We start from the raw sequence: 120,865 nt of genomic DNA, 5'->3' as shown, positions 1-120,865 counted from the left end.
TCACCAATCTAACATATCTTTATGATCTGAATGTATGAATATTTTGCTTTGGAAACTAACACTGCACTGAAGAGAGCGAAAATGAAATTTCATGAACTAGATTGCTGATTTCTTAGTATGGTCCTGCTGGTACTCACTAATATTAAATGTACAATAATATTTTCAAGTCCTTTCTCCAGTTCTGATGATAGATATTAATTTGCACTTAATAACAATTTTACTTTACCTTTCAATTCGTCATTTGCTAAGATAACTAATGTTGCATGAACTTGCATTCTGTTACAAGGTAGAACAAATCGTATTAAACAATCTTTTATCATTACCTGCTAAATTTTAATATTTAATTAATTAGCTTTCTTTCTTTAATTTCACTTTATCTTCTCCCACGTTTAAATAGCTTGTCGGCTTTATAATACAACAGAATACAGAATTAAAATTTACTTTTAATAATATCGGGTTAGGCGTTATTCTAATGTTAATATGTCAGACAATGGAACTGAAGGTCCAAAGCTGGTGCTATGATATCGTTGAACAGTTGTGTATGCATTATGAGAGTAACAGTTAAAGCTGCTTCCTTCCTTTGCGGGCCCAGCATGGCCAAGCGTGTTAAGGAGTTCGACTCGTAATCCCGGGCGCACCAAACATGCTCGCCCTCTCAGCCGTGGGGGCGTTATAAAAAAACGATCAATCCCAATATTTGTTGGTAAAAGAGTAGCCCAAGAGTTGGCGGTGGGTGGTGGTGACTAGCTGCCTTCCCTCTAGTCTTACTCTACGAAATTAGGGACGGCTAGCGCAGATAGCCCTCCAGTAGCTTTGCGCAAAATTCAAAACAAACCTTCCTTTGCGACATTAAGAAAAAAAAATTGAGATAGCAACACCTGAAAAGGGTCTTTGATCTGACTGCTTAGTACACATGCTCATAAAGTGCTAGTAGTTACCTCAGCATTGAAAGGATTCTGCCTAATGCTTATTGGCTGCCTCATGAAAGGGGAGCAGAGGAGTGTGATATCAATGCTTGCCACCACGGCGCAAGTCGTTAGGGACCTGTTGCTAGGCTGTCATGATATCATAGTTCAACAAAATGTCACCAAAAAGCACAAACTAACTTATGAAGGGCTGAATTACAGTTAAATATACAAGTGGCTATAATGGAAGATTATGTAATAGTACCAGAAAGTAGAGAACACATTTCTTAACTGTTGTGAAAGATGGCTGTAACTCATACAATATGTCTCATTATGGTGATAATTATTAATTAATTAATTAAATTGTTCCTAAAAAAGATGCTTAACTTCAATTAATTAATCCTTAAAAGGATAGTGAACACTAATTCATTAGTTAATCAATAAATAATTCATCCTACCATGAAATAGACAACATGTTTCTATGTGGTCATGGTTCATACACTACATGTCTCAACAAGAGCATAATTAATAATTAATTCAACAGTTAATTAATTAAAGCACCTCTAAGAAGGATGCTTAACACTAATTAATTAAACATTTATAATTAAATCATCAAGGAAAAGAATGCTTAACAATAATTCTTTAGTTAATTAAATCTTCATAACAAAAGGGCACGTAATACTAATTCATTAGTTAACTAAATATCCTTAAAAACGATATCTTAACTAAAACTCATAATTTTAATTATCAATCGTGTTTTTCAATGACATTATATTTTGTTTAATGTATTATAATCACAATTATATACGTTTTTACCATGCACACAATACATATCTGTAGGTTTAAATCACCCTAAAATTGTGATATCATGCAATAATTTAAACTTTGACTTTATACAATGTTTTAAATTGTCAATAAAACGTTTATTACGCAATAACACTTTTAATAATTTGATTTTATATAACAAAATAATTTACACGTTTTATAAGGGCAGACAAATATATTTAATTGCTATTATTTTATCAACTATTCATTGGATTTTAACAAATATACTGTTGCAGTAATTAAACAAGTCATCAGCATCTACTTTTAACTATGTTTAAATTTATTATGTGTAATAAATGATTGATTTGCTGTATCTGTCCCTTTTCTAAATAGCCATTTATCACCTCTAAATGCACACAAACCTTGTGAAAGTATGGAATACATAACTCCTTTCAATGTTCTGTAGGACACTTCCCTTGCTGTTTTACTTTCAAAAATGTTTCATATTATAATGTAATTGTCCTACAGGCTAAATATAATAAATAAATGAGTTTCTGCTTGTTAATATTTAAAATACCACAACTTTCAGCCTGACTGCTATCATGAAACATAATACAAAAACTAAGTTTCTATTACAAGTTCATAAACCTAACAAATTGTATATGATATCGCAGTAGAATACACATATAGATAGTTATTGTGACAACATATGATCGTATGGAAAACTCTCTTTTACAACACCTTGGAGATATTGACGTCACCATCATACAGTTTATCAGGATTGACTCATTGAAGGACACTGACTGTCTTGGTTAAGAAGTCCAGAAAAATCAACAAGTTAGAACTGTCAAACTATGATACTGTTTAACTTTACTTCACATGCTTACAATCTGAATAGAGACTTTTGAGAATTAATTTTTTAAATTTTAAGAATTACTTTTAAGAAATAACTCACTATGAAGCTACTGACGCCATTACTGTCTACACTTCAAACAAGCTAAGATGATAGGATTGTCATAGTCTGAAGCACTTAATATTCAAGATCATTAGCTGTCTTGGCTAAAAATTAGGAAAACCATAGGATTAAAATGACTATTTTTTCACAATAATTGATTAGCTACCCCAAGTACTATAAATTATAAACCAAGTTAAGGTTTTTGGTGATATGTATTACACAATTCAGTGTTTGTCAAATATTATTATATGTATAAACAACAATTACTATAATCATTATATAAATTTAATAAGAAACTCTAAATAATATTGACTTTTACAGACTGCTAGATGTATTCAATCAGACCATAATTATAAGCTTTATCTATCTATACATAACATGTTTAATACTGAACTCTACATATAACATACTTTAATTAGTTTTACAGAAATTTAAAATTCAACACACACAGTTTTTTAGATAATGTTTAAATGGTTATTTTATTATTCAGCATAGATTATTATACACTGTACTGGCAAGTATCAGTGTTTCTGTCAACTTAGAAAAAAATGAAAGTTTTATTCTTCTTAAACATGTGACATTTACAATGTATTTATGGAAACTTTTATTAAATCAAAAGTTCATTATAACACACTGTCAGTATCTATATATTTACAATATATTTAATGTTTACAGGAAATTTTTATTAAAATAAAAGACAATGTTAATTCACTGTTGCTGTATATGTATTGATGCACATCAGTTAAATACAATTTTTGTATTTAATTAAACTGCATGTTTCTAAAATGCAATTATCAATGAACAGAACATTATCACTATTAATGTAAGTTCATTACACAGTCATGCAAACCACTAATTGTATATTATCAATATCTGACCAGTTAGTGCATAATTATTGCATTCTGTGTCCAACATACAGCAAATGGTCAGATTGTAACAGTCAGTTCAGAGCAATTTTTCAAAATGAAAGATTCTACTTAAATATGTGATATTTTATTATTTTAATTATCTCATGTTTAGAAACATTGTTGTTGTATATTAAATGAAGGTTTCAAATTATTGACAATGACCAGTTTTGATATTTCTATCAACAGCAATAAGTTTATTTTAAAACAATTTTTAAAACAAAAACAAAACAGGTTTTGTTTCCATAACTATTGACATGAGGATTTATGACACTAATAATCAATATTATAACAATTACACACAAACATGCAAATTGTCTAAAATACCTTGGGAAACACCAGTCACCATGTTAATCATGCAAAAAACATGCTTTCCTCTTTATGTCATTTGTCTAGTAATTCATTTTTACTCCAATGAAAAATAATAAATGAATGACTTACTGATTACTCATTTTCCATTAAAAGTTTGCAAAACTTCAAAACTAACTCATAGACCCCTACCATCTTGAATTCATGTAAAAAATGGTCGCTTGTACATTTATGCTGTAAGCAAATGATATCATTTTCTCAACTCGTCATTAATGGTTAAAATGAAGAAGTTATCACTAACTTAGGAGTTGCCACATATTATTATTTAAACTATTAGTTACTAATACTTAAAGTAGCAAAACTTACCATTTCATGTAGCTTATTCACTTTAAACCCTACCATACAAATAAGACTTGTAAATCTTTGCAACCATCTCTCTATGTAATTGAAAACCATGAAATAAGTACACTTTGACACTGTTCTATCATTAGACGATTATCATGTGGTCACAAGTACAACAGTTGAAGGTAAGATTGCCCTTGTGTCTAATAACTGCTGTATATACTTGTTTTATCACATTATTAGTTAAATAGAAAAACTTCCACAATACCAAAAATTAGTTGACAATGACAATCATAAAAAGCTATAGTTATACATCAAGTTATTTCTCTTTGACTACTTCAAAATAGTTATATTTCCTCACGTGGATTTTGAAATTGTTACCATAACATAAATTATCTTTTATTTACACTTTATCAAATGTATAAAAATCACCCCAGTTCTGTATTTTCTTATATTAAACTCACTTCTCATTACAAACTAATACACAATCTTCAGTATATGTAGGTAAACTCTCACATTTAAGTATCACATATATTGGAAGATTTGTTAACAAAATTTCAAAATACACTATGATGTTATTTAAAAAACGTCTTAGCTTATAAATAAATGTCAAGCATAATCTTTTATGGTTAAATTACATACCATAAATATTAGTTTCTAATAAACCTCTATTTGATAGAGAAAACTCATGTTTCATCATAAACTGATGATAAAGTGTTAATGTAAAAATCACATATTTAACAAGTATACTGTAACGTTTGTGAACAAAGCCTCAAGATATACTAATATCCTTTTAAGAAAAAGAAACTTCTTAGCTTATAAAATACCAACATACACCTCAATATAGTAATACAGCCTTATACACTTGTTCAAGTAGAATATTACTTACCATAAATATAACACAAGGGGGAAATGATCAATGTTTTTTTTTATTTTAGAGACTATACAAAACATTTGAAAGCTAAACAGTCTGCTCCCCTATAGTGCTGATCTTCACATACTACAGCTTAAAACTGATGTAAGTAAAGATTTGCAAAGTACCACACATACATATTTTTACAGTCTATCTATCATTACAGAATAAACTTTGCAACAAAAACAAAAATGTAGGCCCACTATACATTAACTTGACATAGTTTTGTATCAAAACAACTTGTATATCCTTACTCTTTACATATTATTACAAAAAGCCAAATGTATATTCACAATATTTAATGGTTCAATAGGAAGTTCTTTTCTACTTGTTGATATAAATGAGAAATGAAACTCAAAATAACACAAACCAGTTTCACAAGTTATACTTTGTCAGCATTATCTTGGATTTTCACACTGCTTCTCATCAACATGGCATGCTTTCACTGAGTGATAAACTGCAATTCTTTTTGAATACTTCAAAACGTTCGTTTTCCATGTGTAGCTTGCAATTTTTTATTAATCAGTTTAACTCAGCTCATAATTTTAATCACATTGGTATACAGTAATTCACTTGGTCATTCCATAACATCAATTCTCTTATTTCTAAGATATCTTTCCATGCTTCTATGGTTGCAGAGGAATTTGTTTAATCATTTTGTAGGCTAACTGTAATAATGTGGTTTAAGAAACTACAGCAGGTGCACAACACTTTTTATGAGAAAAGTAACTAAAATCATGAAGATTTTATGCATATACAATAACCAGTGTTAAAAATTATGATTTAAAATCATATGTGAACAGATATTGGTCTAGTATATTGTAAAAACATATAGTTTTACACATTTTTTTTTCTCTAACCTAGTAAAAGATATTACAAATTAACAGATGAATTAACGTTAAACATCCTTTTTAGGAATGCTTTAACGAACTAATTATCAAGTTAATGATTAATTATATTCATGTTGGGACATGTATTATATAAGTCATGACCACCTAGAAACACTTGTCTTCAAGGATTAACACTGTTAGTAGCATATGTTACTCCTAGATTAATGATCTTATTTTGCTGACCTCTTATAATCGAATATCTTTTCACCAGGATTAATAACTTGAAAGTGATTTGGAGTTAATAAAAAAAAGCACCTTACTCAACTGATAGAACAAGTCTAGTTTGTCACTTTACCATGTAATTTCCATTGGGTAGGCTTAAACTATACCCAGTTAGGTTCAAACTCTCAAACACTATATATATATATATATATACACACATTTGTATAATACCAATAAGTATATTTAAACTGATTCCATTTGTCTTGCATATGATCACTGATTTATTTCAAATAGACGAAGAAACAAAAATGTTTTCCTAAAAATATCTAAACTGTCAGGACTTTTAAGTCATAGCTGTACTTTCTGAAGTTATTTTTTTCTGTGTTTTTAAAAGTTATGTTTAGAATTTACATTCACATTTATTTATTAGAGAATATTGTCTGCATATGGATTATTATGCTAACATTTTGTTTCGATACCCACAGTAAGCACAGCAAAAATAGTATACTGTATAGTTTCTGGTTTACCAAACAAAAGAAAAACTATAGAAGATGAAGACTAAACTTATCAACGTCTTGACAATTATGGTTAAAGTTTTAACTTTACTATTAATTTTAATAAAATTAGAATGAACAAATCAAGGTGTAATGATCATTAAACTACTGTAGTTTTCTCAAACGCAGTATATGCACAAATTACGTGTATTAAGGATCGTATACTTGGCTAATGAACTATGCAGAGCACGTAATATTTTATATTCATATAATACACACACACACATGTAACTTAAATCATCTCATAAAAATATCATTTTATCACACAATGTTTGGTCTATGTAAAACATGTATAAAAGGAGCTAGAAACACCATCTAAACATCAAAAATGTTAATAGTCGTGTTCAGACATCACTATATATTTAGATTTTAATTTCCTAAATTTTCCTTACTTTTTGAACAAATATCCAATATCTACATTATTTAAATTTTACTACATATAAAATCATTAAAATTAAATTGTTCATATCGTTATCTTCTGTCTACATTTCAGCATTACAACTTATAATCTCGATACAAAATTCTCTACTTTACATACATGTATTGAAAACCTTTCACATTAAACACAGAGGAAACAAAAGAATAAAAAAAGGTTATTTAAAATCCAGTTTATTCACACCATAAACGTGTGGTAAGTTATGATATTACTTATATTGTAAAGTGTATTATGAAAGAGTAATTCGTTCTTTTACCCAACACAAATTGTTTTTACTTTTATACTGCATACTTGTTCATGCATAGTTTAAAATATCTTAATTAGACACTTCATTTACAAGGAAGAAAATAATTATTATAAAGAATATCTTTGGCAGCTTATTGCAAACTCATTTCTCCAAAGAACATGGTGCAAAACCACTGATGCTTAAACGTTTTGCTCAATTTTTTAATTAACTAAATATGTTAATTGCTTTCAAGTAAAAAGCTTCCTTTATTTCTTAAAAATAGTACTAAATCTAGTATGTGAAACATAAGCCAAATATTAAATTCTCAAAAAAATTTACTTTTAACTAAATTAAAAGATAATGAGGGATAAAACAACTTAAAATTCAAAAGCAACACATATTCAATAGTACAGCAATTAACTTATTTTAAATCTCTTTCATATAAATGGGAAAAACTGAATATTTATTATTGCATTATACTCTTTGAATCATCTGAAATGTAATCTTTACTTAAAAAATGATCAAATGAATCTCAAGGAGAAATACAAATGAGTCAGTTTTGTCTTATTTCATAATTATATTAAATTGATTTTGAACTTAGATATATACATAACAGTAAATTTAGTTTAAAATCATACTGAAACTGATAAATGAGCCAATAATGGAGATTTGAAAACTAGCGTGTACTTTTTGCCTTGTCCGAAATTTGTGAAAAAATATACTATAGTATATAATTTGAATATGATAATTTTAATAAACGTATACTTTTTCTGATAAGTTATCTAGAAAACTAAATTCTTATTACTCCTAAAATTATACTTTGAGAATTTGCTTCAATTTCTTTTGTAGTTTTTGTTAAAAAGAATGAGTACATATTAAAAAACTATATAAAAAATCAACGGCCTAGCTTTAAATCTTATGGATTTCATGTTGCTTACAACAAGTTCCTACAACTAGTTGTCTTGGTATTTATGTGTTTCCTCAATAAAACTTTCTGTTAATAAATTCTTATGGCTTGTGGAATACTTTTCCAATTGATCAAAATGTTCAATTGGTACAATTAAATTTAAAAATTTGTATAACAAATTATTTGAACTAGCAGTCCATACTCAAACCATATACTAAATTTTACTTGAGAAATAGCAGAACAATCTAGAAAACATAATCCCCTATTTTCTTAGCAAGACATTTTAAACTAACAAAATCATTTACAAAATACTTACATAAATATTGTAATAATTAGATTTTGATATCATTTGTAAAACTGTTAAAATAAAACCCATAATATAAAAAAGGTAGGAATAAAACATGATACAAAATCATGATATTGTAAATTAAAGGTATATATATATTTGTACTTTGACAAATATTTACCACATTACTGTAAATATGTAATGTATTACTTTTATAAAATAAACATTTGTAAGTAACTGAAAAAAATGTATGCCAGAAATACAAGTATATTCCTTTATATAATACATTAGCATTTTCAATTTAAAATTTCTAGTAATTTTAACACAATGAAAACATAAGAAAACTTGATTCAATCTTAATCAAAATAACAGTAATTACCTCATACAGTTTTGGAGCACTGCATGCATTTTTTTTACCCAATAATTAATTATACATCTGTAATGAATATACAAGTTAAATAAATGATTGACAACTTGTCCTGTTTATATAGCAGATCCACAATAGTTAAAATATTGCTTTAATTATGCAATTAAATACAAATTCTAAACTAGATTTTGATAAAAAATTATTTAGAGTAAATTAATTAAATGTATGAAAAAGATGCAGACTTTCATTCAAAATGTTTCTTTTAATTCTTATTCTGATCTTTAGGGTTTAGGCATCTTTAGAATTGTTCCATCCAATAGTTGTAACGATTATTTATGGTGGAAAATTTCTTGATGAAAACTTTAATTTTAAATATATAGATCTGCAGTACCTGTTAAACTGACAAAGCAAATCTGCAAGATTACAAGATTAGTTATGAAAACTGCTCTTAAAAAATAACTCATTAAACTCAACTAAATACCAATGAACTTAAGAAACACATAGGGTTAGTTATGCCAATATAGAAAAATCTTTCTGGTGCAGAACAGAGAGACAAGTAATTTCCTGAAGTTCATCCTAACTAAATTTTTCAGTTATATACCCATACAATTTGGGAAACCCCAATTTACACACTGATAAAACTGTTAATATCTTACTCTCATACATTTGTTGATTTTTTCATTTCTTAAAACGTTGAAATAAAGAATTTTGACAACATGTGTTTAAGTTTCTATAAACATTGTCAATCTTTTGGCAGATATAATTTCTCTCTTTATATTTGGTGAATAAAAATAATTTTACACATACTTAAACATGACAGTTCATAACTTTGCACACTGACAGATAAATATTTGAGAATGGAAAAATACAAAATTTTGTTAAAAAATCATCAGTACCAGTATAATTTTTTGTTAATGCCCCATCATTGGTAAAATTAATGGGGTTAGAACCATCTGTTTCATATAATCTGAATTACTTTAATAAACATCCACATAAACTTTGTGCTTACAAATTACAAGTGTACAGTGCATTTGTGTTTGTTTATATAGGTGAAGAATAAGAGTTCTAGAACTTAAGATTGTTTTGCAAAACAAGAAGCTGGAAAAACTTACCACTAGAAAGCTAGAAAATGTTTTATTAAATATTTAAAAAGTTGCTTTAGCTCATACTGAAATAAAACATTGCCAACACAACTCATAATGTGTCATTAATCTTATGGAGTTCTAATGTAGTATTTTCAGATAAAAAAAAACCAGTTTTCCCAACAAGTTTCAGAGAAATAGACCTGAAAATAGCTGCAGGTTCATTCAGGAGAGCACTTCTCTTCAGAAAAGCTAATAAGGCAATCTTAATGACTTTGAGGACCACACTTTGCCATCATTATAGCAGGTTAATTAAATAATTGAAAATTAAAAAAATATATACTTCACCACAGCAGGTAGGAAATATATAAAATGCCTGCATACCACACTAATCCTTCAGTACTGTTTTCATTTAATACAAGTTCATCACTATAAATACTACTTACATGATAATATTACACAGATACCTGAAATTGAACCAAAGTTTTATTTTACCTTTACTTCAAGTTTCTGATTAATCAAAATAAAAATACTATGTGAATCAAAGAAAAAGCTACTCCTGAAATAAAGCAACTTTATAATAGCAAGAGTTGATTCTTCAAAGCTACCATAGGCCATTTTGTAAAGTATTAAACAATCACCATGAAGCTTCCTCAGCAGTGACATATGGATACTTATTAGTTTATGTAGGACCATGTAGAACAGATGCTAATTTTTTAGGTAATTGATTCATATTATCATGTTCTGGCAATGAAATACAAGCATTTGGTCCAAATACAAGCAAGACTAACAAGAACAGATAGACTGTTTGTTACAGTAATTTATATTTGTTAATTATTAGAAGTAATATAGCTTACTGCAAATACACTTTGTTATTTGTAACATTATTCTTAATAACCATTTAACATTGCTAATTAATATTTCAATTAATCTTGCAAACCATACATTTTCCTTCTTTTAGTTTTTTTTCCAAATTTGATATTGAAAATGTTTTTCTCTTTAATTATATCTGTGGCTAAGTTTTAAATATTCAGTTACAAAAGGTCTTAGCCAGATAATGGCTTATTAACTATTGATTTCTGAAATTTATAACTTGAATTATGATTAATAAATTTGTAATTCTTAAAAATCTTGCCTTGTAGTAGAGTAATTGTTTGATATGACATAATGATAACATGATTATTCAATGCTACAATATCTTCAAAGATGATATCACTGAATCACATAAAAACAAGCTATTACCATCTATAGGTTTTGCAAATGTAAGCATTAAGGTTATTGTTCAGTGATGGTAAGGGCTAGTTGTGGTCAATTTTAAGACAACTCATTGCTTAAACAAATGCATAGCAATACATGTTTCACAAATATACCTTCTTTATGAAGATGTTCAATAATTTTTACACACCATTCATAGGTATTTATGTTTCATGCTTTACTTTTTTAGAAAAAATGTCCAAATTTATGTAAGAAATAACCTTTTAAACTATGAGCAAAATACAGCATAACAAAATGTTTTTAATATGTAATAATGCAAATATTAAACCTCATTTTACTGTTTATCTAAGTACATTCTAGATCTAAATATTTTCTTCTTTTAACCCTTAATTTTAATTTCATTCTACTGAAAAATTGTAGTAGACATTCAATCACTTAATTAAAGCCCATTGATCTTCCACAGGTGACATTTAATAAATCCTTCAATTTAAGTTTTTACACAGATTAATTAATGTTTATACATATGTACCAAATAATATTATATATTGTACAAAACATTCACAAAGCTTTTGTACTGCTAGAGAAGTTTATATTACTATATATAGCTGTTAGGGAAAATATTTTATTTAAATAATAACTGTTCTAAAATGTGTTTTCAGTTCTTCAGAAAATATACAATGAATACTTAAAATACAGTTACTATGAATTAAGGATATTAAACTAAAACATTAATAGAAATAATAATACTTTGAAAGATAATATTTTGAAACCACAAATAATTTTATTAAAGACAATTTTTCAGTTTCAAAACTAATTGCATTTAGTTATTTTAAAATAGATATTTGCATGTTAAATTCCAAAATATCAAAAAGACACAAATAGTTTAAAAAATTAATTTTGTTAAATGTTAAAAACAATGAATCTTTTAAATACTTTACAAATATTTAAACCATATCACTTTATCTGACTGTTTTAGGTTCCCTATATTATTTCACACAAAAAGTGTATAACAAAACTAATAAGAAATTTTGATAACCCGCAGATGATTATGATCATGAATTCAATGTGTCTTTTTAAAATATGTAGTGTCTAGTTGAACAAATGACAGTGTTAGTTTTAGCTAATAAGGTAATTGGCTTATTGAATGAGTTGCTACTGGCAGTAGTAGAACCAAGAATTCACAACAGTTTAAAACTGGAATTCTATAATTTCTTAAAAAATAAATGGTAGGTTTAAGTTATTATTATTATTTTTTTTAAGATGAGCATTTAAAGACAGCTTTAAAGGAACAAATAATCCCTACTTCTATATTATGTCATAGGTATGATACTATATTCTATATTGCTATTAATTTTTAACATGTGGTAGTGAATTTTGGTGAAACTAAATAATAATAATGTGTTTTGATGAGTGGTGACAAACACCTTAATAATGTGTTTTTTTACCTATCAGTGAAATTTAGTTGAAATTACTGTAAGGTCAACATTATCTGGTGAAAATGCATTGTGTGAATATTGTATTTTTGTAGCATTTGCATGAATAATATTTTGTGGTGATAGCTGTATAAACTATTGTATATTCCAAAAACAGAAAATGAACAGCTTTAATGAACTTAGAAATAAATATCCAAATGTAAATGATGAAGAAAAACAGCTATGTTGATAGCTAGCAGTGAATTAATCTTTTCTAGATTAATTAATCTTTCACAGATGACAAACTTTCAAAATGCATAGAATGAGGAAGCTGAATTTCCACATTGTTATCTGAAAAACCAGAGAAAGAAGAAAGAACATTTTATTGTAAATAATCTATCCTATTACTTTAGTAAAAAAACAAAATAAGTTTACAAATTAATTCTACTCATTCAAACATTAATGGTAAATATGGTGTGTATACATCTCTTATATTATACTTTTGAAATCTCTTGAGCAATTAAGAAATTGATAGCACATATACAAAAAAAAACTTTATCCTGTATCATGCACACTGAAACAAAGTTATAATTGGCACTGCACACATACTGAAAGAATATTATGATTGACATCTCACACATTGAAGCAACCTGTATTGGGTATCACACACTGAAATTCTTGTAAATGGTATCCCATACACTAAAATACTTGTAATTTATATCTCGAATATCGAAAAAACCTATTATCAGTATCACACACCGAAGCAATGTATAATTCATATTCCACACTCTAAAGCAGCCTATTATTGATATCCCACACATGGAAGCAACCTATATATATAAAATGGTATCACACATACTGAAATAAACTTATAATTGGATAGTAAGTTTAGGGAAATCACTTGGGACTTAAACTTTGATTATTTATAGCTACCTCTAATGAAAATTTACCATTGTTATATAAATTGACTGAACCTTAATAATAATTGTTTATATTAAAAGAAGTCTATTATTAATTACTTGAAAATAATACATCAACACACTGAAGTTACAATATTTTGAATTAAAAAACCAACATTATGCCAAAAATGTACCATGGGTGGTATAGCATGTGCAATCTGAAATAATTTCCAAAGTGAATGTATGAAGAACAAGCTAATTACCTTTCTGCATGAACATTTAAAAGAACCAGTTTTAACAACATTAAACAACTTTCCAACTACAGGCATTAGTAACTCTATTACCAATTAGTATATTCCATCAGAAGCAAGTTTTGAAGTAGAATAAAAAATACCTTAGGTAAGCTTGTTGAGGATGTGGTAAGACTTGTCTAACTATCTTATCCAGATGCTCCATGAATAATACTATTTTTGATTAAATCACAACCAATTCATACATGTCTTAGTGGATGAGAATAGGAACATTAAACTACAGAAAATAAGATGTATAACTTCCAAAAAGACAATGCTATAATTATTGGATGCAAGGTGTCTTTCAATGCTTTTATATTTATGAGACTCTCAGATGAGACAGTGTAGAAACAACTGATGGAGGTCAAGAAAAACTCGGGTAACTAATTATACAACTATTAACTCAGAATTAAAGAAGCAAACCACAGCAGATAAGGTGTTTCAATTGTAATATAAAATGTATAATTACTGGAACTACAAACAAAAGCCTTTAGGAAGTAGATAATAAGAAAAGAAAACTTCAATAATTATGAGAAACAGTGGTGTTACAACCAAAACTGTGATGGATCAGCTGTTGTTAATAAACAATACCCTGAGGATAACAGTATTCCCAATTAATATAAGGAGTGTATTAGTTAAAAAGACAGTCCATTAGTTATCAAGTACACTGATGGAAAAACTCAAGTTGTTGAGTGTTACTGCTTCTACAGCTACAGTTGTCATGGTGATGAAAGGCGGGAAACTGCATCCCAAAATGAACTGAAAGGATGAACTGACACAGACAGTACTAGTTTTTGATAAATATTTTAGTAGCCAAAGAGCCATGAGATGAATAATTATGGGCATTGCAGTTTGGGACAGCTGCAACGGCTCGAAACTAATGGTTCATCCACTATATTTGTAGGCCTTTACCATTGTGTCAAATAACTAAGTGGACCATAAGGTGCAAAAGGTTTAGGCAAAGTCACCATCTAAAGAACATGATTTGTGGGCAATTGACACAGAGGAAAAATGCACACTGGGAATAGATTTCATGCTGAAACACAGCTAGATGTGATGTAAGACTTCCTTCACACAGTTTTAGTGTCTATGATCCAGAAATCCCTGCATACCACTTGAAAATTAGGACACCAGAGGTTATTTGTTTGTATGTTTGATTTGTTTTTAAACACAAAGCTCATCATGGGTACTGAATTCCTAATTTTAGTATCATAAGCTCTCAGATTTACCACTGAGCCAGTAGTAAATAGGATGGAAGTAAAAACCAAAAGTGAGTTAGATATCCATACTCAGTCCTTCAAGTATTGAAAAAAGTACATCTCATACAAATTTAACACTGCCATTTAAGAGAATGGATAATGGAAACTTCATTGTAATACCAGTAATAAACTAAATGTTTGAAGCAATGCTTCTTAACAGTGCATTGCTCAGCACTATTTTTTGAAAGCTACAAAATATAATTACATTACAACTCATGGTATATAGAAACCAAGCTCATTGATGAAATAAGGAAAGCAGAAATTTATATTATATATGTTTTGATTAGTTTCTACAGTACTTTATGAATGGAGGATTTAAAAGTAGCAGAGAGGCTTAACAGCTGTTGCCACATGTGAATGGAGATACAAAGAAGCCATCTAGCCACATACCAAAACAAAATGCAGCAACATAGTCATATGGTAGAAAAGTTGTATTTTACCTTTCCCAGAAACATTGCAAAGATGATAGAAAAGAAATGAGAGATTATCATTTTGGTTCTGACACTTTCTAACTGTCAGTCAGGTACAGAGAGATGATATTTAATAAATTCTGATATGAAGGTTGAAAACCTTAAAGAGCAGAATATTTTCACAATGAAGTGCAAACGACAGCCAAAAAGTTAATACAATATGTTAATACTACTACGTGATGAGAATGTAGTATGGTGAACTTTTATCAATAAGTGTTTATCTTATAACATTGAGGGGAATCAAACCCATTATCTTAGCAATGTAAACCTGTAGACTAAAAATAAAGTTTCAAGATCTAGCTTTTTAAGTTCAGAATATTAAAGGAGGTAACAGGTTAGATATAGAACTTGACTCTTTGTTTTCTTTTTTATTTATGTTAATGATTTTAAAAGGGGCATAACTATTAAGTAATATAATAATGTATATATATACACAAAAGTATAATGCTTTGAACTTGAAATTGGATTGTTGGAAGTCTAAGGCTTGCTTGCAACATGTTATATTCTCAAGGAAAACACTCCAATTATTTTAGTCTGCCCAGATGTATAAAAGATACCTATGCAGAGTTTGTATCCATTATATATCATATCACTTTACCTGTTATAAACTGGCACCAGTTAAAAGGGGAATGTGTTAACATTTAGCATTAGTTTCTTTGTGCATGCCTTTTCAGAATTTAATGGATTTAACTCAATAGAGGCATAATTAGCAAATTAGTACCATTTACTGATGCTCGACTTTAAACTATTGGGTACAAGTATTTCTAGCTATCCTGATGATATTGAGGTGCTCAGAAAGACTTGGAGCTATTGATAATTATTAACCTGAACAAATGTTTGGCAAATGACAATTACAATATGCACAAGATAATATATTTGGGTTGTTATAATTTGAATCACATGTGATGAAAGAGAAGGATCTTGACAAAGTGGTGCCTCCCACTCAGAGGCATAGATCCTGGGGGGGATGGGGGACACAGTCATATCCCCCTACAGTTTGGTCTGTTGAATTGTTTTATTGCATCACAGGCCTACAATCTTGTGTGTTTGTTCTTGTGATTTTCGTGTTCTTACCAATCGAATTACATAATTAGGCCTAGATGTAGGCTTTTTAGTAGCCGAAATGTACATATTTAATATAGGCGTGCTTCTAAGTTTTTCAATCTAAGCGATAGTTCGTAAGTATCAGTCAGTAGGCCTAAGTATACATGCAAGTATTGTGGCAACAAGATTACTCTGTGACTGCATGTTTACAGCTTTCAGGTTCACGTAATCAGAGATTACTAATTTGCAAATTGAACAGTCCACATAAGTGGTTGTAAAAAGCATCCCCCCCATCGAGTGTAAAAAATCTACGCCTCTGCTCCCACTGGTACAGCTATAAATCTAAAATCAGGGGTTTGATTCCTCTCGGTGGACTCAACAGATAGTCCAGTGTGGCTTTGTTATAAGAAAACACACACACAAAGTGGTATAGCACTCGAGTCATTGAGAAAGTCCTCTGTTGCTAATAACAGTAAAATTAACAGAAGTTTAGAATATATATGTATATAAAAAAACATTGATTAAATGTCAAATAAGGTTGTTATCTTTTTATATATAATCAGAATATTGTACACAGGTGTAGTTTTCTTATCTGAAAACAATGATTTATTTGGGTGGGTCCTTAAAAGAAACTCCTCATATTCCAAGGATGGAAAGGTTTTCTTATTGGTATATGTTAACAGCTATTAACTGAAAAGAAACTCAGTTAATACAGTAGATGGAGTTATTTCATTCTTATTGAGTTATTTTGTACAAGTAAGTTGATTTTACACTGTACCTAATATTGTTAGAAAGTTTTGAAATTTCTTTGTTATGTACACCTACAACAACTTATGACAATGTACAAATGTTCAAGATTGCAGACATTATAGAAAGAAACTGATTTTTTGAGCATTACATAAACAGGACATTACATTATTTCCACCAGGTAATTTAAAAGAAAAAAAAAGCCAATGAAATGATAACATTACAACAATAATTAGACCTAGAAATTACAATGTACAATGATGTTTATAAAGGATTTTTTTATCACAGATACCAATTTGATTTTATCTTTCAACTGGAGATTTTAAATTTTGTGATTTACAACTATAAAATAAAAATTTATGCAGTTTCTCCTCCATAAATAGTTTTTACCATCTTTTTTTAAAAATAATTTCAGTGTTATTGATAATGAAATTAAAGTAAAATATTTTATGAATTAACTAACAAGTTTTATTCAAGGTAAAACCTTACCAGTCATGTAGACAAAGGCTTTGTCTTAGAGATATCTGAAGTTATAGATCACAGAAGACTATCTTGTTTTGACTGTAAAGAGCAAGATATAAGACACTATAACTTACCCATTTAAATAACAAAATAACCTGAAAAAAGAAATTAAACTTTTTAGTTCCACAATTTTAACATTAATTACTTAATCCTTAAGTACTCATTTAACTTTAACATGCACATAAGCTCCTTATACTAGTTCAAGCCATTTTAAAAAGAGAAGACAAATTTAATAAGAGTACTGAAGAAACATTTAATTATTCATTCCTTTCCAAATTAAAATCATTGATGGTAAAACATCTATTGACAGATTTCATGGATTGAGAACAATTATTATTTGGCTGGGGTCAGATGGTTTCACACAAGTACTTAAAGATTATATTTTCACAAACGCTGTAAACAATATTGTCTGAGCCAGTGATTCACAATCAATGAGCTGCAAGATGAAAAATTATGGGCCATTGCAAACCAGGATAGCTGTGACTATCCTAAACTAATGGGTTATCTACTGAATTTGTGGGCCTTTACTATTGTGTCAAATGAATAAGTGGGCCTTGAGGTGTAAAAAGTAAAAAATTCCTAAATTAAAGAACAGAAAAAATTACATCAGAGTTAACAAACATTGGTAACTCACCTTTTCATTTTATTTTAAATGACAGATATAACTGACAGAATCAAACAATAGGATTTGGACATGAAATTACACACAAATATTCTGTTTCATCAATTTACAGGAGTTTATTATACTTACAGTCCTGTGCCAAAATTGGCCATGCACTCATTAAATAACAGTAAAAGTCCTGTACTTATTGAACAAAAAAGTATATATTTACATGGACATCAACATTATGAATTTAATTAAACCATGTCTCTCAGTGTATATGAACAGCTCTTTATTTCTTTTACGTATGAACAGATAACAAAATCTTACCTTTTATTAATTAAACCATAATACTTTTTAAAATAATTATAACATTTGTTTTTTTTAAATCTTTATATACAAAACAAATTAAGTACCAGAAGTCTTTTTAACCTTTCTTTAAGTCTTTACCTGTATTATTTTCTAAAGAATCAAGTGAACTTTCCACTGTAGAGTTGTTTAAGGGCTGAAATGGTAAATGAAAATACCAGTTTTAAAAGTAAAATGTTTTGCAAACCAATGTTTTTGAAAATTAAAATATCAAACTTAAAAAATTCAGAGTTAAGCTTTTCTTACTATATTTCATTCATACAAGTAATAGAGTTTGAAAAAGAATTTGTAAATATTTATATTTGTAATACTGTTGCATTTTTATCTAGGGTTTTTACTTTTCTAACTTTTACATATAATTTTGATTAACCATTTTTCCAGTTATAATACCACCTAACAGACAAATGGTGTGATTGAGTAAAATTTTTAACTTTCTTCATGTAACATGGACACAAACATGAAACCTAATAATTTAAAAATGAGAGGAGAAAATTACACAGAAAAGTAATCTCTAAAAAAACAAGTGCAACCTAAGCAATGAACAACTCAAATATCTGACCTAAGAAGAAAGTTTCTTCAAATAGTTTCATAAACTACATTGATGTAAATAAATCTTGTAACAGAGTTATTTTCAGTTGATTTTGAATCATTTATACTTTTTCATATTAAGTAAATAATTTACAAAGTACACACTTATGGATCATAAGAATATCTTTTAACCTTATTACGATATCATACATTTTTAAAATTTAATCTGTATTTGTTTTAATTTTTTTTTTATTTTCTACACACACAGGTGGAGATAGCTAGCTGAAATAATGCTTTTATATATATATATATAAAAGCATTATTTCAGCTTGTATAATATGAAAATAATGTACTATATTAGCTGTTTACAAAACCAAATTATATTTGAAAAATACAACAAATTAACTGTTAAAGGTGTATTTCTAATTATTAAGATTTTATACAGTGTCCAAAAGTCTTTCTTTAATTTCAAATTTGTGACTTGTTATGGTACTGTCAAAGCATAAGAAGGTTGAATTAATTTTGCTGTTAATTCAAATTTGTTTCAAATTCCAAGGACATCATGTGGAGCACATTCTGTAAAATGTTTGAAGTGCCTGTTGTTCCAGACTTTTTGAACACTATAGTATTTTTCATTATAGTGTTGCTAGTCTTTAGGACATTTTAGAACATTCTGTCATTATAACAGATAATATAATATTTTCAAACCTTAGATTTAAAAGTACGAGTAAAATAGGGGTTTAATCATCACATGACCCCAAATTTCAATTTTCAAAATAATATAAGGCAAGAATGCAGATTTGTCCTGGAAGCCCTCTTGTTTTTTAAATATTTAGTGTTTGCACGTGTGGACAATTATGAAACTTTTTTAAATTAACCTTTCTACTTATATAACCACTTCATATCTAAGAATTTTTTTATCTTCTATGTCTTCTTTCTATTCCTAAATGTTAGCTAATAGTAGCTTTATGTTTATGTTTTAATTTTACTCAAATATAAATTTTAAATATAAAATCAAATTTATTTACAGCTAATGTCAAAAGCTCAAAAGGATATGGGATTCCTCTCATCTTTGACAAAATAATGTCTTCTCTATTATGGTGTTACTAAATTTAAATAAGAGAAAATCCTCCATTGCAGTGGCATTGAAATTCTTTTATGCAGGATTATAGAGTAAATTAATCTACGAGACCTTTGTTCCTCTTCGTGTTAGCTACATTCTGTGTGACAAAAAAACAAAGCAAGAGGCACACATACCCCTCTGTTCAATTTTATTAATCACCAGAATCTCTAACAGCCTACCCTCAAGCTGAAATTATTTTAGGCAAGATTAGAATAAATTAATTTACGTGACCTTGGGCATGGTCAAAAACATAAAACAAAAGGGGATGACCTCCTGAGCCAAAAAGTGCAATTAAATTTCAAGTCAGTCAAGAGATGACAAAACTATGAACTACAAGTCTGTACTTGGAAAAACTCAGAGCTATTAAATGAGTCACTCATCCATGTATGAAAATAAAAGTATCATAGGAAACATCATAAACTAGACGATAACCTTATATTCTCAAAAGACGTATCACTTCCTGCCTATTAAAAGTAGTTTCTGTTGTATTTAAATTAAGCTCTCCAAAACTTTTGTTGTGAACTTGATAGCCAAACTCATTTTGGGCAAGATTCTTATAAAACTAACCTTTGTACAAAGCTTATTTCCTTCTTTCAAAAAAGTTAAAGTTGTAAAATTTATCTGAAATATTTATGTAATATACTAGTAAATTAAATAAATATTCTATAGAGTAAGCATTTTTAATATATGTCCCATTTTGTCTTACCTGTCCTACTAGAAATGTTTGTGTGGCAACTGCTGTGTAATTTCTAAAGATATCACTCCTTAACAAAGACTGCAGCTTTTGAAGCTGTGAAAGGAGAGATCTGTAGAGAGATACAATATAAACAAGTTTTAAACAAAAGACAACTGATCAAGTTCAATCTGAGCTTCACATTCAATGAACTTAATAAAACTTAAAGCAAAAAGTCAGTTAAGCCTCCTACATTGTCATTTTTATATTAAAAAAAAACATGATTAAAATAAGGACGTTTTTATGAATAAAAGGCTATACACTGAACAAATCTAAGTCTAACACATTTAAAAATAATATTACATTCACAGTGTCTAACTATATCTTTAATACAAACAAAATAAGACAAAGGTTGATCTTACCTTACTTCTAAAAAGTCTTTTTTTTCCATTTATTTCTTAATTACATTTCCTGTTTTCTGTAGAAGTCAAAAGATAAGTTCACAAAATGTAATCAAGAAAAAAAGAATGCTTTTCAGGAGTAACATAAGACCAAACTTTTAGATTTTAAATTAGAACAGCACTTATTCTAGTTTTGAGGGAAATAAAAAAAATAGTAATTCCATATCTGAAAATACTTTGGAAATAGTTAAATTTGAATATACTTTTGTAAACTTACAAACTATGTTTGGAATTTCAATAATGATTCTGAATAAGGAATAGTTATATGATAAATGTATCAGTTTATGGAGTGTAACCCACTTTCGTTTTACATTTGATATACAAAATTGATTTCAAGCAAAATTAACTAGTTATGATTAACAAATTAATCACCTAATATATTCTTAACTAATCAAGCTCCTAATGACAGTAAAAGACGTGCACACACAGCTGGATGTACACACACACATACACATTCTAATAGACATAGAAAAAAAGAACATTCTTACAAAGAAAAATGACTTGGAAAAAATTACTAAACTTTGCTTAACATCTCTGATAATAGATTTTAGGAATAGGACAACAAATATTTACAGCTGTTTTTCATATCTGTCAAACTTCACAAAAATTAGATTCACAAGGTGAAACAGCAAATAAAGTACTGATACATAAAAACAATATCAAAATAATTACTGACAGAACATACACCATACTGGGAAGACTGGGTTCAACAGAAGTGGAGTGCTCAGCTCTTTATTAATGTGTTGCCTACACATTAAATCACACAATAAATTCAACCTTTACAGAAAAACTGTAGAGCTAATGTATAATCTCAGTGTATTTCTTATTACTTTTTGTAATGTTTCAGAAAATTATTAGCATAGTATATTTATACCACAAGTTTCATATACTCATTTAACTAAAACATTAAACAATCTTATCAATAAATAGTTTATTTGTATTTTTAGAGAGAAATTTCTATCTACAGGAGTAAGTGATTTTAATCAACCATTTCAGTATACAAACTATATCCTCAGGAATAGCTATACTTTTCATTCATCATGTAATGGTCTTCAAATTCTAAACTATTAATTTGTTTAAAAAAATCCATAATTTAGGGACATGATACTTACATTTTGCATTTTCAAATGATTTCACTGAGAAACTCAAATATCAGTAACTTTAAAAATTTGTTGAGATAACACAACAAGCAATTGCAAAAATTTTGTTGAGATAATAAGATGAATAATTGCAATTAAAGTCAGTCCTATATGTACTTGATTTAGTACTTTATTTTCTAAGATGTTCTATAATGTTTACAGATGATTATTTACAATTTTTGTTAACAATGATTACATTTGATATACTAGTACCTTTCCTGGAAATAATATTCTGTCTACCTTCCCCATTTCTAAACAAATCATCAGTAATGTGCCATATAATTAAGCTTTTCAGGGAACAGCCATTTCAAGTTTTCTCAATCCTCTTGGCAGCTTTCCATTAAGCAGCTAATGTTTTAGGTTTAAAAGTTACAAGTACATATTTAAGCATACCAAAGGAACAGTAACCATTGAAGCCACATTAGACTTGAAAAGCATGAGACTGAACAGTGTTATTTTGATTACAGATCTTATATCATCTTTCTCATAAAAGTAATTATTGATTTTGAAGTATGTGAACCTTTGTCAACTTCAAAGCCTTGTTTTGTAGGTTTTTACTCAAACTAATATATATGTTCAACTTTATTGCAATGTGGTTTTGAACTGAAGGGTTTTCTTTCATAATATAGCCTTCATTATACAGACTAAGGCTATAATTCAGATTGCCTTGGTGTTTGGGGTCTTTAAGACTACTAATATTCTAACCGCTATGTTGTGTGATTAGTTCTGCTTCCAAAGAGCACCAAAAACACTATTACTTGAAATTAGTTTCTCTTAACTCTATATCACTTAACAATCTCACAAAATATATGTATTTATTGTTAGAAAATGTAGTAAAACATTTTTTCCCAAATATCACATTCTGGAAACATGTTACAAGTCTAGTCAGCACTTTTATATTCAAGGCAGCTTTTTGTCAGTTAACTTACCTTAGTTCTAATGGCCTGGCATGGCCAGGTGGGTTAAGGCATTTGACTTGTAATCTGAGGTTTGCAGGTTCGAATCCCCATCACACCAAACATGCAATGCCCTTTCAGCCATGAGGGCATTATAATGTGACAGTCAATCCCATCATTTGTTGGTAAAAGAGTAGCCCAAGAGTTGGCAGTGGGTGGTGATGACTAGCTGCCTTCCCTTTAGTCTTATACTGCTAAATTAGGGACAGCTAGTGCAGATAGCCCTTGAATAGCTTTGCGTGAAATTCGAAATAAACCAAACTAAATCTTAGTTCTAGAACCATCTCAGTATTTGCAGAGAAATCCTAATTAATGACATGCACTTTATAACCTGTAAATAGTCTTCTCTGTGTTAGTGATACATCTACAGGGAGTTGTTTTCTTTATTTACTTACTTATTGCTGATCTTTAAAGATTCTAATCTTTTCTTATAGTCATCATTTTCATGTGTTAAGTTCTCCACACTGAAAATAAAATAAACACATTAGGATTATCTATGAAATTCTCTTTCTAATGAGGGTGTTTTAATACATATTAATAATTCAAAAAAGAATCATACTCTTACAAATACTTTGATTACATAATACATTTGAATGACAAAAATGCCAGTACACATTAGAGCCTACAAATAACTTAAAACTATTTATTTTCTCAGTTAATATCAAAACCAATATTCAATAGCAAAAGTGGAATTTGTCCACTTGCTGAAAAAATCCAGAACAATGCAAAAAGAAGGGATATTTAAAGAAACACCTCAGTTTGCCTGATATGACCCATAAAATTAAGGATTAATAATTACAACTTTAGTGAAACTAAGGTTTATAACTGAAACAAAACAATCTTGGAAATCATATGATTCTTTTCCTTTGACACAATAGAGTTATATTTTCTGTAATTATATGTATTGAATCAATCCTAAGAGACATGAAAAAACTATTGTAATTTCAAAAGTTTAAAATGTACCTTTTTTCTAAATTATCCACATATTCTTTTTTCTTTCTTCTACTTTCTTGAGCTGAAATCTGAGAATAAAAAGTACAATCAATTTTTTGGACTTTGTTACCTTTTATAAGTTAATTGGATGACTTTTACTGATACCTCATTTTAATTTTGGCACTATTCAAGTGCATTAGTAAGGTCACTAATTCCATAGTTTTAATGTGAATATTTTATAAACACGCCCTACAGTTGCATCCTACATTAATAGAGTATTTATAATTTTCATGTATTTAACCTATAAATCAGGAAGATTAGTTTTCATAACAAATATGATAAACACACTTTTTGTATATTTTTCACTACAGCAACTTGAGGTGAGTAAAATGATTGTCTTCAAAGAAACTTCAGTATGAAACAAAGACAATATTACAATTCTGAAATATATCACTTGAATTATCATTCCAAAGTACTGGAACAGCTTTTTCTCCACTCATAACTGTCCTATCAAAACTGAACTTGCATGAGAATGCCATAGTTCAAAGTTTTATATGGTTTTCATAATGGTCAGAAACTCTAGCAGACAGTTAGTCAAGGTGTTATGAAATAACGGTCTCACTGATCTCACTGAAGGGATGCAACATCAGTGCTATGAGCAGTCATGAAAATTCAGTCAGTCTACTCATGCTTTAATTCACTGTGGTTAAAAAAATGGAAGACTGACAGAAATGATGCCCAAATTCATACTCCACTGATGATAAGTGTGATTCAAAAATGTTTTTATACAAAAACTACACATATTTCAAATGAATACATCTCTTAGGTCTTAAATGATGTGCAATAATGTAGTCCCAAAAGTCCTGGATATACAAATATTTCCATGTTAATGACTGTTACACATAGAATACAGCTTACAAGCACTTTGTCATCACTGCTTTCATAATACCTTGAGACTCAAAAACTGGTAATGAAGAACAATGGACCCCACAACTCAGTGTTTGATTTGGTTTAATTCGTGGGGTTTTGATGGTGTATAATAATTATTTTGGAAATGAATGTTGTTACAACTGTGAAAATTAATCTATGGACTGTATCACGAAGTTTACCTATTTTAATTTGGCTCATTGGCATCAGTTACAAAAGTCATGAATGGCTAATCATATTGCAATATACTGAAAACTGATATATTCAAAGGCCCATAACTTCTGTGTGATAATGAAACATACAAAACAGTGTTTTAAATGAGAAGTATAGCATCCAGAATCTACCTCAAGATCTTAATATATTTGAAATAGTTTTTCATGAGAAGTGGAAACCTATTCTGCTAGAAACTGTGTGTAACAATAGTTTTTAGCAAGGGTTAGCAAGAAAAAGCAGTCTCTAACATACACCAAAGGTGGACTTACTTTCTACTTAAGGGGGATCTAGTTGTAGACACACAGCATCTTCTAGCTAAGTGTTCTATTCCAGCACATGACTAATAAACAACTCAGAAACTAAAACTTAGAAGAATTAAAAAACTTAGTTTGCCATACCATCTGAGATGTTGGCTTGCTTGTTTTTTGTTTGTTTTTGAATTTTGTGCAAAGCTACACAAGGGCTATCTGCACTAGCCATCCCTAATTTAGCAGTGTAAGACTAGAGGGAAGACATATAGTCATCACCACCCACTGCCAACTCTTGGGCTACTCTTTTACTAATGGGATTGACCGTCACATTATAATGCCTCCACGACTGAAAGGGCAAGCATATTTGGTGCAACAGGGATTTGAACCCACAATCCTCAGATTATGAGTCAAACACCTTAACTCACCTGGCCATGCCAGGCCTGTTGGCTTGCATATTTCAATCAGCTAAATTCATTAAAACTATGAAAACAAAGTGTATTTTTACTTTATTTTTAATTTTTCGACGAATTTTCTTCAGTGACTTTTCTTCTGCTTTGGTCAAAGGAAGGTGCTGAGGTATAGTGTATCCTTCTGATAGCAGAGTGCGTTTTTCTTCCTCGGTAAGTACTAATGTTTCTGTTCCTCCTTTCTGTGAGACAATAATAGTATATTTGAGCTCAGAGCAGTAATACCCTTTAAATACATTATAAAACATAATGCTTAGGGACAACAAGGGACCTATTGGTCCATCTAGGTTTTCCCATCCTCTAAACTATTGTATAAAACACCCTCAAACCCAGCTCTTGTCTTTCATACAGTTATCAAGCTTTTCCTTAAACACACTTAAACATATTGCCTATACAAAATCAGTCAGCCCATTCCAAAGGCCAATCAACCTGTCTTAGCTAAAGATGACTCCTACCCTGCTAAAATTTATACTTGTGTCCCATAGTCCTACTATTTTCATCATTACATATGAAAAAAGATGATGACTCAACATTGTCAATTCTCTTAACAACCTTAAACATTCCATCATATCCCTCTTCTTTTTAAAACAGAAAACAGTGTCAGAGATCTTAAAACTTATCCTTGAATGACAACCCCTCCATTCTAGATTTCTACTTTTTTAGTATAGCCCTCTCTGACAATTCAATGTCCTTTCTTTGATAAGGAACCAAAGACTAAACACAATATTCCAAAAGTAGATTAACTAGTGGCATATACAATGAAATTATAACCCCTTTAGACATGTATTGAGTATTTCTGTAGATAAAATCTAAAATCCTATTTGCCCTAACACTAGCATCAGTACACTCCTGGGATGACCCAAGACTAAGAGACTGATCAACCTCTACATCAAGATCCTATTTTTTCATGACACTTAATTTAAAGCTCTAATAACTTAAGTATTATATAGAAATATTCAACTCTTAAAACAAGATGACTCTATACCCCTTAAAGTCCAACTACAACACTTTCTCTGAAATTAATAAATTTTATTGTAAAAACAAATTAAACGAATAAAGTTATTATAAGTTTATATTTATCTATAATAAATTCAAAATCAAATATTTTCAACACAATATAAAAAGGTGTCAACACCAAAACAAAAATAAAGATTACAAGCTCAACTTCACATTTTGATTATCATTAATTTAAAATATTCTTCCTGTGATATTTTACAAATGTGAATTTGTTTAATGTTTACTGCAATTTTTTTTGTTTGTAATCAAGTACAAGTCAAAGCAATATACTGTCTATATCGTGCCCACCAAGAGTATTGAAACTCGTTTTTTGTATTATAATATAAACCTTTCAGATTTACCGTTGAGACACTGGTGTTGGACGGAAGGGATGTTATTGTAGCAGTTTTTCAAACTCTCTCTCTAATATGAGTCGACCACGTTTGTAACGAGGACTCAGCCTTTCAAAAGCCTTGAAACACATATTTAATACATCAAACCTATATCATCTTTGTTCTTACCGAATGAGCTTCGCTACATACATTCCTATCATTTCCATATAAAATGGGTTTCTGAACCACATGTACGACCACTTCTTGTTTATCGCCATAATTAACCCTTATTGAAAACATTTTCTAATATAACAACTTTAGATCTAACGATTACAGTGTTAACTGAAATATTTGTTTAGAGTTTGTATAACACCAACGTTATACAGCCCAAAATACAGCAACGCACTCATTTCATTCCCTTGCTTTACGAGGAAGGAGTAATTGTGTTTCAGAAATTTAAAGTACGTATTTCTAAAATTTAACATGAAGCTCAATTTATCAAAATATCATACATATAATACATATTTCTTTTTAAATAAAACATAATTCCTCAAATGTTTCTGATGGAAGTCTTATTCCAATTTTTTTTAATACCGTTAGATTAAAATGGACTGTACGTAATAAGGTGAAATATTTACAATTTAAAATGTTTTATAGATAGATCAAGGGACGAATAACACTTCATTACTAACAAAAACACTGTAATGTAACATGGCGAAACCAATGGGCTGATGATCATAATATAGATAAAAACAAACCAAGGTACAAAAGAGTGGAGGAACATTTCATGCCGAAAATGTGGCTCCTGATATCTTTTCCTTTTGTTTTAAAAAAATTAAATAATTCAGGTTCTGTGAATATTTGCTTATAGTTAATTATATTATTATTAACGAATATGTATTTTTGACCTTTCATTAAGTCTTAATGTCACTTTTATTGCATAAAGTAAGAATAAAGAGGTTGCTATACAAAATGCGGTATAAAAATGTTTATATATAAGGGCAAAACCTATAGATGCATAATGTAAAAGTGAATAAGTTAAACAACAGAGAATTGAATACAATAAAATAAATTTGTATATTAAAGATGCTGCTTATTCCAACCCCAACAGTTACTGTCATTTTGTGAGTTCTATTACGCAAATTGCAGTTTTTGTTTATTTGAAAATGTTAGATGTTTTACCACACCGTCTTTATTTAGTCCACTTTTATTAAAAATAAAGGAGTTTTATTTTCAAATTCTCTTTAAAATCTGAGCACATTGTGTTAGTCCATTTAAATTTACGAACTAGCAAGCTAAAATCAGGGGTCTATTCAACAAAACCTGTGTGTGTGTGTGTGTGTGTGTTTTTCGTATAGCAAAGCCACAAAGGGCTATCTGCTCAGCCCACCGAGGGAAATCAAACCCCTGATTTTAGCGTTGTAAATCCGGAGACATACCGCTGTACTAGCGGGTTGCTCAACAAAACAGATGTGGCTTTGTTCGAAAAACAAAAAGAAAGAAGAAGGGTAAAATAATGTAGTATTGATACATAGTTTTTTTTTTTTATAGAAAACATCAAATAAAATGAAATATTTGCTTCTGTTTAGTTTCACAATGATATATAAATGTCTTTTCTTTTTAAATTCTTTGGATACTTAGATATATACGGGATGCATTTTTGTTTTGAATTAACCCCTCTATAGTTGCACAGAAATGCTAAAAATGTTCGTAAATGAAAAGAGATAAAGTGGAGATAAAGATCTCTCATAAATTGACAGAAATATTGAACACTTGATTCTTTAACAGTAGCAGTGATTATAAAATATTTTTTGTGTATTTTCAAATTCTATCATTTTATAAAGGCATATAAAAGGCAATATTTGTGATAGTAGAATTAGTACTTGAATGTGGAACTAAAAGTCTACGAGTTCTCAGTAACAGACTGCTTGACCTGATGTTACATTATGAGAGGGATTGTAGAAAACCATGCAGTAAACATAAGTGTAATTATACTTCCATACATCCACCATAATGTATATATATATATATATATGTTTTAAAATGTCTAGTTCCAACTTTAATTTAAGAAACATTTAAATAATGATCTTCAAAGTTAAGAAAGATTAATAGTTAAAGTGTATCAAAACTATTGATTTAATGTATCGCCATCTATTGGAATAGTCTAAACATAACGTCGTAAGTTGATTTATTAAGCGTCAGAGTTTGTTTGTTGTTTGAATGTCGCGGAAAGCTACACGAGGGCTATCTGCGCTAGCCGTCCATAAATTTGCAGTTTAAGACAAGAGGGAAGGCAGCTAGTCATCACCAACCACTGCCAACTCTTGGGCTATTCTTTTACCAACAAATGATGGGATTGACTGTGACATTATAATGCCCCAACGGGTGAAAGGGCGAGCATGTTTGGTGCGACGGGGATTCAAACCCGCAACCCTCGGATTACGAGTTGAGTGCCTTAACCACCTGACCATGCTAGACTTGCACATTTGAAGATGAATGTTTTGATAAAAATAATTTACAATACAGCAAACTTTGTGTGTGTGTGTGTGTGTGATATTTAGGTTTTTATTTTCTTTATGCATGCAGATATGAAATCAATGTGCGATATTGCCAATAAAAAATGAATAAAAATAATGGTTTTATTTTCAAAAATACGTAAAAACATGTGAACGGTGTGTCACTGAGGTGAAATATAGTGTTATATCCATGGGTTATGAGATCCAATTTAAGATATTGTGGTAGCTATTAACCTTTCAAATATCAGTAGATTAAGATAAACACGGAAATTAAACAGTAAACTTTTAAACTTTAGAGGTAACTTAATGAAAATATTTCTCAATAAAATAAGATAAAAATTATTTTTTCATTTAATTAAAAGTTCCTTATTCACTATGATTTTGTACTTTCTAACGTTTTCTTTGAATTATCAAGTACTAGTTCAAAACGTAAGACTTATTCTAGAAATTTGAATCAGAATTCCAAAAAAAAAATAGGATTAAGTTCAATTGCTTTTAAGATTTTTGGACAAAATTTGCATAATAGTGATATGACGACATTTTTCTATTCTTTTATTCAAACTAAAGAAGACATAATCATAGTATTATTTTGCAATTTTGAAAGGATCGTTGTTTAAAAACAATACAATTTACAATAGAGTGACTTTTTAAAATGTTGAAGACATATCAACCATTGTATAAAATAATACCCATAACTAATACAAAATATCTGAAACATATATCTCGAAAAAAGACTTTTGACATATAGAAGCAGATTGGATTTCCTGTTTTTTTTTCTTTAAAAATAGCATTAAAGAGGGCGCTCACAATTTATTTTGGTGTAAATTTGAAAGACAGAGGCATGAAAAAAAAAAAAAAAGAGAGAGAACTTACCGGTTGTTTACTTATTAATTGTGAAGAGATTGACTCTTTGAAACTTGACTGCATGACCACAAACGGAGAAGAGTGACCACTGTTAGTTTGAGAAGAAAAACCTTGGGATTTAGTGACAACAAGAGATAGTGGTGAAGATGGATTACTCAAAGAGTGAAGTGGCGATAAGCTGCCATCAGAATCGCTGCTGTTATTTGATAGAGGGGTCAGAGGAAGATAACTTTCTAATAAGGGAAGAATCATTCATTGAAATAAGCTTAAACTGAAAAGCAATTTATGTATTGTCTCTGTGCGAGAAAGTGTAAAAGACGCTTGAAAACATACATTTATATATATTACTCTAACTTCATTCCAATGTTGAACTCAGAAATCAAAATAATATGTGATTTAAAAAATAATGGAGAAAAGAAAAACATTATGGTTTATGAGATTATATTCATAACAAACACTTGAAGTAAAACCTTCTGAAAAACAGCTATAAGTAGCGTTCGTGACCTTGTGAACATATAAAGAACAAGAGCCGTAAACATTGGAGGGTGTAAAGTAGATTTCTTTTTCCGTTAACCATCTGAACAAATAAAAACAAATCACGCGGTTTCCTGAAAAGAAGAAAGTTATTAACCTTCTTATCATGGAAAAAACAGATTTTTTTTTCTGAAGAAAATAGAACAAAGGGTTGAACGTTTTAAACAGATAAAACAAGTCATTGTTACTTGTGAAAATAATAAACAAATCATAATTATATATATCAGACCGCGTGTAATAAGCTTTTAAAGATCTGACTAAAATTTAACTCACCGATAAAGTTCTGATTCTTATCTGTGCCAGTTTTACCTATACGTTGACATTTAACACCTTCGGAGCTATTTTCGAAGCGTGTAGTAAATACAGTAAGTGGATATTCAAGCAAGTCTTGCTGTAAGGGTTTGGATTTTGAGCTTGTTTTATCAGAAGATATGTAGAAAGGAGCATAAGAGGACGGACTTGGAGGCGAGGATAAAGGTTCTTCTTTTACAATAGCAGTACCAGAAAATTCGGTTTCTTCCGTTGCAGGTGTCATATGTATTCCTGGAAAACACTCTAGTACCATATCTGAAGAGATGAAAAGCAAATATTTAGCTAATATAAAATGTGACGAAGTAACTTCAGTATAAAACTGTACAGATTTGATAGACAAACTGTTTCTCAAACTGTTGTATCTAAATGTACAGTAAAACTATCCTGACATTATGATAAAACTTGTGTTCACTATTATTTAAAATATAACCTACCAGTGGCACAGCGTTATATCTGCGTATTTACACATGGCCAGATGGTTTCACTACTAAATTAGAGACGGCTAGCGCAGATAGCCCTCGAGTAGCTTTGCGCGAAATTCAAACAAACAAATAAACACACGCAAATTTCTTGTTCATGGACTTGGAAAAAGGTATTTTTGGTGTTCTTTTTAACCAGGCGTTCAAATTACGACAGGTTATTTAAAAGGCTGGGTATTAAAGCTTGTACTAAGGTTTTGGCTAAAAAATTATAAAAAGGCACAACTGGAGTAAGGTTATTGAGTGTTTGTGGACTTTTGGAAAACCGTAGATTTTTAGATGTTCTTGGTGGATTTGTATGAAACAAACCGTAAAGTTAAAATTAATAAGTTTTTCTTTTAATAATATTTTGAGTATATTGCTCTTTTTTTGTTTGTTTGTTTTACGTTGAATTAAAGTAAACATTCGACAGAGAAAATTTAGATTATCATTCAATGCACTTACCATTAAGGGAATATACTGTTTGGTTAATAAAGAATCATGATAGAGTTTTCTTTATCGGATCTGTGGATGGCAATGTCTTTGTTGTTTTTAAGTGAAGTATTTTTTTTGTGATTATGTTAAAGTTTGTTGTGTAGGCTTCTCGTTTATAGTAGTTTCGAAGATTTTTATTACAGTAAATTACAAAGTACTTAAATGGACCTGCTTTAGGTTTGGTAAAGAAGTCATTCATTAAGTTGTTCTAGTTTCTTGGGATGTTGAACGTTTCCTGTGTTTTTTCGTTGTCTTGCCATAAATTAGACAGGGTTTCTCTGTGAGGTATTGGACTTAGGGTTAGTTGTTGTTGATTGGATTTGCGATTTGATTGTACTATTACTCTCATGCAAAGGTCTTCAAGGCTAGTTTTTGAATCTAACACCGGGATGGTGGGAGGTCTTACTGTATAGTTAAGAATTATATTTAGGGCTGAGGTTTGGTTTAAGATTCACTGAGTTGAAAGTACGTTAGGTTGATAATATTGTTCTTTATAGCATTAGATTTTGTCTTGTTTAAACGGATCGTGCTGACAGACGAAGTTTATTTAGCTTTCCATCTTAACTTTGTTTAATAGTCAGGCCTCTAAAGTTGTTGCTTTTCTGTATTAATGATGAAACTAAAAGTAATCTTCAGGGGCAGTTAAACATGTAAGGTTGTTATAGAGGTCAAGTTCATTTTTGCAAAGAAATTTAAGTTCTCTGTGGTTTTCGTTCATAGTTTGTTTTAAAAGTTTTACTTGAACTTTTTCTATGACATTTCAGATGTTTGTGTTAAACTAGAGTTTAGTTTTACTGTAAGAAAGGTTGACAACAGTAATACGTATAATTAGTAAGTAAATTCAAAACGAAACTATTAATAAACTAATATTGTTGGCAGTTCACATCTTAACTGTAGGACTTTATTTACCTCAGGTTCACTTCGAAAACAATACAAACGGATGATAATGCAACTAATATTATTGTGTCTTTCTAAACAAACAGAAACTTGAACAAGACAACATTTAATAAATGAGATATCTTAAAAATGAGTTTTTATATAATTCTGCTCTTGCTTGAGATAAGACAAACGAATACACATTGTTCAAATGAGGCAATAAAACGTTTAGGCAATACCTTCTGGAGAAGGTTTTACTCAAATCCGTAATATTCCAAGCACTTTCAACAGTCTCTCCCAATTCAAATTTAACTTAAATGAACTTCTTCATTCAATGTAAGATCTCAATAAATTTTATTTTAGCGTGAAATTATATTGCAGTTAAATTTGATATAAATTTGAATAGCCCTCAATTCATCGCGAAACCAGACGATATATAAAATTGATGTGGATTTAAATGTCTTACTCCATCGTTAAAATAAGCTTTCATTCAATGTGACTTCAAGTAATCCTTGATTCCCTTGATGTATTTGTAATTTAGATCGTTTTCAATTAATCTTGGATACAATTTAATCAACACAAAATCTTTGTTTGAACTTGAGGTTGCAAAAAGCTTGATTAAAGCTCTGTAAAATTATTAACCTGGGGTTACATAACGTCTGATTTAAAATTTGTAGATTTATAATAGCAGTTGGCAGATATTTTATATCTAGTATTACGTTGGCATTGTTCATAAAAATGAATTAGAATACAATGTTTTCTAAATAAACCTGAAATAATTTTAAATGGAAGACATCTGTATGTTCTCGGATGCTTAGATTCATTTTTTTTTCTTTTTCTTTACACTTATATTTTTCAATGCATGACTTTAAATACCTGTGATTGATAAAATTGATTAATACACGTTCAAGGCCTTTCCATCACTATGTAAGGCGTTATATGACAACTACTAGGTATTTGGGTATATCAACCTAATTTTCTAGTGCTCAATGGCAGTATCCGTGACAGTATTCTGTGTAGTCATATTGTCGCTAATTGTTGTTGTTTTCTTAGTGCAAAATTATACTGCACTTTGTCTATTGCGTAGAATTAAGTTCACATATTTTTGCATTGTAAGTCTGTAGAATTCCCGCTGACACAGAGAGAAAAAAAATTATCACTGTTAATGGCTACTTCTGTATCATTACTTTAACGTCCATGTAATCACGCCACATTAGTGGTGCAATGTTAAATGTCAACGGACAATAAACATAGCAATTTGCAAGTAAGAAATTTTTGCATCCATATATAAATATTTTTTTAATGTAATTCAGTGCCAAAGAGAAAGAGGCCTACTTGAGAAACTGGTGTTAAAAAAGTTCCCTCTATCGATATTTTGCAGAACCAGGTACCATCTCCAACATTTTATGTCAAAAGTCCTCTAGTTGATCAGTTGTAAGTCTACAGACTTATAACGCACAAAAATCTGGTTTCAATGGTCGTGAGGGGTACATCACAGATAGCTCACTGTGTAGCTTTGTGCTTAATAGCAAACAAACCAACCATTAAACTGCCTAACTGAAACTTTTAGAGAACACATAAAGAAAATTTTACTAAACTCGTTTCAAATTTGGAATCTAAAATCATTAGAACAAAATAGCTAAAAACGGATGGATTTATCAAAATGAAAAGGATAATTTTTAGTGCACAGTTATCGTAGTGTGCAAGATGTGCATCCCATAACATAATTTAAATGTTAGCAATTCCGTATATAAATTATTCTTACAGAAAAGTGGAGAATCGTTCCTACTAAATGGCGTATAATTAAAAAGGAAAGAACATATATGAAAAAACGTTTTTATTATCATGTTTGAAATATCAATATTTTCTGGAGGAGCTCCAACGTTTTGAAAGAAAGACTTTTCTTCATTCCAAAACACCCAGTCTCCATTATTTGTTTTGTTTCTTGTTAAGTGTGAAGCTACACACTTGACTATCTGTGCTGCTCACATCGGGTATCGACTCCAGAAGTTGAGCGTTATAAGCCCTTAGACCTATTGCTACTTAGACTTGTTAACTGTGGTTACTAAAATAACTTAATAATTTAAGTAATGACAATATAATAAGGAAGTTATGTAAGGTATGAAAATATATTTTTAGTTTAATAAATATATAAAAATTTCCATATGTTAAGTTAATTTCAAATATTTTTATCCTTTCCTGCTCCCCAGTAGCACACCGGCATGTCTACGGACTTACAACCCTAGAAACTAGATTTCGATACTCGTGGTGGGCAGAGCACACACAGCCCATTGTGTAGCTTTGTGCCTGACTACAAACAACAACAACCTTTTGTTCCAATTTTGCCAAAGATAGTTATATTTAGGTTCCTGGCAAGAGTAGCTAAGTAAGAAAGAAAACCTTTAGTTTTAGACTGAAGGTAGGTCAGCTACATCACAGAAAAATAAAATACAAACTCCATTCCTAAAGTTGAAATTATCAACAATCGTCTGTTGATATAAACCCACACACTAAAGCTTTATACACCATTTCAGAACTTCTATTGTTCGAAGTTGACCAAGAATTTAGTTTACTAAACCTGATATATTGTCTAGATCCAGAACGGAAACCTGCCTCATCCCCGGAAGCTGTAGTTAAACTGGTTTAACTGACGTTTTAAGCCTAATCAGTAGGCACTAGAGTGTTAAATTATAGACATAACCTGAATTTTACCACTGGTCAGACGTGGTCTAAAGAGTACCTGTTTCACTAGCACAGTTGGTACATTCTTTCTCTACAATGAGTACAAAGCTCTCATGCAAATTAAGATTTTTTTTTCTTCTGACCGCGTATTCATTTCAAACGAAATTTTCTTTCAAATACAAGTAACTGTAAGTTTTTTAACTAAATTATCAACAACCCTTAAAATGAAAATATATTTTGAAATAAATCAGTGACATTTATCGTGATCTGTATAACCTTCTAGTGGCGAATTTGTAAGATTTTTTGAAGCATATTTATTTCTTTAAAACAAAGAGAAAACGTAACTTTCCACATTTGCATCTGGAAATCAGCCATGAAGCATGATGAAGCTTTCAAGTACTTTTTCATACACGGAATCGACTTTATATCTCTTTCCCAATTTAGTCGTGTTTTTAACAATCAAGCCAATAGCACTATTTACATTCACTTCTTTCTGTAAATGCCAAGTGCTCAGCGCCAGTTTTTATCAGTGTATTTTATTCACCATGTCATTAATATCTAATATTTGCAAGTTACTTTTTGTTGTTCTTTCTTTTGATTTTTATTTAAAAAACAAACGGAGTAGACGGCGGCCCCAAACTGAATGTACTAATGATTAGATAGTTGTAAATATTAACGCCTCCAGGAACATATGGTTGTTTGATATGCAATATCATATGGTGCTCAACATTACGAGTAACGAAAATACATAACTAGAATTCCCACGAATTTTATAAAACAACTGATCCCTAATACGCATGAAAGGCATGTTTGTACATAGTGATAATCTCGTAATTGTTCGACATACCAGTATTCAAAAAGAAAATATAAGTTCTTGACTTGTAAAACTTATTTTTACAGGGATTTCTAGTCAAATAGTGAATGTCTAATTCTTTCATCATTTAGGAATTATCAATAACAAATAAACAGTTTTTTTATTATTGAACTTCATCGAGACTAAATTTGTTCCAGAGGCTATGATTTCCAAAAACTTGGTTCATTTGTGACTGTTATAGGCAGCTTATAAGTTCAGTGTTACAATTAATCAATTTATTAGTCTCGCTGCCAAAACAAAACGCCATCTTTTACATTTTCGTAATAATTATTTTGTAATTTTTTTGGAAAAAGTAAAAATTGAGACAAAACAAAAGCCTTCCAGTGGCTCAGTGGTATGTCTGCGGAATTACACCGCAAAAAACCGGGTTTCGATACCCGTGGTGGGCAGAGCACAGATAGCTCATTGTGTAGCTTTGTGCTTAATTCAAAACAACAACAAGGACAAAGCAAAATTCAAACCTATACTCTTGTGGTATAGGAAGTGTTCTAACCAGGAAGCACAAAACTCATATACTGTCATTCTGAAAATGGGAAGAGATGGTGGTTTTAATCTGAAATTGCTGATAACCAGTGAAACATTTTTAATGGAATGTTTGAAACCTAAACACCACTTTATGCGAAAGTAGACAAAAAGGTCAAGTCTATGAACCCTGAGACTAAAGCATATCCGTCCATAATTTTGAACTATTAACCAGTAGGAAGGCAGGCAATAAGCAGGATTGTCCACCACAAGGGTTTCACAGACTCTATGAACAACTGAACACGATTTGATTTATATAATAAACTCACAGTTGCAAAGCAGAGCATATTCATTAGCATCAAGTTACGAACTTTGGACACCTCGATCGACAGCCTGGCATGCTAACCTTTACGCTATAGCTGACCCTCTTCCTTCTATGTAATACGTCGTTATTATTGTTTTTGTGAATTAGACATTGAGATCAAATGGGATTCTAACTCCTATACTATCCTAATAAACTAACTGAGAGAATAAAGATTTCGGGGTTAAAGAACCGTTAACTTAGTTTCGATATGTACCTCAAAAGCAAGAAATCAGGTTGAACATGAACTCCTTTAAAAGTGTCACGTCTTCAGGATACTTACAGTATTCACCTTCGACGACGTGTTGCTGATGTGGAACCCAATAAAAACACTATATTTTTAATTAAAGAAGGCTAGTGAAAAGTAATGATTTTGCATGTAAATATTATTATTGTATTATAATAGAACAAAGGTAAGACGTAAACGTTGACATTTTTGTGCCTAAATGGATAAAATTAAAGAAATATTAAGTATTCTTTAGTATGATTGCAATGTTTTTGATGATATCCTTGAGTATGAAATGTGTTTGAGAGATTGGATGTGGTATGAATGTCAAATACAATTATGAGCTAATAATTCACTATAAAAACAATAAAAATCTTAAGGCATATCGCTGGAAACGTATCACTTGGAGTGTTAAATACAACTTATGTGCTTCTGATAAGATTATACGTCACCCGAAATTTATATGCAAAAACGGCTGACCGAAGAAGGTCGAAACGTTGTTCGCTCTTCTATGTAAAGTGTTTTCTCAGCCCAAACGAGCCGTTTTTGCATATAAATTTCTCAACAAGTGGGTTTCTCGTCATCACTGATTATACGTCACCCGCTTTCACGTTTAATATCCTATAAAATCACTTATGTCTAAGTTATTAATCAACTGTTTATTTTTTTTTACTAGTTAATTCGCTTAAATCCTGTGTTGTCGCTGATAATCTGTTACAGTTTTCAGGGGAGTTATGAAAATTACTGTTAATGATGGTAGAGGGGAGGAGGGATGCTTGGATTCGTTCCTGGATCTTCACGTGAGAATGATCGATGTGTTATCCAGTCGACTGGATTCTGTTAATGATGGTAGAGGGGAGGAGGGATGCTTGGATTCGCTTGGATCTTCACGTGAGAATGATCGATGTGTTATCCAGTCGACTGGATTATATGACATTATTCTCTTTCAATGCAAATATTTCGATATTATGAGTCTTGTATGTCTGTTATGCTTTTAAGTCCTATATTTTGTTTAGCGTTTAATTTCTATAATATCTTGAATTCCAGATTTGTACGGTGTTTTTAGTTGGTCTAACGTGTATTAATTGCGATTGTGATTGTTACAGTTTTTAAACATTACTCTGATTCTATACTAAATGTTTTCAGAGAGAAAGTCGACTTAAAGTAATATGACTGTATTGTGCTTATTCTCTTTTTTTATATCTAGTGTTAAGCGTATCGGTTTTCAAGAAGAATTTTAGTGACGTGTTTCTCTCCCTTCTTCTAAGTGTATTCTGTATCACAAATCGCATTTGTTTGTGACTCCTATCTTTTCATACACTGTTGGGATGGCTGTGTTATAGTTGAGGAGTTTGCCATTATCTGTAGATTTTTATAATCTACTGAATCATGTGTTTTTGTAACCATCATGTCTAAGAACTCTAAAATGTTTTTTTTTTTTTTTAATTTCGGGCAAAGCTACTCGAGGACTATCTGCGCTAGTCGTCTATAATTTCGCAGTGTAAGACAGGGAAGGCAGCTAGTCATCACCACCCACCGCCAATTCTTGGGCTACTCTTTTACCAACGAATAGTGGGATTATAATGTCCCCACGGCTGAAAGGGCGAGCATGTTTGGTGCGACCGGGACTCGAACCCGTGACCCTTGGATTACGAGTCGAACGCCTTAATACGCTTGGCCATGTCAGGCCTACTATAAAATGACACACCAAGCTGACAATCTCGACGATAACATAAGTCACAACTTTCTGTAACTTCTCCCCCCCAGTGGAACAGTGATAAGTTTACGGACGTACAAATCTAAAATCCAGGTTTCGATTTCCTATGGTGAATACAGTGGACAGCCCAATGAAACTTTACTCTAAAATAAAGAAACAAAACAACACAATTAAATTTCAATAGGAAGATAAATATCATCATGAACAACTCACTTATGGAGTCACGCTGGTCACCAGTACTCCATAACCTCTGTGGAACATTTCAAACAAAACGCTATGAGAAGAGCAGTTATAAGACACAGAATGTGGCTCAGATGCGTTGTCGATACATCTGTACTATGGTCACAAGATTCCAGATTTCATGGGAACCATTTGCACACACAAGATCTGGCGATATAGTACCAATTCCTAAAAATGTTATCTACCAAGTGAAATAACTTAAATGCCACAAGAATTTGAAGGAACACACAGATAATGGTAAATGCCTCGACGACAAACTAAAACCCCAGAAATATAAGGCAGACGTTATAAATTGCCTATTATTATCTATAATATTCACACAGTAATTTGTATCCTAGGTTTACCCGACTATTCTAAGTGTGTGGTGCTGTGTGTGTTCAGGTTACATACATGTAACAATGTAACATTTACTCTGTACACTCAGTTCCCAACACTTATGTCTTCATATTACAGTTTTAAACTTTGATATAATTTCACATTCAGAAATTCATAACTTCGTTTATTTCAACGAATGATTTAAATGTATGTCATCTTTCCTTGGTCTTTGAGATAAAAAACAACATTGTAAACAGACACTGTTGTCTGTCTCTGATGATCTGTTTTTTTTCATCAATTCCTCAATCCAAACAATTAAAAACCCATAGTATTCCACCTCCTACTATCGTTTTTGATCATGTGGATTTTCTACTCTATTATAATCATTCAAAAAGCAAATATCCAGAAAATCATGATATTTCTCCTCATTTTGTGACGAAGAAAACCCAGTTGAAGTAAAAATGTATCTCAAGACGGTTGGTATGGGTATTAAAACTTGTTAAAATAAAGTAGAAAACAACACCTTGAGATACATTTCTCCTCATTTCATTTAGGTAACCCCTGAGCTCTCACCTCACTCAGACATTCAGAAAACCGTGATTTCAAACATTCTGAAAATAATAATATCTGGAGAGATTGTCCATTCGCTGATAATAGATATGAGTGTGATTTCAATTAAGCCTGATAGAATTAAACAACTTACCTTTACCAAATTCATCCATTTTATGGTCAGTTTGAAAACCTAGAGAAGATTCCGAAAGACTCTCGTCAACAGAGAGGGAATAACAGTGATCACCTTGAACGTTAGGAGCCTGAACTGCATCTGTCATCATCCGGTCGTGCAATATAATCGAATTATTATCCAGTGGGATTGTCCATTCTGGTTCTCTACTCATGTCTGCAACATTCTATTAATGTAAAAAAAAATAAAAATTAATAGCTTACACAGTAATGGCAGAACCAAGTTTTGGGATTTTAAGATAAGCCAAAGATGGTTGTTGTAAATCGTTGCAAAGTGTATCTTTCTAGTTATTTTTTATTAGATGTATTATTGATGCCACCCTGTATATATTTATACATATAAAAAAACATCAAATATGACACATGCAATGGTTAGTTCTACACTGATTTGTAGTAATTGCCTGTGAATGTAACTAAACAAATCAAAAAGTGTCTGAAGTATTAAAAAGGGGGGAAGGACTCTAAGACGTTAACCATACATATGTTCATTCACATGCTTTACGGCGATTAGGCTATGGGATTTGACATCATAGACTTTATTATGGAACCTCACACCAGTATCGGATTGTTTCAACTCTTGTTGCGATAATCGCCTGTACTTTACATGTAATAGACTCAGGATACTATAAACTGGTTTGTTGGATTGTGATAAACTTGAGGAATTTTTGTCTGAAACTTGCTTATATACATTGTAAGATACCAAGGTAAAAAATACGATGTTCAGTAGGTGTAGATAATGTGACATAGCTAGTCAAAAAAGATGATTAAATGTCTTCCGTGCTTTTCAAACTAATATCAAACAATAACAACACTATAGTAGTTAAAGATACTGCATTTATCTGGGCAGCACTGGAGAGAGAACATAACCTAAAATAACGCATCTAAGGTATATTCCGAATATTATTTGCCCTTCCTAAGGATCCAAAGGGTCCAAACTCTGCTCTGAAAGTTCCCCACTCCATTATTTCATCTCCAGTAACTTGTACTGTTGGAAAAACACAAGTTTGTCCTGTTTATTGTTGTTTGTCATATTTTTAACTCTAATAAGGAAAACTGTAAAATAAATGACTCATCAGAGACTACACTCTAGCCATTCATTATCAACAGTTTTTACTAAACATTATTGAACTTGTACTTTCATGTTGGCAATAAGCGGATTTTGGAATGGTTGCTTTTTGCTATCCTTCACAATACCCGAACTGCTACTGAAGGAATCATTCAATTAAAGCACGATCTGACATTTATTGCACCTTACAAATTTTTGGTTTAATTAGTTGCACGTTGTTAGTGTTCACACATTTTGTCCTAGTGAAAGCACATCTTTCTAACAGGTAGACCGACATTTTATGTATTGCCATTTTGAAAATCGGGGAAATTCTTGTTCAAACAACAACCAAATGCATTACATGCTATTTTATACGGTTATGATAATGTGTGTGTAAATGTGTATATATGACAAGTCAGATATCTGTTTATCCTATAGGTGTTTTATCCATGTGGAAATTGTTAATGAAACTTAAACTTCTAAAATGATAATTTTTTAGCTATGTGCTATTACTTGCATACGTTACAAACTGTAGAATAATACCGATTTAGAATGTTGTTATAGTTTGTATAGATTACATATGTAACGAATTTTCAGTTTTACGTTTATTTTTATACATACGCTTGTTTAAGCATAATTTTATTTTGATTTTTTTTGCATGTGACATACATTATTGCATATGTGTTGCACAAGTACCGTCCGCGTGTTTTCGAACATTATTGATGCTTCTAGAAACTCAAGTAATTGGTATGTAAAACAACGCTCCGCTGAATAGAAGAAGAATATTCTTGGTCAGCTACAGTCAGTACGTTGTAGGCCTAATAAGCTATAATTGTGGTTAACGCCTATTAATCAGAAAAACTACAGATATTTGACCAGGAACATTCATAGATTTCGTACGTTACAAATCCTTCAACTTCGACCCCGCATGGTCAGGTGGTTAAGTCACTCGATTCATAAACTGAAAGTCCCGGGTTCGAATCCCCGTCGTACCAAACCTGCTCGCCCTATCATCCGTGGGGGCGTTATAACGTTACGGTCAAAGAGTAGCCCAAGACTTGACGGTTGGTGGTGATGACTAGCAGCCTTCCCTCTTGTCTTACACTGTTAAATTAGGGACGGCTAGTGCAGATAGCCTTTGTGTAGCTTTGTTTGAAAATCAAACTTTCGGTTATTTGAAATAGTAATACGTTAATAAATCGAAGACCCGTCGGAAATAAATTATAACACCTGCCACAGATATTCAATGATAGTTGTCCTTACCGAATTATTGTTTATTCAAATGAAAGTTATACAGTAATAATCTCTCTTACAACATTAGTTTTTAGCTGTATTTAGAAATTAAATAGTGCACTTTAATCTCATCTCTCTGTCTTTCTTTTTTGTTACCGAAAGTTGATGAACTATATTTAGTGTTAAAACTGATTCTCTATGTTGTTTTTTGCTAAAATTATAGTTAATGTTTCTGTACACAGGGTACTTTTAACAGCGTTTCACTATAGTAAGCGTCAGTTAACATATAATACAGCTGTGATGAACAGCACCTGTAACTAACAGTAACAATGGCTTTCTAACATATGGTAGAAGTGCGTATCTAATCCAAATAAACACTCGACATTTATAAATTAAACTGTTTACAACGTTACAGGCTTATAACTTATACATTTCTGCCAAGAGACGTTTACATTCGATTCAGTAAATTACTACCAGTGAGTTACTCCGTAAAATGAGATCTTGATATTCATTTTCACTTTTCTTAATGATGAATACTTACTATACAAGGTTAAAACTCTGATTTAGATCACGTGTTTGTAAATTTCCGATGGTCATTGAGCTTAAAAATGACCAGGGTTAAATGTATTATAAATATTATTTGAAACTATGAACTTGACTTTTAATTCGGATTATAGTGCGTAACAGTTCAGATTGACAATAGTACTTTCCTGATATATGTTACATATAGTAATACAATATCACAAACAATTATATTCCGGCATATTTAAAAATAACAAGAAGCTCTAATACTCTTTCGAATAGTTCACTTTTTTTTTTCTCTTTTATTCAACTATTTTAAGGCACTGTAGTTTCTGGTTTTTGAAACATACTTTATTTTTGGTTATCCTTTGTGTTAACTCTCATTATAGGTGAAATAATTTACAATATATAATTTACAACTTATAATATATTAATATATAGAAATTTACATATATATTACCTATTAATATTCCTAAATATATCTATATATGAACAAGACAAGTCCAAACAAAGACATACAAAATTAAATTAAAAACGTTGCACAAATTAAAAGGATCCTACAGACTATATATAATGTAGATAAAATTTGCCTTGGATCTGGAGGTGACTGAAGTTGTAGGACTCACATTCAGATGGGGATACACTGTCTATCAGTCTTAACGTCTGTTTGTGAGCTTTACATGAAGGAATTCATAAAAAATCAAATAAATTCATCAGAAGAAGTACGTTAGGAGAGCGAATGTGGGTTTCCTACATCAATATCACCCTTCACTCACTGTAGTGTCTTTCATTTAATTTTGTTTTTGTTTCGATTGTTTTATTCATTTAAAATGCATTTATCACATATTTTAATTTGTTGAGTATAAAGAAATGTTTTTAAAATTTTATTTTGCTTGATTCTTTAGGTATTAAGTTTCTATATAATATATTAATAAATACATATCTGAAACATAAGCATGTATTTTTTGTTTGTTTGTTTGGAAATTTCGCACAAAGCTACTCGAGGGCTATCTGTGCTAGCCGTCCCTAATTTAGCAGTGTAAGACTAGAGGGAAGGCAGCTAGTCATCACCACCCACCGCCAACTCTTGGGCTACTCTTTACCAACGAATAGTGGGATTGACCGTCACATTATACACCCCCACGGCTGGGAGGGCGAGCATGTTTAGCGCGACGCGGGCTCGAACCCGCGACCCTCGGATTATGAGTCGCATGCCTTACGCGCTAGGCCATGCCGGGCCCATAAGCATGTAACTAAGATGAGATGAAAAACTTTGCATTAGAAGAAAATATGTTATTTTACAGGTATTACACCCAAGAAATAATCAACAAATATCCACATTTGTTTGCTGTTATGTAAGAATCTGTATAATAAGCTATATGTACTGGGACAATAGAAAGGTTTAAACAGAAAATTTTACCAGAATGAGTCTTTTTTTTTTCTGAGAGTAGCGCATTGATACCATTGAAGGATCTGTAAACATGTTAATCAAAAATGATATAACGGTAATATGGGTAAAGGATTAAATAGGGTGTAACAGTAAGCATGTATAGATGTTTAAAGAAGGGGTAACAGTAAATATGGATAAAAAATTAAATAGGGTGTAATAGTAAGCATGTATAGATGTTTAAAGAAGGAGTAACAGTAAATATAGGTAAAGAATTAAGGTACGCGAATCAGTGAGCAAGGATAAGTGTAATTAGTGTTAGCTACAACTGGAGAAAAAACGTTATCAAAATACACGAAAGTTCTGAAATCGTACGTCATATGTCACGAAACTTATGAATAGAGTTAATAAGAACTTAGGTATAAATGCATACACCTTATTACCTCGTAAATTGTTTCGTAAAGCGTGAACTTCTTTATAAAAAACTAAATGTAAACAACGAAGTAGTAATCACTCACACCTGACTAAAAACACTTGTCTTCGTCAAATAGAATATAACAGAAATGTATTTACTGTGTTATCAAAACTTGTCTTCATAAAAACAACAACAACAACTGGAACACGGATACGTCTACTGTGATCTCAACACTTATCTTCATTAAAAAAAGATAGAATAGGGATAAGTTTATTGTGTCATCAACAATTGTCTCCATTAAATAATCTAAAACAGGAATACATCTAGTGTATTCTCATAGTTTGACTTCATCAAAGAAGTTAGAACGGGGATAGAACATCTAGTGTGTTCTTTTAGAGTATTAGAAGTGGAACTACTCAAAATAGCGTACGCGATCTAAGCTCCAATGTTATACAGTGCTTGAGAAAAGCAGAAGTGAATATAGCGTGAATGATAGAGAAATGAATATCCAAATGTGTCAGGAGTAACTACATAAATATACTGTATTTCAAAGTTAAAGTAACTAAAATTTAAGCTGGGTATTAATGTTGCAGGAAATAGTAGATGTAACATGACTTATAAAGGAACAAGTGGAAAAAATCCAAACAGATCAGGTCACGACAAATAGTTTAATACGTCATGAGCTAACAGATGTACATGTGCTTTACAACGACATGAACAATGTACAGTGTAGTTTATAGTGGTAAGACTGGAAAGATAAATACTAAGTCACAAAACAAAGTATCATCACTGATGATATATATTAAACACTTAAAGAAGTAACAATGAGGAGACATACTACAGTTTAAAGTGTTATAAATGGACACATACAAAATTTAAGCAGCAGAATTGAAAGTATATATTGTACTTTAGGTATTATTAGTGAAGATATACACTGTAGTGAAACGTGGCAATAGTGGAAACACATAGTGTTGTTCAAGTGGAATTAGCGAAAACCTATAGAGATAGAAATAATTATCGAAATGGTGAGAGACAAAAGCTACTAATAAGAGATTTCCATCTCATTAATGTGTACGAAGGAACTGCACCAGAGCAAAGTCAGGTGCTGATAGCCCAAACTTTGTATAATCGTCATCGAACCTAGCAGAAAATTCCATATTAGTAGAAAGTCCATAAAAACATAGGTAATCGTACTATTCTCAGTAGTAGTAGTGTAATTGCAGTCATAACTTCCTCACTTGAAACACATGTAGAAATCAAAGTTATGGCTGTTAATATTACAAATAGTTAAAGTAGAAAATTGAAACTCTACGAAAGCATTATTAAATATCACAGAGGAGATCATTTATGAGATACAGAATAGTCGAGTACAGATCTTGCCAACAACCTCCGTGTAAATATGTTACTTTGATTATAATAATATGCATATTAACATGAAATAGTCTCAGTAGACGTGTAGCTTCTGAGAAGAAATAATCAAAGTGTTGAAGTGAGCATCGGGCCACCAACAATGTAGTACTCAAAGCTGGAGATGTGAGCTCTCTACGAACGAATGCGAGCTCGAATTGTTCGATAACAATCAATGATAGTTTATCAACAGAAAAGAGGAGAGCGGTGTCAAAGTCGGTGTGTAACATCTACGGTGAAGCAGGGTGAGAAATCAGGCATATCTTCCAAAACATAATGATCCCAACAATACAATAAACATGGCGGAACAATATCTTGGCCGTAAAGGGACAGATGAAACACCATATAGGAACATTGTTAAGATTTATGAGCTTATAAAAATCGAGAAGTAAAAAGTGATTAGATAACTTGGCTGAATTGTGGAGAGTACTATAGGGCACGTGAAGCAATATTCCAGTTATTTTCATTATTGTGTAAATTGTGGTTAAAATGTTATCAGTGAATAAGCATACTGTAGTTTAAGTGTCATCAGTGAAGATATATATATCATAGTTAAGATGTCATCAGTGAAGATATGTATATCATAGTTAAAGTGTCATCAGTGAAGATACGTATATCATAGTTAAAGTGTCATCAGTGAAGATACGTATATCATAGTTAAAGTGTCATCAGTGAAGATACGTATATCATAGTTAAAGTGTCATCAGTGAAGATACGTATATCATAGTTAAAGTGTCATCAGTGAAGATATGTATATCATAGTTAAAGTGTCATCAGTGAAGATATGTATATCATAGTTAAAGAAGCAGGAGTTTTACGATAGCTGGAGTACAAAAACTGTTATTATATAAAGAAACTGCAGATAAAAGAAAGTTTTGTTTCCTTATACTTTTGTTTTATTTTTAATTAGTATAATTTTAAACTAAATGTTAGTTAAAAGCACGTGATGCAAGAGAGTTTTTTTTCGGCATTTTGGAACATACGTAAGTTAATGCGAAATTGTATATTTACATTTATAATTGAGTTACATAATGATACTTTGTTATGAGTAAATCAGTGAGTTAAGTCAAGAACGTTAGTCAAGAAATACTCTGAGTAAGTCACCTGGAAGTAAAAAACGTGAGTATACATAACTGTGCAGACCATGAGTGGGAAGAAGAAAAATGATGCTCTAAAGATCTGTTGTTACTCAATCTTAATTCAGATGAATTTTCTTTTTAATGTTACTGAGAAGAAGGCTGAATTCCCATTATTAGTTGACTTCTTAGAATACCCTAACGGAATTGATTTATAAACCAATCTAGTAAAGATCTCACTTTGGCAGATTCAAAACAAATACAAAACAAAAGCTTAAAAATCGAAAATGCGAAAAATATTTTTTCACAAGTAGAAAAGCAAACATTCTTCAAAAGACACTATTTCTTTACGCATGTACAATAAAGCTCAGTAATTTGTCTTGTTTTTACTGTCAACTTGTCTTCAGTGTATTTCTTCAATTCAATAAAAATTTCAGTTTTAACACTGGAAGACGTAATCTGATGGACGTCTGGTTGAAGCAGACGTTACTCTAACTTAAAGATTGGCAGTGTATCTAAGAATACCACTTTTTATATATAAAACAAAAATAATTATTTAAAACAAATTGACTTAGACCAAGTACACATCAAATTCATTTGCCAAAAATGTTATTTTCCTTATGTAACATTATAATTTTCAAAGATCAAGGTAGTCCGAAATGATATGGAAGGTAACCAAAGTTATTACCAGTCGACTGAATTTTTTATTTCAACTGTGAGCCCGGAATGGCCAAGCGTGTTAAGGCGTTATACTCGTAATCCGAGGGTCGCAGGTTCGAATCCCGGTCGCACCAAACATGCCCGCCCTTTCAGTCGTGGGGGCGTTATAATGTGACGGTCAATCGTTGGTAAAAGAATAGCTCAAGAGTTGGCGGTGGGTGGTGATGACTAGCTGCCTTCCCTCTTGTCTTACACTGCTAAATTAGGGACGGCTAGCGCAGATAGCCCTCGAGTAGCTTTGCGCGAAATTCAAACAAACAAATAAACAATTTTAACTGTGACTTCTTTTTGCAGTGTTTTTCAATTCTCTGGCCTTTAAATCATTTCAATAAGTTCTAATAAATGGATAAAAAACACTTGTAACGCTTGGAATATAACCAAATGTTTCAAGACGTTTTTTAATTACACGTTTTAGTTGTTTTCAAATCCTATAGTTTACGAAGAAGCTTATAGTTGATAATAATTAGCAGAATAGCATTAAAAACAAAATTACTTAATTATCGTTGTGTTTTATGCCTTTTAACTCCTCATGTTGAAACATATGCCGCTGCAGACATTAAATTGTCTGTTGTTTTATATCACCAGAACTTCAAGCGTTAAAACATTGTACCATAGTATTCAAATAGTGTAAAATGTAAAGAGTGTTCAGGTGTCTAGGTATTCAAATATTTACACACCTTAAAAATCAGTTTTATAAACACGATAGACAAACGATATCTGTATTAAACTGTCGTAGGGGACCCGGCATGGCCAGGCGATTAAAGCAGTCGACTCGTGATCTGAGGGTCGCGGGTTCGAATCCCTGTTAAACCAAACATTTTCGCCCTTTCAGCTGTGGTGGCGTTATAATGTGACGGTCAATCCCACTATTCGTTGATAAAATGTAGAGAGTTGGCGATGGGTGATAATGACTAGCAGCCTTCCCTCTAGTTTTACACTGTTAAATTAGGGACGGCTAGCGCAGATAGCCCTCGCGTAGCTTTTTTCGAAATCCAAGTCAAACAAACTATCTTATGGTAATTTTTGTGAAGATTCTCGAGAAAAAACATAATAACTGCAATTATATTCTGCAGTAGTTTTTTTGTTTAACAGAAAAAATTTACTTCAAGTGTGTAAAAAATAAGCAAAACCACAGATAAAAATTTGTTGGAAATATTTGGAAGCGCAGACAAAACTTGCTGTTACACGTGTATCAGTTGACATGTTTTGAAAACTGAAAAATGCTACGAAACGATGTGGCATCAAATTACACCTCTACATTCTATGACTGGGTAAAAACTAAGTCTGGTCCGGTCTATAACAGGGCCCCAAAGACAGAGAGGCGTAAACTGATGGCCTTCAAACTGAAGATCCCATCTACGTTTGGAAAGTTGCCACAGTGGGTCATGCCAATATTCTTACGCCGATTATGTACATTGAAATTTACGAGGAATGAGATGTTTGATCATTTGCTTCAGAACTTGTACCAACATATTTGCTTCAGTGGTGCTTCGAAATTCTTATGTACAACTGAAGGACACTGAGATAAAAGTAAACGTTAAAACCAGGCTTAGGTAGCGTGTGATATTTAAATTATATCAAATTAAATTATTCAAGAATCAGAAAGCGTATATCAATAGTGGTATATCTACCTTAGTTTTTAGTTTGATGCATTGTATGACATATCCTCCCAAAAAACTTCTTTGTACTCTCTAACGCATATATTTCTATCAGTAAATGGAACTTACTTTCAGAAAAATTTAAAAAACGAATGTCACTAAATTTCAAATTCATCATTGTAGCTTATCTCACAACACAGTCGATAAAAGCTCTTAACTACAATCACCAGCATATTTGTTCTACTTTATTATCTCGCTAGTTAAAAGGTCATTTATCGTTTTATTTGTTCATTTCATCACCAGGATTTACTTACTAAATTCACATACAACACCATATCTTCAAATAATTTTTATCATTTCTTTCTAAAAAAAGCAAACAAAAACTGGAAAACGGGTAAAACACTACAGAAAATCATTTTTGATTATTTCAAAACGTATTTACTTAAGATTTGCCAGGCTTTACATACTACCTACTTTATTTACTGTTTTAGCTTGTTCGTTTGTTGTTATTGTTGGTCGTTTTTATTAATGCTTGCTTGTTTGTTTTTTTTTGCATTTCGCGAAAAGCTAATCAAAGGTTATCTGTTCTAGCCGTCCCTAATTTACCCACCGCCAACTCTTAGGCTACTCTTTTACCAACGAATAGTGGGATTGACCGTAACATTATAACGCCCCCACGGCTGAAAATGCAAGCATGTTTGGTGCGACGGGGATGCGGACCCGCGACCATCAGATTACGAGTCGCACTCCTCAACCACCTGGCCATGCCGGTCCTTTATTAATGCTAACATTATACTTGAATTGCTCTGCGATACTCGGGTAGATTTGTTACCTTCATTATCTATTGTTACATAAACTAAGTTGTGAAACTCGCAATTCCTTTGTATTTGGCATATATGGTTACAAAAAAAATCTAAACTTCAATGTGGTGAATAAAACAGAGATGTAAAACTGTCTCTTCCTTTACTTTTGGTATATACAGTTACATAAACAAACATTTAAACATCATTGTCAATAATAAAACAAAGAATTTTGAAACTAGCTCTTCCTTCAGACATGACATGTATAGTTACAAAAATTAAACGTCCAAGAAATGTGAAACGGCCTATGTCGACACAGGTTTAACAAGAATCGTTTAATTTTAACTCCCAACTCAACGAATTAGATCTCAATAAAACGAGTCTGAAAATGAACCAAACAAAGAATTCAAATTACGTTAAAATTTTTTACCACTAACAACTAAAATTTAGATAATATAATAACCTCAAAGTTCAACTCTTTTCGGAAAAATGTAATATCTACTTCAATTTAAGAATGAACATGTTTAATATTTAATGTTAATGAGCACGATAAACTGAATATACTGTGGTTAGAAGAGGTGTTGTATATTTTTCTTACAGCAGTTGACCTAAGGCGTGAAATGGGAGTTTTTTTTTATTTCCGCCACTTAACAACACGGTCTACTGACGATGAACGTTTGGCCGCTTATTTACTTTGGAGAGTACATTGATCCTCCTATCACGGCCCCTCCCTCTCCATATAACAAACCTGTTATACCTTTAACCCTAAAAACAGTGAATCGTGAGAGAATTAACCCTAGTACACACACTAAAAAAAATTACGTTGCCCACACTGGGGGTCATTTTTGACCCCCACCAAAAATATTTAAAAAAATTTATTTTCATATAAGCAAAGTATAAATTTGGACACAATATTTATTCTATACAATTTATGCATACACTCTGGGTAACTTTATGGTCATTGCAAGCCATTTTACTACATTTGATACACTTTGAAGAAGTTTTTTTCCTTGAATCACGTGCGCATATTTGACACCATTTCCTAACGTTCTCTTCAGCAACTTTTTGTCTTTTTGGAGGAATCACTTCATTTGTATCTTCTTCAGGCAGTAATTCATCAGTAAGCAACTTCAGAAATTCACATCTTGCTCTTTTTTGGTACTTTGATGCGAATTCTGGATGGCGCTGGCGATAGAGAAGGTAAGCATTGTATGAGGCAGCATCAAGAATGTTATAAAATAGTGCCATTGGCCACCTTCTGGTCTTTCTTTTGTGGAAAAGAATCTAACTATTTGGTCTAGTGTATCGACTCCTCCTTTGGTGGAGTTATAGTATGATATTATTTCAGGTTTTCCTGATTCATCATCATTGCAACGTAGATAAGAATATTCTAGAATGCTCGAGAACATTTATAGAGTGTTCTAGAATATTCTAGAACACAAAATTTCATATCAATATATTATTTGATTGTTTACCAGAAATGTAATTGAGTTTTTTAAACGGGGGTCAAAAATGACCCCCAATGTGGAAAACGTGAATTTCGACATTAGACAAGGGGTGTACTACCCCATTTGCATAAAATACATGTTAAACGTATTAGTATAGTATGTTATTAGTATAGATTAAATTAGGTACATTTTTAGGCCCGAAAGTCACACCTTTGATATTTCTATAACAACTTAAACACAAGTGGGCCCATTTTTGACCCCCACCGTGTCTATGAGGGTTAAGAGTCTTGTATTATTTATATTTTCTTTGTACAAAATGACCCAAATATTTCTTGAAAAAACCTTTTTATATTTTTACTTATAAATATAACGAATCCATAATTGTTGCTATTTTACTATAAAAAAGCACAAAATATTCCTTAAATTTTTTTTCTGCGATGTTAAAGGCCCAGCATAGCCAGGTTATTAAAGCACTCGACTCGTAATCTGAGGGTCCCTGGTTCGAATCCCCGTCACACCAAACATGCTCGTCCTTTCAGCCGTGGGGGCGTTATAATGTGACAGTCAATCCCACTATTCGTTAGTGAATGGCCCGGCATGGCCTGGTGGTTAAGGCACTCGACTCGTAATCTGAGGGTCGCGGGTTCGAATCCCCGTCACACCAAACACGCTTGACCTCTTAGCCGTTGGAGCGTTATGTGACGTTCAAAGAATAGCCCAAGAGTTGGCGATGGGTGGTGATGACTAACTGCCTTCCCTCTAGTCTTACACTATTAAATTAGGAACGACTAGCACAGGTAACCCTCTTGTAGCTTTGCGCGAAATTCTAAACAAACTGTAATACTAAATTATTTTTAATATTACAGACCTTGGGTTAATATAATTATAATTGATGGCGAAGCACAAAATGTATGTTTATTATTTACTAATACATAAATACAAATCAGAAACAAATAAGCCTAAAGAAGGAAAAAGCCAAATAAATAGCCATAGGAATCTATTAGAAGTATATGATTACATAAAAACAGACCGGATTTACGTGTGCCTCAGGAATCCAAAGTTAAACTCAATATAAACCTTATTGATGTTGATACCAGAAATTTACATAAGAAATAGAAAAAGGCACAGGAAATTTAAATATATATAATTTGTGTGTAAATTAGGAAAAATGAATAGATAATAACTGCAAACGTAGTGTCTGTATAGAATGGAAATTTAAATTAGTAATAATCATAGACTTGGACTTGCTTCGAATATATGACAGATGACAGAGTTTTTAACATGATAAAGAAAACCGGATATATTCACAGGTCGGGAAGGCATTAACCATAACTTCTTAAAAGCAACCGATCCCTGCATGCATTATGATGTACACGATGTGAATGACCTTTATGAAGGTATTCAATATTAGTGAAGTACTTTGTTCTTTTATTAACTCTACATTAGGACGTATTTAGCTCGATTTTCAGGTAACTTCCCAATAAATTCAGATTGTAGAAAAATAAAAGTGATACATAAAGATCAAACTTGCTAAAAATAATTCGCCATCAAGTCGTTGACATGAAGCTAAAGAGGTAAAAAAGGATACTAAAACAATACTAATTTACAAAATTCGTCAGAATTCGAAGCTTATCAAGTTTTGTAATGCCTTTATTCGCACCAGCGTTCAAATTAGTGTTGTAGAGTATTCATATTCAGGTAGGTTCAAGATAAAAGACTTTACCGGTAAACAGGTAAAGATTGGCAGCAGAAACGTAGATTGTGAATTAATTATTAATTAATGTCTAGTAAGAAATAAAATTGATAACTTTATAATACGTATACTTTGGTGGGCTGTATAGACAAATAATCATGGCAATAAGAGAACAGAGAATTACACGAGTCATATTCAAAAGTATCTGTTTGTTTGTTTGTGTTGAATTTCGCGCAAAGATACTGGAAGGCTATCTGCGCTAGGCGTCCCTAATTTAGGGGTGTAAGACTAGAGGGAAGGCAGCTAGTCATCACCATCCACCGCCAACTCTTGGGCTACTCTTTTACCAACGAATAGTGAGATTGACCGTCACGTTATAACGCCCCCACGGCTGAAAGGGCGAGCATGTTTGATGTCTCCGGGATTCGAACCCGCGACCCTCGGATTACGAGTCGAACGCCTTAACACGCTTGGCCATGCCGGGCCCAAAAGTATCCGTAATTATAGTTAAAATACTTTAGCATGATAAAATATTCAGCCATCTCTGAAAGAAACATTTGATCGCATATGATGAATTACGTGTGAAATTGAAATTAACAGTATTACCTTGATGTGTAAAATGATTATTACTGTTGTTGTTCTTTTGAATTAAGCACAAAGCTACACAAGGGGCTATCTGTGCTCTGCCCACCACGGGTATCGAAACCCGGTTTTTAGCGATGTAAGTCCGCAGACATACCGCTGAGCCACTGGGGGGTATGATTATTACTATCTCGTAGAAAACTCTTCCAGAAACTGTCAAATCAAATCAGTACCTGAAGATTAGAGGCAAAGATTCAGAAATCCATGACTATCTTTACACCCATACAAAAAACAACAAAAAACATGGCGTGGACAGTAGATGTCACACGTACCTTTCTGTGTAACAAATAAATGGGATGGTGAAAGAAAACACAAACTCCAAAACTTTGTAAATACGTTGCTTTTTTTTTTTTTTTTTACGCAGGTTTACTAGGGCTTCAAACAAATACCATTTACCAATATCAGCACTTTCAGTATGATCCAACTTTGTTTAGAAACTGTTAGCACTTTCAGTATGATCCATCTTTGTTTAGAAACTGTTAGCACTTTCAGTATGATCCATCTTTGTTTAGAAACTGTTAGCACTTTCAGTATGACCAAACTTTGTTTAGAAACTGTTAAATATATAATATTAAGGGTCTAAACACACTCTAGATACTAGTTACAAGTCTAAAGTTAACTTTTCTGTCAGAAGAAAGAAAGAGTGTTTTTGTTTTGTTTTGTTTTTATAACAAAGGCCCATCGGAGTATCTGCTGTGCACACCGAGGAGAATCGAACCCCTGATTTTAGCGTTGTATATCTGTAAACGTATTGCTTTCCCTGCAGGGGAGAAAAGTAAAAAACCGTTGGCTTTTAGCTCTCACAAACTTATGGAGAAGTTCGCCTAGAATACAGCTTGTTATCCAGCAGTTAGAGACAATATTTATCTAATAGTATAAAAATAAACAGTGATGCATAGGGTGATCTCTCTATATGATGCATACATAAACGTAAATATAAAATATTCTATATACCAATCACACGTTTGTGTTTACTAATAAAACACAGAGAGTCAAGCCATCTGGCCAGAACCCACTGGTATTCATCTGAAAATTAGAGTTATCCATCTGTTTATAGGACTGCACTAATTAATAAGGATATAATGGGCAAGAAAATAATATGTGGATTTCTTACAATTATTCAAGGTGATATAAGCGTTAGTTTGTCTAGAATAGTAAATTTTGTGTTTTGAATATCCATCTGTGTTAGATGAATGCAACAGAACTCAAACGATCAGAAACAGGACACAGAAAGCGAAACAAAATTGACAAGCTTTAGTGCTGTTAATCAAACTTTATTTACACAGAACTAAGTGTATAATAATTAGCAACTAACTACCTTTCGGTCACTCTCTCTTTCAATTGTAGTAAACATATTATTGAACGATAAATACCACTAAACCGAAACTGGAGAAAGTACATTCATGTCACAGTTATTCTGGGTTACAGTTACTCGAAAATTCTAAAACATATTTAAATTTTAACTAAGTATATGCTACCATATTAGTTCATAACCTAATATGCTATTTAACATATTTAAATTTTAACTAAGTATATGCTACCATATTAGTTCATGGACCTAATATTCTGTTTAACGTATTTAAATTTTAACTAAGTATATGCTACCATACTAGTTCATGAACCTAATATTCTATTTAACATATTTAAATTTTAACTAAGTATATGCAACTATATTAGTTCATGGACCTAATATTCTATTTAATCATGAACATTTTCCCTCTTTAATTCGGTAACCTAGTTTCCTTTTTATCCGATTGAACTTCTTTATTAATTCAAATTTGTATTATATTGTTTGAATATATACATTATTCTCTCTGTATGTAAATTGTAATAATTTCCTTTAGTTTCCTTGTACTCAACATAAAAAGTAGCAAAATATACTTCAATTTTCCTTCCTGTTTTGATAATTATCTGTTAACTACGATGTTTAGACAGCCCTAGTGACCAGTAACAAAAATACAAGTAAGAAATCTCTTTTAATCATAAAACAGAGAGTATGTACTTGGATGGTTTAACTTGCATCATTTGCTATCCATGGATACAACTTCGATTTGTTTGTTACTTTCTTAATTTCTCGCAAAGCTACACGAAGGTTTTCTGCGCTTGTTGTTCTTACATTTAGCAGTGTAAGACTAGAGAGAAGGCAGCTTAGTCATCACCACTCACTGCGAACTCTTGGGCTATTCCTTTGTCAACGAATAGTGGGATTATCGTAACATTATAACGCCACCACGGCTGAAAAGACAAGCACGGTTGGTGTGGCTGGGATTCAAACTCCTTACCCTCAAATTACGAGTCGAGAGCCCTAACCACCTGGCCATGCTTAGCCTTACTCGGAAAATCAATTTTTAGAACAGACGTATGCACATGGCAAAACATTTTGAGAATTCTGATGTTTTGATGTTGAGGCTCGCGGATAATTATCATGGGTAATAAAACAGTAATTTAGAGACGGTTTGTTCAAAATACTTACGTTTTTATACGTTCACTGAGAAAACTATATCTGAGAAAACAGTTAAAAGTACCTTTGTTTTTGCTGCAGCCAGTCTTCTTATCTCGTGCAATCCTAGCAAAACTAAGAAACTTAAATCAAAATATCTTCTTAACTCCTTCTCTGACACTTTTATAGGTAAACAAATCTTTCAACGTCAGGCTTATTTTTAAAACACACACGCACAAAAAACAAAAACATGTGTTTTTGAATGTTATTGCTTCTCTGAAAGTAAATATTTGATAAATTTTAGGATGTCTGAAAAGGAAAACTCTTCCTTCGTAGAAGTTTAGAAAACTTTTATTGCAATCTCCAGATACTGTCAAGAGACTGAAATTTGTTAAAAAGTACAAAACTGGACTGTTGATGGTTGGAATAGGATGTTATAGAGCGATGAGTCCATATTTGAAATATTTGATTCAAAGTGTAGGTTGTATATCCGGCGGAAGAAAGGTGAAAGCTACTTACCTCAATGCATAGCACCTGCCATGAAGCATGGAAGAAGTGGTGTGATGGTTTGGGGACGCTGTACTCCTGAAGCGACAGGATATATTTACAAAATAAATGGAATAATGAGCCATCGTTAGTATCATCAGATATTGATCCGTTCTGCTATACCCATTGGTTTCCGTATTATTGGTGAAGGATTCTACTACCAAGAATATAATGATTCCAGACACTCATTCAACCTATCCAGAAATTACTTTGCTAAGTTAGAAGCTGTTGTAGTCATTCAAATAATGTATTACGATCTCAACTCAATTGAGTAGATCTGGGGTTTGATAGATCAAAAACTTGATAAGTCATATGTTACTTCCAAATAAAATTTGTGGAACTGTATTAGAGATACTTGAAGTAAAAATCCCAAAGGACACCTTGACTAAATAGGTATGACGCAACAATGCCTGAAAGACTGTCTAAAGTTATTAAAGCAAGAGAAGGATGCATAATATTAACTGTTTGCTGAATTCAAGCTCTTCTACTTGTTTAGTTGTATTAAATATAAAATGTTAATGCTTCACCTATGATTTACTTCCCATTGTTCTTTGAAAGTATCCTGTAATCTAATTTTGACTTTACACAGTGCTGTATGATACTTCAATGTTTTGTTTGTTTTACAATGTCACAGAAAACTCCACAAAGACTACCTGAGCATATCCACCATTACATTTTAACAGAAAGACTGGAAAAAAGGTAGAGATTGTCAACATTATTCACTGCCAACTCTTGGACTACTATTGTTGTGATCAAAAGGTCACAACAGTAGTTAAGTGCTGGCCTCAAAATGCAGAGCATGTTTTTCCGGCAACGATTAGCGGACCATGAATCTTCAGGTTTACAGTCCAGGTACGCTAACTACTAGATCACGCCTGGCCGTTAAAAGTATGCTCTGTGGATCTGGAATATACTATGTGAAGGTGCATACGTTGATTCGAAAATATAATTGGATTCTGAAGTTCTAATACTATTTTATATAACCATAGACAGAGCTTTCATAAAGTTAGTTTTAAAACTACTATAGCTTGAACATTAGAAATAAAAAAAAGGAAATGCACTTTGATGATCTCTGAAGTCTCATGACGATCTCTAGATGTAGTTAATTCACAAAGTATATTTTAGCATGTTATTCGAGCCAGATGTGGTCATATACTTAACATGTAGGGATGCAACTCGTAATGTTGAAGGTTCGAGCTGAGATAAGTCGCTGAACACGTTCTATACTTTTAGCTTTGGGAGCGTTATAGCTATGGCAGTCATTTTCATCATTCGATCAAGAATAGATTAGTGCTTCTGCTTAAGAACTGCTATCTTTCTGGTAACCAATTTTAAATTAAAGATGGTCGAATCTAAACCTTGTCTCTAACCTAGCCACTTATCCCACGTATTGCATAGGCTATGGTTTAGGGTTAGAGCACCAGCTACCATATTATTTTTTCACACTCGTTAAGGTTATCTATGCAACATATGCTGAGTGTAGCTTAGTGATTAGCACCGAGCTACGGATTGAAAGGTCCAAGGTTCGCGCCGTGAATCTCTTTAACACTCTCCACACTTTCAATTATCGGTGCATCATAGGAGTGGCAGTCAATCCAGTCAATTCCTTTTGACTGGCTTCCTCCTGTAAGTAGTTCAAAATTAAGGACGGCTATATTTTAACCCTAGAGGTCGCCTCAAGATATAACAAATTAACATTTTTAGGAAGGGCACTTTTTTTGTTCACTGCATGTAAATTTATGCTATTTCTCTGAATTGATACTTTCACAAAATAAAAAGCAACCACAAATTGATAATGTTTTATTACTCTTTACACTTGATTATCTTGAAATGAGATTAAGTCTGCTAATGATGTAAAAAACGGAATTGAAAAATATTTTACTTTCTTGATCTGACAGAGTATTTTAAAAACTAGTTTAAAATCTGTATAATAATAAATATAGTTTGCATTAATAGCTATGTATCGAAAACATTTTTCAGTTACCTTAAAATATTTACTCCTGTTATAAAATAGCGGTAACGTTAGTTATGACCTCTGTTGATTTATAGGTTGTAAAATTGATCGTTCTAGTTTCTGTGTGATATACGTAGGTGGCCAAATAAAACCTTTGATATATTGAAACCGTTTATAAAGTCTGAATGAGCAAAAACAAATTATACAAAAACCATAATGATACCCAAAACTTTCAAGAGAAACCAATCTAAGATTTACCACAGTAGACATCTCGTTTCAACAAGTTCAGCTTAAAGACAAAATTTTTAAAGTTGTACTTTCGATTATGACATTCCAGTATAACAAAGAAGCACATTTTGTAGCACTGGCACCATCAATGTCCGCAGAATACAACTGTATCAAAAGTTCCCACAAGGTATGGTAATCTATAATATATTATGTAAGCAGGTAGGTTAATGTCCTGAAATAAGACTACTTAAAGGAACGTAAGATTTAGCAAGACAGTTGTGGATGCTCATATGTGTGCGGTATGGTAACATGAAATAAACATGTAACATTACATCTTTACTGAACAGTCACACAAATAAAAAAATAGTAAAAAGAATGCTGTGGCTGGAATTTGATAGATTGAAAGATGATGGGTGGAGGTACAGAGTCGACTGTGTTTCAATGAAGAAACAAAGCTGACAGCTACTGTACAGTTTAGCACTCTATCAGAATTACAAATACACTTGTTGATCACCAAACATTGATTACAATACATTCAGTCTCTCCGCAAGATGTCGCTTTCCTCGAGGGACAACAGAAGCCTAAGGAGATGTAACTTGAGCATGTTGAATCACCAATATATGTAAATATGTATAAGAAAATGGTAATATGAATAATGAGAAGAAAAATATTAGCAGAAAATGACATCATAATTCTTTTTTTTTTCAATGTGGTTCTCGATCTTCCTTAGATTAAAATTTAAAATTAATCAAAAATTTTAATTTTAAAATATTTTCAAAGCATAACTTTAGTACATAAGTAACAGAAAATACACAGCTTTACAATCCACTTAAGAGCCGAGAAGTCGAAATGTGGTGTTAGAACATGGTCAGGCCTCACTCATACATTGCGAAAACTAGCAAAAACAAACGTAATAAAAATTGACAACAGAAAATGGCAGACAACTAAGCTTTACATACAGTTTTCAAACTGTTTTACGGTAGGACAGGGGTACAATACGCTAGAAACACACTACAGGGGTTAAGCCACACACACACACACAAATCAATAACAATAATCATTAAAGCATACAAATAATCATAAAAAAATAAAATCACCTTAATCAATTACGATAAATCAAAGTGGAAATACTGACCATGTTACTCACTATTAATCTTACGGATTGATCGAATAATATAAACATAAATATTTAAAGTGAATGCACAAAATATAGTAAATGTTGACTAACTATAAATATACTCTAGTTTAACAACTAAAAAATAAGCCGACTAAATGTTTTTCTTTGCCCTATCAAAACCCAAGTTAAACACAAACACACCATCTTATAACCTAAAATACTACCTTTAACATGGGTTATCTTAACATTGCTTGAGGCAAATAAAAACTAAGTTTATACATAAACACTATTCTAATCCGGTAACTAACCTAAATATATATATATAACTTAATACATCAAAACCACTTTAAACATTTAATTATAAGCTTTCCTAACACAGTGTCAATCAACTATTATAAATAATACAGAATAAATAAATAAAATAAAAACGTATTATTGAAAAAAGAAAAATAACAATGCACGAGACACATCAGATCAAGGAGTAAACTAAAATGCAGTTTAAATAAATTGGCTTCATTCCAGACTGAGATCACTATAAGAAAATTCAAAAGAAAAAAATCACCACTAGTCAGCGACTTTTGCAGGTTTAAACTAAAACAAGAAACAACAATTTATGTTGTGGAAAAGTCATCAAACTGCTTACATCTACACACACATACCATATCTTAAACATAATTCAACTGTTAAGATGATACATGCCTTTGAGTTTTGTATATAGTTTTATAGGGGGAGGTTAACGGTTCAGTATGTATATTGAACCCATATTTACACGATTCAATCCTTTATACGCATTGAAATATTACTTTTAAACTGGTTGTTGAATATTTTAACCTTTTATTTATGTAACTTCGTGTACATCTATATCTACATGAACACTCATTTACATCCATTCACACACATACACACACACACGCCCTTTCTTCTACAGCATAATAAATGAAACATCACTTGAACGTATTTTAGTTACCACATGACACGGAAATAAAAATGCACATAAATAAAACTTGTGGACCATCTGCCATATTATCATTCTATTGATTTTGTGGTCAGAAAACTCTCTATAGCGGATGTTGTCTCATTTGCTCCCCCAAAAATAACCCTCACCAGATCTCTGCCCTTTATAAACTTTTGGGTAACCTTACAGATATCAATTTCAGGTTCTTACTCGGGTTCTTTCAGACTAACGCTAACTAACCTTATCTTACTACTTAATCTTTATCGCACTACATCTAATTAGAGTAAGAAAATATTCTACTGAAAAACTTGTTAAAGCAAGAGAAAAGGAAGTTCGTGATAAAACATAAACACAAAACCTTACCGATTTTGGAACAAAGTGCCAAAATTTACAGAAATTAATTGAAAAAACTAGTTCTTAAATTATTTCTCTGAAGTAAGAATCCATGCGAAATATTTAATGGAAAGGTAAGAGTATCGTTATACATAACAAAACATTAAGAAAACTTAAAATATGTTACTTGTTAAGTAAGCTTAGATGTAACCTATATACTTGGAAAACTTGGTACTGACAGTTATTTTTTATATACTTTAATCTATAGATAAGAGGCGTCACAAAATACTTAATTAAAAGATTCGGAGCTCGAGCCTACAGGTTTAGAACTTATATGAATTTTCAGTGTTTCAGTGTGATATTAATCACTGTTTTCTATTTATATTTTTCAAGACACCAACTGATAATTTAGGGCACTGTGAAATAGAATTAGAGCACGGGCCCCATGCCAGCGCCTAGCGACACCTCTACTATAGAAAAATAATAATTAAGCCTGTTATTTTTGTTTTTATATTACAAAGTATCTATAAATGTTCCAAAGTTTTTCTTTAATATAATAATAATTGTATCTTGCTTCTCTCAAGCTTTGCCTTGCTTGATCGGATTACGGCTATAAAGTTTAATAGTGGGACACCTGATTCTTACTTATATAATTAAGTACTAGAAACCAAAATAAAACTTGTGAATGTCTCCTAGTTTAAAAAAAATGTTAGACGGATACAATTTTGTTGTAAATTAATCTTTTTATAGCAGTTTCAACTGTTCAGCTGGAATGTTTCAAGATAAAGTAAACAACCTTCACAAGGCTAGTCCTGTTAGGTAACACTGTCAGCTAACTCTAGATTTTTTTCAGTTGATTGTTTGTATTTTAAAAGAACTAGTTCAAGGATTTTTGCAACCTACGTTGACATTGAAGCTGCTCATTTGAAAGCCTTCGTAAACAACAGAAACAGGTTAGGTGGTGTTTATTCAACCCTTTATAAATGTTAGAATGGCCTTCAACCTGCTATACCAAAATTTAAAATTTGTCCTATTACTCATGTAAGTCATTACGGTAATAAACAGTGAACAAACCTGTCCATTTCTTACCCTCTACACATTATGTCATATTTCATGAAAATTATACATAATTAAGTAAGTTATCTGTAGCTTCGGGATAAATCACATATGTATTTTCCTTAAGATTTCTATTATAGAAAATTAAATAATAAACACTATTTAAACAGAACAGGATATTACTTTATTTATCTGTTGCGAAGTATTAAACGATGTAAATGTTAACGAAATGTTTACAACACGATTAAATAGAGATGCACTTAAAAAAACTAGATCAAAATGAAGGTTGTTTATACTCGGTCATGTGTTGTAATGTTCTTTATAAGCATAAAATAACAGAAATGTGGATCAATAAACAGGAAGTAACATAAATTTGAAGCAACAAACAATACTGTTATTCAGACGTGTTTTTCCTATTTTCACCTTCCTTAAAATCCAAATGTAAATAAGCTTGGTAAGAGAGTTTCGTACAAGGTATGTTACTGTCCGTCTGTTTCGTTTCATTCTGAGTTTATTTCGAGAACAATATAAAACATAGTTTGTCAACTAAGAACACAGTTGTGGTTCGATTGAGAATTTGTCACCTCTTGTTCCAATACCAAGCACTGTTTGACTTACAATAAAATGTTCATGAAAAGATATCTGGGTATAACAATACTGACAATTTTCAAATAACTTCTAATGATTTTAAATATTCAAATAAGTTGCAAATTAGAGACAGATTACATACAGTCTTTAGGAACAAAGAATGATGCTGTATAAAAAAACAACAACCTCCAGATGGAGTCAAGACACTTACCAAAAAAAGTAACGTAGTGGTTACATATTTTGCTAAAAGAAACTACCTCAAGTTTACTGTTTTTCACTTTAGTATTTTCCGTACATAAGAAATCTAGATTTGGATATAATGTTCGGGTTGATACAATGAACGTGTTTGGCCTTCAATTTCAATTGGATTTCTTTGGAATTGCCACACACATAGGGTCATTCGACTAGTAAATTGTGACTAGGATCCACTGAGCCCTTTTACTCTACCCCTGTCTTTGGTATTGTGTCCTTGAATAGTGCCCACAAAATACTGGTATTGGTGAGTGGTGTTAGCAAACAGCTAATTTGATTCTATACTTCTGAAAACTTGAGTTTATTTATCTGTTCAAAGTCATGAACTAAAACCTTTGCTCCTACCATTCCAGCGCCTTATTTTAATAAAAAAAATACTTTTTATTGCTTTCTTATCATTATTTGACTAATTGCTGTTCCTAACCTAGGTATTTTAAAAACTTTGTTTGGGGGACTTAATTGTCGAAATATTCAATCCTAATGACAGTTTCAGATTCTGATGTTTTTTGGAAACTTTTCATTAACTCACCCTTTAGACTATGGTAGTCATTATACAGTCTGTTCTGTTCTTTATCCCAGAGTGAAATTTCTATACAAGTTATCACATTTATTAAATAGATCTCTGTCTATAGAAATATAAAACATGACAGTCGTAATTCATACTTTCCTTCATCTCGCCCTCATGCCAGTGTCAAGGCAAGACACATGTAGTAAGAATCCTAAGAAATCTCAATTGCTTACTATTTACGCATTTCTGCTATGGACTTTACCTGTGCTTACTATGGTGGAGGGGATTATGGTGTCAATGGCTGTAACATTGTGTTACTATGTGTGAACAGTAAAGGCTCACACTATTCTTACCCAGAATTGTCCCAATAGAAGAAGAAGAAAAAAAAGGAGGTATAACATATCATAGTTCAGAATAACAACCACGATTAGGCACGAAAAGAAGTCACGTCTTGTACAAAAGGTAGTTGTCATTTCAATATTTTGATTAGAGGAACGGACATCTATTTCTCAAATGTTTGTTTGATTCATTTTTCATTGTAAGTTACAGATGCGTAGTCCACTAACAACGTGTTTATTTTTCTTTGTTGAAGTTTTTGTGTTTTTACTTATGTGATAAGTAACAATGCACCCGATGAACTAGCCTGGTTGAGTTTTAGCCTCGGCTCTCTTTTATACGGAGAGTTTGGTCATCATAGCTCAAGATTATTTAAATGGATGACACCATCACACTGACCTAAAACACTGAATTTATTTTGAGATTGTAAATTTTCGTATTCTATCACTAGCTTCGGAAGCTCTTAACCAATGTAAATTGACAAACTTTGTTAACCTGAAAATGATCTAAGAAGGTCGAAACGTTGTTCTGTTCTTTATTTTAATTAAAGCGCTACTACCCACACCAGCCGTCTTGAGAATGCATTTTAACTTCAAGTGGGTTTCTCGTCATCACGAAAAGTGATAAAATAAACTGCATTTGATGTTTTCAGTAAATAAAGATAATATTTTTTTATATCTTAAATGATACTACAGACGGAATCCAGATGCGAAGTAGGTTATATAATTGTTTGTAATATACATAGAATACTTTCCGATATATAGCAAGGTTACACAAACCAGATATTTAAGTATTTCATACACCACTAATTTACAAGGACTTTATATGCTCAAATAATCATGAATTATTCCATCAATAAATAGGAATGTAATTTTTTGCACATAAATTTCGAATATTCCAAAGTTCTTTGTGAAAAAAAATCGTAAGTACTTGAGGTTTTATATGCAAAATGAACCATAATCTTTACTAGTTTTGTAAAACACAGTTGGTATATAAAGCTCACGAATAAAGGCCAGTAAGTGTTTTATAATGGTAAACTTCATATTCCATGTTACCATCATAAATATGCACTAATGTATCCAAAAATCCAAGTTTTATTCTTGGTGCTGATCGACAATGAATTTGATACGTTTATGTTTAAATAGCTTAGCAACTGAAAAATATAACTGGAGTCCTTAAAAGTCGTAAAACTATCATTCACAAACATTCCAAAATATAATTATTTACAATGCTATAGACAGTCGTCTAACCATTGCTCTTTACGAAATAAAACAGCTCGGCATGACCAGGTAGGTTAAGGTTTTCAACTCGTGATCTGAGGGTCGCGGGCTCGAATCCCCGTTGCACCAAACATGCTCGCCCTTTAAGCCTTGGGGTGTTATAATGTTATGGTCAACCCCACTATTCGTTGGTAAAAGAGTAGCTCAGGAATTGGCGGTGGATGGTGATGACTAGCTGCCTTCCCTCTAGTCTTACACTGCTAAATTAGGGACGGCGAGCGCAGATAGCCCTCGAGTAGCTTTGCGCAAAATTCAAAAAACATGAAACGAAATAAAAAAATATTAACAATAGAAAAAGTCACTCTAGAGTCTATAATTACAACTAATCTAATTACCATTAATTAGTAATTTTTGAGTGTACATTAAAACAGAATTGCCAATAAAAATTTACGTCAGCACATAATTGCATTCTTCGTTGTTGTTGTTGTTTTTGGAATTTCGCACAAAGCTACTCGAGGGCTATCTGTGCTAGCCGTCCCTAATTTAGCAGTGTAAGACTAGAGGGAAGGCAACTAGTCATCACCACCCACCGCCAACTCTTGGGCTACTCTTTTACCAACGAAAAGTGGGATTGACCGTCACATTATAACGCCCCCACGGCTGAAAGGGCGAGCATGTTTGGCGCGACCGGGATGCGAACCCGCGACCCTCAGATTACGAGTCGCACGCCTTACGCGCTTGGCCATGCCGGGCCGCATTCTTCGTTCAAAATACATGTTAGTATACAAGAACTCAATATCGTAAAGCTTTGAGGTGAAAATGAAAAAAGTCAGTTTTAATAACATTTACCTGTAACATGTATTGTTTAGTTTCTTAATTTCTGCTTGTTCTTATTGGATCCCAGGTCCGGAACCTGTTTTGGATTTATTTCTTTTTGAATCTAAAAACGCACACTAAAATTAATTTTTGGACTGCCTCGGTTCATTTCGAGTTGATATTTAACTGGCGTAATCACTACAGTATTCTCGTTCAGACCCATTCCAAGTAGTAAAACTCAGTTAAAATTTATATTTCGAAAACTTCAAAATGACCCTCTCATCCGTCAAGAATGCGCCCAGTACATTTTTTGCCATAAATTAAGCATTGCTTGTTATATCTGTTTGTTTGGAATGAAGCACAAAGCTATACAGTAGATTATCTGTGCACTGCTCATCACGAGTATCTAAACCCGGTTCATAGCAGTGTGAGTCATGCCGCTGTGCCACTGGAGGACTGCTTATACTGATCGTGTGATCCTTGCAAAAATTTATTGTTCCTACTACTTATTGCAATATGAGATTTATAGAAAATCATTTACAGATTAGAATATAAAACAGAAACATTTAAGAATGAATTCAGCATTTATTTTAATTCGGAGAAATGTAAACTTTAAAGTTGATCATAAGGAACAAAAAATGCCACCTGTTAGTTTGAGTTTTGCTGTAAATTATGTAAAACATTGCCTAAACCTATTTATATAATTTATATTCTTACTAATTTTCTGACGATGAAGTTGAACTTAAATATATTTTTCAGCAGGCTAAAAATTAATTATTCGCAAATAACGGTATAAATAAAAAAAAAAGAGAAAATAAACCAGAACAGTAGGCTACCATTTAAATTGTCATGTATATTACTGCCTTGTTTAAATGTAACATGTGGTATTCATACTGTTGTTATTTCCTTTTATACCCAATTGCTTTTCACGAGCAGTGTATACATGTATTATTAATATGCATGCAATAACATATTTCAAAGACTTTATAACAAATATATTCGTGATAACAAAACAAATACTGTCATAACATGAGACCAAAACTGTACCTCCAATGGCACAACGGAATTAATACGGAATGACAATGCTAGAAACTAGATTTCAATACCCGAATGAGAAGAGCACAGGTAGCCAATTGTGTAGCTTTGTCATTAACTACAAACAAACAAACCAGAATCGTAAGAAAATATCGCACGAAGAAATCTGGTAAAAGAAATGTTGACATATTCCTCACCGTATCCAGCTCTTCTGAATTCCACATGTCCTTCAAGTCGTTTATTTCAAAGTCGTACAAGTTCTCGTCAAGAATTTCCAAAGCCATTAAAGGTCCGCGTCCAGTCAGAAGTAGTATGAAGCACACGTGTCCAACCACCTTTCCTACGTTTACAACGGCTCTAAGGGAAGAACAACCTGACTTCACCGCTCTTAGCGTGCCTAAAACAGGAAGCGGAAATAGCTGCGTCACACAGTAAGAGGTTTCATTAAATAGTCCGGGGAACACTGATGTCATATGAAATACATGAATAAAGCTATAATGTAATGACATTTAATCACAAAACAAATAAAATATTTATCTGATTGAAAACACCAAAATCTCTTTTTCTATCGACATAAATATTCGTGTAAGTCTCGTAGAATAGAGCATAACACTACGTTATTACATCACGTAACATGACGCTTTCTATATGAACAATTAAGTTACTATAGGAGCATTTAACTGAATTTCTCGACGTTTCTACAAGTCGATCGTTTTGGGCTAAACGCGTTTTGGACTATAGATCTAAAGTTCAGTGATTCTCGCCCTTTTAACCACCTCAAAAATTCGCGCTCCTCAGTTTGAGGACGCATCATAAAAGCGATAGTTCAATTTTCATAAGAGTAAGCCAAAAGTTAACGGTGGGTAGGGTTGACTAGGTGTTTTCACTCTAACCTTTAACTTCCAAATTAAACACAGCTATCGTAGGTCTCCATCGTGAGCTTCGCGCAAAATTTAATAAATAAACAATGTCACGATAAAAAACCCCATAAAAACACAAATTTGTATAATAGCATTATTAAACAATCCTTTCGGGTCAACGTGTAATAAACGTCATTCCAGAAATGCTCAATGAAATACTAGTGGAAACTACAGGGTAAAAATTACATTATTCACTTCGTATATCTATCTCAAGAACTCTCAGAAGAAATGAGTAGCAATGACAGTTATAACAAATATTATATTACTGAATGTCACTCCAAAATTGTCGCAAAAATTCTTTCATACCAAGTAGGCCCGGCATGGCCAGATGGTCAGGGCATTCGACTCGTAATCCGAGGGTCGCGGGTTCGAATTCCCGTCACACCAAACATACTCGCCCTTTCAGCCGTGGGGGCATTATAATGTGACGGTCAATCCAATTATTCGTTGGTAAAAAAGTAACCTAAGAGTTGGCGGTGGGTGGTGATGACTAGCTGTCTTCCCTCTGCTAAATTAGGGACGGCTAGCGCATTTAGCCCTTGTGTAGCTTTGCGCGAAATTAAAAAAACAAAAAAAAACAGACATTTTAGAATGACATTAAATTCAGAAACTAATATAATTATAATAAGCAAAGCAGTATACTTTTAGTGATAAAACAAAAGCCACAAATTCATGATATTATTAGGCTTCCGGCGTGCAAGATAGTTGTCACAAAGCCGTAGCTCCAAAACATTTGTGTTGAATAGAAGATATAACCGTGAATCTACGGTGTTGGTATATTAGTGGTTAGTGAAAAACAGCCGTGAAACTATGGCTCCATATGTTTGTGGCAAGCAAAAAGTAGACATAAGCCCATGACTTCGAGACACTAGTGATGAGCAGATAAACCAGTCACAGATCTGTGGTATTGGTATTGGTAAGTAATAGTATGTAAAGAAGCAGTAAAGCTATACATCAGTACTCATGTGGTGGCTAAAGAGTACTCTCGTAGCTATGGCATCAGAGTAATTATGTCAAGGAAGAAAGCACATATGATGCTATGATACCTGTATGATTGTGACAAAGGAGAGAAGTTGTAATGATACGACACTACTGCAACAAAGACTACATTTGATAAGTCGGTGATATTGTTAAAACAAGAAAATAAATAAACTGAGAGAACATAATGATTTCATTCAAGCAACAAAATCGCTATGTGCAATAGAACGACCTAAATACATTACTAAGTTCAGTTTTTGAACTATGGAATTGTGACGTAAACCTTAAAAAATACGACTCTTTATTGCGTTGTCAATCCTAGCTTTCACGAAGCAGTATAGAGTTATGAAAAGTCTCCAAACCGGTTATTGCTCATGCTCATTAACGCAACTCCAGACAAGGTGTAGTGCTTTGTCTATTAACACCATTAACCTACTTTACCAATACAAAACATTTTTTGAGCTCGTTTAAATTTCAAGAAAAGACAATGGAACGTTTCTCTCTGATACATAAATTAGAATAAGAGACAAGCCAGTTCTTACAAGTAATATCAGATATCAACTAACTAGGTCAATAGCAGAGAAATAAACTACCAAATGGAGCTGCGTATGCTATTGTTCAGATACCTTTCTTAAATCTCTTTTTTTCACGAAAGTGTGGACTGATATGACACAATGGTGTCCAAAAAAGCCCCGTTAGTTTGTCTTCTTAGTCTTATTTTATTTACTTTTTTAGCACAATTCATTTGTTTGGTCTTCGAGATGACGCAAGAGATACAAGGCTGCTGATCAGTCTGTTTTTGAAATTCGCGCAAAGCCACACGAGAGCTATCTGCGCTAGCTGTCCCTATTTTAGCATTAAAAGATTACATGGAAAACAGCTAGTTATTATCACCCACCGCCAACTCTTGGACTACTCTTTTATCAACAAATAGTAGGATTGACCGTAAAATTATAAACCCCACGTCTTAAAGAGCAAGCGTGCTGTGATTCGAACCACGACCCTCTCATTGCGATTCTAGCTCTCTAGCCGGCTGGTTAAGCCGGACCCTTATGATTAGGATTCATGTTTGGTGTCCGTGTTTTAACGAAAACTCTATTTTATGCGACGCATGAGCTGAAGAGCCAGGTATGTAAGCCCAAGCTTAGCCATTGGGGTCTCTAATTTAGAGTAACTTCCCAGAGAGGGAAGGACACTCAGTTAGCAGCGCCCACTTTTTGCACAATTACTCGTAATAGTGAAATTGACTGTCACTTTCATAACGCACTCACAGCTGAAAGTACAAAACATGTTCAGCAGCAAATTTAATGCTTAAACCTTGGGTCTCCTGATAATCAACCCACATAATAACCAACAGGCTACACCCGATCCATCAGAAATATATATTGTTTTTTTTCTTAAACAAGCATCATTAATTTATTGTTTTTAACCAGTTCTGTCTTGTAGCTCTCAGTCTCTGTTTTGTTCTTTGTTGTAATTATACTTTTTGCTGTGCTACTTTAGAGATAAAAAAGTTAAATTTATCTGTGTAACTATTAATGCAAATTTCTTCTCTTGCTTGAGAAAATATTTACGAACGTTTGAGCTTTGTGTACAAATCACAAAACTGGAAAATTAATTAGGTCCCATCCACACTTGTCTTGTTTCTATGCCCACAAAACAAATACAACATAAAATGTGAAACTTGGGGAAGAAATAGAAGAAGTTCAGAGAAATATAATGATAAAATTGTCTCAAAAATTACGAAGTGAATACTGACGTCCATTTTACCCATGTACCTTTAAGGCTGTCACTTAAAAGGTCTGTTGCTGTTTATTTTTGGAATATTTGCACAAAACAACATATTAGCTGAGTGGTCATAGCCATTCCTAATTTGAACTCATCTCAGATCCGATCGAGAAGAAGCACAGACAGTCAACAGCAAACTACCCCAGCCAGCTCATGTTGTCTAACTGAATACGGAAGTTTTACCTTCTGCGATCTGAAAGTGGAGAAGAGGGCGTTATTTAAGAAACAGGAATCGTACCATGAACTCTCTAATTCACAGTCTAAGTAGGCAAATCAGTAGGCCACGCTTTCCTTTAAAAGTCCACCTCAAAAAATAGTATAAAACTACTAATGAAATTTCGATCAGAAAACCCAAGATGGGAGTTCTCGTCTATAATTATTTTGTTTTATTATTCTTAGACAACGCAAGCTGCAAGTTTGAAATTTATGTAAGCAATGTAGACAAAGCTTGTTAAACAAAACAGGGGTATTGGTGTGAAATTACACTTCCCCGTCTCCTCCTATTTTACATCATATCACTGAAAAAGCAGTTGAATAATAAAGTGTGTTTTGTAGGGTGTGGTTTATTTTGGATTTCGCGAAAAGCTACACGAGGGCTATCTGCGCGAGCCATCCCTAATTTTGCAGGGTAAGAAGCTAATTATCCCTACCCACCACCAGCTCTTGGGTCACTCTTTTACCAACGAATAGTGGGATTGACCGTCACATTATAACTCCCTCACGGCTGAAAGGGCGAGCATGTTTGGTGAGAGTAGGATTCGAACCCGCGACCTTCAGATTAAGAGTCGAGTGCTTTAACCAGCTGACCATGCTGTGTGTGTAAAGCTCTATATACGCTTGCGTTTGTCTATCCGGAGCTATTCTCACAAATTTCTCGATCAAACGTTACAATTCTTATTTGGTTAGATAAATTCTTGCTCAAAGAGTCCGTATAGAATATAGGCTTTTCCATTAAAAATCACTCTACCTCTTTTTTGCTTCGATTTTAACTTAGGTTTTTCTTATTTACAAATTTTTGACATAAATAACTTTTAAACAGCGTGTAATTTCCAAACATGCCTAACATTACGTTAAATACGATTGATACGGGCTTCCTAGACTTATTTAGGTCTAAAATATCCATTCGCAGTTCGTTCAAAACTAAATGCTTGTAACCACGCATACAGACTTTTCTACATATACAGTTAAGTCTGCCTTCACTACAATTTTACATTTAGCTTTGGTTCGTTTCATAGTCTGCTATAGACACCTTTTGGCTACTCTTTCATTACTACGGATTTTATTTTTTGTTTCTGTGAGGTTCTTTGTTTCAGTTTGTAAATCCGTATCATAAACTGAACACTCACAATTAGTTCACACACTCACAATTAGTTCACACTTTGTATACTGTTACAAATATTGTTACCATAATTTATTGTTTACTCTACTGTAGTTTTTGCTAAATAAAGTTTCCTCTATGGGAGTTTGTTTGTTTGGTCGAGTAAAACTTCTTCAAATAGACCAGTTTTTATCAGTCTAACATATAACGTTTGCAAGAAAGCATAGCTTAAGCGGTATCCATGGAAATAACAAAATAAGGAAAATTCAAGCAAAGGGCATGAAAACTATCACAAATATTTTGCGTGTCATGACTAATTCTTTCAAATAACACAATAGCCTCCGCCGTCTCTGACAGGTGCTGTCATCTAGCGGTTTTATTGTTTTACCGGATTAGATATCGCTAATACTGTGGGTCACTCATTGTATATTCTTGTGCACACTTTTTCTTCCTTATTCCATGGGTTGGTCAGATTTAGGGTTTAAATTCGATTTAAATTTAACCTCATCAGTAAGTGCCTAAACAAAATCTAATTCATACAAATCTCCATTCAGCCTATTACACAGGGAATAGCCACGAGGTCTGACACATTACAACCGTATTAAACCCACATTGACAATACCTTTCACGCTACAAGGTATTTCCATGATCAAATGTTTGTTGTTGTTTTCTGTTTAATAATTGAAACTTCAATTAATATTTCTTACTGATAAAATATGCTTACTGGACATATGTATATGAAATGAGTCTAACAATAAACAAAAATCAATATCACTTTATTTGCAATAAGTTGAACGCCTTCATTACATAAATAAGGATATTTACATATATAAAAGCCTATCTTACATGTTGACATGTTAACTGAATGATAGTAAAATAATTATTCTATTTTTATACAAAGTACTTAAGATAATGAATTCACAAATACTTAATTGGTTTGTTTTGTTTTGAATTTCGCACAAAGCTACACGAGGGCTATCTGCGCTAGCCATTCCTAATTCAGCAGTGTAAGACTAGAGGGAAGGCAACTAGTCATCACCACTCACCGCCAACTCTTGGGCTACTCTTTTACCAACGAATAGTGGAATTAATCGTAACATTATAACGTCCCCACGGCTGAAAGGGCGAGCATGTTTGGTATAACGGGGATTCGAACCCACGTCCCTCGGATAACGAGTAAAGTGCCTTAACCATCTGGCCATGCCGGGCCCAAATACTTATTGAGTTGTTGTGTATTTTGCTTGTCATTGAGTTTAGGAACTCAGTAACTCTGAAAGACAAATGTGTTTATCTTTTGTTGAATGATATTTAACTAGTAATTTAACTGATAAAGCTAAGTTAATTATTCTAGAAATATATGTGTGTATAAATGATAGGGAAAAGCAACACCGATACAACATAATTTATGTATTTATTTGACCTTTTTATCAACTATTGACTCTTCAAGATACATACGATTTGCGAACTTGCCTTTCTGTGACAGTTCTGCTGAAAAAACAGACAATCTATTCAATAATAAGTATCTATGTAATTATACTTTTATAATGGGATTCTAAGTATCATATTTGTGACTCTTGACCACAAAAACCTGAGTATAAACACTAGATTTAGGTCTTTAGATAAACTAGGTGCAGATATATTATATTCGATATCGATTTCAATTTTCTGTGGCCATCTTAGATTTTCACCACCATCCCAAATAATTAATGAAAAATTATACGAAGAAAGAAGTGAGCATTCTTCATAGATTAAAATAAACAAAGATATTATGTACTGAAATAATATGATGACCTTCTTCTGAAGAGGGAGATAAGTTAAGTTTTGGATTTAGTTACTCATCAAATAATTAAACTCTACAAACAATGTCAACTACCCTAAATAACATATACAAAGAGAAAACCTCAATCTATAGTAATTGGCATACGTATCTGTATTGCCTCTCGAGATAGTTTCGCTTCATTTCTTAAAGTGAACATAGACATGGGGCCGAAGTGCACAAGCTTGTAACATTTCCATATGTGACCTTTACGTGAGTAAATGGATTAACACATGTTTACATTAGCACATGAATATTGTAACTAATGCATTACTCGTGCTCTAAAAGTTTGGGAAATTGCCTGCAAATGTGTAAATAAAGATATAATTTATTGGAATTTTGAAATGTTGAAATCAGTATATATTCCAGTTACACCAAAAGTAGTAAAAAAATCTAAGTATTACAAGGATAAACATGATTTGTATTTGAGCCAAACAGGTAGAACATCGTTTGAATTTTGATGAATATAGTTCGTCTTCAAAATTAATTATATTTCTGTTTTATTTCCACAATCCTCATCAAATTTATTTTAGTCCAAAGGTTTATTATGTTACCTACCTTTGTAAACGTGTTTAACCTAGTTTATTTTTCACTTTTCCATTAGTATTACAAGTGTACATTTTTTGGGAGGTGATAAACTACCACTGTTACGCCAAACGTCATGACTCACACAGAACTAGGAAGTATCTGAGTACACTTTCGCGAACACAAACATGGCTGTCGAGTCACGAGAGGACTTTGTTAATCTCGATCTCACAGCCTCCCACGTCTTGTTGATAGTGGTCGGAACGTGATTGCAAAGTCGTGAACGTTCACGCTTTCCACCAATCTCATCATTGTGTTTCAAAGTATAACTTACTGCCCCGAAGTTTTGATTAATGGACACAGATAACTGTATGTATTGTGTACTCGTTTCATATTCTTGGTGAAAACTTAGAGCAGACAGTTTGCATATTTAGACTTTTATTCTAAGATAAGGTAGGTTTTGTGCTTGTTGCACAGTTATAAACCCTTCTAATAGCATTAATAACGTGTTAATTTTAAGATGACTTTAATGGTCAGACTGTAGGTCAACCTTCTTTATCAAGTTTGTCAAGAAACTCGAAGGATCCTCCAACAGTGGAAAAACTGTAACACTTATCTGACTCATGGTTTTTTGTAATCTAATCTAGTAATCGTTATTTATATCGAACGTAATTTCAACTCATTGTTTAATACCTCTATCAGTACTAACACAAGGGAAACTTGTTTGTGCTGTGCAATCACGTGCTACGGCAGACTTGGTTCTGTCGGAAGAGAGGACAGAGCATATTATATAGGTAGGAGTTTTAGTGCAGTTAAAAGATCATTTTACAAAATCAATAGTTGTTTGAACTTGCTAAACTTGTTTAACTCTGTCATTTTATCATATTTTAGTTACCACAGGGGAAGCGTTGTGTGCTCATATCTTCACGCATTTTCTGTCAAAATAATTTTGATATTTCGACTATGAGAGTTTGAATAATCTTACGTCGTCTTGTACATATCGTTTTCATATATATATAGAATAAAAATACTATTTTCAAGATATACACCAACAAGTAATAAATTATAAGTTAATATTTCAAATATTGGCTATTGAAGTGTTGACAGCAAATTTTTACAACTTTATTATTAAATTTTCACTGAGTAATAGCCTTTATCTTGTAATTCTTGTCACATTCATCAAGGTGATCGGATTGATTTTCTAATTTACTTGTATGCGATAGGCCGAATGATTTTTGGGTATCATTTATATTTGGTTTGCTTTAAATTTCGCTCAAACCTGCACGAGAGCTGTCTGCGCTAACCGTTCTTAATTTAGCAGTGTAAGGCTAGAAGGAAGCCAGGTAATCATCACCACCCACCGCTAACTATTGAGGCACTTCTAACGAATACTCGGATTGGCTGTAACATTGTAACGCTCCCACTAGCGAAAGGGTGAGCATGTATGATTGGGCGGGTATTCGAAACCGCGACTCTCTTATTACGAGGCCAGTACCCAAACTACCTAGCCGCACCAGACCTAAATTACCACTTAGACTAGAACACAACTACTAAGAATTCATAACGCAATATTATTATTATGTTTATTTAAATTAATAATATACAGTATTTACTATTTTAAACCTAAGTGGAACTTTTGCACATAAAAGTAAAATGATCAGGTCACAGGACCCTGTGGTTCAGGTATGGTCGTTCCTTATTTCTAACTACTGACAAATGTGTTTATTCTTAGTGAAGTACAGATACATACGAGATTATACGTTATTGCTTCTGATATTCCCTCTGTCTCTGTCTTCGTCACTGCAATTGTTTCTGGAGAATGTGTCACATAATCGAGCACTGTCAATACATACCAGCTCCCCTTGACAGATAAAGGTGTTAGTGACCCAGTCAAGTTCACAGCTATTCTACTGTATGGTTCTTCTACGAAAGTCATCTCACTCAGTAGCACTTTAGCCATTTACCTTTAGCAGATATTACATGACCCGCAGAATTTACTCATATCTCCCATAACTTCTGGCCAGTGGAAGTTACTGGTGATTCTGTTTACTATTTTCCTTGTTCCTAGGTGTCCTTCCACAATTACTTCACGAGCAAACTTCATCACTTAAGTGTGTTATTCTGTTGGTACCATGATCTGTTGAACGTCTCCAGTATAATTGTCTTAACAGATTCGATATAGCACTCCATTTTGGTCCTTTATTCTATAAATATTCTTCTCCTGGGTATTGTTCCAAAGTTTCTGCAGTGAAAGTTTTTTTCGTACGCTTCCTTCAATTCTTGCAAACCTACATTCAGGATGTCACTTCTAGGGCTTGATGTCTTGGTTGTTCTTCTTTTCTTAAGCTCTCGTGTAGGTAGCAGATGCTTCATCAATCTTCTTTCTGTCTAGATCTTCCGAATTTCTAATATCTGGTATATTCCCTATCATCAAGTCGTGCATTAGTTCCTTGATACACATAGCCTTAGATCTTCTACATAGTATGAACTATCCACCTTTATTTTTGCCATAAATAACTTCCTTACTATCCCATCAAATAGCATATACAGGCGTACTTTGCCTTTCATGTGATCATCGGATAATAGACTGGTTCTCACTGTTGCAGTGTCTTGAAGAATATTTGCTTTCTTGTTCTCAACATAGTTTTCACAAATTGACATATGATTTGTTAACAACTGTTGATATTGGTCACATGCTTCCGTCACTATTCGCTTTGATCTGTTTGCTAACTTGAGCCAACCATTAGCCGTGCACTCATCAGTGGTGCTTTCTTGTATTGAATGTGATGACCAGTCTTGATTCTCTTACTCTAGCAGCATCTATAGTGTCAGTCAACTGCTTCTTGTTATTTACCAGCACTGTATCTGTAAATAGCTCCAGCTTTATGTTGAGATTTTTCCTGATGTTTGCTGGTGATGGACTTCTACTCTTTTACAATATGTTCCATTTTTTAATAAGCATTTTCTTCCTTCTGTTTGTTAATTTTCTATAACCTTTAGTAGACCCAGTTGCTGGGCAGCCATCACCAGTTTTAAAATTAACTGAATATTCTTGAACTTGCCTATTATACTATTTCCTTGGGCTTCCATGTACTACTTTTCCTGCTTGCTCATTTCTTTCACATATTTTGGTGCTCTCTTTCCTTTAAAAATAATGACATGTCAGTTGAAGACGTGATTATGAACTTTTCTTGTACTAATAGGTCTGCTAGTCCCTCAAAACTATTTTCAAACATGGACATGCCAGTCCACTTGGTTAAATATTGCTGCAGAAGTGCCAGAAACTGAAATATGGTTTCTCTAGTGTCAGACTTGACTCCTCTGAACTTCCACCAAAACCCTTCTTAAGTAAGTTCATACTGATTCAGTAAATCTACTTTTAATATGTCATAATCCATGGCATCTTCAAATGTCATACCTGTATATACTTGTAGGCTTTTTCCTATGAGAAGTTGACTAAGATAGACTGTTTAGTCACTTCTGTCTCATTACTAACTTTGGGGAAATCTTTCATATCTCTCCAATAAGGCATCCATGCCATCTTTATGTTCATCAGATATTTACAGCTTGGGTTAACTGGCTTTGGCTCTATTGTCATTCTTAATTCCTTCTTCCTTTGGTTGCATGAATTTTGATATCTCAGTTTGTGCTCTTATTCTCTCCATTTGTAGTCTCTTCCCTCTCTCTCTTTTCAACTTGTCCTCTTATTGTATCTCTTTCCATTTGAAGTTTTTCTTTCTTTTATTTTTTTATCTCTCAGTTTGTATTCTCATTCTTTATATTTTCAGCCTATTCTTTCTCTCATTTTCGTCTCTTTTTTTGTTCCTTTACTCTTTCTTTCTCTCTTCTCTGTCTGCTCTCTTTCTCATTAGCTCTTGTTGTTATTTAAGAAATACTCGTAGCGCACTGTCCTTTATTTCCAGATGAGATCCTCTTCCGACCTAATTAGGAAAATCACTTGACATGGTTATATGGAATAAATGTAGTCTTTACACTAGTTTAGTTACTACTACAGTTGTGCGTGTATAGACCTATTTATTGGGTTGTTGTTCACATTTTCTTTTATCGCCATTTACCACTGTATACTCCTGGTTGTGGTTCGTCAATTGTCAAAATAATTGGTTTATTCTTCTTAGTGTTTATTAAGTATGCGTCTGTGATTTTTTGGCAATAAGTTCAGAAAATAAACAAACAGCAAATACGTCATATTCGAACTAGTTAAATGTACATACAACAAATTATTTAAACTGTAGAGATCATAGGCATATTATAAGCATTATAATTAGTTCTCTTGTTGTTGTCAAAAGTAGAATTCAATTGCTTTAAAATTTTAGTTGACAAGCTGAACTACCCTTATATATTTTTATCGCACAAGTATTCCGTGTATACTTCAATTACACTGTCGTTGAATTACCACAGTTGTATACTGCTCTTCCAGTAATCGTCTGGTCCTCGTACTTTATATATCCCCGTCGCACTAAATATGCTCGCTCTTTCAGCCGTGGGGGCGTTATAATGTGACAGTCAATTCCACTATTCGTTGGTAAAAAGAGCAACCCTAGAGTTGTCGGTGGGTGGTTATCACTAACTGCCTTCCTTTTAGTCTTACACTACTAAATTAGGGACAGCTAGCGCAGATAGCCCTCGTGTAGCTTTGCGCAAAATTCAAAAGCAAACTTTATATATCGTCTGTTCATTTTATCAAAAAACATTCAATGTGGTTCAACTACTTTATAACTCTCTCTGACAGAATAAACTATACTTTTTGCCTTTTTTTCTATTGTTAATTTTCCACTAACATATAAACTGTTAGGCCTATTTAACCATTAGGCCTTTTACTCCCACGACAGTTAACTTTACGTTTAACTTTCCTTGGTCAAACTTCTACTTCCCGTAACTTTACTTTCTTGTCTGCTTTGCCTGTCTGCTGTTCGCGCTCGTCTCACGCTATTTATATATTTGCCACTTAATCGTCTGCTCACCTTTTATAATATTCCATATTGTCGACATCAATAAAATTCACGAAACGTTGAATAGGTTCAACATTAATACAACTTCCATTAATCGTTTGTTTTTTACTTTCTTATTAAAAAACAACTAAACAGTCATGAATTATTAACTCACAAAATAGTTAATACAATCTACGCTAAACAATCTTTTATATCTGAAATAGATTATACATCATTATTCTGATCTAATCACACTTGTATATTTTTATCTAGCTAGTAATGAAAACTATTGAAATACTGACGTGCTTTTCCTCAATTTTACAACAACGTAATGTCAACTGAGAGAGTCAGTTTACTTTTACCATTTTTATACCAGTAAAATTTTATGGAACTTGCCCATTTACTGTGATTTGTTCTGGTAAAAGCTCTGACTTTATTAGCGTAGGACTTTTGATTTATTTTAGTAACAGCTCTGACTTTATCAATATAAACACCTTTAATTGTTTTGATACCATTATTTACTGTATTATTTTGATGTCATTTCTACATTTCTCAGTGCAAACAGTTTAACTTAATTTAGTAGCATCATTTACCGTGATGTGTTTTGGTATCTCTGACTTTACCAGTGTAAACAATTTGGTTTAGTAACACAGTCTACTGTAACCTGTTTTGGTAGTTCCAGCTACTCTGACTCGTTTAAATAGTGTTGTCTACTGTATCTTGGTTTGATATCATATCTGAATTTATCAGTGTAAGTAGTTTAATTTGTTTCAGTAGCACCCAATACCCCAACTTGTTTTGGTAGTAGCTCTGACTTTAACAACGTAAACAGCCTGATTTGGTTTGTTAACACCTCTAACTTCATCTATGTAAGCATACAGAGAGAAGGAAACTTTCTTCTAGAAATCGTGAAAACACCTGTTCACCTTATTCCAGAATATATTGCTAGAGAGTACTTCAATTAAACTTGGTTACTGTGTATGGGATTTTATTGTCCTTAAGCTTTGGCTTGAAGATCGTAAAACAAAGTTTTACTAGCATATCCTTGTTCGAATGATGTAAGATACACAGATAAACGTAAAGCTAATTTATAAACTAAACAAATTAAACAGCTGTGCAATAGTAGTTGATAAAGAAACTTCTGTTAATTGTTACCTTAAAAATGCTTTGAAAAAACACAAAACTTCAGCTCCAAACCAAGGCTACTAAAAAGTACTTCATGGAAAAAAACCTGAAAAGGATAGTAAGTTTGTGAACACTTATGGATAAGAAGGTATATATTTGCAACCAATTCGATAAATATGTTATTATTATCATAATTTCTTCCATTCAGTTAGAATTCAACTTGCTAACTTTTGTAAACAGTTGGTAAGTTCCCAACTATAAATGTAAATATTTCTTCATTAGTCCTGGACTGTCTCATAAATGATGATATATAATAGTATATTATTGAGAAAAAGTGAACTCACTAAGGGTATAAATAAATATAAGTACACAATATACAAAAAAATATTCATTTTAACAAACTTTTAATCACAATTTAAAACAAATAGTGTTATATCCGTTTATGGAGCAATAGGTATTAATGTAAACGTACGAGTATTGTAAAAATTGTCGTACACAAACTCGAGCTAACAACTGTTTATTAAGGAGAATGACCAAGAAACTAATTTTTGTTTTCGTAACATATCTAGTAGGGTGGGAAACTAATTATTTCATTTTTTAAATTTATAGCAAATTCTTCGATTTCAAACGTTATGTAGTTTGGCTTGAATCTCGGGCAAAGCTACACGAGGGCTATCTGCGCTAGCCGTTTCTAACTTAGCAGTGTAAGACTAGAGGGAAGGCGGATAATCATCACCACCCATCGCCAACTCTTGGACTACTCTTTTACTAACAAATAGTGGGATGAACCGAAAAATTATAACGCCCCACAGCTGAAAGGTCAAGCATGTTTGGTATGACGGAGATTCGAATCCGCGACCCTCAGATTATGAGTCGAATGCCTTGACCACCTGGCCATGCCGGGCCACGTTATGTAGTGGGAAATGTACTTTTACATTTTTATGAACTTCTTGAGATAGAGGCTCTATATTGTCATTCGAAATGTGAATGATCTAGTTTTATTTATTCAAAACCATTGATTATTGGCCTTGTTCAGCTTTCTCAGATTAGTTTTCGATAAATGAAAAGAGCTGATAGTTGAAAAGGAAATATTTAGATTGTGTAAAATAGAAGAATTGAAGGTGGATATCACAAGTATTGACATAGTACATCTATATACATATTACCACTACATCAACACAGTGAAGCACTGTTCAGAATTATCCGGGAACTTAACTATCAATTTTAAAATAAAGATCAAAGTAATTCTAAAAAAGAACGCTTACAGTGTATGGTAGAGGGACATAATATCCGGGTGTGGAAACATGTCCCTCTTCGCTCAACTAATTCGAAATATCCAACGTAATATTTAGAAGAAAAAAAAGTGAAAACTGTTTGCTATACGTAGCACGAACAGGTATTAAAATAAATGATATCAACAAGTGATTGGTCAAATCGTTTTAGCAGAGGAAACATGCAGTTTCCTCGTCTGTCTGGCGACTTGCTAAGCCGGAACTGGCAATATTTTCTACTTGTATAGTTTACCAGGTACTGTACCTTTAAGATCAATAGCTTTTGTTTTGTTTTTAATCTAACAGTTAGACACTGTCTAACTGAATAAATAAATAATACGGATTAAGAGTTAAATTCATCTGAAAATCCATCGTTTCGTACAAATTAATTTCTCAGGTGTATATTTCATAGTTTACTAAATAACACGTTAGTATTTACATGTTGAGTATAATACAAACTATTAGCACAGAACAGTGCACATTCTTATTGAATAAAAATGGCGTCATTATCGATGTAATAAGGAGAGTAATATGTGTTTTGTGATAATCAAAAAACCTAATATAGGTCATATGAAACGAATGTTCACTACGAAGCTTGTTCATAAACTTTATTGATTACGACTAGCAGAACTTAAAACCTGTTAATTAATGTCGATCGCTCGAAATAAACAAATATTTTCTCTTTTAAGAACTGGTTGTACTTTGCTCATTTTCTGTCATATTATTCGACAACTTTACAGACTGCTGGCTTCAACTTGTCCAACAAATCTGCAAAATTTCACTTTTATTTTCTTAGATATTTTAATCATCTGACAAATCAGTTCAAACAATAAAACAAAATTTGCATAACTTGGAAAACGTCTGTTAGAACAGTATTTTCCACTACCAACATTTAAACAAGCTAATGTTTTTACGATACTTAATTCTAATGGAAGATCAAATGAAGCTTGGTCATTATCTTATCAAACTGAGGGTCTGAGGGTTGCGAAATTGAGAGGCGATATTAAATGAAACACTTCGTACTTTCAACTGCATGCACGTGTGTGTCGCGCACGCGTTACAAGAGTGAATTAATCCCAGTATTCGATGATCAGTCACAGTCAGTCAGTCTTCATAGGAGAAAGTCACGAGTCTTGTAGTCGTCAGGCGTCAGTTCACAGGTCACAATAGTCACAGAGAAATTGGACTAAGTCTCATTCGGACGTGCCTCTAGTCTGCTTTCACGGATTCTCCAAAGTCCTTATCAGGTCTAATATTCCGTATGTAAGTGCGAACCGTGGACAGATGTGTTACAACCTACACACTAACTGTAGCTTCTTTAAAAATCCAATATACTTGCCTGCTAAAACTCCCACATTGGGAGTTACTTGGAAAATTCTATCAACCATGAGTCGGGCCACAAAGAAATCCAAGAAGACCCGATCCACCACATGCTCACCCTTGTCCAACGCCGATCGCCTTCAAATGCTTTCTAAAGCCTGCGAAGAATTATCATCGGGCGAAGAATGTAACTCATCTAGCCTTTCAATCTCAACCACAACTGCCTCATCTCGATGCTCGTAAAAAGAAAACATCAACGCTGAGCCAACTACTGAAACACACACAGAGTCACCTAACATCACGATAAAATCACCTGTTACCAAGCAGCCACCAGTAGGCATCACCTAGGGAATCCCGAATACCATACGTCAACCTCAAATAACAACAGAGCTCCGCCACCTTTTTCCCAACATCACCTTCAATAACGTACGTCGACTCCCTCGAGGAGGGATCGTTATTAATTGTACTCACCCCAGAGACAATGCCACACTCCTCAATCCATGGCCTTCAGATGCCTTCAATCGCATCCTCATAAACGCCCATGTGTAGACGGACAACGAACCCAGAAAAGTCGTCGTGATCTACAGCATACCTCTCGACATCACAGATGTTGAAATCGCTGATGAACTCAATCACTGTGGCATCAAGTGCCTCATCTACTCCCGCATAAAGACCACCAAGACGCAACAACTCACGCCATTAGTCAGAATAGCACTCACAGACGCCAAACAAGCCTCTCTGATCCTCCAATAAGGTATTACACTCTGATTCCACAAGCTAAAAGTCGAAAAACCAAACTTCAGAGGCCCGGGGCGTTATAATGTGATGGTCAATACCACTATTCGTTGGTAAAAAGTGTATCCCCAAAGTTAGCCGTGGGTGGTGATGACTAGCTGTCTTCCCTCTAGTCTTACACTGTTAAATTAGGGACGGCTAGCGCAGATAACCCTTGAGTAGCTTTGCGCGAAATTAAAAAACAAACAAACAAACCAAACGTCACAAATCCCATTGTGCTACAATGCTTCATTTGTCAACGCTGTAGACACACCAAGATGGCCTGCATGGCCAAAGCCTGATGCGTCCGGTGCACCGGCGAACACCTCGTCAACGAGTGCCGGAAAGACGGGAACGACAATAAGTGCAGAGACTGCGGAGGACAACACTCAGCGTGTTACCGTGGGTACTCTAAGTTCCAATTCGTCGATGGAATCACAGCAAAGATCTTCGCCCGCCCTCAATACCGACCAGCATCTCCATCAAGTGAGCACTTTCCGCAACCTACCTCATGCGCCGCCACCACTAGACCACAACCCCTGCCAGTGAATCACGAGAAACAAACGTCAACAACAACACAAAAATCGTTGCCTTTATCGTTGACATTATGTTCGTTACTGCAAACACAGAAGACGACAAGAAAACGTTCTTAAAAAAAAGTCTGCCATCCGCTCACTTTCATCTTAAGGTTCCCGATATCTCACCAGAATCACTCAGTGAACGAATCTCCAGAAAACTTCCAGAACAACCTTCCTAGGTAAGTCACTAAATACTCTAGCTTTCCTCCAATGCTAATATCCAAGGCGGACTAAACTATAAAAAGCATGAATAAAAAGCTAGAACTAGCCAATGAAATTAAAGCATCTACAATAACCATAAATGAAAGCCTATTAAATAATAGCTCAAAATTCCGACTCCCGAACTATAAAATTGTCTCCAAACCGAAAGGATTACACACTAGAGACATCGAACTTTTGCATTAAAATAACTTAAACATAACCATAATAGACCACAACACACCACGAACACAATCTATGTAACATTAAGACCCCTTCATTACCTGACATCACTCTTTTAGCCATTTACATGCCCCTCCAAATTCCACCTCATACTACATTTTTTGACTCAATAATAGGCAGTTTTAACAATATAATCATTCTAGGAGACCTCAATGCAACCCACACAGCTTTCAAGAGCTTCACAACCAACACAGCCGGCAGGATACTGGCCAAGTTTGCACATACACACAACCTCACCGTCATTGACAACACTCACACACACTGCAACGAAACACAAAAAATCATAGATCTCACCAACAATTGCCCACCTAACCAACTATTTCAAAGAACACAATAACATCGAAGGGAACCACAACCCCATTTCATTTCAAATTAACATTCCCAACTGGGTGAACTCCAATAGTACCTCACAAAATCAACAACCCACTAACACGTTAACATCAAAGGGGACCACAACCTCCTTTCATTTCAAATCAACAACCCCAACTGGGTGAACTTCAATAGTACCTCACAAAATCAACACCCCACTAACACTCTCAACTTCACCAAAGTGAACTGGACCACATTTAACAAATTCTTTGAGGAAAAACTACCCGACCCGAACCACTAACTCACTCTAACACTAATGATGACATCAAACTATACCACTACAACATCATACATGCTATAACCGAGGCAATACATCATACAGACCCCCCCCCCCAAATAAACAGCTAAAACAACACCCAACACCTGGACCTTAACCCCTGAGATACACAAACTCATCCTATCGAGACCCAAACTACGTCACGATTCCATTAATACACGAAATACAACACTAAAACCACAAATAAACTCCGTCAAAATCAAAATTGAAAACCTAATCAGAGCTCAACAAAAGAAAAAAAAAATGGAATAAATTTTGTATTAAATATTAAATTGGACAACCTCAGACCCGATTCATGAACCTTTTGGAAAACTTTTGAAACGATATATCGAGAAAACACTGACACAGGAGACATCCACCGACAAACAAAAATCTGATATATTTGCAAACTAATATCAAAAAACATTCATTACCTCACAAAATACAAACTTCTGCAACAGGCATGAGGAAAAAAATAATTCTTTTATTAGAAATAATAGCGTTCTCTGCTGGTACAGCGGTAAGTCTACGGATTTACAACGCTAAAGCAAGGGGTTCGATTTCCCTCGGTGGACTTAGCAGATAGCCCAATGTGGCTTTGCTATGAGAAAACAAACAAACAAAAATAATAGCAAATTTTTCCATCTTTTTTTCCAGTCAACCTGATCCATAATCTACCATCTATCTCACAACAAAATATAACATTACCAATCACCATTCCAGAATTAAAAATACACTTCAGAAAACTCAACAACAAAGCTCCTGCTGAAGATAGAACCCCCAACATAATACTAAAAAATGCACCCCCATACTCTTTACACACCTCACGAACTTGTACAACCGTTCACTATTCTCAGTCTATCTCCCAAACGCATGGAAATCAACTATTATCACTCTCAATGTCATGAAAGTTCCCAGCTCTAAACATCCAAATGATTTTAGGCAAAACCGTTTAATCCGTTGTACAGGAAAACTTATAGAGAAAGTAATAACCACAAGATTACTGTAGAAACTTGAAAATGATAATATACTATCACACATACAGAATGCAGGACACAAAAACAGTCAAACCAGAGACAACTTCGTACGATTAATATAAACCAAATACTCAGGATTTAACAAACATCAAGCACGATTGTCGTCTTCTTAGACGTACAAAAAGCCTTTGACACAGTTTGGCACAACGGCCTGAAATACAAACTAATGAAATACAAAATACCTATCATTTTTACAAAGTGGATATCAAACTTCTTAGAGAATAGGATCGCTAAAGTTAGAATCAACTCTACTCTCTCACAGCCCTTCAATTTTAACGCTGGGATACCAAAAGGGGTCGTTCTTAGCCCACTTCTGTACACGCTCTTCATTAATTACCTATCACAACCAACTACGTCCCTCTTACACATTTCACAATTTGCCGATGATATAGCACTATGATCACCTCCTAGGACCCCCACTAGCAGCAAAGAAAATCAAAGTAGCCTAAGACAAAATTACAGAGTAGTGCAGCAAGTGGTGAATAACAGTCAACCCCGCCAAGACTCAAGCAATAATTCTGTAACGCAGACTAAACAAAAAATTTAAACGAGTAAAACTAGCCAAACTTAACCAATATGATACTTCCATCGCATTCACAAAAATCGCTAAATTTTTAGAAATCACCGTCCACACTAAACTTACCTGTCATTCCCATTTCAATGAAATCAGAAAGAAAGTCAAAACCAGGACAGCATACCTCCAAAAAATAAGTCACCATACCCACAACTACAGAGCACAAGTTATAATGCGCGTATACAGAACATTCATTGGACCATAAATATAATATGGCGCGATGGTAACATGTAACATGAACAAAAACCAACTACTATCTTTACGTGATACGCCTCGCCCATCGCCTACTTCACTACACACCAACAAGCTATATTGAAAAACACACTACAACACAAACAATACGTAACCGCATAATTAAATTCGCTACCAAATATTACAAAAACGCCACGCACCGAAACGCTCTAGCCTCCGACTTCAACAAAATAGCTGCCACACCCGAAACTTGGTGCAAATATTTATCTCCACTCAACTTCATTCTCAAGAATACCAGCACACCTTACTGATTTTCTCGCCAAAGGTAACCACTTAGCTAAAATACAAACCTTTTACCTCGAGCGGGATGAAGGAGGACTGTTCAGTCTTTGAACACCCTTGGGGACTAATGTTTCTTCAAAAAACATTAACCTTATTTCAAAATAACTGCTAGAGAGAGAGAGAGTATTCGATGAAGACTAACTACTTGAGGGGGCCTGGCATGGCCTAGCGCGTTAAGGCGTGCGCTTCATAATCTGAGGGTCGCGGGTTCGCGCCCGAGTCGCGCCAAACATGCCCGCCCTCCCAGCCGTGGGGGCGTTATAATGTGACGGTCAATCCCACTATTCGTTGGTAAAAGAGTAGCCCAAGAGTTGGCGGTGGGTGGTGATGACTAGCTGCCTTCCCTCTAGTCTTACACTGCTAAATTAGGGACGGCTAGCATAGATAGCCCTCGAGTAGCTTTGTGCGAAATTCCAAAAACCAAATCAACTACTTGAGGTGACAGGAGGCGCTTCCCGGTTCCTTAGTTCAAACCGAAGGACGGTTAGGTTTATGACCTAGCTGTCTAGAACATTGTGGACATAATGTGTCTTTCAGTGAATTGTAACATGTTGCGTGTACGACAGAGAATGTAGCAAACAGCAAGAGTATCAACCTGGTAAAACAGTGCATTCTAATCTTTATAAATAAAAACATAAGAAAAGCATATTCAGTTAAATACACTCATTATTAGGTTGATTTTGAGTTTTCTGTTAAGTCATTAACCTACTTTGATGTAAAATTAGTGATAAACAAGCAAACCTCTAAGTCATCAACATTATTGTTTTTTGTCTTCTCATGGATAGAATATTGGAAATTTTAATTATCTTCTAAATATTTCGTTTAATTTATTATAGCGTGTGTTATGCAACTGTTGTCCAATAAGATAACCTAACACTAACGTATTTCTTTAAAATATGCCCGTGCAGAAACGCAAGCTTACCAAGGTTTGGTTTGAATTTCGCGCAAAGCTACAAGAGGGCTATCTGCGCTAGTCATCCTTACCTTAGTAGCGAAAGACTAGAGGAAAGACAGCTAGTCATCACCATCCACCGCCAACTCTTGTGCTACTCTTTTACCAAGAAATAGTGAGAGTGACCGTCACTTTATAACGCCCCCACACCTGAAAGAGCAAGCTTGTTTGGTGGGACGGGGATTCGAACCCGCGATCCTTAGTGGCCAGACTGAGCCTTTACTAAGGAACAACTATAAACGTCACCGCTAGATTAGCTATATATGTTGTTGTTTGTTATTAAACACAAAGCTTCAAAAAGGGCTCTATGTGCTCTGCCCACCACAGGTACCGAAAGCTAGTTTCTAGCTCCTCAGACCTATCGCTATGCTACTGGGTAGTGTAACTATAGAGCAGTGGTTCCCAATCTTTTTTATGCCCCGCACCCCTAAAAAATTTTAATATGTTCTCGCACCCCTCACAGTAATTATTTATTTAAGAATAAAGGTGAAGGTTGCCAAAACAAATGTATCTCGCACCCTCTGGAACGCTATCTCGCACCCCTGGTTGGGAACCACTGGTATAGAGGAAGAAAAGTTCCAAATACGAGGAAAAACACAGTTGTAGAATCATATTTTGTTTTGGACAACGTTAGAAACATACATAAGCCCGGTATGGCCAGGTGGATTAAGGTGTTCGACTCGTAATGTGAGGGGCGCGGGTTCGAATCTCTGTCGCACCAAACATGTTTGCCCTTTCAGCCATGGAAACTTTATAATGTCACGATCAATCCCAGTATTTGTTGTTGAAAGAGTAGCCCAAGAGTTCGCTGTGGGTGGTGATCACTAGCTGCCTTCTCTCTAGTCTTACACTGAAAAATTAGGACGGCTAGCCAAGATAGCCCTCGAGTAGCTTTGCGCGAAATTCAAAGCTCACCAAACTACCTGTCTTAATTTTTAAAGATGATTTTTTTCGTCGTTAGTTTATGGGCTTTTAAGTTAGTGCAAAGATCTGCAATAAAAACATAAAATCATGGAGTCTTTCATTCACATTTTGAGTAATAACGAAACATTATCTCTAATACATTTTGAGTGGAATTGTCAGTTGATAACATTTCCTCCCCGAAATCGTGCTTCATGTATGAAATCAGCTATAAAAGTTTCGGCTACATCTGACAAGCACTTAACTTTTCATTTTACACAGGTGATATCCCCATGGAATCTGTAAAGTATCTTCCTGTTACTGAGGCCCATGTTTATGTGGAAGTTTTCTATTTCTTTGTTTACTTACCACTCGGCGATCAGCGTTTTTATATCAAAATCCATTTATTTCTATCAACAATATCTAATAGCTAATAACATTTTACTACCTCTCTCGAGACCTTTAAATAATAACGAACCCGCCAGACACGTAGTAACTGGTGTAATGTTATCATTGTATTTGCAACATAGCACATTGCTACAGGATTACGACAACCTGTTCAAAAAGTTGTACTTATTAATGCTGAAAGACGTATATCATATCAGGTAAGCTGCTGAGACCAGTCATACAATTTATCAAATGTTTCTCTTTACTAAAAACTGAAGACGTCTATCAAACTAAATTCAGTGTTAAATATTCAAAGAAATTATTCAATTTGTCAAAACTGAAATACGTCTAGAAAAAATCATATAAACTGCTAAGATATGTAATTCTTACCAACACTGAAGTAAATTCACTAAACGCTTAATTTGTCTAAACTAGTTTGCATAGTATAAGAGCTTAATAACAAACAATTGAAATATGGATTTCTTATTTCGTGCTTAAAAAATTGTGCAAACAAATTACAGTACTTCAATATGGATGTTTTGTTTGTATTTTTAATGCTTATTTCTTATCAGAAGTAGGCTAAAGATGTTTTATTAAAATTTAAAATTATTAACAATGTAAGAAAATATAAAGTTAAATTTTCTTGGTGGTGGATGACAGGATGCTGTTTTGTTTTTGGTTAGTAGATAAAATAAGTCTTAGTTGTTTGTTATTCAGCACAAAGCTACAAAAAGGGATACATGTACTCTGCCCACAACGAGTATCGGAACTCGTTTGCTAACAGTATGAGTTCACAAAAATACGACTGTGCCAGTGGTGGGGGGCAAGTTGTGGTAGTTTAACCATAAATACACAATACAAATGGTATAAAAGTGTACTTTATAACGTCGAAATTGGTTACGTCGCCCTAAGGAGATGTTCGCTGTGGGACAGAGATAAATCAACGGGCTTATAACGCTAAAATCTGGGATTAGATTCCCCACTGTGAAAACAGCAGATAGACATATGTGGTTTTGCTCTGAAACAAACAAACAAATCTAAAGACGTTTATTACAAAGATCTTCTAATCGGACGAAGTTTTGCTGTATCGTGGAAAACATGCGAACCCAATAAAATAACATTTATCTGTAAGCTTGAAAGATAGATAATTTAGGTAATAAAGCAGCTTGTTTTATGGATAAACCATACAACAGGCTAACTGTATTTTAGGAATCGCTCATCCACCAAAGGCTTTACACTGTAGTGTATACAAAACGAGTGGTTTGGTGTAATCATTAAAGACATCCCTAGTTTTATAATTCCCTCCAGCTGACTGGAATCCAAGTTATCAGTTTCTAGTATGTGGTTGTGTAATGTAGGACAAACAAAATATATTCTTCTCAAGTTAACGGAACTGTATATTTTTTATTCTAGCTTTATATCCTTACTTGCGTTTCATTCAGTTCTAATGGATGTTCCAAGGTCCTAAAATATGCTCAAAAGTGGCCAATAAGTAAATATTTGTTTTTACCGTGTTCGTCTCTCTTTTGAAACATTACAAACATCTAAATTTGAAGTATTTAAATAAGGCTATCTATAACAGGTAATTGTCATGTTCTTTGACATATGTAGACTACTTTCACTCAACATTTTCTCACGTTGCGAGTTTAAAACAGGTAAATATAAAGAAATTCTTAAAATCTATATTGTTTGTTTTTCTAGTTGTAAGTTAGTTTCTACAGATTGGTTTGTTTGGAATTTCGCGCAAAGCTACACGAGGGCTATCTGCACTAGCCGTCCCTAATTTAGCAGTGGAAGACAGTGGAAGGCAGCTAGTCATCACCACCCACCGCCAACTCTTGGGATACTCTTTTACCAACAATTACTAGGATTGACCTCACATTATAACTTCCCCACAGCTGACAGAGCAAGCATGTTTGGTGTGACGGCGATTCGAGACCGCGACCCTCATATTAGGAGTCGAGTGCCTTAACCACCTGGCCATGCCGGGCCTAATTTCGACAGATTGTTTCTTAGTTGAAAATATTTTTAAAGTAACTATTCAATTAATCTTTTCACGAAAAAAAACAACAATTGATCACAATTTATTTATAACGATTATTGTTAATTCAAATATTTCTGTACGTGGTCAGTTTGTACATACGAACCTTTCACTTGAATCACTTCATTAGATAAAGCTCACGGGTAGCTCAACGGGAAGTCTAAGGGCTTATAATGTTAACATTCGAAACACTTTTTCCTGAAGTGGGCACAGTGCAGAAAGCCCATTACGAAGCTCTGCGCTTAAACAAAACAAAGGTCCGGCAATCTGTGGGTAGCAGGTTCAAATTTCTGTTACATCAAACATGTTCATCCTTTTAGAAGTAGGAGTTTTGTAATGTGACCATCAGTCCCAGTATGCGACTCGTAATTTGAGTGTGTTGAGTTCGCACCCCCGTTGCACCAAACATGCTCGCCCTTTAAGCCTTGGGGGTGTTATAATGTTATGGTCAACCCCACTATTCGTTGGTAAAAGAGTAGCCCAAGAGTTGGCGGTGGATGGTGATGACTAGCTGTCTTCCCTCTAGTCTTACACTGCTAAATTAGGGACGACTAGCACAGATAGCCCTCGAGTAGCTTTGTGCGAAATTTTAAAAACAAAACAAGTCCCAGTATTTTTGGGTAAAAGAGTAGCCCAACAGTTCGCAGTGAGTGGTGATGACTAGTAGCCTTCCACTGCTAAATTACGGACGGCTAGCAAAGCTAGCCCTTATGTAGTTTTGTGCAAAATTAAAAAAAAAAAACAAAATAAATTAGTTAATCAAATAAATGTATTTGAGAGTTAACTATTATTAATAAACGTTAAATGCTATATTTTGTTTACAATAAGTTATAACAAATCATTTATTTATTAGTATTTCAACATAAATATATTGTTTCAAAAATACATCTATATCTTTAGGTCTTTATCATAGCAGAGAGAATGCGCTTAATTAGCCTATTAAAATGCCAAAAAAATACGTGTTAGCAGCAGATTTATTTGGTTTCTTCTATAAAAGTAAAATTTAGCCCGAATTTTAATTCCTCAGAAAGGCATGGATTCTCTCCTTAATTCGAGCAAGCAAGACTCTTCAGATGGATGTAGTAATATTACTAGCTTGAATTCGACGATGAAGATGGCTTACTTAATAGGATACGGGATTTTAGTTCCATTTATATGTATCTTTGGCATTTTTACGAACTGCATTAATTTGATTGTTCTGACAAGGCCAGAAATGAAAGAGCCAGTGTATACGTATCTCACAGGTAAACTATTCAAACCTTTCTACTTTAATAGTGAGTAAAAACAATAATGGCATTAATAAACATTGTTTATATTATCCAACAGCTTTATAAAAGTTTATTGAAAGTAAATAAAACTGATAAAGATTCATTTAGTGATAGACCCATGTTTGTACTAGTAAATTATACAAAGTTCTAACGCATGTTGTGTTTATTATCTTGTTACTCATCTTGTTTTTGGTGTGTGGTTTTTAGTTTTTCATCTTTTAAATTTTATTTTTCAGCTGAACAGAAGAACTATTTAATATATGTGGTGCGGGAATGGCTAATAAACTTTAACAACTTAAGTTTTCGAAAAAATGTTCTTCTCTCATCACCAAAATTGTACATCTTAGAGACGAAAAATTATACGAGAAGCATGGCCTGTTTTTGTACTTAAATCATGTCACTGAATTTGATTGGTTTAGTTTAAATCCACCTGTCAGTTATTCGAATCAAAGGTAAATGAATGAAAATCGCAAGACTCTTCTCGTATTAAAATGAAATCTAAGGTTATTGTGTTTTTGTTATATTGTTTTCCCTTCATACTGAATTCTGAAGAATAAGTAACATAAATTTTATTAATTTATTCTTCAATGTTGTGGAGGGGAAATTTCTCTTCTCATAACTGTGATACACGTCCTGCTTCCCGTTTCTTTTTCATCAATTTCATGATTTCAGTAACGAAGAATTTTTCCAAAAATTTTGTCTTCTGAACAATATCGAATAATGTTAGCAGTATTAATAACTCTTGTTCTCAAAGTATTAAAAAATTAGAATAACTTTTAACATACCTTTATGATTTTTTTCCAAAAAGCAATAATTTCAATACCATGCAATATTTTCAGCAAATATTGACTTCTCGTATTTCGAATTCAAAAGAGCTCAACAGTCGACTTATGAATACGAATATGAGAAAAAGGTTTAAATATGGTATATTCAGTTTTCTGTATTTTTAATGTATCTTAAACTCATTTTAAGAAACAAAATAGTTGCTTATGTATTATATTTAAGCAGAAAGTTCCAGACGTCAAATAGGTCCTAATTTATGATCGTCTACAACACACAACAAACACTCTGAGAAGTCTAAAATTGTAGATAGTCTTTGACGTTTGCATCTTAAGATATTTAGAACACAAGATGTTATTCGTATTCTCTAAATCTCTGTTTTTAGGGGAGAAAACTCTAAGAATCACTAAAAAAATATCTGAAAATCGTATTTCTCAAACAACTCAAAGAGTTGAAAATCCAGTTTCGTATTTAACAGCCATATAACAAAATTAGAGATTGAATTGTTTGTCAGTTTCTTTTGCAGAAATTGATTCAAGGGTTCGAATATATTATACGTGTTTGTTTATTTGTTTTCAAGATAAAATATTTTTTAAATTTTTTTCATTCAACATGAAATAGACCAATATAAACTTTGCAACATTTAAAAAAATTCCAATATATAAATACATTTACAATAAACAAAAATAGCTACGAACATGCTCGCCATTTCAGTCGTGGCGGAGTTACGGTCAATCCCACTATTCGTTAGTGAAAAAATAGCTCAAGAGGTGGCAGTGAGTGGTGACGACTAGTTGCCTTCTGTCTAGTCTTACACTGCTAAATTAGGGACGGCTAGCGCAGATAGCCCTCGTATGGCTTTGCGTGAAGTTAAAAAACAAATATTTCATATGCAACAAATAACTTATAGAAATTATGAAATTCTCATTAAAGATATTTCTTTGTTCGTCTAGAATGTGAGGACCAAAGTAGAGTTTAAAACAACATTTCATATTATTGTGATGTTGAAAATGGAAATAGGTTCATTATATATGAATAGTTAACGCGAAATTATTGATTTTTAGAAATACATATAGTATCAGAAAAATACAAAATAAACATTAGTGTGAACATATATATTTATATTATTTATTATTAAAAAGCTGTATCAACTCAAGTTCTCGAGCTTCATTTTTCCTCTCGTCACCAAATGTTTTATTGGAATAAGAAGCGAGTAAGAAACCGCATATAAGTTGGTTGAAACCATTAGTTATCCTAATAAAAACACGTTCGGTTTTTCTAGTGGTGAGCGCAAGCATTATTATAATAATTGTAAAGGAAAAATAAAAATAAAAACCTTTTTTAGCATTTAATAGGGAAAATGTGAACACTATGAAATTAGCCTAAATACTAGTTGGTCAAAAGTTTAAGACCATACTGAAACGAAGCGTTAATCGGTAAACACGTAACGACATTTACTCATTTGTGTTCAAGCATTAGCGTTGTCAACATCTCCCATTTACATCTCCTGTGTAACCTTGGGTAAAAACATGGCAAAAGCTAAAGAGTTGACAGAGTTTGAACGTGGCAGAATTGCCAAGCTGCAAAAGCAAGGTCTCTTTCAACGTGCCATCGTAGTAAAACTGCTGTTGCAAATTTCTTAAAAGATCCTGAGGGATACGGAACGAGAATTTCAAGTGGTCGGCCGAAGAAAATTTCCCCGGTGTTGAGCAGAAGGATTCGACGGGTTGTCCGGTAAGACACCAGCCGATCGTCCAACCAGATTAAGGCCCTTGCGGACTCAGAATGCAGCTTAAGAACAATAAGACAGCATTTACGAGAGAAAGGCTTCAGGTTATATAGGGGCGTCAAACAGCGGCTGGCTACATTGGCATGTTGGAGAGAGCATCCTTATTGACTGAAGGCCCTCGCTTGTGTGAAAATGACTGGATCTTTCAGCAGGACAACGCTGCAATTCACAATGCCCGCAGGACAAAAAACGTTTTCATGGCGAATAACGTGATTCTTTTGGACCATCCAGCGTGTTCGCCCGAACAGATTTCCATCGAAAATGTTTGGTGGTGGATGGCAAGGAAAATCTATAGAAATGGACGTCAATTTCAAACAGTGCATGATCTTTGTGAAGCTATCTTCACCACTTGGAATAACATTCCAACCAGCCTTCTACAAACACTTACATTGACCATGCCAAGCAAATGTTTGCAGTTATCCGCAATGACGGTCGTGCAACTCACTACTGAGACCTCTTGTTGGGCATTTCCTATCCTGTTTAGGACTTCTTTTTGGTATGGTCTTAAACTTTTGACCAGCTAGTATTTAGGCTAATTTCATAGTGTTCGCATTTTCCCTATTAAATTTTAAAAAAGGTTTTTATTTTTATTTTTTATTTTCTTATTTTCATCTTTTGAAGCTCTACTCCAATAAGTGGTTGAGTCTAACAACGCAAAATGCATATTTTTTCTTTATGTTCATTGGCCTTAAGATTTTGACCAGCAGTTTATGTTGCTTATTTATGTTTTATTTGCTTAACCAAATAAGAGATATTTGATTATTTACGTCATTTCAAATCAGTCTTAGCTATCTCGTATTGTATCAAACGTCTCCTAGAAATTCTCACAGAAAGAAAAGATTGAATAAACTTAAAAAAGAAAGAATTAACGTGTCAGCAAACACTGGAAGTTAGAGACGCTTCAGATGAAGTTTTTTATACAGAATGTTTCATAGAAGTAACTGGTAAAGATACCTGAAAAACTTCTTAACAGTTAAAATGAAAACGTTTCAACAGTTTCTGTTGCTTTTATATTTAAATATGTTTGCAACGGTCCACCACCATTGAAAATTTATGAACTTGCTTGTAATTCGAGCTTCTTTGTTTGTCGAGACAAACTCTCTATTATGAGTGACTAAAGTTTTTGCAAGCCTGTTTTGAGCCACGTTTGAAAAAAACAAAAATTACATGAACTGAAAATACTACCTTTAGAAAAGTGTACTTTGAGAACGATATTTCTCATTAATAAATGTTTAGTGAGCAAAGTTTGAAAGGGGAAGTTTACACTAATTATAAGCATTCGTGTTTATTTCTACAAATGTACAATATTGTTTTTTATTAAAATATTACACTAAATTATTGCTAGTATTTGTAGTATTGTAGTATTTGAAAATGTATTTCTATTATTTTTGTTTACTTACATCTAAATATTAATATGATACAGGTTGAATAAAATACTAAAAAATTAAACGTTTTGCTCATTTCCTCACAGCCTTGGCTTCTGCTGATCTGACAACTGTAACATTGATTCTATTCAGTGGAGTTTCGCAAGGGTTCCAACTAAACAGCTACGAATGGTTAATTTACACAGTGTATGTGCATTTTCCCATAGCGTTTGTTAGTTCTTCTTTTGGAACACTACTCATTGTTATAATTTCACTTGAACGTTGCATCTACGTGAAATGGCCCTCGTGGGCAAAACAATATTCCACGAAATCGAGGGCAAAAGAAATTGTATCTGGGATGTTTATTTTTGCTTTTTTAACCCAATCCCCATTTTTCTTTAGCATGAGAATCGATGAGAACAACCGCATCAGACTGTCGCAATTTGGCAAAAGACCAATCTACTTAACATTACACTGGATACGAGTGGTTGTTTTTGCATTGCTTCCAGCAGTGATAATTGTCATGTCAAACACGGTTCTAATTCACGCGATGAGACATGTCCAGAAGATAAGAAGAAAACTTCTTGTCCAAAGACACTTAGCCGCGGACAGACGACACGGAGAACAAATCAAACTGTCCATAACCTTGGTTGCAATTACGTGTCTGTTTCTAATTGGAGAGCTTCCTTCAAACCTCGTGAGTAGAATCACTGCTGTCCACTTGCTTTTCGGAGGCGACGCCTGCATGCTACATTCTTCATTATACAGGATTTTAGCTCTTGCTTTTTCAGTTTTAGTCACAACACATTATTCATCTAACTTTGTCTTTTACTGTGCCTTTAACAAAAAATTCATCCGGGTACTGAGACGTATTCACTTATTCTCTAAGACCAGTGTTGTTCACCAGGATATATTTCACACTTCAGCTTCAATGAATCGACCATAAGAAGCAAGATAGGTCAGCATTGGTTGTGTTTTAGCTTTTCATAAAATGTATAAACGAAGTTAGGTTTTATTTTTGTTTTCACATAGACGTATATAACAAATAGTTAAAAACTGATCATTTTAATATTCTATTCCTGTATACTAATACACATATCATTTTAATAATAATACAATTTATTTGTTAAATCATTATTTATAATTTATTCAATGTTAATCTTTTTGTAGCTCAGTGATAAGTCTGTGAGTTTACCACTCTCAAAAATGGGTTTCGATATCTGCAGTTGATAGAATACAGATAGTCTACTGTGTAACTCTGTGCTTAACAACAAATAAACAAAAAATATTGTTATTTCATTTTAGGCTTTGAAAACCATAATGAATTGCATAATAATAACATGGTAAAGTGTGCACAACTTTCCAGCTTACACATTTTTCACGTAAGAAATAACACAAAAGACTGATATTTCCTTTGTGCTTGAAAAATTAATACATTATAACAAAAAAACGTAGTACAAAAACCATATAAAGCCTAAGTGACGTCTTAGCTGAATCGGGATAATTTGTATATTTCTATTTATCAGGTATTAGGAATACATACAAAATCTAATACTCTGACTTTACACATAGCTTATTTTTACTAAGTAGTCACTATATTAGACTAAATATGTAACTCAAGTAGGCTAGCTATGTTTTCAGATGAGAACCGAAGTGCTATAACAAATAACTTATAAACCTGTATGCCAAACTAACCAAATATCTTAACGTCATATACCATTATTAAATCGCCTTGAAGATTTTATTGGGCATTCTTGAGGTTTATTAAGGTATGGCTTGGTGGTTACGGCGTTCGATTCAAAATCTGGGGGTCGAGAGTTCAAGTCCCATCGCTGAATATGCTCGCCTCTTCAGCCATCAGACTTATGTTATCATGTGACTCAATCAATCCAAGTGTTCGTTAGTAAGGGGTAGATGATAGGTAATATTGACTAGCTGCCTTACCCCTAGTCTATCACTTCAAAATTAGAGATGACTACGGCGGATAGTCCTCAAGTAGCTTTGTGTAAAACTCTACTTTTGCAAGTAAACGATTTAACTATATTTTTGTAAAGGGTGTCCAGAAATTTCATTAACAAATTTATTCATATAACTCTTCTCAACCCGCCATCTAGTGATAATATTAAGCATATTACTGCATAAGGTTATATCGAAAAGCGGAATATTTTATATACTCGATTTGTTATTTGTTACTAAAGTGTTCCAGTCATATAATAGTTGATAATATGTAACTAGCATTATATCTAGAACATTTAAATTCATATATATTACTTTAGATTTTTATAAGATGGAAATTCTGTTTTTATTCTTAAAAATTATGTATTCTACTTTCAAGTTGAAACTTACTCTTAAATCAGTTTGTAGATAAATTCCACGAAATAACTTAGAAAATTAATCTATAAATTTAATATATGTTTACTTGTATATGGTAATATTATAAACGCTTGTAATGTCAAATTTTACTTGCACAAGATTATACTCTATCCAGATAATTAATATGATGCTATCTTTCCTTCTATTTGAAAAAACCATTTTTACTTTAAAAAAGTTAATGTATTTTCAATTCCTCATGAAAGAACTTATACGCATTAACTATTTTGTAAACCCAATGAATAAGAATTTTAACTAAGTTTGCTTTATGCAGATATGGAAAGAAATGTTAAAATTAAATCATAAACCAATAAATAGTATATATATGGTATAACAGGATATCCATTATGTGTATATTCTTCCATGAACATAACCAAGAGTTCAGTCACATAAAGATTAAATGTACTTATATCAGGAATAACAGCTGTAACAGAACCTTTTTCACGTACGTGAGGAATTCCATATAAAAATTTGTATGATGTTCTTATTCTTAAGTATTTGTATGTTAATAAACAGTCCTGTAATTTTGTTTCCTTATTTTTCGGAGATCTTTTTACAATATAAAAACTTATTATTTTCTTTATGAATATTATCAGTTCTAGAAATATGTGTGTGTTTTCTTATAGCAAAGCCACATCAGGCTATTTGCTGAGTCCACCGAGGGAAATCAAACCTTTCATTTTAGCGTTGTAACTCCAAAGACTTACTGCTGTACCAGCGGGGGACAGTTCTAGAAATGTAATCTGTTTTATTTAAAATAACTTCATCAGAACTTTATTTATATCGCTGTGGAACTATTTTACCCTTTTTAATGATATTCGTTTTTGCCAACAGTATTTAAGTCTACATGATTCTACCGGATTATAAATCACTAAACGATCGTGGAGTTGTTCCACTTATTTAAGTTTTAATATTACCAACATATTCGTTACTATTACATCACGTTTTCTGTTTTTAAATTTATTTTAAAAATTGTTCAAAAGGTAGTGGATAATGTTTAAATATAAATTCTATAGACATAATTACAAGCTTTGAACTACATGCTGAAACCTTATTTTTCTATTTCATTCAAGACATGATATGAAAAATTAAATATCACTTTATTAGAACTATTATAAAAGTATTATCTGTTTGATTTATTATTCATCGATGAAATTTATCCAAATGTTTTGAATTTTCTACTGAAACAGTTTGGTATCAAGATTTATTGTGTAAGTTTTGATTTGGAATCTTCATAAGGTGATATTCCTTTGGAAGAAATGTTACAATTTGCATTTATCCTTATTATAATGAAAACATTATAAGAATACTTTCAACGTATGTTTTTTCCTTTTAGAAAGTGTTAAGATTAACTTCAAACTATATATTGTTTTATTTGATATCAAAATATATGATCAAATTGATAGAACTGAAATGGAATCATGAATGTTGACGACACTTTTAGCTTCATAAATGATTCTCAAAATATAGTCAGTTTTCATGTCGGACTAATAGTTATCATGAACTATAAGAGTTCCCCTAGATCGTTAAGAAGAAACTCTGCATACTTTTCTTGACACACTGGTACGTGTGTGTGTGTTTTCTTATAGGAAAGCCACATCGGACTATCTGCTGAGTCCACCGAGGAGAATCGAACCCAACTGGTACGTATAATGGTAGGGTCGAATGTCATAAGTAAATATTTACAGGTTGATGTTCTAACAATTTTGTTCTAGATTTGTTTAAATAAATTCTATTTAAAATAGATGTTTATTGAGCTTGTACAATGGCTACTATGTATGTCTTTTATTTTAATTTAAATATTTCTTAAGTAAAAGAAAACAAAAAAAACATATTCCAAATATTTGGGACACATAACAACAGACATCCAACTATTTGGATGGAGTTAACAAACATAAGTAAATTTTAATATTTTAAAGCAAACTATTATATAACATAATTGAATGCATTAGTTATCACCATTAGATTCCATCAAGGAACATGGGGCCGCAATCGCTTGCGGATTCTTCAACAGGTATTTAAGTGAGTAGGTTGTTAGCCCGCTGCACCGAGCCGTCCCTAATTTAGTAGTGTAAGACTAGAGGGAAGGCAGCTAGTTATCACCACCCACCGCCAATTCTTGGGCTACTCTTTTACTAACGAATAGTGGGATTGACCTTCACATTATAACGCTCCGACGAGAGGGCGAGCATGTTTGTCGCGACGTAGGCGCGAACGCGCGCCCCTCGGATTACGAGTCGCACGCCTTACGCGCTTGGCCATGCCAGGCCAATTATATGCATGCGAACATATAAATAATGTAAAAAATAACGATTGTGTAAGCTCTTTTCTTGAATGTAATCACAAACTCATCTAAGAAGAGTTTTCTTTCATTAATCCGGGAATAGAATTTTGTTTTAACCACGGAGACTGAATTTCATAGTTAAAGGTGTCCGAAACGTTATATGACTTTAAACACTCTACATGTATTTATAGGTAAATATGCTCAAGAACTAGATGGTTGGAAACACATAAAAGAGAACTTCCAATTTTGCGACGAATAAAAGTTGAGCAGACGAGATCACTTGCTTGGCGAATGAACGCAGTTACGTACAATCATATTATGATGGAACTCTTGCTTATATGATAATGGGAAAAACTTTTTATCACCCGATCTGCAACCCCAACTTCCCGAAATTTTTATCCGGTGTGCATGTAGATTTACAATATATGTCACGATTTTCCATCCTCTTCCCGTCACGAATAACTTTTTTTTTTCTCAGGGTTCATATATGGCGTCAAGAATATTAAAAACGCGGATGTGATGCACTTTCGCTCTCTATGTAATTATAATTATACTGTCTGTTGTACATCCATGTAAATACTTCGTAGGATGTGGATGAATCGTCACCATACTTAGTATAAAGGTTCGTTAGGTCCAAGGAAAAATACACACAAATATTTAATTTTGCATTTTGCGCTTTTTATGAGTGTTTTTGCGGGTTTTTTTAACTATTACTTCGCCCCTGTTTATGGATCTTTACCAAATTTGGTATGCCGGTTTGTTGGGTCCATGAAGAGATACCAGCAAATTTACGGTTTCAGATTTGGTGATTTGTTGTTTTTATGGAAAAGCAGAGGGTGTCAAAGAACTAAATATATCGACAGCCTCAATAACTGTGTCACCAAGAACTCAATGAGCAACATCGAGTTGATAAAGAGGATTGACAAATGAGAAGTCTGGCATGCCATGGTCGTCGATGTCTGCCGCAGATTTGACACATGAAGAAGAAGAAGATAGGCGTTTTGAATTTCGTTAAAATTATATATAAAGGAAAAAGAAACTTTTCATGTCCTAATATAACCTTCCATTAATCATAACTTTACATAACTTCCGTCCATGATACGGGTAGCCCAACTAGTATGACGAAATGAGTTGATAAAAATATAAGAAAAAGTTTTAACTAACTAAGCATCAAATATGAAGGCTTATAATGACAAAAATTGGTTTCGATACCCGTGGTGGGTACAGCATGAACAGCCTATTATGTAGCTTTGTGCTTTACAACACTCGTGAACTTAGGTTGTCTTATAACACATGCAGTAAATTTCACTTGCTTTTAGTGAATTTCGTAATAGTAATATTTCGCTTACATATTTTTGCTATGCCAATATTATTCATTTTTATATACATAAATATGCTGAAGGGATTAATAGTAAAAAAATTCTAAACTTGTTTTTCTCAATATTAACAAAATACTACCAGTTTATTACCAAAACAGTCACAGCTGAATCAGTATTTAGAAAACATGACTCAACAAAATTTTCTATAGTCTTCCGTAAGGAAAATGCTGACAAAATGCTACAGTTAAAACAGATCATCAGGTAAAATATTTAAATCAAACAAGACATTGAAAAAGGCAGTAAGATTTCATAATGTTTTCGAAATATATATATTTTCTTAACAGAACAGTTTTTTTTAAATACCTCTTACTTAAAAATCATCAAATAGTTTTATTTATAAACAGTGTATGTGTGTGTGTGTTTCTTATAGCAAAGGCACCTCGGGCTATCTGCTGAGTCCACTGAGGGGAATCTAAACCTTGATTTTAGCTTTGCAAATCCGTGGACTAATCGCTGCACCATTGGGGGACGTTATAAACACAAAAACTAGTCCAAAAATTAACATTTAGTTAACTATACTCTCGATATTCAGTTTGGTAATTTCACTTTTTTATATTTTCTTATCAGCTGTTAATGATTTTTCGCCTTCTTCTGGAAAATAACACACAGTGTTCGAAATTCTAATGAGTGATGTCGAGAAACCCACTTGTTGAGAAATTTATATGCAAAAACGGCTCGTTTGGGTTGAGAAAATATTTTACATAGAAGAGCGAACAACGTTTCGACCTTCTTCGGTCATCGTAAGGTTCGAAATTCTGTCCCGCCGGGAGAAGAAGTGATTTTTTAAATATGAATCTTCCAACCAACGTAACATTTAAGCGTAGACTGTCTTAAAGGACGTTCCTCCTCCTAGGTGACTCAACAGTAAGTCAAGTGACTTATAACACTAACAATGGGGTTTAAAAACCCGCGGCGAGCAAGGCACGGATGGCCGATTCTGTGGCTTTGGGGTAAGAATTTCGACATGTACTTATACACAACAGTATAGGTACCATTGCCCTGTTGCTTAGGGACCTGGGACCAATATCGCTAAGTTTTAATGTTTGCCCGTCAACACCCTTGTTTTGAAAGCGGGTGCCCCTTATTAGATAAATTCATCGGTTTGTCATTTTTTTTATAAGACCAACCAGTTTAAAGCATTTTTTTGTGCTACAGGTGTTTGATGTGTATCACGTGTCACGGAACAGGTTTAACCTTGTTGTCAATAAGACACTCCGCACGGCCATCAGATTCATCATAAAATCACTCATATTATGATGTAAGTTAAAGTCGTAATTAAACTAAATGTTTTCAATAATTTTGTTAAAACTGTAAATTTATATTTGTGTTTAAGGACACATAATCTAAATAGATTATTTAAACTTTACATTTAATAAACTTCGTGCATTCAAATACAAAAAAACAAAAAAATAAAATGTTTCTACATAAAGCACGAGTTTCCTCCCTTGTTCGTAATAACTTTCTTATAACATACACAAAGATATATATTGGATATCTACTCCGAAGACGGAAGTCTCCAAAGTAAAGCATGAAGAGGAACTAATATCGCAAAATTCATTTTATCAGCATACAAAGATTATCAACATTCAAGAAGTTTGCGAAAGAAATTCGAATAATAATTATTAAGTGCTACTTGTGGCCCACCACCTTATATTCTTCAGAGACTTGGATGATAAATAATATATGTAAAAGAAAAATATTAGAGACTTTCCTGATTTGGGCATAAGCAAAATCAAATCTCTTAATAGTAACTTTATTGCATAAAAATATTTTGAATTAGTTACTATCGTACACGTATATAATACACTGAACTGGTAATGATCGTAGTAATCAGTTGTCTAGCGCATGCAACGCAACCACCATCTTGATTCAGAATTTCTGAGCTAATTTGGTTGTCAATAAAGCATTTTAGGTGAATTTATTTAGTTAGAGATTGCGTGTTTTTTTTTCTGATTTTTATAAAATGTTAATGTGACGTTTATCAGAATTTATTTTTTGTTGCTGTTGATGAAAATTGATTTTAAAATGTTAATGTGACGTTTATCAGAATTTATTTTTTGTTGCTGTTGATGAAAATTGAGCAATCGACGAAGTTTTAAACTCAGGTAATACTTCATCATTTGTATCATGAATATGATAATTATGTGTAATAAGTACAAGTTTATAAATTGTCCTTCTGTTTCTGATCGTTAGTATATTCAAACTGGTCACGATTCAATTTGTCTGATTTGGTTTCAATTTTGCACAAAGCTACTCAAGGGCTATCTACGCTAGCCGTCCCTCGTTTAGCATTGAATTACTACAGATAAAGTATCTAGTTATCACCATTCACTACCACCTCTTGAGCTACACATTTAACAATGAATAGTGGGGTCGACCATAACATCATAACGACCACACGGCTGAGAGGGCGATCATGTTTGGTGGGTCGGGGATTCAAACTCGTAATCAACCGATTACGATTCAAGAGCTCTAATTACTTGGCCGTGCCGGATCAGGGCCCTTATTGGTATAAAGACACAAACTATTTTGGGTCGCCTTCTCGAATGTTTCACGTTTTTGCACCTTGATTGTTTAGAACATAAAACTGATTGTTTATTAACCTAATGATGGTGAAATAAGTATCTGAAATAATAAATTCCTTATTAAATGTTGTATTATACAATGTAATATTTCAGTTAAAATATATGTCTAAACTTATAAATGAATAGGATATGTCTACTGTAGTTGCTATTCATTCTACCTACAATGTACACAACCCATACCAGCACCACTATCTGATTCCTATGCATTGTAAATAGGCTCATGCACCATTAATATAAACATTAAATGTATATGTAAATATTATTTGTCATGTTCGTTTCAGGAAAGCCTTTACAATCGAAAGTTTCAATATCTACAAATGCACATGCTCATTTTAGCTTAATGGAGCTGCAGTGTTTTGTTTACTTCCTTTCCTTGCGACTATCTTCAGTTTTGAGCCACCTGTACTTCTATTCATATTTAATTTTTTTTTCTTTTATAGTCCAAGTGTGTATGTAATAAGTTCAAGTTTATGAATTGTCCATATGTTTCTGATCCTTAGCATATTCAAACATGAATATGGCAAAACCACATCGAGCTATTTACTATGTCTACTGAGGGGAATCAAACTCCTGATTTGAGCATTAGAGATCAAAAGACTTTCCGCTGTCCCAGCGGGGGACCGCACTTTAAGGTGTTTTAAAACATTTTTCATTGTTTAAAACTATGATTGTTACAGATGTACAAAAACTTTACTTTAAAGCATTAATAAGGAATTAGATTCTTGCCTGTAAAATATCGTAAGGGAAGCGTTCTCGTAACTGGAATTCTCCCTTATTCGGAAGTGCGCAGATTCCACTAAATGCTGGATAACAGAACTTTTACTGTTTATGTACATTTAGATAAACAACAGCAACAAGCAAATATGGCTTTGAAGACCCTTTGACAAATGATGAGATAGACTGAATAAAGGTGGAACAGCTCAACCATGCAGCATAACATTTGGTCAAGTTCTATAAAATTTATTGTTGATGAAATACTGGCTGTACACCTCGTCGTACAATTTTAACTCCTTTTTATAAGATCTTTCCATATATTGTAAGCTTCCTTCTTATTTTGTCCTTTGGGAAACAAACAACACTGAATACAAATGCAAACTGCGGAAAATTCAGCAAGAATAATAAATTTCAAAACTTATACTTTCATGATCTTACAGAGAAATTGATATTAGTAGCTGAATTCCTAAATGTATTAAAATCAGGAGTATATATCTTCATTATGTAAAGCCTATCATGAAACAATTTTAAAACACGCTATTTTATATATTTCTTCACAAATTCTTATAAATGTATACTTTTCAATTAATATAAGATTTCTATTGATTTAATATCTACCACCTTATGGATTAGTTAACCACTAGGCCTAAGGTTTTGTATATCATTTTTAATAAAAATTAGATTATTTAAAACAATATTCAACACAATATTAGATTACATATTACTCTAAAAACACAATTACAGGTCATAGAAATAACAAGTCACCAAAAATTTGCTTATTCATAAAATATTAAACTATTCTATTTTATTTGGATATTGCACAAGGTGGGAAGGGCATATTGTCTTGGTATTTTCAGGATCAATTCTTTATTTGAAATAATATTAAAGTAATAAATGAAATGCCTGGTAAAAAACAAAGTATCAGCAACACCTAATGTATTTAATAAACAAAGATATAAAGATCAAAATTTCAGCCTTTGTCCTACCTCTTACTCAAGATACAGCTATAATATTAATACTACGTTATCAGCCTACTATTTAAACTCATGATAGTACATAAAAATATTGTTTCATAATGTTCATTCCAAAAGTAAGAATGTAGAGATACTTCAGTAACATAACAATTCATTAATAAAAATAAAACCAGGCATGTATACAAAATTCATACACTTAGATCAGTATATGTCAAATATACATAATAAAAACAAGCAGTCATACTTTATTTTCGCAAGTGTTTAACAATAACCAAAGACAAATTTCCACATTTCATTCATGAATTGGCAAATATATCGGATTCGCATGCACGCCCGCGAGGTGCCGTTATCAGTCTTCTGTATCATGTGTTTGTGGATTGTTGTTTAATTGGACGTGTTTTATTTTTATTATCGTTGTATTAAGGATGCGTTCTTCGGTGTTAAGTAGCGTATTTCTTTTACTTTTACTGATAACGTTGAGCAGACTCCTCATGAATACAGAATGGAGTTATACAATTAGTAAAAGCAAATATATCTTTCCTTGGATTTCTTCCAGTTATAAAAGCAAACCTGCTGTGTTTTTACAATCAAATACGACACATTCACAGCTGAAACTTGTATTACTGTGGACACCTTTCTTTAGCTCAAAATGGGGTAGTATTTCTTTTAAAGATTTGAGTTGTCCGATCACAGAATGTGAAATAACCGAAGACCGAAACCGTTTTCCTTATAGTGATCTTGTAATTTTTCACTGGAGAGATACTAAAGTCCATGACCTTCCATCAAGTCATCCAGATTTTCAACGATGGGCTCTTTTTAACCTTGAATCTCCTCATCACACGTCTGTCGCAATTCTTAAAGCCTTAGGAAACAACATTAATTGGACAATAACCTATCGTTCTGATTCCGACTTATTTGTTCCTTATGGGAAAATTGTCGCTAAAAATAAGTCTGAATTGACTGCCGTCGAAAATGCTCAGGAGAAAAATAGCTTGGATAACATAAGTATTTCAAAACAAAGGTTGGTTGCATGGATGGTAAGCAACTGTAAAACCCCATCTAAAAGAGAAAAATTTGTTACCGAATTAAAACGATTTATTCCAGTTAACATCTACGGTAAATGTAGTTATAACAGATGCTATCCAATTAATGCTGTTATGACGTGTTTTAAAAGATTAGCACAGCAATATAAATTCTACTTGGCGTTTGAAAATTCAATATGCAAGGATTATGCTACAGAAAAACTGTATATGGCATTAAAAGTTGGCCTCATACCAGTTGTGTTCAGTGGTGCAAATTACAGCTCATTTTTACCTCCAAATTCTTACATTGATGCCTTGAATTTTTCATCTCCTGAATCATTAGCGAACTATTTGTTAACTGTCTCAAAAACCGAGAAACTTTTCAAGAATTATCAAGAGTGGACAAAAAAGTTTGAGGTCGAAAATAAATATTTCTACTGGTTTTGTGACGTGTGTGAAAAGCTTCACAGCGAGCCTATTGAAAATGGGTATTATCACACTTTTCAAGAACTATATAAATGGTGGTTTGTTGAAGCAAAATGTAAAATATGGGTGAATAATATTCTAAAAATAGTTTGAAGTAAGCTAACTTTTGTTTCTAAGTTATTATATTTACTGAATTTTGTTTATGTTCAGATTTTTTAAGTGTAATTATAATTTATCTTTTATATCTTAACACTAACTATTATATTTCAATTAACGATATATGGTAGCTTGCAATGTTACATTTCTTGACAATTTGATTTTGTTATTTAGTTATAATATATAAGTGATATATGCGTTATACTTTATATTGTTTGTCGCAATTTTCAGTTTGAAAGAATTACCATTGTCGACACTACTGAAAGTGCAAGGCTTTGTTTGAAAGATGTTTTTATTTATCAAAAACTCGCGTTTTTAAATAAATTGGTAATAAAACCGACGAGTTTATAAATGACAACTTTATTATTAAACTAATTTTTATTGATTCACGTGTAATGTAAGGAATCGGATCTGTAGTTGTACAAATGCATCAAACTCAGTTTCTTAAGTTATGTGTATTTTGAACTTGTGTCATCACAAAGTATATTTTATCTAAACTTTAACTCTAAATTCACTTCCAGTAACATTACATCTTTAAATGTAAGCTCTGGTGCTGTGGTGAAGAGCAATGTTACCAGATTCACTATAAAACTTTTGTTAAAAGGGTTAACTTTGCTTTAATTTGACAAACTAAGTAATAACTGTACTAATTATTTCTAAGCTGTGATTAAACAGTGCATTTTAAACTGTGTATATGAAGGAATTAATTTGGTGCTGTGGTGAAGAGCAATGTTACCAGATTCACCATAAAACTTTTGTTAAAAGGGTTAACTTTACTTTAATTTGACAAACTAAGTAATAACTGTAATAATTATTTCTAAGCCGTGATTAAACAGTGCATTTTAAACTGTGTATATGAAGAAATTAATTTGCCATAAGTAACCTGAAATATGCAGGTTTACTGTGAATGTTGTTAGTAAGTGCTACAATAATCTGTTGTACTGTTCTGTACTGTAAGTGCTGCAATATCTTTAAATGATGTTGGCAAAAAGGTTTTAAATGCATATCTCCAATAAGAAGTGAAATTAGTTATTGAATTAAAAAAATATACACTATCAAAAGATTTTGTATTTGGCAATCAAAGTACTTTTTAATAACTTCTTAGATTAGATTTTATGATCAAACAACTGTGATAGCACTGGCAGTTCAGAGTAGTAACCATGTCTGGACTCTTTATCAAAACATGCTTTTAAAATTCACATTGTTACAGTTGCTTAGGGCTCAGTTATAACACTTTGCTTGAAAGATAATAGTAACACTTATTAAAAATTAATTAGAACATCTTTATATTCAGTTTTTTTAGGAAACATTTGTATAGGTAGTTAGTTCACCATAGATTATTGTAAAACCTTTATTAAGAGATACATTAAAAGACAACAAGAGACATTTTGGTTCATCTAGGCCATCCTATCCACTAACTTAAACACTTAACAACTCAAAGCCAGTATTAATTGTTCAAATATTTATCAAGCTTTCACTTAAACTTCCTTGAATTAGTTTCTTTTACCATATATACGAAGGTATCCTGTTCTAATGGTGAATCATCCTGTCAAAAATGGTTTTATCATATTTGTGTATAAATTTATTGTTAGAAGCTTGAAACATAAAATTAATAGAGATTTATTAACATGTTGCTTGAAATATTTCGCATTTTTTCTACTATCAGTTAACAGCATCTTGTTTGAGTCTTCATTACAGCAAAATAGTGTTTAAGTAAAGCTGTAAAAGAAAGTTCACAATAATGTTTTTGTTAATATTACATTAAAATACCTCGAACATATCATTAACATTTTTAGTGAAAACAAGTAATTATATTAATACCTTTTCCAAAAATTCATTATAGTGATTTTTTTTTTTAATTTTGAGAACACGTTTATTAACCATTCATCCTGATATCAGTGATGTTAATTTCAACATCTCACTTAAAAATTTTTTTAAAATATCAGTGAATATTAAAGGATGCAAGTTTCAGCTTTAGAGGTCTAGATTAAACCTGTGTTTATGTAATGTCTGCAGACACATTATCATTAGAACTATTTCAAACATTTTACTAGAACATGTTTGTAGCATCAAATTTCAATAAATAAAAATACCAGTTTCAACATTTTTAAGTGGTTATGTGTGATTTATTTATTAAAATCAAAGAATTTCAAGAAAACAGTCATGTACATGTTTACTGTGTTTTCATTCTGACAAAAAATATACATGATTGTTTTTACAATCAAAACAAATATTATCTTATTCTAATCATTTGTGTAATTACAATTCCATGTTCTAGTTTTCTACACAGTTGTAGATATGCTCTATGCAACTATCTTATAAAAGCAACTTTACCTGTTATGTAGCACAAGAATTAGAGCTGTTATAACTGAGGTATCAGTACAAACTAAAGTTTAATTCACCATATATGAAAGTTACTACACACTTTAAAATGAACCAATATCTTAAAATAAGTAAATAGAACTTAATTATTTCTTTATTCTCTATTCATGTCCCAAATTTAGTATTAGAAAATATCAGGAAAGACAGACACACAAGTGATGCACTGTCCATATGAATTTACTTTAAAACAGTAAAGTGTAACCACATTTTCTCAAAATATTTTCCCTGGATTTCTAGGTAAAATTCTATGTTTCCAGACAAGCAATACTTGTACATGCAACTTTTCTTCTTAATGTTACCTAATTAACAACACATTACATTACATCTAATAATAAATGATAATTAAAAGTTCAGACTCAGACTATAGTAAAATAGAATAAGAGCACTGATACTTGATTGGACAAATTAAAATATCTCATTTATTTATAAAATAACAACATGATCATCAAATGTAATTACTGATTATCACAAGATAAAATAACCAAAATTATATTAAAATATAGAAATAATATGAGTAGTTGCAAGTACACATTGTGTGAATTAAAAAAAGAAATAGCTCACAATTATTTCTTGATTTTTCATGATTTTTGAGTATATTTTAATTTTCCCTGATTTTTCTTACCTTTTTAAAAAACACTAACATTTTCACTCTGTAGCAGGGTTATAATAGATTGCTAAACACAGTTTTTTTAAATTAACAAACAGTCATACTGCATGCAGAAAAAAATCTAAATAAGAGTAGAATATTTAAATGGTGAAAGTCTGATTAAGAAATTTAATTAATTATCTTTTGGAAAAGTGATACTGTGAGTAACCTCGAAAGAAAAACAAAGCCATACATACAATCATATATGAATAATATACATTTTATCTTTAAGTTCTCAGCATATTAAGTGTGATACATACACACATTAAAGCTATAAAGAATGTGAATATATAAAATTATGTTGTATAAAAACTCATTCTACAATTGTTCTATATTTAATTAGATTCATATTTCACCAAGGCTAAAGAACTTGTAAATGCAAAACCAGGGTGTAATATATATTTACCATGAGCAATTTTATTGAACAAAAACATTACAGTATAAGAATCTCTGAGGTTGTAATGAGAATGAATTCCATAATTAATTAATTGAAAAATCAGAGAAAGACATACTAAAACTCTGAAGACTTATAGATCTAAAAAAGAAACAAACTAAAAGTATACGTTTTTTTTCTGAGGTTTGGTTTCAATAATTTAGTTATTTAAATACTTGAATAAGAACCAGCTGTTTAGAATAGAACATGCAGCAAGTAGAAGATAAAAACAAAAACAGAACAATTAATATCACAAAACGATTTAATTCACAGAAGTTCTAATTAGTCAGAAAATTGTTTTTCACAATATGATTGCTTCACTTGAGTGATTTCCTTTATGCATAAACTGCTACTTTCAGTTGAAGAACAAAAATTAAGAATAAATTCAATCAGTTTACAATTTTAATTTGACATAAATCTACAGAAGAGGAAGGGATTTGGTTTAGAAAAAATAAAAAAAAATTAGAAAGCGTCTATAAGCAACAGCTTGGTGATTATGTTGAAAACAACTGCTAGGGTTATTTTATGTATATTTAAAAATAAGCAAAATATAAACATGAGGATTTTCTCCTTAAATTATACTAATTGTAAGGTTTTTGTTGAGAGCTCAGAGACAGTGAAAATGTTCTCTTCTGTTTCAAAAAGAAAAAATGTTAACTGCATTTATCATCTAAGTCAATAAACAGTGACAAAAGAAATTCTGGGAGAAGAAAATTAATAATATATGAAGATCAGACATTTTTTCTCAGATTAGTAAAGGAGGTCACTGGCTAGATTGTAAAGCTGCTTTTAATTTACAGTAGGTCAATAGATAGTATACAAGTGTCTGAAGGTTTGGGATTTGTTAAAGTTGCTATTGTTTTTAAAAAGTGTGATAATAATCGCCCTGGAAATTGTTTACAACTTAGTCTTTCTTTTATAGTAGAAAACTTAAAAGTTTGACAAAAGTATTTTTATTGGGACAGACTGAAAAGTGGTGTTGGGGGCATTGGCCCCCTACTAGGCCACTGTTTTGGGGTGCATATTTCATAGTCTGTTCCCGTTTCTCAATCTAACATACGAGCTTTTCCTTTTTACTTGAGAAACGTTAATCGTCTGATTAACGAGCTAAGTTTACAGAAAATTACTAGAATTAATATATATATACACGCAAACTTGAAATCCCCTTTTATTTATTCCTCATAACTCTCTGGTTTTTATATAGTTCTTTTAGTTGAATTGAGGAGCCCAAAATATTCCATATCTTCAACAACCCATGTATTTTGTAGAAATCAGGATTCAACTTTGACCCACCTCCCAACATTTTGTTCACGTAGCACCGCAGGTTTCCTCCAGTACTCATTAATGCCATCATTAGGCCTATGCGCCATCATCTTACTTGATTCATTTTATTTCTGACTAATAACAAAAAAGTTATATATTTTACAAAAACGGACCAATACAAATCAGTTGTGTGGATTAACTGATTTATACAATCATATTTTACAACGTTCTTTCAAGTTTCTAACACTTCTTTATAAGAATCATAAAATATTGTAATAGCGATTAGTAACACTAATGGTTAATGCACCATGTGGTTGGTTCTCTTCTTATCTCAGTTACAGAATTCTTTACCTCCTGCTCCTGTTACTTTAGCTGAATCTGTGTTTCATCACTGTTATTTTCACATCTGCTTCTGCTACTCGATCATTTTGTCGACGTGAATCAAATATTTGCACTTTCATCCTTAACTGCTCGGATTCCACGGGTATGTGATGTGTCTTTTATTTTTTCTTTCTGAAGTCACCCATTCTTGGGGTATCTTATTGCATGAGCCTCTTTCACCTAAGTATTTTCTTTTAAGTTAGGCATCTCTTTATTTTCCTTTCCTTCTCTTTCTCTGTATCTGCTCATCTTCATATTTTGCGCAACCTTTGAATTTATTCTTATTGTGACAGATTTACTATTGTATACTTATTTTGATATCGATGTTTCTTTCAGTTAAATATATAGTTAACAAAGCGTTAACTTACACTATTAATTGTGTATTGTACAATACTTGTCTATTCACTAAAACTGTAGAAGATTCTCCAGTGCAAGAATCAGCAAAATACGTTGTGCGAAAGCATAAGCATATCACCGATATTTAAGGCCCGGCATGGCCAGGTAGGTTAAGGCGTATGACTCGTAATCTGAGGGTTGTGAGTTCGAATCCCGTCGCACCAAACGTGCTCGCCCCTTCAGCCGTGGGGACGTTATAATGTGAAGGTCAATTCCACTATTCGTTGGTAAAAGAGTAGCCCAAGAGTTGGCGGTGGGTGGTGATGACTAGCTTCCTTCCCTCTAGTCTTACGCTGCTAAATTAGAGACAGCTAGCTTTGCGCGAAATTCCCAAACAAACAAACATTGGTTGTTTTTTTTTAGCTAAAATTTCTAAAATCTTACCCCACATTCATAAAATTAACCAATACAATGCTCCAAGACACAATATTTATTACTGGTTTGCAAACTTTGGTATATTATAAACTTTGGAAGCTATAACTGTAATTAACGCCTATTAATCGTGAACTTCAGCCATTCACCAGGAATATTTATATTTTTCAAACATTACAAAGCGTTTAATTTCAGCGTATCGGGCGTTAGTATTTTTGCAAAGACATTATATAACTTCAGCCATGAAAAATGTACGTGTGATCAGTGAACAGCTTGCTAGCTCCCTGTTAAGTGAACTGTACTGACATCAGCTTGAAATTAATTCACGCATCCTGTGCTCTTGATAGGACAGAGGACTCAATGTTTGTAATTTGTAAAACTTTTGTATGGAAATCATTATCTGTAATAACCATTATTATAAATTGTATTATTGTTTATATACTACAAGATCAAAAGTATGTGAACAACCCTTCTAATTAGTAGGTTTGGCTACTTCAGCCACACCCATTGCTAACAGGTGCATAAAATCAAGAATACAGCCATGCAATCTCTATAGACAAACATTGGCAGTAGAATGGGTCGTACCGAAGAGCTCAGTGACTTTCAACGTAGCACTATCACAGGATGCCACCTTTCCAACAAGTCAGTTCGTCAAATTTCTGCCCTGCTAGAGCTGCCCCGGTCAACTGTAAGTGCTGTTATTGTGAAGTGGAAACGTCTAGAAGCAACAACAGCTCAGCCACGAAGCAGTAGGCCACACGATTTCACAGAACAAGACTGCTAAGTGCTGAAGCGCGTAAACATTGTCTGTCCACAGTTGCAACACTCACTACCGAGTTCCAAATTGCCTTTGGAAGCAACATCAGCACAAGAACTGTTCATCGGGAGCTTCATTAAATGGGTTTCCATGGTCGAGAAGCCGCACACAAGCCTAAGATCACTATGCGCAATGCCAAGCATTGGGTGGAGTGGTGTAAAGCACACAACCATTGGACTCTGGAGCAGTAAAAACGCGTTCTCTGGAGTGATGAATCACGTTTCACTATCTGGCAGTCTGACGGACGAATATGGGTTTGGCAGATATCAGGAGAACTCTACCTGCTTAAATGCATAGTACCGACTGTAAAAAATTTGTGGAGGAAGAATATTGGTCTGAGAATTGGTTCCAGTGAAGGAAAATATTAATGTTACAACATACAATGACATTCTAGAGAATTGTGTGCTTCCAACCTTGTGGCAAGTGTTTGGGGAAGACCCTTTTTTGGTTTAAGCGTGACAATGCCCCGTGCACAAAGCGAGGTCCATCGAGACATGATTTGCCGAGGTTGGTGTTGAAGAACGTAACCGGCCTGCACAGAGCCCTGACTTCAATCCCATCGAGCACCTTTGGGATGAATTGGAACGCCGACTGAGAGCCAGACCTTCTTGCCCGACATCAGTGCCCGACCTCATTAATGCTCTTGTGGCTGAATAGGAACGAATCCCCGTAGCCATGTTCCAAAATCTAGTGAAAAGCCTTCCCAGAAGAGTGGAGGGTGTTATAGCAGCAAAGGGGGAACCTACTCCATATTAATGCCCATATTTTTGAATGAAATCTTCAACAAGCACATATGGGTATGATGATCGAGTGTCCACATAATTTTGGCCATGTAGCGTATATTAAAATATATTTATATTAAGAAAGAAATATATGTATATCAATTTAATTCGATTTTAAGCTATTTTAAATCGTAATAAAAACATAATAGGCTTGTTTGTTTCTTTTTGAATTTCGCGTAAAGCTGCACGAGGGTTATCTGTGCTAGCCGTCCCTAATTTTGTAGTGTAAGACTAGAAGGAAGGCAGCTGGTCATCACCACCTACCGCCAATACTTGGGCTACTCTTTTACCCACGCATAGTGGGATTGACCATAACATTATAACGCCCCCCACGGCTAAAAGGGCGAACATGTTTGGTGTGACGAGAATTCGAACCCGCCACTCTCGGAATATGAGTGGAGTGCCTTAACCACTTTGCCATGCCGCGCTTTTCTTTGAAAGTAGCCCAAAATTTAATTTAAACTTTGTCCTGACATTTATGCACAGTATTGTATGCGATAAGAAAAAAACATTCACTTACTGGTATAGTGAACTCTTTTAAACAAAGGAACTTACACTTTCGTTGATTTTGTACAAATTTCAAGATTTAAGATAATATAAATTTCACCGAAGATGGTTCTTAAAAGAAGAGAAAAATGAAACATCTTATGAGACAACTTACATAAGTGTTCAACTTAGGGGTATCCATTTTATTTTCCTGCTTATTAAAATAATCTACAACTTTCCAATTGCAAGTCATGTGGAACAGTTAGTGGAGTTTTGAAAGTTTTACTTAGTGCTCAACATGTCCACCTTTTCTTTCAATATATTTCTGAGGATTTTCAATAAAATTATCTAAACATTTTGCACAGATGACACGGTGCTATGTCATAGCTCATACAATTATTGTAGACACATATCATAAATACCGACTTTGATGAAAACCCAGAAAACAACTATAGTGAGAGAGGTAGGGGATCTTGGAGACAAAGCAATGGGTTCACCTCAACTGATCCATTTGTTGGGTAACATTGCATCACAAAAAATTCAAACACCTGGTAAAATTATGAAGAAGTACCACGTTGCTGGAGATGAATCGAATTAAAATACGTTTCCTGCGTAGTTCAGGTACCTAAAATGTTTTTAACATGATTTGGTACGAGTCTGAATTTATAGTTTTCCGATTTAAGAAATATGGCCTACAGATGTAAAAATATGTCAGTAGACACTACACAATCACATTGGGTGAGTCTTGAATGTATTAACGAGTCATTTGCAACCTTTCTGTGCCCCAAATTATGTTTGTTAACTCTGTTGGATAAATGGAACTTGACTGAAAACGCCAGTTTTTATAATAATGTTGAACCTTCTCGTAGCTTCTTCAGTATAAGGTGACCAAAATTCTTTCTTTCTTTGTAATCTACGATTTTCAACTCATATTTTCAATTGAAGATAATAACAATTAACTTTAAGATAATTTTTAATGATGCAATATACAGTTAGTGGTGGTAATGGCTACACTATCTCAATCAATATTATTTCTTGTACAATCTGCATGTTTTTCACTGGTAGTGTTGTTGTTAATGTTCTCTTTTCTACGAAAGTCTTGTTTCTCGTGTTGTAAAACGTTTCTGAAAGTAACGTTGCTACTCTATTTGTGCAACCACAACACTTTCATACACTTCCATCCATGTTTCCTCACAGCTCAGGTGCTCTGTCATGGTTCATTCTGGAACAAAAAGTTAAAATTGTACTAAACAAAACTTAAAAGATGACACTAACTGTCCCCATATAGTTTTAAATGGAAAGTTGCTCATTATTGTATTAATGAGCAAAATAAAATGGACACTTCCGAGTGGGACACCGTGTAATATCAAAATTAACAACACTGTGTATTTTTGTAAAGTGTGTGGGCTATCTGATGTATCCAATGAGGGAAATCGAACTCCGATTTTTAGCATTGTAAACCATAGAATCACTGCTATCCCACTGGAAGACTTTTGTAGAAATGTATTTCATAATGATATAAGCTATTATATATTTCAAATTTAAAAAAACAACAACAAAACATTGAACATATCATTGTGAACAGGGTACAAATGGAGTATTTGTGGAATAGAAATACTAACATTAAATATATGAAAATTTTCAACAAGTACATTTTATTTTATAATTTATAATGGGTAAAAAAATTATAAGAAAGAATGGACAGTAAGTAACTAGCAAACTGTGATACCAGATAGGAAAAATACAGGCTTGAGGCTTATAACATGCCATGATTGAAGAGCAAGTATTCACAGTATATGTGGTATACTGAGAAAACTCCAACAGCTGGATGAAAGACATTACGAAATGAGCCAATGTCACAAAAAAGCAGTCAATAAACTGGCAATGAAAACAAGGGTGAACTGATCCTAGTGAAGAGTCATCCATTATATGTATGTTTCCACCTAGATTAATTGTCTTGGATGATTTCGCCAAATATAATAGATTAAGAACAGAAATAAGTTCTGTAACTGTCAATAATAAAGTGTATTTTGGTCACAGTTTAATTAAATAGCCTACTTGTTATTGAA

The 120,865-nt window shown here is 32.8% G+C and overlaps 3 protein-coding genes across 4 annotated transcripts; 2 read left to right on the top strand and 1 right to left on the bottom strand.

Annotated features, from left to right (window-relative positions):
• Positions 1–11,503: 11,503 nt before the first annotated feature.
• LOC143225613 (cyclic AMP-responsive element-binding protein 3-like protein 2) lies at positions 11,504–69,251 on the bottom strand. 2 transcript variants are annotated; one of them, XM_076455365.1, is made up of 11 exons: positions 69,072–69,251; positions 41,467–41,671; positions 32,019–32,312; positions 31,221–31,444; positions 26,542–26,685; positions 24,676–24,734; positions 24,108–24,176; positions 21,190–21,289; positions 18,914–18,968; positions 17,830–17,901; positions 11,504–12,982 (listed from the first exon to the last, which is right to left on the bottom strand). In XM_076455365.1, exons 1-10 carry the CDS (start codon positions 69,156–69,158, stop codon positions 17,888–17,890), a joined length of 1,251 nt encoding a protein of 416 aa, XP_076311480.1. In that variant the 5' UTR covers positions 69,159–69,251; the 3' UTR covers positions 11,504–12,982; positions 17,830–17,887. The 2 variants fall into 2 exon arrangements, with proteins under 2 accessions (XP_076311480.1, XP_076311481.1); XM_076455366.1 differs by lacking the exon at positions 26,542–26,685.
• A 30,080-nt stretch (positions 69,252–99,331) lies between these two features.
• On the top strand, positions 99,332–99,874 carry LOC143227407 (sex peptide receptor-related protein 2-like). Its single transcript, XM_076458860.1, has one exon. The coding sequence runs from the start codon at positions 99,332–99,334 to the stop codon at positions 99,872–99,874; it is 543 nt and encodes a 180-aa protein (XP_076314975.1).
• A 9,745-nt stretch (positions 99,875–109,619) lies between these two features.
• LOC143227164 (alpha-(1,3)-fucosyltransferase C-like) lies at positions 109,620–112,945 on the top strand. Its single transcript, XM_076458668.1, has one exon. The coding sequence runs from the start codon at positions 109,660–109,662 to the stop codon at positions 110,833–110,835; it is 1,176 nt and encodes a 391-aa protein (XP_076314783.1). The 5' UTR covers positions 109,620–109,659; the 3' UTR covers positions 110,836–112,945.
• Positions 112,946–120,865: the final 7,920 nt, after the last annotated feature.

The sequence above is a fragment of the Tachypleus tridentatus genome, chromosome 9 (genome assembly GCF_004210375.1).
Source record: "Tachypleus tridentatus isolate NWPU-2018 chromosome 9, ASM421037v1, whole genome shotgun sequence".
Classification (NCBI taxonomy): Eukaryota; Metazoa; Arthropoda; class Merostomata; order Xiphosura; family Limulidae; genus Tachypleus; species Tachypleus tridentatus.
This window is presented reverse-complemented; position numbering and strand designations above follow the sequence as displayed.

Bases quoted from the DNA above. Each gene is read 5' to 3' on its own strand.
- LOC143225613 (XM_076455365.1), bottom strand. From the start codon at position 69,158: ATGGCTTTGGAAATTCTTGACGAGAACTTGTACGACTTTGAAATAAAC. The intron at 41,672-69,071 runs GTGAGGAATATG...TTACATTAATAG, and splicing joins ATTCAGAAGAGCTGGATACG to AATGTTGCAGACATGAGTAG. The intron at 31,445-32,018 runs GTGAGTTAAATT...TTCCCTTATTAG, and splicing joins TAAGAATCAGAACTTTATCG to AAAGTTATCTTCCTCTGACC.
- LOC143227164 (XM_076458668.1), top strand. From the start codon at position 109,660: ATGCGTTCTTCGGTGTTAAGTAGCGTATTTCTTTTACTTTTACTGATA.
- LOC143227407 (XM_076458860.1), top strand. From the start codon at position 99,332: ATGAGAATCGATGAGAACAACCGCATCAGACTGTCGCAATTTGGCAAA.